The sequence below is a fragment of the Nyctibius grandis genome, chromosome 19 (genome assembly GCF_013368605.1).
Source record: "Nyctibius grandis isolate bNycGra1 chromosome 19, bNycGra1.pri, whole genome shotgun sequence".
Lineage (NCBI taxonomy): Eukaryota > Metazoa > Chordata > Aves > Nyctibiiformes > Nyctibiidae > Nyctibius > Nyctibius grandis.
The window spans coordinates 7,814,072-7,934,273 of record NC_090676.1 but is presented as its reverse complement, the minus strand read 5'-3'; the positions used below and the strand labels follow the sequence as shown (position 1 = coordinate 7,934,273).

The following is a 120,202-nucleotide window of genomic DNA, read 5'->3' as shown; positions in this document are numbered from 1 at the left end:
AAAGTGTTAGAGGAACGTACGAATTAGCTCAGTTTATAGGATTCAACTCTTTTGCCCAGTGGACAACTTGACAGATGTCAAGGAGCAATAGCCACCAGGCATACGATCAACTGGATTCCTCCTACAGCTCACAGGGCACATCAGGACATTGGTCCCATATGACCGCTATGGCATAACATATAGGAATAACAGTTCCCACAGGCTTTGAGTGCACAGAGGTGTGAGTTACAACACCATACTCTGTGGGCTGTGTTGGAATCCACCAGTACGTTATTTCAAGCAGAAATGGTGCAAATCCACAAAATACAGATCTGCCTAAATGTTAGAGATGCATGAAACCATGACTAGGTGCAAGCAGCTGCAGAATTCAGCTCAAGCAACAGCTGTAGTTTTTGGAGACCTCCAAGGGCTGAGCATAGTTTAGTTTAGACCCAAAACATGCTCTCAAGCCAACAATGAGAATAAAACATCATAAATTGTTTAAGCTTTAGCTGTTATAGCTACATAACTGACAAATACTGCCCACAGTCTATCATTAATAATTAGTGATGAAAAAAAGGCAGGGAAACTACTAGACTGAAATAGTCTCTTCAGCTCAATACATACACTCAGAAAAAGCATCCAGCCACTCCAAATCAAAGGAAAAACCCAAACAACGTGACAAACGCTTCCGAATGCTTGTTTTCCATCAGAGCTGGAGTGAAAGGCTGGAATACAGTGTCCAAAGACCAGAAATACTAGCTGGTGTCCCTAAATTTCAGTCTTTCTCATATCAGAAACACTTCCTTTCTGCAAGGATCTTCCATTTGTTTCTCCTTTTACCACTATCAAAAGGCTGACATGGTCATAACTCCTGGCCACTGGTGACAACTCCGCTTGGGCCCACAGCACCCACATTAGAGATCTGGGAGTCAGCGTTAACTCGCTCCTATATTTTTTCTGTAAAGCTGTTTTCATGAGACAAAAAGGTGTTTCAAGAACTTAAGCAAAGTCTGTCCTTGGCAGCATTAACAAAAATTGCAGCCACGTATACTTGCAGCAGCCTCTACAGAGAGAGTAACTGGAAATACATTGTGCTGCCATTTCAGGGAACTGGAGAATGGAAGGAGTCCTTTTCCACATAGTTGGATCAGTGCTTGCCTTTGGCAGGGCTTTGCTTTAATAAACTTTAAAAGTATGTGAATACTAGACTACCTAGGTACTAGGGGATGAGGAATCCAAAAACAAAGCTAAGAAAGAGTAGTTTCTCATGTAATACAAACTATGATTTCAAAAGTGCTTAACATATTTCTTGATGTTTAAATTTACTGCAGATGTAATTTATCACTTAACTATTTTCAGTTTCTACTTATACCATCCCATTGTATTCCCTGTACCAATCACTAATTCAAGTGACCAGATGATGGTCCGAGCTGAGGAAAGTTTTGGACGATCTTCTCAGAAATACAGTGACCGTGCTAATTATTATGTGGCCCATGTGACTTGTAATTTACACTGGACCTCTAATACTGTAATCATATTAAACTTTTTAAAAGAAAAAGAGGCAAAGTGGATTAAAAATGCTGTGCGTCTATTTAGCAGCTAAAACCCAAAGAAAATACAAGTCAATGCTGTCTTAAAAAATCTAAGTGTTCTAATGGTGTATGTGGCAGGCATTAGAAATTTTAACAGGCAACTAAAACTTGCACATGGACTTAATCCAAGCTCTTTAAAATGAGCTCAGACTGTGAGTGACTAGTTGCTTGGTCTGGAGTGTGGGGAGTGCTATTAGAGAAAAAAAGGGGGGAGAAATATTCTGGTACTTCCTTTGAGAGGCACACATGCACACACGTTCCTATACAATTTTGGGGTCAGGTTGAGTCTGAGATATTACCCCCCAATTTCAGGCTTAAAGTGGTTTGGCAAGAAAGGATGATGGAAAAATTGCTCATATCTCCATGTTCCCATTAAGTTCTGAAGTCTGCTGTGCAAACCAAAGGAATGCACATATCATAGTTTAAAAAAAATAGATTAAGCCAGTAGTGGAAAAGAAGTTCTGGGATATTATTATCCTTGGCTATTTTCAAAAAATGAATGATGAAACATTTCAGTTAGAATATCTATTGGAATGTAATAAAAGAGTGCTCCAATTATGTCAGTATCCCATCTGTGAATGTGATTCCTGGCCTGTACGAAAGACTGAAGTAATTTGCTGACAGTTAGCTGGTGTAACTGTGTCCTGCCGTGCAGGCTTACAGATAGAAAGGGGCTACCTCGAGTGACGGAGCAGCAACAGATGTGGGACAACAAGATGACACAGGGACTCATGGTCACCTGATGAAAAATCTCTGCCGTGGCTAGTGTCTTGCTGACACTTGCGGAAGCCCAGCTCAGGAAGCAAAGCTACTGAAGCATCTTTTTGCTAGCAGGATATTAGGCTATGCAGTCTTCATTCACCCACTCTGAGCCTGCTCTAATCATAAAAGGGGGCTAGGGCCCAAAATTATAAACACATCATCACTTACACACCCTACATTAATGAGACTCTTGCACTTTGTTGTGGGTGCAGAATTCCTCCCAAAGCCAGAGACTGATCCTGAAAGTGCCATGTGCTATTAACCCCTAGTAGTTTCATGCAGCTCTTCTTTGTAGAAGGGCTGGAAGCAGACTGGTGACACAAAGAGAAGTTGGTGCCAGGGTCTGCTCCCATCACCCCTACACTACCAGCAGGAGGAAGCATTTTGCATGAAGGAAAAAATACGTGCTGGGTCCCAGGAGGATATTCTTTCTGGAGTGTCTCTGGGCTGTATCATGCAACTGACTGCACTGCTTGTCTGGCTACTGTGGTCTCAAGTATTTGATCTGGGGGAAAAAAATCAGTGCCTTTCATTTTGCTCTGTGATTGCAGGGCTCTGGGGAACACCTGCTCTTGGGGAAAGCAGAGCTGCATAGCAATGTAGCTACCGTGGTAGCTGCCGTCAGAACGCTGCCTTGTGCTTTGATACACTCCTACCCCATACCAGGTGAGAGCGGAACCTTGCCAGCACTAAGTGCAAGATGTTTCCTATCTTTCCCTTTCCTGCTTTTTCTGCAGCAGAATAACTTCTCCCGGCTGTTGTGACAGTGACTAAGAGCAGCTGAAGCACACAGGAGAGAGGGAGTTTTGTCTGGAGAAAGCCCAGGATACACGAGGCAGGGCAATGGCCTGATCCTAAGGCGGTATAAAGCCACTCAGAGCCTTTCCATTGGCTTGTCCGAGAATTGGAGCTCTCGGGTGATCCCCTTCGGGTGTACGTGTTAGTGTGTTTTGGCAGGTGCTTGGGGAGCTTGCTACGGCAGGAGAAAACCAGTAGCCGCTACTAAGGGCCCTTCAAAGGAAGCCCTGCGGTACCCGCCTCCTCGCCCCCCCGTAGCCCGCGGACCCCCTCCGCCGGCCCCGGGGCGGCTCTGAGTCAGCGGCCGAGCGGCGGTGCCAGCGCGGGCGGGGGCGGGAGCGCGGCGGGCAGGCTCGGTGCTGCGGCCGGAGGAGCGGGGCGGGGGGGGATCTAAAATTGAGCGGGGCGATGGAAAAGCGCTTCCTTGCTCCACCTCCTGCCCCCTCTCCACGCTGCTCCCGGACCGGCGGCACCGCTGTAAAAATTGCAACTCACCTGCGCTTCCTGCCCGGCCCGCGGGGTGCAGCGCCGAGCACCCCGGGGCAGCGGGCAGGCAGCCTGGGCAGGGGGCTGCAGGGCCCGGGGGCAGCAGCTGGGCTCGCTGGTCCACGGGTCCTTTACAAGAGCCGGGCTGCGGGCGGCGAGGCGTTTCCTTGCGCGGAGCATCCTCCGCCTGGACCCACCACTAGTGGCCACGCCGACCCCGAGAGCCCAGGCACGGCTGTGCCCGGAGACCCCCTCCCTGTCCGCTAACATCGCCCAGAGAGATACCCCTTCCCCCGGCTGCGTGCCGGCCTTGCAGCTCCTGCAGCCCCCTCTGCGTACCCACGCAGGGCCGCTCCCGGCGCCGCGCCCTCCCCCGGGGCCCACGGCCTCGCTCGCCGCGGCGGGGGAGGACGGAGGTCGCCGCGACCCCTCCTAGATGGCTGCCCCCCGCCTCGGTGGGGCCGGGGCGGTGGCGAAGAGATCTCCGCTGCGGAGGGGGATGATGGTTGGGGTCGGAGCGGACCCGCGGGCGGCGCGGAGCAGCCGCGCAGGGGGCGCGCACCGAGCGCTGACAGCGGCGCAGACTCCTCCTCTCGCCGCGCTTAACTCTTGCCTCCACCGGCACCGGCACACAACGACGACGGCGGCGGCGGGAGGGGAGCGCGGCGGCCGCGCCGAGCCCCCCAGTCCCGCGGCACGGCTCGCCCCCGCCCCCACACCCCGCGGGGGTGCCTACCCCGACGGGAGCCAGGGGCATCCCCGAGGGTAGCGCGGCCGCGGAGACGCCGGCCCCAGCCCCGCGCAGCTGCAGGCTCCGCCGGGCCCGGGGAAGCCGCCTGCGATGCCCCGAGCCCCCGACCTGGGCAGGCGGCGGAAGGGTTAAGCGGCCGGTAGGTTAGTCAGCGGGACTCCTGGGGTGACGGCTTGGAAGAGGAGAGTCCCTCTGGCTGAAGTTTAAAGGAGGTTTCTCCAGACAGATTTGTATCGCCTTCGTGGAGCGCTTCAAACCAAACCTAAAACCAGTCCAGTCCCTTCTCGCCGTGAAACCCTTCCTGCCTCCCCAGCCGAGCTGCCTGCGAGGGAGCTAAAACCGGCAGGATGGACCCCCCGGCCCGAGGAGTAACCTGCAGAGACCCCCGGGTGAGGGAAACGCACGGGAGGGCACACATACAGCACACAGACACACAGCACAGGAGTAGGACCCTACCTTGATCCATAGACCTCATGATGTGGTGGTAACGTACCAGCCTGCAGGCAGTTTCTCTCTGCATCAGGAATTTAAAAAAAAAAAAAAAAAATCAATAGCAGAAAAAAAAAAAAAGGAAAAAAAAATAAAAAGAAGAAAAAAAGATCTTCTTTAAACCATGTTCAACCAGTGCCGCCCGGACAGAGGGAACCCCTCTTGCTCGCCTCCTCCGTAAGTGTTTGGAGGTGCAAAGAGGGATCCGAACTGGGCTGAGCTTGTTCCTGAAGTGAAGTGAGTTCTCTGCTCTGAGATGAGGGTTACTAGAGAGGGAAAGGCCACTTCCTTCCCTGCTCCGAGTGTTTATAGTCTTTGAATGCTGTAAAATAACGGGATTCCCTCACTGTTTCCTCCTGTTTATCCCAGTGCCATGGAAACCCCTGGATCGCCTCCATCTCCCAAACTGAGGGCTTTCCTGCAAACTTCACACTCAGGAATCCATGACGTCTCCCAGCTCCGGGCCAAGGCAGCTCTGCGGCTTTCTCAGTCTGCAGCACAAGCACTTAATTGTTGAGCAGAAAGTTAGAGAGCGAGAAAGAAAGAAATATGGATGATGTTAAAAATCCCAGTGTGTGCTTTTTAAACAAAACTTGCAGGCACTGCAAAGCCTTTCAAAGCAACAGGACTTCTGTGCAGAAGTTTTTCTTCTTCCCAGCAGAGACAAGCTCGGACTGCTGCTGCTTTTACCTTTGAATAAATCATTCAGAAAACCGAAGTCCCCAGCTTATATTTATGTCTTTTAAATTCGCCAGCACCCTATTAATACCCATCTTGTTACTGGCACAGGTTTTGGCTTCTAATTTCCACTGGCTCAATTCTTCATACAGAAAACGAAAAGAAAAAAAAAAATGGGTTAATTTGCTTAGTGGCATTTCACAGACCTCTCTCTGTTTCTATTTTTAGATCCATTTAGAAGAGAGAGGAGCAATCCCATGGATTTCCATTGATACACGTGGAGCTTAACAAGAATGCAATAGCCAAGGAAGCCTCTGAAACCAAGACAACCCGTGTGTGTTTACACTTACTATGTATAAACAGGAAAATAAAGCTAAAGAAAACAGGAAAATAAAGTCAAAGATATCATGAACTGTGTGCTGTCTTACAACGTATAGTTTTCACTAGTGTGTTAATGAGCATCTTGCCTCCACACCGTGCTGGGCTCAGAACCTCCATGCAACTGCACTTACATATAATTTTTTTTCCAGAAGAGATCAAGACTCCACGTACATAAAATGCTTCTTCGGGGACCATGACAGCTCTGCAGCCCCTCGCTGTTTGCAGGGAACCCCACCGAAGGTCGCAGGGTGGCCGTGGAGCCGGGGTGGCTGCCGGGGTCAGCTGGAGCCCTGGGCAGCCGCGGGGAGTGAGTCACCGCAGAGGGACTTGGCCCGGAGCTCGCGGAGGGCTGGCTGGCACCCGCACGACATTTCCATTTTTCACTCTCTCGAGTCCCAAAATCGACTCGAAGGAGGTATCACAATCAAACTTTCTGCTTCTCGAGTTTGTTGTCCTGCAGGCTAGCAACTGCAGGCAGGCCAGGGAAACTCAGCGCACCTCACTTTCCTACCCTTTGTCATTTTTGGACGTGCCGAGGCGGAAATACCTTCCCCGGCTCCGCGGGCCCGTTATGCAACCGGCTCCCACCGCCCCCCGAGGTGCGGGGGAGCCCCGTCCTGCTGACCCCCCCCCCCTCCGCACCCGCCGCAGCGAGGACCCCCACACACCCCCGCCGCCTTTTAGGGAAGCCTTTTCCTCCCCGTCCCCGCAGAGGCTGAGCCCCGGACCCCCCTGCTCCCCCAGCCGTTTGCAGGCATCGCCCTTCGGCCGCTCCCTCGCAGAGATGCTCCCGCCTGAGCCCCAGGCGCGCACGGCAGCGGGCTGGCAAAGCAGCCCGAAAAGCTGCGCCTGACACCTAGGCGCTACCTGGGTGCTTTGCTCTACAACAGCCCTTTCAACGGGCTACTTTAAAGCCACGACGCTTACCAGCGAGATCCTGCAAAAACCTGCAGCAGCCGCGGCCCCAGGCGGGACCCAGCAGCTCCCGGCTCCTTGGCAGGGGTGTCAGCCTGCGCTAATTGGCTTGATTGATTGGACCCGTTATTCGCATCAGGTGAAGTAAAGTCAGAATCACTTGATTTCTATTTCGAAACATTAAAGGGAGACCGAGGTTGCTGCTTTGCTTGGAGAGAAAAGCAATTGTTAATTAATTGTTAAGTTATATTTATATTTTATTATTATTATTATTATTACACCCCTCTCACCCACGCTCCTTACCGTTGCACTAACTAGTCACCCCAGCATCACTTGTTATAATTGCAATTGTTATAATTGTTATAATTGTTATAATTGGGAAATGCAGAGGAGAGGAGCTAGGGAAGGGGCTTTAGACGAGGGGGAGCACTAAAGCGGAGTTGGGAAGGGGCGAGCTGGAGGAGGGCTGAGCAGAGGGAGCTGCCGGGTGCAGGAGGGACACACACAACCTGGGGGGGCCGAGGGCACCGAGCCCTGCCAAGGGGTATCCCAGAGCGAGTGGAGAATGGGCGACCCCGGCGGAAAGCTTCGCCTCCTCCCACGCTGAGCTATAACCGGGGGAGCAGTCCCAGCTCAGCGGTTATGGCACATAGGTTGGCTTCCCTAGTCTGGACCGTTTAAAAATACAATGTCTTTCTTTTAATAGCTTAGTTTGATCGGCTCCCGCTAGTTCACATGACAGGGTTTTCCTAAAATATCTTCTTCCACCAAGTTTTTTCCAACTTAAAAATGCTGAATCCTGCTACCCAGATTAAACTCAGTGCAAAGCGAAAAAAAAAAAATAAATAAAGAAGTGAAAGAGGGCTGGCGGCTGCCTCCGGACTGCTAGCATTCCCCAAACCAGCATATGACACAACTGTAAGATTTCCAAGGCTTTTGGAGAGTTCAGCGAGAGAATCGTGTCCTCCGCTGGCTGCAGCTTCCCCGTTGAGTTAAACTTTCCTGACGGAACCTTTCTGCATCTGGCTCTGGCTTCCAGCGCGTTGTGAGCGGCCGCGGAGGAGAAGGGGATATAGTTCAAGTCTTATATAACTGTGCAAGCTGGATGCGGGGGCAGAGACTTTCCCTAGAAACGAGAAATTTTTATATATATATAGTTATTTTTAGCTTCCTTTTTCAAAGGAAGGCCAAATACCTCCGACTTTCCTTTGCTTTCTTATTTTGGTATCACTAAGGGATTTTATTTTTGGAGGTAAGGAGCTATTAATAGCTAATATTTTTAGCTATTTATTCCCTCTTTAGGAAAATACATCCTCTTCCTTTCAGGGGCACACTCTGGACCGCATCCCGACCCCCCAACGACAGACCCAACTCCCCACTATGCCCATGGCACCCTCCGGGATTTGCCCGGCTTTTGGGGACAGGGGAAGGGGTGCATGCCCTGGCCCTGGCCCCGGCCCCGGCCCGCTCCCTGGCTCAGGGGGTAGGTTTGGAAAGCGCTGTTCTCCCCGTGAGCAGCCCGGCCCGTCCTCAGCGCCGGGCTCCCAGCCGAGGAGGCTGAGCAAGGAGCTCCCTGCCCGGGAGAGGAGAGCTACGGGCGGCTGGGGAGAGCCGGCAGCCGGCCCGGGGGGCTCCGGGGAGGCGGATTCCCGGGGGGGGGGTTGGCCCCTGGGGAGGTCCCTGGCTTCCCCCGCAGCATCGCCCCGCAACCGCGCAGGGCCGCTGCACCTCCCGCTGGAGAATGAGCGCTCCCCGGCCGGCTCCGCGCTGTTAATTGGCAATAAAACCGGAATATTTTGTTGGTTTTTAAAAAATTTCTCATGCTCTTCGCGAGATAAGACATCAGGCACATCCTCAGGAAGCCTCTCAGGGCATTGGGGCAGCTGCCCGGACTTTATCATCATAGACTTCATGGAGACATCTCTGTTTTCCACTTGCAAAAGGTATTTCAGGCTCACAGCAACAATAAGGATTTTTGACAAAAGCTCCTCACCCTTCCAAAGTAAATACTGTTCTCCCCGAAGCTGCCATCGCATACAAGCACTCCCCAGCGCAACCTCGACATGTTCAAGACGTTAAGCAGAGCCGTGCGTAAACACCAGATTTACACACTCGGGCTGTGTCTGCACTGCACCTACCCAGGGCTCCCGAACAACCCAGCAAGGACCAACCACCTCCACATCTGCAGCTCGGCCTTGCTGAACTCCTGCAAACTGGCACCTCCTGCCGTTTTCATAACAGTCCGAGAGCATCGTGACTACATGTTACCAACTCGAGCTTATTTCTGACAATGCACTTGTCTAAATAACATATTCACTCACTTAATTAAGTTACAAACGGAGTGTCTGATCTTGTAACGAGCTCCACGTGGCCCGGGGAATCCACCCACATACAGGTCTCCGAGACTGAAACTAGAACTGCTTGAATTTCTCCCATCAAAACATTTTTTTCCAAATGAGAAATAGCTTTTCATCTACAATGAGAATTGGTTGAAATTTTCTGTTTTTTCAACAAAACTCAATAAACTGAAAGGCTATTTTTTGAATTAAAGTAGGTTTTTTTTTTTTCCTAAGAACTGTCTTTTAGTAAATGGATTCTGTTTGTGAACATTAAAACTCATTTTTATAAGCGAAGAGTGCTTTTTTTAAATTTTACTTTTTCCTCAACAAAGACGACCTCAGAAAACAAAACCACAAATAAAAAAAAAAGATATTGAAGAAAGTGTAGAGAACATTCTTTCTCTTCCCCCTCCCCTCGAAAATTTCCTGTAAAGGAAAAAATAAATGTCTTTCAACTCACTCATAGAACAATAGGGCCCCACTCTCGCTGTCTTTAGTCAGGCAGCTCTTGAATTAGTGTCCTCTTAGGGGACCAGGAGGATGTAATTAATTCAGCTGGCCTGATACGGTACCATCCTAGGCTGCAGCTTCCCATTTTAGCCATTACCGTGTCAGTCTCCTAGAAATCTGTAGGAGAGCAGACAGTAAAGTACATTTGCAAAGCAGTCGCACAAGTTCATAACCACTTGGCTGTGGAAATGTCTGACACCCCCATGTCAGGTTACATGTGAAAGAAGTACCAGCTCTGCACCTGCAGCTCTAGGAAAACCTTTTCTGAGCCTCAGCCTCCTGAAAACCCGACCTGGGCTGTGTTTTTTTTTTTCTTTCTTTCTTTTTTTTTTTTTTTTTTTTTTTTTTTCCTCCAAGAAAAAGCCAAACGGCTCAGCTTGCCGCAGAGCTGGGGGAGACCGCCCGGCCACGCAGCATCCTCCGGCCCTGCCGGCATCCCGACACATCCCCGCAGCATCCGCCAGCGTCCCGACACATCCCCGCACCGGCCCCGCAGCATCCTCCGGCATCCCGACACATCCCCGCACTGGCCCCGCGTCCCACCGCAGCTCCCACCTCGCCTCGGGACCGAAATCACCGCTCAGATCTACTCTGGCCCCTTCAATTTGCCAAGAGCCCGCACTGATTCTCGGATAGGGAGTTTTAGAAGCACGGGAATTCCTTTGCATGAGAGAGAAAACGCGGCAGGACGGCCCGTTGGGTCCGGCGGGAGGGATCAGACTTCCCGGGAGGCTTTTTTCACGCCGGGGCAGAAGTAAACCCGATCATTCGGCTGAAATTCCCCGCATCCATATGAGGAACGAACGGGCTGCGGCAGCGCTCGGCTCCCCGGCGGGAGGGTCCCGGCGGGATGGGGGGAGCCGGGAGCAGCAAGGGACAGGGAAGGTGCAGGTGGACGGTGACCTTTGCAAGCAGGATTCAGACGTGACAGCTCGGAAATAAAAGCAATGCATTGGTTTACTGGATTGTAAACGGCGCTAGGTCTACCCCAAACCTGATATTTGCTCAGTGCGCCCTGTAGGGCCAACTCGTGCCAAGAGGGATGTTTATACGCCATGATTTATGCATTTACCCAAACATCAAACAATGTTTTCAGGGAACACTTAAGCCCTCCAGATTGGCACTACCTTACAAACTGCTACCAATGACTAGCTTAGCAGCTCCAAGGCTTTTTGCAAATGACCACATAAGATAAAAATTGAACTATAAACTTTTTTTAAAAGCAAGACTAATTAAACAAATAAGAGCTCTGGATGAGGCTGTAAAGATATTGGTTTCTTGCCAAATATATTTTCTCTTTAAGATTATAAAACCATAGGGGTTTTGTTTTGTTTTCCAAGATTTTAAGCTAAGGTTCACAAAAAAAAAAAGAAAAGACAGCCAAATAGAACAATTACTTGCTGGAACAATTAGGAAGAACATTAGTCACAATTGGGAGTTGGAGAGGTGCTTCTCTATGTGGGCAAGGCAAGTGACAAGCTACCATTTACCTGTTTCTTGTAGAGTTTAGGTCATCATAACTGCAGTCACCAGGCCACGCTTTGGGAAAAGATCTCCAACAAACAACCATGCATGAGAAATGCCGATTCTTTAACTCCTTAACCCTGGATTTTTAGCCCTGTCAAAAGATGCTACCTAGGAAATTCCCGTTATTGGTCATACAAGGATTAGAATTGGCTCGTGAACCTCCTTCACCTTGCATAGCACAAGGAAAAAGGGAGAGGAAGAAACCACATGTGCTGGCCAAGCCCAGGCAGTGCAGATTCCCGGGTGCCCGCCGGCTCAGCCTGTGCAACCCTTGAGCTGCTCCGTCCAGTGCCCTTCTCTGGGGTGGGTGAGCACTGGGGAGCCTTTCCTGCCTGCTCTGTTCAGTGGAGCTGGACACAACAGAGATCCTGTCCCCTAAATTACCATTGTTACAACAGTAGAAGGAAATAGCTGGTCACTTTTGCACGTTGCTCCCAGAAGCGTTTGTGGAATGAGAACAGCATAATTTTATTCCCAGCTATTCAACTCCCCTTCCCCTTCCAAGGAGTTACTCCAGAGAACCAAGGTAGGAATTTGAAGAGAACCTTCTGATTGCAGATGACTGTGAGCATTTTTCCCCAGCTGTTCCTTTCAGGGTGGTGGGTTTCCATCCCCTAGGTACACATGTCCATGCACCAGTGGCTTCACACCTCTCAGCATGGACCTTCCCTCAAGCGTCACAGAGCAGCAAGCACCTCTCCAGGAGGGCTGGGTGGGTGTTTGCCAAGCTTTTGGAATGGGAAAGCATTTGTGGCTGAAAGCTAGTCCAGGAAGGACTTAGCAAACCTAGACGAACAACATGACTATGAAACCTGCCATGCTCACAGAATACCTGGACTCAAGTACCCACACCTATTAGCTCCAGACAGCTATGCTGGTGGATAACTCCAAAACACATCAAATCAAATTCATGCTGCTTTCTCACTATACAAAGGGATTTTTTTACACCATTTCAGAGTGAATCGCAGTTTAGAGTGATATTCTTCTACCTAAGACAGACTACCACCCGCTATCAGGGCACAGACAAAAATGCCTGTATAAATAGACAGCATTAGTTTCAGTTACGTTAGGACATAAGTTGGTTTATTAATAATAACACCACGAACTAATCCAGTTAGACACCTGTACATTAGGTTCAGGATGGAAACACTGATGCAGTCATTCGCTATATCGTATGATGGCTAAACTAAATAAAGATAATAAAGAAAGGTTATGACTGTTTTGAAAAGGTGTTTTTTTCCCTTTAATATCACCGCCAGGGCAAGGGAAGCTGATATTATATCCTGAACAAAATTTACGATTCATTACTGGGGCTCTGGCCACACCCGACAGCTAATCTAGAATTTCACACATTTAATGAACTTCATACTTGAAATATGTGGTCTGTAAAATCTGATTTACACTGTTGTTAAAATAGTTGGTGTTTGAAAGAAAATATATTTTAAAGTATGTATTTATGCACAAAGTTTGTTGTTTTTTTTTTTTTCCTAAAAAGCCGAAACCTGGTCATTAATTTACCCCAAAGCATATAAAACATTCCCTACAGCGTAATTTCTAGCGCAGTATTTCTTTCAGCACCTCAGATTTACTCACTATGTTTCCTCAGGAGCAACTGCATTCAGTTATACAAAGGAGCAGAAAGCCCCCACAATGTCATTGTAGGTACTTTAGTTGGTAAGTTAACTTGACAAGTCAGTTCATGATGGAGTCCAGGGTCTATAATTAGTCCTTACCTGCCACCATCATAAAACCGCTGCATTAGGTCAGTCCTTGCTTGGGCCGTACAAGAGGTACCTTGCAATTCCTGTTCATTCAAGCGTGTTAGCTTTTTATTGGATGTTAACACCTGATATTGCCTCCTTTACTGAAGGCTTTGTGGCATTATGTTCTTTGGAGATGGAATGGCAACAGGAGCTGAAAGAAAGAAGAGCGGCAACCCGTATAAATCACCGCCCTGCACGGTATCCTGATGGTGAAAGATCACAAAAGACACCCAGGCTGCTGAAGGAAATAGCTGTCAGTCACATGTGAAATACAAGATGTTTCTTTCTGTTGAAGACTATTTATGGTGAACACCACACCTGTAAAAATTAGTTCCACACTTCAGGAATGAGGACTTGCAAGAATTAAACTTGGACTTGAACAAAACCTGAGGATCATGTAAGGGTGTGGATGAGCATGACCTGACAGTTCACATCAGCCATGGGTCTTCCACCAAGATACCAACACAACACACTTTTCTCCATCTAATTTTGGAAGGATTTTCTCCTTGTAGGCTAGCATTGCAAATACCAAATTTACTTAGAAAATTTGTTTTCTGGCTCATTTCTCCTTGTATATGAGAAAGATAAGATGTCAAAATCTGATCAGCAGGAGGTTTGGGACTTCCTAGAAGCAAAACTGGGCAGCTTTGAATCAGACTTTAGCCTATGAACAGTTGCCTGAGAAATTCTGACACTAGTTTCAACCTAAAATGAAAACTGTCAACTTTGGTTAATTTATCTGGATGCAGCTAAAAGGCAGCAACAAATCTTGACAAATTAAATAAAAGGATATCAAAGACTGGAAAGAGGCATATCTGGAGAAAGCAAAATAGAAGAGGGATTGACAACATCCAACCTTCGTCTTTTAGAAATTTCTTTTTCATTTTACAGCCCAGCTGTCAGGGTGGAGAAGGTCCAAGTCCCTATGCCACACTGCGAATAATAATTGATAAATGCTTCTTTGGAGCAGCTCACAGCAGACAACAACAGTGTGTATCCTGTTTAAAACTGCTCTTCCCCTTCTCCGGGGATTTTACCTACCTTGGACACTGACAAATAGATATAAAGGGAAGAACCAATGTTAGTTTCCTCACACTTCAGGTGAAAAAATGTCCTTCCTCTTGTTTGATTTTATTCACCCTTCAGTGTTAAAATCACTTTTCTGTTTGTCATGGGGCTTGAAGTAATTGTTCCCAGCTAGAAAGAAGCCAAGATGGCATACTAAATAATTAAAACTACATTAATAAACATCAGGATGTAACCGCTCCAGTTACGTTTAAAAACTAAATTAAGAAAAGGATCTTATGTGCAAATCAAGTGATTTGTAACTACATCTACATGGATAGGCAACGTGTACACAGGCATGGAAATCAGGCACGAGCACTGCGAGGGCTGACACCCACGGTGCTGCCCGGGGGGGACTCAGGCGGTGAACCTCGTCCGGGCAGGGTGGTGCTCGGGTTTCCCCAGGCTCACTAACCACGAGCACAGCTCCAACAGCAAGAGCTCTCCTCGCCCGCGTTGCAGGCTCACGCCAAGGACGCTTTGGCAAGAGAGTGGTTAAAATGCTGGCTGCTCTTCACTAGGGCTCTGAAATTTTACAGCTCGTGGTGTGCTGGTTGTCAAACATAAGGAGAACAGGATGGAGCCTAATAGAGGTGCAGCTAGGGAGCAATAAACATTTCCAGCAACATCTCCAGGGCAAAGATCCTACCGTGTAGGGGCTGCGAGGATCACTGTTAGTGCTGCTGCCCTTGCAGCAAGATGATGAGCTGCTTCACTCTCCGCTGCAGTCCAGAGGTCTCCCCTCAAAGGTCCTATCCTTTAACTCTTGGAACAAGATCAAAAGTAATAAAACATTGTGAGCGTGACCCATTTGAGCTCGCAGTTCCAAATCGGCGCCCTGGCCTGCCCAGAAGAGCTGATTCACACGTGGGACCTTCCCACCTAGCGTGACAGCGATGGCTCTGCTGGAGCTGGTACAGGACGGCAGCCACAGCGGGGGCAGCCACAGGACGCAGAGATTCACTGGAAACTCCCGCGGCGGCGAAGAGATGCTGTCTGATGGGGAATGATGACCCTCACAAATGTGTCTTTTATTCAAAACGTTAATCTCCAATTTACCAAGGGCACAGAGCAGCTCTGCCTCCGCAGGCAGCACCCCTTGCCTTTCCCATACGCTCAGCACCGTTTCTTTCCATGCCAGTTACACCGTTGCTGCTGGAGCAGGCAACATGCTTCATCGAGACCATTACATGGCATTTTATAGAACAGTCTCACTGATGAAGGGTTTGTTCTCATTTTAAATAGGAATCCTGATCAACAGCAATTTGCATCACTTTTCAAAAAGTCACACGTTGGTGAAATTTGCTGCTGTACAAGATGAATCTGAAGTGACAGGTCTTAAAAACAGAAGAGCCAGCACGGGACAGACCCGTGTCTAACGGCAGAGCAACGGAACACCTACAGCAGAGCTACAACACAGCTTTTTGGAGCAGATGTGCAACACATGAGTAAACCTACTGCCTGATGAAACCTCAAGCACAGGCGATACCCGCTTCCCACGTGCCCACCAAGGTGTGTGCTCCAGGAGTGTTTCCGAGCTGACTAAGCAGAATCTCACAGTACAATCAATTCACTTCCCCTCACGCTCTTAATTTATATTGTGGGTAATTCTACTTTAAACCCTGGTAAACAAGTTTCTGGATATGGTTAAGCTAGTCAAGAGTGTACATTTAAAATAAAATCTGTTTCACATAAAAGGACAAATGAGAATGACTATTACCCCCATCTTTAACGCGCTAAATTCTTTTGCACAGATTGTTCTTGTTACTGCTGCTTTCTGTGAGAGAATCTGAACAGCACACAATATTCTTCCTTACGTGCACAATTACAGCAAGCCAAGAGAGGGAGGCTTTAAAGTGGAACTGCAACGACTTTAAACCACTTTTTTGTAACCCAGTCGCTCAAGAACTGTAAGGTCTTTGGCCACAAAGGGAGGAAGAGCAGCAGAGGGAAGGGTGTTCTTCTGAAGGCCAGATCCTGCATGCTGCTGATCACCTATAACTTTAATTACAAGCAGCAAAAGTTCAGAGATTCACCATGTAGCCTAGAGAGCCCCACACCACCCAGAGAATTTTGGGGCCAGAAAATGCCAGCTCATGGCCCAAGGAAACCACAGCATCAGTTTTGATACTGACCTTAAATGGGTGCTGGACCAGGATTAAGTGCTGCCAGTAACTGCTGTCACACTCAAAGTTTTTCCTTGCATTACCTTTTTGCAGTTGCAGCAAAGCTCTTTCTGCAGCCATGTGCTGCTCACACTCTCTGAAAATCAGCATTTTCACACGCAGTTGCAAATCGTTTAGCACAGATGTAATCTGGATCAGCGGTTCCAGTTTTAAGATGGAAGTACCTGGCAAAATTTTTGGATTGGGGTTTATCAATACTCCATCTAACAAGGACAGTTTTTTTAAAGCCTGCAATCGTAATCCTGATTTAAAAACAGACTCTTGAATACTTGGTGGAATAAGTAACTTTCCTATAGGATTGACTCCACTGTTTAAGGTGAGGAGAAAGTCTAGTAATCAAAACAAGAATATTGTTCTGCACTCCATGCTCTGCTGTGGCCTTCGGGTACATCCCGGAGACCACAGGTTCTCTCTGCCCCCGTCTCCTACCTGTGAAATGGGAACAGGAGCAGTTACCTTCCTCTAGAGCAGGTTTATCACAACAACAACATTTAATGCCACGGTAATGCAACAGAGAAGAGGGAGAGTAGGTGCACAGCTGCCATTACTTGAGCAATCCGAAGGCAAGGACAGAGGGCACACTGACACGGTTGTCTTCTCTCCAGCTGTTTTAAGGTAAAGGGAAGCTTCTGCATGTCTTCATACAACACATAAGGCTCAGGGCCATAGTAAGATACCCAATTACCTGTCAGCACCTATTCTTTTTTCCTTTTTTTTAGAAAAAAAAAGACAAAAAAAGACACACTAGTGTATAATACAACCACAATTCGGAAAATAAGGCCACAGGCATTCTTTGGTAAAGCCTAGGCTGAAAATTTATCCCAGGATGTGTGATCTTCCAAAAATCTGCCAACCCCTGCAGTGTTCTTGTATGACCACAGCCACATGAAGAATGAAATTAAACCCCATGGAAATCTTTGACATTTCTGATATTATGCAATGTTTGGGTGAAAAAAAAAATTGCAGAAATTCTCCTTCCCTTTCCAGAGTGAGTTTAGAGAAACTATTTCTAGCTTTTTTTAATTACACATTTCACCATTAAAAAGAAACCGTCCATAAATTAAAAGAACCACTAACTAGGGCTTATGTAACCCATTTAGAGTGGGAAATTGGTAACACTTGGGAGTGAAGTCTGTTACTGTAATTTCTGGAGTCTACAGCATTCATTTGATGTGTTCAAACATCACAAAAATTGTTTATTTAATATTTGCATTAACCATTTTATACAAAAGAAGTTAATAATGAAAAAGGTTAAGATGCTGGCATCTATGTCCTATAGAACTTAAAAGAAAAACTTTAATATATGTTTAATGATCTGAGGGATAGTTTATCACTGCTTTAGGTAAATAAGTCTCCTAAGTTATAGATTTACTTTATCCAGGTTTTTGTTTCTTTTTTTTTTTTTTTGAGAGTGTTTATCGCTCTATTACATTTTTGGTAGAAAACTGTTGTACTGTGTTCTTAATCAACGTTATTGAAGTTTCCCCTGCGGAGAACATTCAGTGTTAAACTCCTGCCTCTCCCTGCCATTTCTGACCCAGCAGCGGGGCAGCCAGCCCTAGCCCCAAGACTGCTGTTGTGCCGATCCAGTTTCTTCATCAAATGTTCAAGTGATGAGAACATTCCAAAAATAGCTGTTCTTAATGTTATTGCATCATTGCTTTTCCAAGAGCAGCATATATATGTTTCAAACTAAAGACTTTCTCCTAATTCACAGCAGTGGGTGCCAGCAGGAACAACCATCTTCTTCCTAGCTGGGGTTGCACCAAAAATTCGCGAGGATGATTTGACCAGAATCTTCCTGAATGAGCCAAGTCTCTTGAAACTGAATTTACAAATTACAGCGCTAGTTTAAAATCCTCGGGACAGTTGTGTACTCTGGGACTAACTGGCTGTAGAGAAGGCAGCAACGAAGCAGCAGCCCAGGGCTGAAGCTCCACCTGGCAGTCACAGCCTCCCGGTCCTCTGGCAAGGGCAAGCCAGAGCGCTGGCAGGACTGCAGAGGGGCCAGCAGCCTGCTTGTGCCCAGCAGCAGCTTCTGGGCTCCACGGAGCTAATCTACATCATTAAATTGCAATGATGACTTACAGAAACCCATCTTGCAATAAATCACTGATAAAGTGAAGGGCAGCAAAAGCTTATACCAATATTTAAAAAAAACCCAAAACAAAACACCCCCCTGACCCTGCCAAAACCCCTTCCTGTTAAGGGTGTTAGAAAACCATTTATAATAAAGAAATTAACAAAGCAGGTCTACACTGATCAGCATAAAGTACTGATCATTTCTTGGACATGCATTTCCCACGTAGCCAAGTTAAAGGGCCCCAGTGCAGCTCCACCTATGTACTTACAATTCTGTCAAAACACATCTTGGTCTGATCATGGCAGGACTAACTCAGGCACACCATAGATGGTGTATATGGATGAAGTAAAGAAGTTGCATAAAATTTATTTTTCCACCTTGTTTTACAACATTCCCTTTTAAGTTCTTACACATCTGCAACATATAACTCCACAGAACAATAAATAATTGGCATTCATATTTCTCTTGAATCAAGAGTATTTACACACTGTTTAACTAGATGACAAGTACAAAACATCAGCATCACAGTAAACATCATTTTGACACCAGAATCCATTTCCCAAATTAAAAATTAAATTAAATTAACACTTAATTTTTAACAATTTTAACAATTAAAAATGTCCTCAAAGGCATATAGTACACAAGTTGTAGTAGGCAGTAGTAATGGACCATATTGGCAAAGCTGTAGAACCCAGGATTTCATGCAAATCAAAGAGTTATTAATTATGAAATAACTAATAATAAATAAAACAGTCCATCCAGCTCACGCTGAAGATTTTAGTGGGCACTGGACTGGTCTCAGCAACTGTGGAGATGAGCCAAACGCCATCTGAACAGTTGTGTGCAAAGAACCTGTGACAGTGAGCTGCATGCAAAGGTCACTCATGTACCTCATTTTGAGCACTGCTTGTGCACACTAAGGATTTATGATGCATCAGATGGTGCAGCAGCTCTCTTCAAAAGATAAAGCCAACAGACAAGCCTCAGGGATTTGGGGCTCCCTGACAAACAGCCCCACTAGAGCGAAATTTCCCTCAGCGGTTGCAGAGGACAAGGGAGTTTGTCATGGCGTTTCACTGTGATAGTTCAGCAGACCACAGAAAAATGCCTTTGGTGCTGCTCAGTTTGGTCCAGCCACAGCTGTAGCTCTCAGCACGTAGTTCTCAACACCAAGGGGACACCAGGGATGTCACTCATCACTCCCCAGCCCAGTTCTGATAAGACCCTGCACAGACTTAAGCTGCTGCTGTTGAATAAAGACCGTTGCATTTCAATTGCACTATGAGCTGAGCTAAACAAATGTTTGCAAAGATAAACAGGACAAGCTCTATGGAGGAAACAAACCTAGAGTTAAAGACAAAAAAATGAAGAAGGTTGCAACACACCTGGAATTACTGCAGAGATGCAAGAAGAGAACAGGGCATGTCACAAAACCTCCACGTTAACTAACCACCGCAGCAGCACAGCAGAGCGTTGGCTTCCCTAAAGCAGCCACGGGAAGCAAGAGCACACTGCGAGACGTACACCGTGACCCGACAGCATCACTTGGAGCACAGTCCCAAAACACACAAGTTATATGAACTGCTACAGTACATAAACCAGAACAAAAAAAGGAGTAGGAAGAACACTAAGTAAGGCTACAAACAAGATACTACATAGAAGAAGAAAACAATGCTTCACTCCCAATAAGCACAAATTATGAGCATACTAGAGGGAAAAGATTAAATTAAATTTCCAGCAGAGAATCCATTTATTCAACTGTACAGTAAGTATGAACATATGTATTAAACTTTGCTTTTAAAAACATTTTTCTAAATAACTTAAGAGAAATAGATTGCAGACATAAAGTACTAAGCTTGAAAATTACAACAATCATTCCTCTTTCCTGCTGTTTGTTAGATGGCAGTTTTAATTTTCTGATTGCTTTAAAAAAATGCAGTGTATACCCAGACAAATTACTTCCTGGATTTACAACCTTGTGCAAAAAAACTAGCTGCAAAGGAATATAATTTGCACTCCAAAACACAGCAACAGATTACTATCAATTCCACTAAATAGGCATTCCTTATTAAAGTTATGATTCAATAAACATAACCGCAATCACAATTCACTCTCTTGGTGTAAGCTACTATTTTGCAAATATGGTCCACTCAGTGTAAACTGTATCGACTTCAGGAAACAGTGAACTCTACCATATATACGTCTCCAATATTTACATACAGTAGCATGGCACTGCTGTTGTTGCAGGACATTTAACTACTAATACACACTAGATAGGGAGAGGGCTTTACAAAGATGTGTACCGCGATGTGTTTGCCAACGGACAAGAGGGACTTGACTTCTCAGACACAGGAAGTCGCCGAAAGAAATTCTTGATTCTTGTATTTAAATCTGCCTAAATCAAACACTGACTGGGGATTCCAGAACACCTGCATGGCCAATACTACCCAGGAGCTGTAGCAAGTCACAATAAAAACAACATTAAGTCTCTTTTTGGCAAAGTGGCATAATTCACAAAAGGCTGTTAGCCCAACTCCCCCACAACTGGGCTGCTCAGGCACCACTTCTCCTCCGTGAGACAAATCACTGAGAAGTACTGGACTTCCATGGCCTTTCCAAGTGTGAACATGTGTGTCAAATGGGCAGAAACACATATTATTACTTTTTTTGAAAAAAAAACTCAGAAGAAAAGAAAGGCAAATTTTCAAAATATTATGAGAAGGTGAATACTAAGAATTATCTTCCCTTAGTCAGTAGGATGTTTCTAAAGTTGGTTGCTACTTATCAGGACTTCAGACAAGAGTCTAATCAGAAGACTGGCACAAAAGAAAAAGCAGTGTGTTAGATTCAAGAGCATTTGCTGTTCTCATTCCTTAAAGGACTTTGAAACATAAGTTTCTAAATCAAGAGGGTTTCCCCCATATGAAGAAAGGACAAGGTCACATGGACTTGCACCTTCCACTCACCACAAGCTACATGCATTATGAAGCACATCCAATTTTTCTCTGTATCTTCTGGAACTTGCTTCCCCTCCTCTTTGATATTTACTCACAGGAACTGAGAGCAAGGAAGGCAGGTCAGGTTGTGCAAAACATTCCCTGGAGCAACTACCACACATCGACCACACAAGCCACAGCTATCTTAGATCTGAAAATTCAAGACGTACCACTATGGGTCAACACAGACTCCAGCTCTTTTAAAACACCACTCCCATTTTCCACTGATTTTCACACCAGACCTTTTAATGCAGCATTGTGCTGGTTGCGACAGTGGAACGCCTGTAGCAATGGCAACAGACGCTGGCAGTCCATTAAAGAGGTTCAGCATGGCACAGAGACGACCAGGGAGCTTCTGCTCCTCACACCAGCGCAGTTGTCCTGACCTGGAAGGGCTGCCTTGAGAGAGGAGAATGGAGCTCAGGCTCTGGGCTCTGCCGTTCCTGGTCCCTCCGCGCAGCCGACCAACAACGGCGCCAAGCAGTGCCAGCTCCGACGGTGGTTTTTATGATGTGGGAATGAGACAGCAAGCAACTAATTTAGCACAGACTAAACAGCCATTAGATGAGTATGGCTGCCACTAAAAGCTCATCCATGTTTGATGCACAGACCCAATGGTAAAAGGTTCCCGTAACTGTGTAATTCTCCTGAGCAGCCTAGAATATGTGTTGCTCTCCTCATGGTGTTACAGGGTGGGGCAATGGTTATTATAAAAACAAAACTAGTTGAGTTTTATTTTTGAAAACTAAAAATCAGTAAGTAAATTTGCTCTGCACACAAGCCTAACGCCTTCGTACAAACCTCACTCCTGCCTCTGTGATTCAAGTTTGGTTTTCAGAGCAAAGCAAGTGCAAGGTTCTCAAAAACTGCCTCTCTGCAGGGCGTGTGTCATGAACAACATCCACCTAGGAGTGCCTCAGCTTATTTGCAGCTCATCTTTGCAGTTTCACCCTAACAGGAAACAGATTTCGTGTAGCTGTGAGGAGTAGCAGCTTTGTGACCTTTCCTTCCAGTCTCCAAGGATTCAAGACACGTCTGCCACATTGTCTGCAGAACAGTACGAGTCTCTTCTCACGTTGTCGACACGTTTCAAGTCTGATCAACTGCAAATTTCTTTTCCAAAGAGGATTTGCTTTAGTTTAGACAATTTTATCCTATACAAATAAATACAGAGTAAAGCTATTGTATCACCAGCTCCTTTTAACAGGAAGAACAAAAGCTAAACAAAATTGAATTTCTTAATTTTGGACTACAGTTCTCCATATTTATCAACTGCTGGATACCTCCAAAATCACTAGGGTGACCACATTTCAACTGAATGAAAATCTCAAACACGCTCAGATTCTCAAGTGTGTGTAGATCCGACATGCTGGAGCCCCACTATGGAAACAGCATGCCATAAATCAGGAATGAGCTGTCAGCAGTATAGTGCATCACCTACATTAAGGGATTTCCAAGATGTAAAAAGAATGTAACTACTTGAATCAAAAAGATAAATAATATAAAACAACATAACACAATGCAGGGAACAGCACAGATACTTTAAAAAAGTAACTTAAATTTGTCAAATGTGAATTCCAAGGTCAGTTAGCAGCTTTCAGATACTTTTAACCATGCATGAGAAACCCGCTGTCATCGCAGTTACGCGCATTTGACCCCAGTTAAGTTGAACAAAAGTGACAAGAACTGGATGAACTAATAAGTGCCTGCACCCTCAAAAAAAAAATCCCTTTTATCGTTAGGTTTCTGTTCACGGCAGTTGTGAAGTCTTTTTTCAATAAAGCAGCATGTCATAGAGATTACCACATGATCCTTACGCAAATATCGGACGTATTCGTTACAGTAACAACTACATGATTTTGTCTCTCAGCCATGTGCAATATTAGTCTCTGGTATCCAAGGAGAGCAGCCCTAAGATGTGAGCTTTGAATAGCTTGGGGGAGAAAACCTTCGTCTCAGGTACTTCAGGACGTAGAGGGGAAGGCAGCTCACCAGAGTGATGACGGTGACTTTCCACAAGAATGACAAAGTTGCAATGAAGTAAACGTCTGTAAAAAGAAAAGAGCACAGAGTCAATGAAGACGGGAAGTACGCTCTGAGAAGAGGAGCAGAAAATCAATTCAATCTACCAACACTTCTTCAACAGCCTCACCTTCTCCACATGCAAGTTCAAAGCTCATACAACCCCTGGTTCCTCACTCTTCTGTCCTTCTCTTCCACAAACGATACAGCTTTCTGCACAGCACATTTCAGTAAGGCATGCAGCTCCTCACAGGCAAGTGCCCATACATACCCCATCTGAAACAGGGCTATCCATTGCCTGACAATACTAAGCTTCCTTTAAATGGCCTACTTGTCTGCTGACTCCAGAAGCTGCCCTCTGCTACTCTGCTGGTAGTCCAGCAAACGCATCTCTCCACTCAGTTACAATACCTCAGAATAATTGCAAAAATACTTGAAGCATTGTTCAAAATGGAGCTGGATACCCATGTGCAAGAGACACCGATCTAGCCCATTGGGAAGTTATCCTCATTGTCCTCAGAGTTAGCAAAGAGCTTTATGGAAGAAGTAGTGACATCTTGTGGTTCCTGAATGAACACTGGGACAAACCCTACTGATCTGATATTTGCAACTAGACAGCTACTGGGGGAATGAGAAATTCTTCACCCTTTTTCCTTTAGCCAGGGAAAAGGATTAGCTCTGTTCCAGTGGAAAAAAAAGAAGAAAAAAGCCCCAAAACAACAACAAAACTCCCCCCAAAACCCCCCAAACCCACAAGAGAAGGGCTCCAATGCCCCAGTGAAGCAGATGAAATAACGTAAGTTTTAGGAAGCAGCTACTTCACCCAGTTAAAAGATGAAATCTTTCAACCCACCAACAGAGGTTCAAATTTTTAGTCTCAAGTTCAGTTCTCATATGGAAATAATGACCACTATTACATGACAGCTGATGCGTGGTGGAGCTCTGAAAGTAAAGGTGAGATTCAGCAAGCAGCACACAGTTTACTGACCACCTTTATCTCCTCTAGCATTTTGCTACGAGAAGGAACCATAAAATGTCTTTCAGGTGCCTTCAAATCAAATAGAGCTTATTCTGGTCAGAACCACTGACATTGTAATTATGTTGGCTTCATCAACAGCCTTTAAACTCAATTCATGTCCTTACAGTCCTGTTACTATTCAGGTGATAAATCAACTGACTGGAGAAAAGGCATTTAACCTTACCAATGAACTCATGTAAGAAGACCAGAGAAGCTATGTAGCAGGAGAGACTAAGCAGCTCAGCCACTATCATGAGCCAGTGCCACGTCTGGATCGTCAATGCCACCATCAGTAACTCGGTGAGAATCAAGGATGTGAAGGAAATGGCGACAATGTGGACAAATTCAGATTCAAAGAGGAGGAGTGCTCCATACATGATGATGCTACCTGCAAGGGAATGGAACATTTGGGTACTTTATTCGAACACCAGTCTAAGCTCTAAAACCCACTGCTAGGTCTTGGAAAGGCTGAAACATAGTCATGTCTTGAGACTGTTTTTCATGAAACCTGATGAATGCAATGACAATGAATCAGTTACTATTTAGGAGACAGAACTGATGGAAAGACAGGGAAAAGTTACAGCAGAGGTGCCTAGACTTTTATAACAGCCTATCATATTCATAGACACACGGAGACAGGAAATTAATACACACTATTTTGGCAACTGGAGATTTCTAACATCACGAAACTCTATCCTCCCAGAAAAGCAGTTGGTCACTACTCAGAAGCTAAAAGATATCAAATACTTCTAAAACCTACTGCATTGCCTCAATGCCCAGATGGAAGTAAGGTGTTGAAAAGTTCAGTGGATACAAGTTAGCCTCTATCTGCACTACTTTGGCCAAGATCTCTCCCCTTCACACTTCCCCCTAAAAGAAGTACACATTAAAGCAATGTTAATGATGCATTGTTTCATGCTCCTATTCTGGCTAGCCAGGGAATGCTCACAACACCCTGCACAGCCACCTGCACAAATAATTCATGTTAGCAGCATGAGTAATCCGCACCAACATCCATCACACTAGGCTAGTTTCGGAAGGGAAAACCTGCAAGTGACTGAGCTCGAGCCACAAAGTTCAAACCCAGCTGTGAACTTTCCAAAATTTAGGACTGCTCAAGTTTTCGGTCAGGCTCATCTCTGCTAGCAACTAGCCCAATTGTTTGGCCTGCTGTTTTCTAGTTATTTAGCACATCAGAAGTGAAGTCACTTTAACCAAATATTGTAACCAGATAGTGGTCTTAGCTCAAGAAGAAATCTTTCCCTTGATGCATCACCCTCTGGCTTTAGCTTTCCACCACTTGTGAGTTTTCTATAAATGCCTTGGCTCTGCCATCATATTTGTACAGCATCAGAAGACCATTATCCCTGGCGTAGGGTTCTAACGTATTAGATTTCGGAAGATAATGCCAAGAGAGCTTTTATATTCTTGGTTTCACTCCCTCCTGAGGATGGTAATATCTGTAAAATCAGTAAGAATTAGCTGCTTATTTTGGCACATTTATTCTGACTCTTGTTGATAATGGAGTTTTGGAATACAAGAAATTTTGTCACAGAATCATATTGCTGTTTTAGCTTTATAGCTCCACGTTATTCACATGCTTTGCATGACTTCTGATTAACACGTACAGAAAGTATTTGAGTTTGAGGTTACTTGATAAAAAAAAGACATAGTGAAGGAAAGACCTTCTTAGACATATGCCCCAATTACTACATCCACTTTTGGAAAATGGATGCATTGTAATTAAGGCACTTGCTTAACTGTTTTAGCAGCCTAATTAGAGTGTATGGGATACGATCAAGAACCTGAGCTCTACTCTAGTCCTTCATTACAGATGGCTATGAAGTCACCAGAACTATTGCCACTTCTATAGACAGGGTTTAGATAAAATACACAAAGCTACAGATTCTGTATTTTGCACGCTTAGTAACCTGTACAATCTATAGGTTTGAAAGCCTTCTTCAAAAGAAGGGAAGAGTCACAAGCTCTACTTTACAGATGGAGCAATTAAGGCACTGAAAGGAACTTGCAAAAAATTACAAAGGATGGTCCCAATGGGAAGAGGCACAACGCTTTGAACTTCTACATCATTGCCTACAACAGGGTTGACCAGTTGCTGCCAATATTTAGTTTTACATAATTTCTTCCTTTGGTAATGTGGCCAACATTTTCTGAGACAAAAAAAAATATTCAGTAGTTATCCCAAGGATGTATTTCTAAATTCACTTCATGCCTTACTTAACTTCCTGCAATATAAAAAATTAGATATTCTGTACTCATTAAAACATCTAAAGGCATAAGCAGAAGTTGATTTCTTACCTTGATAGATGCTTATTAAGACCCATATTAAAAACGTTTTGTATGATAACGGTCGCCCCTAGGAGGTGGGAAAGAAAAAAAAAAAAAGAAGACAAAGCTCCGTTGGATTTGCTTTTATGAACTTACAGGTTCACTTACAGATCAACCTAGCAATTAATAAAAGAGAATTTGAAGGTGATTTGGAAAGAAAACAAAACAAACCAACCAGCCCTGAAGTACTGTCTCTTTATTGTCATTTTTCATGATGCGCAAAGGAGGCCTAGGACTGTGGAAGCTCACTGCTTGCACAGTACAGTACAACCTCTTCCTTACTGCACACATGATTAATTCAATGCAAAGATGTCTCATGAGTTTACATTGTACTGTGAAATATAAGATCTGTGTATACACATACTTATATGAATATATTAATATTATATTTCTAGACACACACACACACAAATCACGATCATATTGAAGGCAGATAGGTTTTAAAAAAAGCATCTCCAGGCAACACAGCCATACCAGTACAAAAAACCCCTATGTTTAGACCAGGCCTAAGGATGGTTGGAGAATTAGTGGTTTATGACATAAGAGACAACATACAAGTGAAACCAGATGGAGACTTATTCAGGCTGTTGGAAAAACAGGCTTTGCTTCTAAGAGTATCTGTTTAACAGAAATCCTCGAGGGAAAGGATCTATTGAAGACTCAAGTCCACCCTTTCCTTCAATTAAGAAGGATGTTCCCAGCCTGCATATCCCAGTTATTCGAAAAATTTTCCGGGGGGAGGGAAAAAAGGAACCAAAGACAAGGTTTACCTTCCTGATATTTCTATGGTAAATATCAAATAGTTCCCTTTGTGTAAGGAGAAGGACCTGACTGTCATGCTAAAGCTACAAAAATGGCACAGCAACCAAACCTTTAGGTCCCTTTAGATCATCCTGAAGGCAAATTTATATTCAAGAAACTATGTGATGACCTCCTCCTTCCATCAAATGAGCATATCCCTTCCCCCATCCCCTTTTCTGGCTTCCAGATAGTGCCAAATCCCTGACAATTTCTCTTTCCCCTTTATTTTGGAACAAATCTGTAATATTAAATCCTTAGAATTTCCCACAGAATAGAACTTCTATTTCCCCAGCCGTTTTTAATAAATTGCATTTCATGTAGCATTCAATAACAAACTGTCAGGAAATCTGGTTGCATCTGTTAACTCAAATTTGCCTTTAAAACAATTTTGCTTGAAAATGCAGGATAAAAGTTCTCTGTCTGCTGATAATATCTTTGACTTGACACATTTAGAGGGTTTCAAATCAAGAAAGGGATCTTGCCTTAAACCAAAACAAACAAGAGTCTCCCACACCTTAAGAAGATCTTTGTAGAGCTCTGGGTACAACATTGCAACTTCAGATTTAACATCCTTGTCCAGGACTAGAGAAAACACCGGAAACATCGTGTAAATTGTGGAGTACCTGGGAAGAAGGCAGACCAGTAAATTATCTAAGGTGTAGATGTGCAAACAGAAATGCTAGTCTTCAGAAAGGAAATACAGTATTCCTGAAGTGCCAAATGACCTCTATATTATAAAAACTTGCAAAAGGAACACATGAGAGTTTTTCACATAGGAAAAACCTGCAGGATTTGCTTTTTGAATGGCTTGTGATTAGAAACACTCATACGCAGATGATTGGTTCAAGTATTGCCAACTGGTGTTATCATGTTATTAATGGAGCTAAGGACAGACTTGTCCCCACCCCAAAGTTTGCTCTACAGTTCAGGCTTCATCCTGTTTACATCAGAAGGCAATGAAGATGAATTTGCTGTTTGTTTTTTAATTATGTACTCAAAAGTCTATGAAGTCATGGGATTACAAGTGTAATCCCATTATATTTTAGACAGGAACTGACTCCTCCTGTTAAAGAGGTTGGGTTATAGCCCCTTTCTGACACTCTCAGGAGCTGGGCACTGGCTCTCACTGCTGCACAGGGACCAGAGCATAACAACTGTCCCTCTGCTTTTTACTAAGATCGAAGGAGTGTTTCCTGAAGGGTGGCTTGCTTCTCATGTTCTGAATGTGACATGCTGTCCTTCTGGAAAGGCTTCTAGAAGTGTTTGCACTGCCTCCGTGGCTTTGCTCAGCACAGAGGAACAGAGAGGGGACAAGGATCACATCCATCTTCTGAAGCAGTGTTGCGAAACACGCAGAGCAAAGATGTGCACGTCTTGCATGTTAAATTAGCCAAAATCTATTCATTATGCACAGGTTTTCCACACTGTTAGTAAAAAGTGAGCTCTTACCCAATGATGAGAAAGCCTTGGTAGAGAGGAACTGAAGCAAAGTAAAATACTGACGAGAAAACAGCCTAGAAAAGAAAAGAATTAAGCTTTTTAGGCGTTAAGATACTGCAGTAAAAGTAACAGCTTAAAAATATACTCTGTTCAAACTGGAACGTACTTGCAGTAGGTTCTCCAAATTCCTGAAATGAAGACAGAAGAATGTAATATCAACCCTTTTTATTCCTACACAAAGCTTGGATGAAAGCTATGTTTAATAGCAAACACTGGAGAGCTGGACTTGGAAAACTTTTTGTAATGTAATTCCGCAGAGAAGAACATAAAGAGTTTCCTCCAAAACCCGCTGGTTTGATCAAAGCTGTCCAGATGTTGTGAAGGACAGGTGCATACTTATTTATGCCTGGATGATGCCTTCACAACATAAAAAGAATTAACACTCACTAATAAACTCCAAAGAGATCAAGATTAATTTTTCTTTTTTTTTTTTTTTTTTTTTTTTTTTGTCAGAAGTTATGGGTTTGTTTTCCGTTCTTATTTTCAGCTGCAGAGTAAGCTGACTGTCCCCCGAGTTTGAACCTTTTGTCTCTATGCATCCTTCTCCAATGCATTTATTCTAAAAAGGGGAGAGGGCAGAACCAGCCTTCTCAAAAATATCAAGTATTTTACTTAAAAAAAACCTTAGTTTTTTAAGGAATATATCAGTACCCTATGGCATGGAAATGCAACTCCCAAAGAGTAACCTCTGTCCTTATCTGTAACTTTCACTCAAGTCACCACAGCTAAGAATGGAATTTGGCTCATGAACTCTTAAACTCTCTTTCAACTCTCCCTGCCAACTGGAAACTGCATTTTTGTTACACTGAGGCTCAGCACACATGAACAATGTAAATTTTCTGAGCACCAAATCCGTTTCTAAGGTTCCCTTTGAAATGGAGAGGAACAGACCACCTCCATGTTGCTGCAGCAAGCTGCTGAGCACTTGGGAAGGTTAATACGTGCTTCAGCAGCCTCCGTGGCACAGCTCCTGCAAACACTCCACAGCACGCCAGACCGAGCTTTCAGTAACCTCATCAGGGTCTGAGCCAGGTCCTCCTCAGTTGCTTAACTTTGGTCTCATTGTTTGAAGGCCTTACTTAAAACACACCTGAAAAGCAGCACACTTACTCAGCAGAGACATTAAAAGCATTGCCCTGCTTCAATTTTCAGTATTTCCTTGCATTACTAAATGACAGCAAAGACATGCTGCATCAGAGCAGTGTTTTCTAAGGGAGAATATTGTTTGTCCAATTTTGGAGAAGTTGCTGATGTTTGTCCAATACCAGGAACTTTAAGTGTTTTCATACCCAAGCAACAACCTCAAATTCCAACTCATTAAAATTTTCAGGAGAAGAAATAGTTGCATCCAAAATGAAATGCAGAACTTTTACTTTTTGATTTTGCTTTTTCACCTGTTCATTGGAAAAGCCCTTGTGACAGTCCATTTACCTGCATTGTACTGATGCACAAGCTCCTGTGGATTACAAACTGACTGAGAGCTGCAGACCGTTTGTAACTGTTCCTTCCATGCACCATTAGTAAACGACCCAGATGTTTAAACTGAGTGATAGAGAAATCGGCTGCAAGTGATGCCTGTTTTCCTTCCTGTGTACAACAGCAAGCAAAAGCACAGTGAGATCATTTCATTATTGGAAACAAAGAAATATCATATTATTATTTAGTTATCACAGACAGAATTTCCAAGAAAATTTGCAATTAGGTGGGGGAGAGTATTACCTCAGCACTTCTGCCTTCCACCGTGGCTTTTGAGCAAAGAGCAAAAATATGAGGAGAATTCCCATTTGAACCCTGGCCTCCAATTCTAGGCAACCCTCTGGATTATGATTCACAACATGCATGTTAACGTGACAATCATATCAAGTCAGTTTTGAACACAAATTTTCAGTCTCAAAAGTTCACTCAATTTTAATGTTTTGGCTCACTGCAAGCCCAGTCTTTCCACTGCCGCCAAATCCAGTCTTGTCACTCCAAGCAGCTCCACGTGCAGGAACCAGAGCTCTAACCCAGAGTTTGCTTTCTAAACTAATATAAACAGTTTCTAAATGTACATGTAGGCTATATGTTATCAGAGTAATTACAACTCCAGCATTTGGAGCATCTACGTGTTATTAAACACCCCAAAAGTAACCACGGTAGTCCGAATTCAGGGAATCTGCCAAGAACCAAATAATAAACTTGACCTCTGTTAAACAGCAGCCTCCTTTACTGCCAAATTATTTTTCATGGTAAGGCTATTGGTCTGATGATTATTCTTGTGGAAGCTTCTCACTTCCTTGTACAAATTTCTGAGGATGCATTTAAAAGTTACTTGCCAACTAGCTCCTGAATTGGCATAGGAAGTCTTATTAAACACGAGGTAACCTCACCTTTCCTTCAACTCCAACACCACAGTCAGCCTCCTGAATCATGCTAACATCATTCCCTCCATCACCTACAGGTCAGAGCACAAACAACGTTGGTAGTTAAGCAACATGGGCAACTTGCAACCCCACCAAAGGCATCTCCAACAGACTGTAATATTAGAAAAAACATTTAACCCTATCAACAAAAGCAGGATTTTAAATAGAAATTAGGAATTTAAATTCTTTAAAAAGTTTCCCCCCCCCCCAAACAGGAATTGAAGGCCACTGATCACTTTATCTGATTTATAGGTGTACCATTATATCTACAATGCTGAAATAAAGCTCACAGATTAACAATGGCACTTTATTTGATGAAGTTCAAGCTCTGTTTTGCAAAGATACCACCCAAAAACTTATTAGTTTGTCACTGCAGTTTCCATATGCAAAATTTCATCTTATCAATCATCTCTCAAAACCACTGTTCCCTAACTCAGCATTTCCAGGTGTTATGAGATGACAGGGGACTGTTCACTCAAAAGAAGAAATAATAAAGACACCATCCTACATGGTCACTCCTCCCTAACCAGTCCCTTACCTACTGCACAGGTGAGTTTGCCGGTCCTTTCCTGGAGCAATCGCACGATCTGGGCCTTCTGCGTCGGAGCGCACCTGCAGCACACGACGGCAGGGCACTGGCAAGCCAGCTCCATGAACTCGTACTCATAGTATTTCAGGCACACCTAATTTACAGAGATAGAAGTGTCACTGATGTTTGTGCTATGAAAGTTTCTTAAAAAAAAAAAAAAAAAAAAAAAAAATCCTAATTCAGCCACAGTGTTTTGGGGCTGTTCCTGAACAGCCTGAGGCCTGTGGAGCCTACCTCCAGCGAGTCGCCAGAAATAACAAGAGCGCAGTCGTGTTTCCGACGGAAGGCGTTCAGCTCTAGATGGGCTTCTCCACGGTTAGTCACCTGGGGAAAAAGATGGCAACTGAGGAAGGGTTTGCTTCACTGAGGTGAAAAAAACAAACAAACAAGTCTCAGAGAGAGCAAAAGTAATGCGGACAAGGGGGCACACTGAGTTATTCAGAGCATGGAGTCAGATAAACAAAAGCTCAGGGGATACAAAGCTGGGTCAAAAGAATGAAAATATTCTGGGTCTACTGCTGGAAAACAGTTGTGATCTTGGCACCCTTCCTGTCCCAGAAATTTGGGGTCCCGAACAAGTCTTGAGACAGGAGTACGTGGGTGTTACTCACTAGTCTGAATATATGGATGTCCTGTGTCCGTGTCACCAAATGTGCATTCTTGGCTGTACATGTGGCTGTCTCTAACTTATCCCCTGTCAGCATCCACACCTAAAATCAAAATATTTAATGGTTTAAATACAAAACTTAACAACCACATCTGCAGGACATCTAGAAGCACCACCTGCCAGTTCAGGCATATAAAAGGACTGTTACACTAGATATACAAATTTTATTTCTAAAAAAGCCCTATTTTAAAACATACAAGGAAGTTCTCACAGATGAAAGAAAGCAAAGCTTTTAAAGAGGCTGAAATGCAAAAGAACTTACAAACTATGTATAACATTTTCCCCACCTGCAATACTTCAAGATTCTGCTGATAAACCCACAAAATGCAAGCTAAAGAATGTGTATGCGTGTGTTAATGTGTCCCACCCCAGCTATTTCTTGTATGCTGAAATAAGCGGGCCTTGCTGCAGAAAGATCCCTCATGGCCCTGCCTGAAATGTGGATGATGCAACTGGGGTTAGCTCACTGCTGATGTGTGCGTCTGGAACAGACTAAGTTGGTTGGGTTTTTTTACATTTTTTTTTTAAATATACACTGCTCCTTTTATTTTATGCTGGTGAGGTGGGGGCACTAGAAAGCAACGTCAGCAGCAAACCTCAGCAGCCATATCCTGTTATAATCTGGCAGGGAATTCCCTCAATAGCGCAAATATATCAGAGGTTTTTCTTTTTTGTTTTTTTTTTGTTTGTTTGTTTGTTTGTTTGTTTTCCCACCAGTGTTTTTATTCTTTCAAGACACTGCCCAAGAACATTTAATGAAACTTTAAAAAACAAACAAACAAAAAACACACAAAGACTCACTTATTTGTTTAATAATCTGAGGTTGGAAAAAGATTTGATCTTAAGATGGTCCCTGTACTAAATTACAAGACTGCCTTCACTCTTGATTTACTTTTTGCATGCAATACCCTAACAAACATACCACTGCAAGGAGTGCTCCGAAGCACTGCACTCGCTGTGCAACGACACTCTCCACACCCCGACACTGACTCCAGCCAAGGTAAAGAGAAAAAATGAAACCGCTTTGGAATAACTGTTTGGGATTATGCCGCAGGGGGAGAAAGCCACAGGGCTGCTGAGGAGCTTTGTCTGATTCTGCTCATCTCACTTCTCTGCTGAAGTCCCTGCTGTTCACAGGGGTGGCCCCAAACAGAAAGCACTTTTGGAAGCCTGTCCCAAGCCTTGAATTCCACTTCCTACTTAAATCCCAAACACACAGCCCTGCTTTGGATTCACAGCTCAGCTCAAGATTTTTGCTCACTTTGTTACTTAAAGCAGAGAAACCACAAGCAGAACCTTCTACCTACTTTTCTTGCCCAAATCTGAACGTTTACTCCATTATTTTTTTTCCCTTTTGCAAGTCTGGGATCTGACAAGTTTTCAGAGAGAGAAACTAAGCAGGCATCACACCCGTTGCCTCACTGCTGAGCACAGCTCAGGCCGTAAGCGTCTGAGTCTTAAGATGCTGTCTTAAGATGCTGGAGCCCAGAAAGCTGGAAAAAAAAAAAAGGCCAGTCCTTGGTTCTCTGGGCTCAGACCCCCTCTAGTGGCTACTGAAAACTTGTGTATTCACAGCCCAGGGCTTCAACCCCAGCACTGGAGTTTGTGCACCAGAGGCCAAACACATCCAAACTGGTCTTGTTTCATGCAACCATCTGAAAGAAACAATTGCCCCCATGTCTCCTGTAGCTGCCCTCCTGCCTACACGCTCTGTTTCTCTGCAGAAGGAGCAGAGCATGTTAGGGGAAGAAAAGCACAAAAGGTGACATGCTTTCACCTGTTAACATTCACTGCTTCCAGCATCATCTGTTCCCAAAGTGATGTTTAAAACGCATCGGCCAGCCCCACTGTTCCCACTCGCAAAGGACACCTGGTGAAACGTCTGCCTTTACAGGGCCCCAAAACTGTCTTAATTTACTGTCTGTAGGGCAGTGCCACATACTCCAGAGGGTCTAGGTGTTCCTGCTAGGAGTAACACTAGGTTAGGCAGACCTTAATGCCAGCATTTCTCAGCGTCTCCAGGGTAGGTCTGACATCCGTCTGCAGCTGGTCCTCCACACCGGTGAGACACAGCAGCTCCATCTCCATTTCCAGGCTCTCAATGACCGTGGCTACCTTCAGGGAGCGGTCATGCACACTTAGCTTCGCCTGGACGTAGCGTGCCTGAGGACAGAGCAGACACAGGCACAGTCAGCCTGCATTTTTGTGGAATACAGGGTTAACCAGCACAAGGGTTAACCAGTTTACCTCCCTCTGTTAACCGTCATTCAGGGATGCCAACTGTAATGGCTTGCGAACATCAGGTGTGTGTTACAGAATAAGGCAGAAAATATTTTAGGGAGTTTTTGTTTTGCCCCTGCCCTGTGCCAGCCGGGCACACAGCGCGTCCTTGTGCACACAAACGAAGTGACGCCTGCAGAAAGCCTGGAAGCGACTCCCTTGCACCACAGGTCTAAGCATGGCTTCTGTGACAAACAAACAAGGGCAAGACAGAATCCTAAACATTTCCACCATCTCATCTCTGCATTTAACTGAACAGTTCTACTTCATGTTTTGCCTGCCTGGGTAAGCAAATTAGTGCTGTGTGTAGAGACCCATCTAACAAACCCCACGCACAAAGCCTGCGTTTCCCTGAAGCCCATCTAGGTTATATTGTGTTTGTTTGTAGTTTCCCTGGATGTCGGAATGCAATAATGAAAATTAAAAGCCAACACTTTTCCCCACACAAACACAACCTGTCTAACAAATGATGAATATTTGCAGAATTTATAACCACAGAAGATCATAAGGCAGGATTCAGGAACTGTTCTGGAGGGTCCTGGCTGGGATCCAGTTTCATACATATCACTTAAAGCGCCACTTTGATTAAAAGAACAGCAAGACATTGAAGAATGACAATTCTTGCAGAAGGAGTAGGGAGATGAGAGGCGGCATTATCACGAGAGGTCTGTGAGAATCACTTCAGTGACTGTTTGTTTAAAAACAAAGAAAAAGAAACAAATAAAAACTTACTTCAAAGTCTTGATACTGCTCTTCCGTCAGAGACTTCTTGGCTACGACAAGAACCCTCAGGCCTTCCCGAGCCATGTTACCACACTGGAAAGAAGTATCACATTGTAAACCATAAACTGCATCTCAAGTAAGATGATTTATGCACAGCATTGCAGAGATGGCAATGTAAGATAGCAGGTTAAGAAAATAACCATCCCATTTGAGCAACCCCAGTGAGTCTGTAACACCTGATAAAGTGCATGATAAACCCGAGAGGAAAAAAAGGAGATCTGCAATGGTTTGTAATCTATCCCAGTGATCAGAAACAAGGATGTCCTCTCTGCTGTACCAGTGTGGCAAAAATAACCTAATTGATTTAATTTTCTCTGTCTCTAAGTAAAAGGACACAAGCTTTTGATTTGTAGACATCACATTTTTGGCCATAAACTCTTTAAAATAAGACCAAGATAGAATTATTTCTTTGAACACCAGGGTTTGGGGAAGAATCAGTAACTGAAGCTACTGCTATGAACTGAGCGTCAACATTACTACTAACTCAACAAACGTATCCTAGTACAAAGCTCCCAAATGTAGTTTTGAAATTAGACCTTTCAGTGTAAAATAAATCCAAACACAAGATCAAGCCCAGGATGAATTTGATGACCTTGAGTGGCAATCAGTTTCGAGCAAAATCCATTTTATTTACAGGATTTATTCTGCACTAAATATGTTGAACTCGCCACCTGACTTCCTTGTTACTGCAGATTTATTTGGCTGAAGACTAATCCAATGAATTGCCCTTCTGGCTCACAGATGTTCAAGCAGTTATGTCCACTCTGCCACATTGATAAGCTTTGTCACGCATTGCCTTGGAAAGAGAAAAGCACTCGCATGAGAAATCCTCCATACACAGTAGAGACAGTCTCGTACCTCCTCTTCCAGCCAGTCGTTGTACTGCACGATCCCAGCCATCACCACATCAGCCCCCTTCATGTAGAAGGTGATCTCTCCTGTTGATTCATCCTGCAGATAAGAAAACAGAAGACTCTAAGTTGGGCCAATAGTAGCATATTTGGAGTGGCCTCAGCAAGCTAAGTGATGAGTTTTCTGCACAACAGTCACAAAAATGTCTGTGCCAGGTTAGGCTGAAGGTCCATGTGGCTCAGCATCTTTTCTCAAGGACAAAAGGAGATGCTTATTCAATTGCCACTTGGTTACTCGCAGACAGGAATTAATACTTCAGACAAGGATGATCAGCTTTTAACCAGCAACATGTGATTTCCATGCGGACACCTCTCAATCCCGATTGCATGTGCCTTTGGAATAACCTCTAGCCCTCACCCTGAAAATTTATTTCATACTTACCTGAAACAATAAAACAGATGCATGGAGCTTAACAGAGTAAAAATCACCCTAATTTACCCCTTGTTACATTATATGGCATAAGCACAATTAAAGCTTATGCTTGCTGCAGAAAGGTTAGATTGCTGCCTGCCTTATCTGATCCAAGCAATCTGTAGGCTGCAAGCAAAGCACATTTACATTACCACAAATTAAAAAATCCCTTCTAACCAGGCAGATACCTAAGGAGGTCACAGCTATTAGTATTACAAGCTAATGGAAACCCTGGCAATTTCCTCAAAGGAGACAAAACAATGAGTAAGGAACAAACTGCTCTGTAAACCAAGATAGCCACCAGGGATAGGAAGAAAATAAACTTAACACGTGAAAACAAAAAGCCCAGGAGGGTCTGGAAATAGCTGTGAATGAAGGGGGAAATGTACATTAGGAAAAAAAGAAATGAAAGACAGGCACAGCGGACATCTTTTTATTCTCACATCACTTAACATATGCATCAATCTGTTCCGCCATTACAGAAACTAATGGTGAAGGTTCTCACACGTGTAGAGTTTGAGTTGGCAGGTAAAAGCCTAACGTCTTGTGGCACCGACGAAACAGAGTTTACATCCATAGAAAAAAAAAAAAGCTGCACCTGATGTGGATACTAAAAATGCAACGAAGTGAACTAAGTGTCTTTCCTAGGGAAATTAAGAAGTAGACAAGGATAACAAAGCTCCTTTACTGAGCATTTTTGCCAAGCTCACAGGCGTATTCACAAGGAAGATTCTTATAATTAAGCTTAAGCATGGTTTTCAATGTCCTGAAACATCCAGCCTTCACATACCAATACCCACACAACCCACATCCCCAAAGCAAAATGCATGTCACTTAATCTGCTTAAATAAAACACAACGCTTTTGGCAGTAGCCAAAGGTAAAGGTTTATCTATTAAATTATTTGATTAAAAAGTGTCTAACAACATCTCTGTAGGAAACTGAATAAAGACTCCACTTCCCGTGCTGCAGAACTGGCTTAAGATAGTTTAGATTTTTTGTCCAATATAAATACTGTATCAGCTATCTCCTTGCATTAGTCATTTCCTCTCACCGAGTTCAATAGGAGGTTAGTGTGTTCTCATATTATGGTAAGATCACACTATAAATCTACACGGAGATTTGCCAGTTACATTGTTTTGGAGAGGCATCTTTTTCCACCGTGGTCTGACTCTGGCCACGGTTCAAAGGCTTCTTTCAATTCCAGATATGACAATAGCACTATCTTTGCTTTACAACAAAGATCATTCCACATGGGTAAGGGGAAAAAAAAACGCAAAGAAAAAGAAGAATGGAAAATATTGTGGTCAAACAAACAGGCCTTCTTTCAAGAAGAAGATAAGTCAGTAAACAGTACGGTGAAGAGTGGCTGCTTTGGCAGAACAAGACTTCTTAGAACTGAAATAATCAGCTACAGAAATGACAGTTGATCACAAGTAAACAAGCAGATATTGCAAAAATATCCCAAACAAGGCAACATCTGCTACTTGTTTTCAATATTAACTACTACTTTATTTACTAAAAGTTATGTGTTGAAGGAGATCTTTTAATAGGAGCCAGAGTGAACAGGACCAGGAGGGGGGACAGGCATCTCTGCCAAGGATTTCAGTAACAGCATTACTGGGCTGGACACATGAATCACTTGCTGAAACTCTATACCCAGATTGTACAGAAAGCCTGGCAAGACAATCACAATGGCTCCCGCTAGCTGAAAAAATTGCAGTTTATAATAATGGACAATATCTGTATAGTTGAGCAGAAAATATTACCATTTGAATTCCACTCACTACAATCCTGAGTGCAGTTTCATTCTGCAGCTTCTCCCTCCCTCCCTCCCCAGCTGCTCACTGCGTTTGTTGTCTTCTGGATACTTAATGCTACTTTCCCTCCTGTTATTTCTGTTTTTTAAACAAGCAGCACAGTTTTAGAAGATACACTGAAGAGGTAAACACCTTGCAAGTTGTGGATCAAAACCAGAGTGTCTACAGATGCATACACGTATGTTTAATAAAAGAAAATTTTACTTGACAACTACCTATTTATAAACTCTTCTTTTTTTCTTTCTTAAAAATGACAATTAAAACCCTCCTTGAAGATATTATTTTGGAATATATAGGAACATGGCAAAGTAATACCCAGTAGCATCTTCTACTCAAAACCTACTTCTGCACAGGGTATACAGGGAGCTGATTTTAGTGGCTTAGCAGCAGCTCAATATCTGCAAAATAATTAACTCAATTAACAAGCACAATAGAGAGGGGCCAATGCTTCTACTAACAGTATTTAGACAGGATCTGGGCCTGATGTTGCTCTCACTGACCACCAGTGGGAGTTTTGCTGGTTTTGGCAGCAGTAGCATTCTAAATACAGACATGCAAAATAGAAAACTTTTTCTTCCTAAAGGGGGAGACTATAGATAATAAATAATTTAAAAGGAATACACTTAAATCAAAAAGGAAAAAAAAGAGGACTCATCTCCACTTAGATGAGAAAATTTCAGGGCATCTACTTCTCTGCTGAGTGCATAAACACAATTTAATGAAGTGTGCCCTGGCTTCGATGGTTAGCCCACTTCTTACACCTTTGATAAAACAGCACCTCAAACGTTTGCACTTATAGTAAGCAATGGGAAGGGAGGTTGTTTAATTTTCCCTCTTTCATTGCTAATATTTTTATTCTAAATCTTGAAAAGGTTGCCTGAAGTCTGCACATAATTTTCACTTTAAAAATAATTAATCTAAAGAATTTATACTTGCCGTATTTAAATGGATACGCACTATACCTGTTGCAGCTATCCCATGGAGCACAAGACGTTCATGGGAACATCGACAACTGTGTACGTTCAAATGCATTCACCGGATCTCTAGATTCACAGATTTAACACACTGATTGCTTTGTACAAGCTCAGCCTATCAACCCATTTCAACTAACATTCCTGCCCTCGGGCATCTTTTAATATTCCAAAGACTGTAACAACCTGAAATACAAATTTGTCCCCCCTACATCATACTGTGGAGTGTGATCCAGAACGTAAAAGCAGTTCCTTGAGCAACAGAAGATCCAGGTCCAAAACACTCAAGTGGGATAACACAAATAGTGTCATTTACATGAGCTTTAATGATTTTCAGTCTGCACTAAACACAGCTTGTCCTTCATGGGTTTGCGAAATAATTATATGCACGTTACAGAGGAAAAAAGAAAAAAAGAAAAAAAAAGAAAAAAGAAAAAGAAAAAAGAAAAAAGAAAAAAAAAGAAAAAAAAGAAAAAAAAGAAAAAAGAGAAAAGAGAAAAGAGAAAAGAGAAAAGAGAAAAGAGAAAAGAGAAAAGAGAAAAGAGAAAAGAGAAAAGAGAAAAGAGAAAAGAGAAAAGAGAAAAGAGAAAAGAGAAAAGAGAAAAGAGAAAAGAGAAAAGAGAAAAAAGAGAAAAAAGAGAAAAAAGAGAAAAAAGAGAAAAAAGAGAAAAAAGAGAAAAAAGAGAAAAAAGAGAAAAAAGAGAAAAAAGAGAAAAAAGAGAAAAAAGAGAAAAAAGAGAAAAAAGAGAAAAAAGAGAAAAAAGAGAAAAAAGAGAAAAAAGAAAAAAGAAAAAAGAAAAAAGAAAAAAGAAAAAAGAAAAAAGAAAAAAGAAAAAAGAAAAAAGAAAAAAGAAAAAAGAAGAAAAAAAAGAAAAAAGAAGAAAGAAAAAAAGAAAAAAGAAAAAAAGACCCACCAACCTTACCTATTCTCCCCACCCTAAATAACAAAGCTGCAGAACCCATGAAATGATACGACAAATCATATCTTGCCCTGGATTACAGGTTTCATATTCAAGTTTTAGATTCTTGGTACCAATTATCTGTCTGTACTCTCAGCAAAAAATAACAAGGATGTTTTAATTATCTCCAAAAGAAATATTCAAACTGCTTCACCTTGTTTGCTTCGCGGGCAAACGGAAGTGCCGAACCATAGCTGGGTATGTTCATCTTACTAACATTGATTCTCTAGCACTATCTTGACAACTAATGGCGATCATGGTGACAATTGATCTCAACTGTTTCTAACACCCACACTTTCTTCTTTCTTTTTTAAGGTAATTTTTTTCTGAGAGTCTGATCTTACATTGTACTTGTACATAAACCCACAGTTATGTGTACAGTTTCAGCTGGGCACGTATTTAGCGTGCGCAGTGTCTGCTGCTGCTGATAAAGGTACTTGCACAAACGCACCCTTTTACCTTAACTCAGCTATTTTCAAACCCTGCTCGTGACACTGCATTCTCAGCATGGCTGCAGGCTCTGTTAAACAGCTCAAAAAAAATAATCTTCACAGTTCCCTGCAGCTACAAGTGCTTTCTCCTGCAGTGCTGTACTTCCACAGGGTCTGAGAGGAGTTTCGATGCCTGGCAGAGATCTGTGGAGCACTTCCATAAAACCACTAACAATATCCTAAAGTTATTTGTTGCGGCATCGGTTCAGGTATCCCCTCTCCCCCGTTCCCACTTGCTGCCATCTCCATCACCCTGTTGTACCATCACAACTGCTTTGGAGATGCAGCGTAAGCTGGACCCGTGAACCTGCTTGGGTTCCTGCTCCTGGTTGACCCCAAGGGGGAAAAGCACTTGTGACCTGGGTTGACTTACAGCCCCAGTCCACTGTATAGGCCCCTCACCTCTGCCTGCGTGACCATGGGATGGACACAACAGGAAGGGCAGGAGCTTTTGGATAGATGAAGAGGGACAGCCCCAGAGAGGCTTCAAAGTCAGCTCAAGCTTCACTGAGACACTATTGGTGACTGCTGCTCCCCCAGAGAGAGCATACCTGCCCCTACCGAGCTCCTCTTCCTCCTCACTGTGTCAGCCACTGTGAGAGGGAACACAGAACTTGGGTCCTAGAGGGCAGAGTTACTTTGACTATTTATTTTGCTGGCAGTGCTGGCTTCAAGATTTCCTGAAACAGCCTTACCTGAGAGAGAATGCAGCATCTCTGCTGCTTATCAAAGCTGCTGAGCCTTGGTTCAGCACGCACACAGCCAAAACACTCAGACTTTAGCTCTCTTTTGTTCCACCAGTCCCTCCCAAGTCTCCTTCCACCTTGCACACTTGAAGCAAAAATCCTCTCCCAATGTTTTCTAGCATCCCCATGGCCCTCGGTTTCACAGTCAGAGGGAAATCCCTTTTCCTTCCCAGCACCACCCTGGAGGCCCCATTACACTGCCAAGGAGGTACTTTCACGGTTGGTGGCACCTGTCCCCAACCTGACATTGCCCCCGATGATGTGTGCACAAACCCACACAGAGAAGCTGTACAACAGAAACCCACCCCAGAGTACATGACAAATTAAAACCGTGAGCAGGAAGGAGCAGCCAAACAAAGCTGGCGCTGTGGAGGACACACACACCCTGAGTGCCTGAAGCTTGGGCTCCTTTGTTATTTTGAGCAAAGGAGCAAAGATCAATAAACTAAAGATGTCCCAGGGCACTATAGCACTTAGTGCCAAATATGGCCAAGGAAAAGGATGTATCACTACACGAACCCAGCCATGAGATGCTATTAGCTCAAAAAAGAGAACCAACTTATAGCCTGAGGTAGGAGAGACTGCAAAACTCAGCCAGGAGGAACAGCACAGTTGACAGCAAATATGTTTCACATTGCGTTAGCAGGAGATTCACAAAGACACAAGAGCTTACCCGAAGCCACTTACCCGAACGATTATCCCCATGCGCTTGCTCTCATAAGTGAAGGGGAAGATCTGGAGGATGGTGAAGTTCAGGATGTGGCCACCCGGTGTCCTCAGCTGCATGGAGGACTGGTCTCTGCCCACCAGCGTTAAACCCACGCTCTCAGTCCACTGTACCAGGGCCACCTGAGAGGAGAAGGCCACAGTGAGGGCAGCCAGCCCACACCATATACCCCTGAGGGGACAGCGGGTGGGGGCTGCAAAGAAGTTCATCAGTCATTAATGGTGCTATGGAGCAGATCTGTTCATATACACAGATGCTCCTGTATGGCTCTTTCTAGTGGGCTCTTCCTGAAGACAGAAGCTTACTAAGAGTATTTTCGGGGTTTGGGCAGCCCAGCTCCTGTCTGATTCAGCTGCCAGGCTGTCCTACACCCTCAGCAGTAGGTGGTTGGCTCCCTGCCTTTGACTGCCACATTGTGAACGACAATCCTTCAGCCAGGGCAGGCACAGGTACCCTCCACCCAGGCCTGGGGTGCCCAAACCTCTGCTTGGGCACATGAGGTAAATCTCTTTACAAACACATACTTTTTTAATGTGCTAGTTCCCACCTTGCTGTTTATGAAATCAAGAATTCAAAATGATGCATTCACCCTGGATTTACAATATCAAAGCCAGAAATACTAGTGTAGAGCACATTAAAAATTCATATTAAAAAAAGCGAACAAATAAAATGAGCTGTGTTATACTCTATCTGGTAGTAATAACTAATCAACAACTTTCAACCTCTGTACTGATCAGCAAGACAGCTGAAGGTTGGCTCACAGACATTTCTTAGCAGAGAACCCCTTCTCCCCAAACACAAAAAAAACCCCCAAAAACCCCAAAACAAACCCCGGACTTTTCAAGGCACACACCAGAACTCATTTCATTGAACTTACGTGGCTATCATTTTGATTGCAGTTTCTAGCATTTAAGGACCTACAACACTGAATTCTTTACAAGCTTTCACTAGATTACAACCAGAGTCATGACAGAGGCCCAAAGCCTTTATTTTGCTTCCCTGACGATCCCCCAGAATCCCCACCTCAGCTGACACATCCATCTAAGATTGAGGCTGCTGATATACAGGGGTTTAACTCTAGAAGCTGTCTTGGCAGTAACGGATGGGACCAGCAGCTGACATGAGCCCATATATCACTGGCCTCCAGAAAGGATCAAGGGATTCTTTCTCCAAACGGACATGAAATACTGGAAGTATTTTACAGTGACATTTTCAAAGGCATGAGAGTGCTGGGCACACGGTTGCTGCTGACAAGAAGGTTAATTATCCTTTGTGCCTTTCAGGTTCTGCCTTTACTGCCTTAAGTGACCAGAAAGACTTCAGACAAAAATGGAATTTATTTTGGGAAATCAGAAACATGAGATACAGATAAAAATGGCATCTATAAATACTTGTATTGAGTCAAGATTTTACTAGATGAATTGATGCAATTGGGTATAATTGGAGAATCTTTTGTGAACTCAGCTCCCTTTCATCCACAATTAGGCTTAAAAGACAACATAAAATAAACTTTTCCTTTCATAAAGTAGTCTTAAATTGCCAAATAAAAAAAAATTAGTTGAGTTGGCTTTGCCTTAACAGACCTTTAAATCAATTTGAATCAATATTTGTTTTAACAGTAGCAAGTTTTTGCAGGCTCATTCACAAAGATTACAACAAATCAAAGGCTCTTTCAAGCTTATCTTTTTCAAAAGTTTCTTCAAGCCATCCTTAGTGCATTAAAATGTGCAGTTAGATAATCCTCCTAACATTCTCTCCCAGAGCAGAGATGGAGCTTGGGTTTCTAATACTCAGGTTAATAAATAATTATTGAGATTTTTTCACAGCATGATGTTACGTGATGTTCAGTGTGTGCAGCGCTGGCTGCTGATTTGCCCATGTTGGTAAGCTGCAAATGTCTGGAGACACAAATCTCTGCTCCCAGCTCAGCCCATTAAAGCATCCCCTTTGCTACTTTCTTTCACAGACACCTCCTCCCTCCTTCCCTGCCAGCATCTCACTTAAATCCTATGTCAGGAAGCATTCAAATCTCCCGAAAGAAAAGCCTTGCGCAGAGGAACAAATGGATGAGCAGCATGGCAGAGGTGCTGCATCACGCACATGACCTGCTTCAAACTAACTGCACTGCATTGCACAACACCAGTCATTCCCGATGGCCCCGAGACCACAAAAAGAGTACATCAATGGAAGGGGAAGATAATGAAAGAAGTCCCCCTTTTCCATGCTGCTCCCAAGCAGGCATGGGTCCTGTCAGCCCTTAATGGCCCTCCAGGTGAACCGTATTCAGCACCGGAGGCGAAGTGGGGCTGACCCCTTTGAACATGCCACTTCCCAGCCTCTATAGTACTTAATGAATAATTACTGAGAGAGAAAGTGATATAATTTTGAAGTGTTCCTATCAGATGTACTAAGAGCATTGAAACCACCGTCCCCGTTCAAAAGGCAACACAATGGGCCCGGCCTCTGGGAAGTGCCGCGGCACCAGCGGACAACACCAATGGCAACAAAAGCGCCGATGGCTCCTCTGGTAGGGTCTGGGCGCCGTGGGATGGGTAGCATGTTCCCAGCAGTGTGAGACAGAGGGGGTTTAATCTGCATGGTGCAAACAGGTAACCAGAGGTGCCTTCAGTCACAGTGAAAAGATGAGAAGCATTCAAGACACAAAAATATATTTACAGCTTAAACTGGCGAGATTTAAGCAGGCTTGAAACTCCTCATACACCTTCAAGAGAGCCTATGCCCACTGATGAGGAGAAATCAATAAAGTCTCTGACCACACTCCAGGAGTTTGCAGCTCCATCCAGGCCAACTCAGATACAGATCTGAGCATTACAAAGCAGAGCAGTTACAGCAGCTCAGTACACTATCCCCCAAACTTTGCTTTTTCTGACAATTAAATTACCCAAGCCACCGCTGAAGTGGATATTGACTAATAAATTTCATTCTAGAGAGACAAATTGATCCTTCTGTGCCATGAGTTGCTCTACAAACGTCCCATTTAGGGTTGCCTAGGCAGACAGACAACAGGCAGAAACCAATTGATCGGTGCACCCTTTCATGTCCTGGCAGCTGCAGCGGGTTGTCAGGGTTAAAGACTGTTTGCCCAGGAATCCCAGGCACTCTTATCTCTGATCAGATTATATCTATTTCATTTCCCCTGTTAGTTACTGTATGGCTACAACTGACACGCTTGCAGAGCCCCAAGGCTGTAACCGATATCTGAATAAAGATACTTCAAGACTTCTAAATGGCAGCGTGCACAGGAAACAAATTTAGGAAATCCTGCTTTCTGTTACAGGAAATGAATCCTATGCCAACTGGTAGAAATTACCCTTGCTGTTAAAGTAAAGAGAATACAAGTTTTTGTACTCATTTCATAAACTGACCTTCCCTGCCATGGCAATATTTTATTGATATAGGATTTCAAAGGCTGGCTTTAACAGGAGTCCAAAGCCATTCCCCTACAGGGAATGTTATTTAACAGCATCGCTCTCTTCTCAAGGACTTGACTTGTGCTGATCCTGCGTTTTGTACCACCTAGTATTACATACAGAGCATGTCTAAACAATATTTGTATATCTAAGACCTACAGACAAGATTTCCTCAGTGCAGCAAAGCATATCTAATTTCTGGACCCGCTGTAATTCTCTACTTAAGACACTACAAGAAAGGAAAAAAGAATTTAAACAATAATCTTGGAAGGATTCATTATCATGCTATAGTAAAACAAACAATAATCCCTTGGGTATTTGAGACAAATTGCTGCATAAATACTTTAAAGACAGAACAGTTTAAAGCAAAAAAGAAAAAGAAAAATCACTGACTTCCCTATATACCACAGTATATATGTAAATAGAGGATCTGTGCAAAAACAGCCAGTAAATGTTTCAGGGAAAAAAAAAAAAGCTTCAATGCACATCACAAAAATTACCATCTGGAAATCATTCAGAACTTCTTTCAATCCAAAGGCAGTTGACTTCTGTAAAGCTGTCTTTACAGGGGAGAGCAACACATTAGAGGAGAAAAGCAGGTAAGCAAACACCAGCCTAGGTGATGTGGTAGGAGAGGACACAAATGCACACTGCTCACCAGCTCCAAAGCCAGGGAGGAGTAAGTGCTTGTCACTGTAGGCACACCAATGGAGGAGGGACAAAAAAGCAAAGATGCAGCTTTTGTATAGTACAGACAAGAACACATCATACGAAATGAATGAATTGCCTACTTGGGAAGAAAAACACTATAGGGAATACTTTGAATGTCATGAAATGTGGAAACTAACTCTGTTGTGCCAGTATTTCATTAATACATGCAACAATTTCAAAATCCTCACATAGCTGGGCTTCTACAGAGAAAATCTATTTCTACGCAAACAATTTCTGACCGCTAACAATGAGGAAAGCCAGCTTCAAAGGTGAAAAGGTTATTATCAGAGGCAAAACTGTTTTATTTGGGGCAATACATGGAAGAAACCTTCGAACGTAGTCAAATGGGTGATATGATCACATACCATCAGTAGGATTCTTACAGGAAGTTTCAAACTTCAGTGTCTTTCGATGGCATAGAGCAAGTGTAATTGTACAAATCAATAGAAAACAAATTGGTTTACCTTGGTTGCACTAAAGAAGATGTATCCAAGAAGCATAACCAATACATGAAACTGTATTTTATTCCTCCCGTCTTCATTACAGAAGAAAATAACACTCTAATTAGACTTTCCAACTTTTGCAGAGGGTGGCAAAGAGCCACTTTAGTCATAAGTCCTGTATTGAACCTGATCTCTCAAGTGTTCAATGAAAGTCTCCAGCAAGTCTCTGGACTCTCTACTGTACCACCCTGTGTAACCCTGGCTGGATTGGATGCTGGCAGAGAACTGGCAGGGCACAGCTTTGCTCCGAGACAAACTCCTGTGCGCTTCACTCACTCTGCGGAATTAGCTCGGGCTCCAGATCTGTCCTGTCCGCCTGGGAAGGGATGTGTCCTAGGTTAGCAGTGCTACCCAGCGTGATGTACAACTTTTCACTCGGTCTGGAAGTTCGAACACCTTGCAAATCAGGGACAAGCTGACTTGTGGGAGTGCTCTAACCCGCTCCCACAAGTCATCCCTGCTCCAAACAAGACAAGATTGCCTATAATTTACCTAATGTAGTCAAATGGAGTCATGGCGTTGAACTGCAAAATATACCCTGGACAACAGGTGTATGCAGAAACATGAGCAAAACTCTGTGATGCAGAGGCTGATATAACAGCCAGGTACTAGTCACCACGTAGCTCTGTAGCTTCAGGCAGAGAAGCAGATTTGGCTGAAGTCTATCAGCTGAGAGGGCACTTATGGTCTATTCATGGGTTATCGGTGCAATAAATGCATTAAAATATTATCCCCTTCACTAGACTGGAGTACTTTCACTGAATTTTTTTTTTCCAGCAACAAGCAAGGTCATATTTATATTTTTATACACCCAAACAGATACTGACCTCATCAGGACTGGAGGCCTGGTACACCCTGCAGGAGTCCTCATAGTGCCTCTCTGCTTCAGCCTGGTCCGTCACCCCGTTGGACTCGTACACCGGTGTCACGTTGTGGCACAGCGCGATTGCCTTCACCGCCTCGTGCACTCGGCTGCTCATGGTTTTACGCACCTTGGTGGCTAAGGTAAGGCCTTTCACAGCAGGTGGGTCCTGAGATTGCTTTTAAAAAACGAAAGCAGAATAAAGTCTTATTGCAGAAAAAAAAAAGATTTAAATTAAGTTTTTACTTCAGTGAAGACCATGTATGTAGCAAGCTGTGGCGTCTTGTGTCCCCAGGAATGAGACGCACTCTTCATACACCTTAACTCAGACCACTACTGGGAACACACCCCAGTGTAATGCAACTTCTTTGTCATTGTTACCGGTGGACTAAAGTGCTCCAAAAGGTTTACTTAAGTTTTTGGAACAGTACACTGAGAAAAACACCCTTGGTTGCAGATCCACCAAACACCAACTGGTGAAAGACCAAAGTCAGAAGACTCCGTGAAACCACTTTTTGCTCCACAAAAGACCAGCAGCTTTGAAAATTTAGAGTCAACTGGGTTTCATGTGCAAGGGAATATAATTGCCGAAAACAGAAAACAGATGACTTGTATAGACCTAGAAAATCTTAATTACATTCATTTAATTTTTAATACTATTTTTAGTATCAGTGCGGGAGTCTTCAGATAATTGCACAATTACTAAATTATCCTGGTTGAAGAAGGGACACACAGTCATCTAGTTTCCTGCTCTGTTAACCTTTAGTGTCAAGAGGACAAAAGTTTCACTTCCAGGTCAAAGGCCACAACATGGTAAAAATAAGAGCAAAGAATAAGAACTACAGTTCAAAATGAATCACTGCCAGCAAATGCTTCTCATTATAAGGAATCTCACTTGGTAATGATAAACATTTTATGAGACATATCCTTTACCAGTGTAATTCCACATGCTATTTTCCACACTCTAGTGATTAGGACACATAAGATCTTCAGATTTAATATTGCTGCTCATCAGCACTGTTGCAACAGGCTTTAACCAAATCAAACAACAGCAAACCCTCAGCTGAAGGTCATTTAGATTGACATATAGCACTAGCCACATAGTGGACTAGTCACAGTCACCAAATATTGAATACTTTGGCAAATAATTACCCAGTAGTCAAGTTTTCTCTGGAGATTGAGTACAAAATGAGGGCAGATAGATCTGAAGTATGTTTTTTTGGTTTTGGTTGTTTTTTTTTTTTAAAGTACAGTTCAGTCATTTAAGGGTCTCAACACAAAGAGAAAATCTAAGATGCTAAGAAGTCTGTGAAAGCAGAGGAGGGAAAGAGAGAGAGAGAGAGAGAGAGGAGTTACAAGTTACCTGAGACACATGCCCGTGAAAGAGACAATTACTCAAAATACCAGGTACTTATCAACTATCATATGCTTAGTTAAAAGCACATTGTAGCCTGATAGTCTGCCCAGGGAATTGCTATGCCACCAAACAGATCACTGAGGTCAAGGAAACCTGCTGTGTGTCTTTACCACCATGAACAAAATCCAAAAATAAAAATCCTATTTACAGTACCTAGTGCCTTTTTCCAGACAAGAATGCTGGCTTCATGTTTCACTTTGTGGAGGGTATAGAAAGAGCACTTCAGTCTAAAAATCTCTCGAGCAAAGCAAAAACACTGTGACACGAAAAATCCAGTTCACTGCATTGGATGTGCATGCCCAAAGACAAGCACAGGCACTTTGAAAACAACTTCCATGGTTTCTGTAGGAATGAAGCAATTCCACCACTATTGAGACATGAAAATGCTTGACATACGACACAGGAGTAGTAACCCATCACTAATGTCTGCAGATTGCATTGGTGGAATCACATTTTATAAAAGAAAAAAAAATATCTAGTTGTCAGTAAGTCACAAAAAAAGCTATTTCTAGCTGCAGTTGAGAGATTAGTTATTAACAGAAAATGACAAATAATGCTTCCATGATTACATAATTAGTGACAATTCTTAAATCTAAGTACCACTCAGAGGGGTGGCTGGAACATCAGCCACAGACAGCTGATTATTTTTTTTCAAAGGTACTAATACTCTTAAGTAAAACTTCATTGCTTGTTTTACAAAGGAAGTGCATGTATTTATATGAAGTTTCAATTCATAAGCATCTTGTCCATTGTAACATGCTAAGGAACACAGTTTGCTGACCCAGACGAGTCACATGGCATTACCTGGTTATCATATCATACAAAACTGAAATGGAAGCCTAAGAATAGAGATGAAGGCTTTTTAGATACTGGCTGATCCCGTGATACTGAGAGGAATGCAAGGGAGAGACTTCCCAAACCAGGATTTTCCTGTTCTATACTTTACATGTTGACTTTGCTGCCTTCTTTAGGTGTAGTTCTCAAAGCAGACGTCAGTTATGCACCATATAAGATCACTAGTGCATTACTGAAAGAATCTCACTTTTAACATTTTCTCTTTTAACCATCAGGCCTAAAGCAGCAATACCGGTACACTGTTCTCTGTTACTGCTTATTGAGTGCTGATGATTCATCTTCCTTTATTATTGCCCCAGTACACAACATTTCAAACAGCTATTTCATCCACTACATATTACCCAGAGCCAATTTTTCAACAAAGCAAATGCTGTGGTTGCTGTAAATGGTGAATATCTAAATAAAAGTATGCTATTTTGCACTCAGACCTCAGCAGCAAGACACAGGCACATACACACACTTACAGATCCACGCAGGTGCTGTGGCAGTTAAGAGTTAAAAGACCAGTGGATGTGAAACAATCAATCTACAAACGTAACATGCAATCATGACAATGTTTATGTATTAAGCATCCAATGACCTTCAGACTTTTCCAAAAAGTAATAGTTAATAGGCAGATCCTTGCCATATTAATTCACCATTAGCCCAGTGACCCCAAAAACTGTTTTGTGAACAAAGAGTTAAGTAATGCAATTTAATTCTACCTGTGTGTATATACTGAATATGTGACTCTGCACTTCATCCATGGAGTCCAGGCCATAAGCTACTGTTCCCAGGTGAAGCCGCTTGAAGACCATCTCATTCTGTGTAAGAGTTCCTGTAACAGAAGCAGCACCAGACATGAAGTGGGCACCAACACGCCTATTCCCCAGCACACGTTCTTGTCCTTGCTGTACCCCAAATCCAAGAGAAACCGGGCCAGAAGCTGAATCAGTCACTGCACCAGGCTCAGGCCAGCAAAAAAGACAACATTAACAAACCTGAGGGCCGATTCACCCACAAAGTAGTGGTGCACATTACCATGGCAGTAAATAAGAATGAGATTATTCACCCCAAAGTCAATGACAGCAAGAGCTGCAGGCATAATTATGGTCCTGTTGGAACCAAAGAAGACTTTTGGAAACAACTTCAATGGGATCAGGATTTTATGTCAGACCAAGCTTTTCATTACAGCTTAGGTCTTCTGAATTCAAGCTCAACTTTAAAAGTCTAAGGACAACAACAGACAGACTGATGGTACGTTTCTGCCTACACGTGTAAGCTATCTTCATCTGGCTTTGAAAACTAACCCTAAAAAGTTGCTTTTAATTCTATTTTTACCCTCAGCTTTTGGTTTAATAGCACACTAAATGTTCTTTGAAGTAGCATAATATTCTTGTCCTATCTTACTTATAGTGCATCCAGAACAAAAAAAATGCAAAATTTTTTTTCAAAAACTGATTAAATCATATTGTCAAAGTGACAGGAAATGCATATTTCTTCTAGTCCAAAGAAACCTTACATTATACTCTCTGGCTGGCCAAAAATGTAACGAAATCCAAACAACAGCATACCACGACTCAAAACTGTATTTTCTACATAGATACCTGTTTTGTCTGTAAGCAAATAGGATATCCTCCCCAGCTGCTCAGGAATAGTGCTGGACCGAACCACAGTCCCGGGGATTTTGGAATCTCTGCGGATCACCCAGCTGTAGACAATTTTCCCCATGTCCAGATTCACACGTAAACTATGCAGGAAGAAGGGGAAAAACAAAAAGAAAATGTATCTCCAGTTAAACCTTGGAAAAAAAAATCATTGTGAACTGCCACCATGCAATGAAAGGACATGTCTTCCACACTGAATCTGAGCTGCCAAAGAGGGTGTTTTGGGAGAAGTATATTCAAAGTCAGTGGTGGGGTGACAAATGGGGAGAAGGACTGTGCATTGCTGCAGTGGTACTGTAATTCAAAGATAGATGATAAAATTACGCTGAGAAGAACAGATATAATTTGAGGGGAAGAGGGACACAGACAAGTAAGGACAGTGTGATTGATACGCAGACAGCAGATTAAAAAGGGAACTGAAAGGAATCCCAGACCTACACTTAAAGTAACAATCCACTTATTAATATAGTGAAATTAAATATTAAAAGTTTCGGTCCCCTCTAAAAGGCAACTGGGTCCTCTTACACTACATGCTGGATAAACATCTCTCTCATTTCCATTTTTGCTTGGCTTTTATCAAAGTAACCAGGCAGCCCAAACACTGAGAGAAGGGGCCTTAAATGACTAATCCACAGCCTGAGTTAGAGTCAGTGAACAGGTGAATATGCTAAACAAATTCAGCAGAAATAACAAAGCAATTCTCATGTTTGAACACCAATTTGATTTCTATTTCTAGATTTGCTAACTTGTCAAATGAGGAATAAATAAGAGTTTATGCACTTCTTCATACTAGAAGCATGGAGGAAGATACAAAGGAAACAGTATTTTGCTGGGAAGAATTAGAAATTGCCTTACCTAATAGGAATGATGTTTGAGAACAGAAGGAGAAATCTTATGATCTGAAGATACCAACGGCCAGCAAAGTGCTGAAGGGCCACCATGACAAGTGAGACCACCACAAGAGCCCCAAACAGGATCTTGGTAAGACAGTTCACTTCCAAATCAAAGAGACCAATCTAAAGAAATAAAGACATTTCAAACACACAAGAGAAGATGTTAGCTCAATGCAATATTCACAAAAGGAATGAACTGCCATATCTAAAGAGCCATTCTCCACTAGTCAACTACTTCTTCTTTAAAACACTACAACATATTTAAATTTATAAGCAATATTGTTGCCAGCTTATTAAATAAGACTTCCATCCTTTGGAAGCTAAGCAAGACATGAAGAAGTGTGAGACGACTCACGCTGTCAGAAGTTGCAGACTATATAAACACCCCTGCACCATGTCTTAGCTTTGCTATAACAGAAGAATGCAGCAAAATAAGATTTCCTGTTCTAACTGGCACTATCATATTATAACCACATAAAACAATGGTTTTATCATCTTAAAAAAGTGAGAAGACACATGTACAATAGGATCAAAAAAATAATGAAAAATAGGTTCTGCTATGGTAGCTACCTTAAATCACAGGCTGGAAGACATGAATCATTATTGCTATGAGGTTGTCCCTATAGTGTGTACGTATAGCATTTGGAAGGATTTTCTTTAAAAAATGATAAACTCCTGCCCCTTTTTATTTATTATAACACTACTTCCTTACCATACCTTACTTCTTGGGTTTGAAGTATTCATCACACTGCGCAGTTCCCTTCCAGTGTAGAGGACAACTCCCACAACAGTACCTAAACAAAACAGAGCATGCATCAGCCGAAGAAAAACAACCTCCATTTGTTTTCTCTATAAAAATACTTGTTGGATCCAAAGGTTTGACAGTTGGAAAGGATTTTTAGCACGTTCATTTCAGCAGCAATAGCAACCAGAAATTAAAAAAAGCCAGTACCTGAAATATAAAACCTATGAAAACACAGACTCTGGAATAAGACATCCTACAAAAAGTTAGTAAGTTTTCAACCACACTGCCCATACGGTTGGACTTGATGCAGCATCACAGACTGCATCAACCAATGAGCACGGAAAGAGAAGTCAACTGCTTTGCTCTCTCAGCTTTCCCTGACCCCCTTTTGATGTCAGTTGCTTCTCCCCCCTATAAATAAAAGTTGCTAAGGATGGAGGATTTCTTGGTTTTCCTCCCACCACTTTGAATCCCACTTAGGTGTGGGTAAGTTTGTCTTACACCAGATAGTGGTCCTTCATTGTGTGTGCAAATTAAATCAGTGCTTTGAGCTATGGTTCCTTATTGGTGAAGGTTGCCACAATCAGAGTAAAACCAATGAATTCCAGCAGCTTTCAAAGACAGAATCACCTTACTTTAAAATCTACAATTTACTTTAAGTATTTGCCTAATTGCTGTTCCCACCGAAAGGCAAATCATACCAACCAAGTAGGAACCTTACTGTAACAGATGGAGCTGCTGGGAGCCTATCAGTGTATCTTAATGCTATGTCCCACAGTTGCTAAAGAGCTGAAAACAACAAAGTTCGCCCTTTTCTTCTTGCAGAAACATAATACAGTTTAGCACCATAAATTACTGGGTTTTTTTACAGATTTCTCTTAATTACTTTGCAAAAAGCCATAAGAAAAAGCTATCTACCATCAAGAGTTTCAAAGCTGCTATTGCCAAAGTCTAATTTTTCACAAGAAAATTTTAGGAGTCTGTAAAAATGGAGAAAAACAACACTGAAAAAAAAAAGCACTACTGCAAATACATTGCTATTTTATACTCTGCTATTCCCCTGCTCCCATTAATGCTCAAAGTTTTAAACAAGCTGCAAGTGAATTATTTTTAAATAAGACTGATTCAAAAGAGGTGGTTTCTAAAAATATGCTGGGAAACATTCCTTTAAAAAAAAAAAACAAAACCAACAACAAATCACTGGAACCAGATGGCAGGTGGTGGTAAGATCATCACAATTCAAATCAGCAGATGGCACAGCTACTCCAAATCAACCGCAAACAGTCAGAGTCAGACCCATTCCTACTACAGCAGATGGAGAAAGCCACATAGCTCTGCTTCGTCTTACAAGCAAAGGCTGCCCCAGCGAGATGGCATCACCACAACTTGACAGCTTTCACTTACAGAAGAAGAAAAATAATATCTCAATTTTTTCCTAACAAAAATAACCTGCAACATGTTACTTATTATTGCCATAGGAGAAACAAAAGTGAGTATATTATATTGATATATCCTCAGTCAAAATGCAGGGGAAAACCTGCCAGGACTAGAAAACAGCTTGAAGGCACACTGATATGTATAAAAATTGTTTCTAGTTGTTTTATGGCCATTCAAAACAGACTCAACTGCACAAACCATTTGAAATGATAAAAATATTTGCAAATGTTATTCCTATTAACTGAATTCAAAGATGTCTATCTACAAATAACTTTTTTCATATTCAGAAGGGAGGACTGAATACAAACAGTAAGTTCATTTGGGCAGAGAGGAGGTCGTTGCAGGCCTTGACACAGACACCAAGACCACCCGGCACTTGTAAGCAGCACTGAAGAGTGACGAAGCAGAGTTGAGTGTACGCTGTGCCCTCCTTTGGGAAAAAACGTCTGCACCCACGTGTATACTACACACAGCTGAGTGCACAGCAGAGGAAGAGCTTTTATCCTCACCAGGCACTGACTGTGAGCGTGCTGAGGGCAGGAGAGCATTTCCCTCTGACTTCAGTAGGGCTCCTCATTGTTAACACCCTGCCCCGTGTTAGGCTCAGCCATGCCAGTGTGAGATCTGCAGCGGTTCAAGAGCTGGTACAAATTAAAGCTTCGATACAAGAGGTAAGAAAGCCCCCTGCCCCGGGAAAGGGTGCTGCGGGGACAGTAGCCATACAGGACAGAATCACAAGATAAATAGCTTTCCATTTCTCCATCTGTTTTGTTCAGAAGTGGGATGAGCTGGGACTCATGCATTAAGCAGCCTGATGGGTATTTGAAGCTGCCAGGCTGACTACCTGCCTACACTCAGAGGGAAGAAAGGTAGGTACCTACTGCATGGCAATTACTAATCCATAAATATAATTTACTTGATTAAATGGTATTTGGACAACTAGTTTTTTTACAGTCCCTTGGTCACAGCACTGTGACAACACGTTTCAAAGAAGAGTAAGAGCAGGATTACACAGAAACATACAGGAATAATATTTATTCATTTTTTTCTGCTTTTAAAAGAGCAAATCAAAATCTTTTCAGTGCTTCAGAAGAAAATCTTTTGTTCATGTCATCTTTTTTATTCATGTTCCTCCCCATTATTATTAATTCCATGTACACCTAGGTACTGCACTGTGAAGTCTCTCCATTCAACAACTTTAATTCCAGGACAGAATTTCACTCTCCTCCAGCTACCGCCCTGCAAACCTTGCAAGGGTGCTGGACAGGAGAGGAACAAGGCTTTTACTTTGACAAGCTTCTACTAAAAGGCATTGATTTATCTCAGGCCTTGGGAGCTTATCGTATATATAAACCAAAATCTGTCAAAGAATTTATTTTTTCCTTTTTGAAACTATGTAAGATGAACTCAATGGAAGCACTTACCTGGAAATCTTTCATCTTAGCTTCTGTTACCAGAATCTATTTGACACCATTTCTGTTACAGATTAGGATGTCAATGCAGAGAGCAATTAAGTGCTATTCTGGTCCTAGATGCTAAAGAAGTGCCCAAAGGCCACTCCAATTCTTTCTCATCTAGGAATGTCCAAAAGGCAATTAGACATCAGCTCAGCTCCCCAGAGGTGTTAGGACAAGTGGGAAACCTCATTCCAACTGCTAATTTCTCTAACTGACAAGAGATTATTATTCCATTACAAAAAGACCTTTAAAAATTGTTAACATATTCCCTTAAAAAAAGAAAACCAACCGAAAAAAAACATTTACACATGCCTCCATCTTACCTGACGCAATCACTGTGCTGGCCCATAGGGTGTTTTCTATGCTTAAACTTTCATTCACTGGAGGGTCACTGTCCTCCTGCAACAGAATTAAAAACAAACAAACAAACTTGTCAGCAGTGTAAAAGGCCAGTGGATGAGAGAGTTACACAGAGGTGTTTGGAGAGGGACACTGGGAGTGTTGGTAGAGGGCTTCTTGATAAGATGGAGGATTTTCATAAACCCAGGTAAATCTCTGGTTGGGTTAAGAACATGAGCACTTTGTTTCAGTGGAGTAGAAGGGCTGGGGGAAAAAAAAAAATCTATTAAGATACCTCTGCCTGCTGAAGTCTCCCAGGAATCATAAATGCGAAAGGGATTTGTCAGCAGCCCTCCAGGGACTACAGGAAAATGTTCCCTCACTTGGCTCATGCAGATTAATATCATTTCTCCTGCTACTGTAAAATCTCACCAAGAACCTGTTTGGACTGGTCAGTGATGCCTGGAAAGTTGTCTGATACGCATCAGAGAACAGTTAGAAGAAAGTGCGATCCCTCTTAGGCACCAAACGATTAATTCTACACAATTGTACCTTTGCATGAGAAAGTAAATTAATGTCTGTGCAGAGTTTATACAAGAACTGCCTCCCAAGTCACCCAAACTCCTATTCTATGCCAGCACTATTAGACAGATTAAACCTTGCCACACAAAGATAAAAGGGCAAACCTCTACAATTTTGAACTAAAATATCAGCAAACAACTTCTAAAAAGCTGTAACTGTCTCCTATTTGTTACAAAACCATTTGTCCTCTGAAAGCTCCTCACGGATATTAGCTGAATCTCTCAACATTTTCTTAATCCCATTGAGCGAAAAAAACCCAACCTTTTGCCTCAACTAGGCAATGAGTCTTCCCAACAAGTCAAAAGATAGATACATATTTTTTAATGGTGATATTTCACAGCAGCTCTGAGCTGCTGCTGTCTGAAATAGGGGGCAGATATAACTGAGTTCACAGAGGTTGCATGCAACTGAAGGCAAAAACCCCCACTGACTTAGAATTAAGACTGCTATTGCCTGATCTGGCTAAGATCCCCTCTCTTTCCACAATTAAAGGATTTTAATCCTATGGAGTCTGTGGTGGTCCAGATTTCCTTCTGAACAGGCACCATGAATACGTAACTACCAATCTCCATCCGAATGTTCAGATCTAATACCTTCAGAGTAAGGTCCTTAATTCCAAACATGGTCTCCAAGTCAAAGTTTCATAATCATATTTTTGTTTCAGATTTATTTCACAGATTTTATGGAAAAAAAGAAAGAAAAGAAAAAGAAAAAAAAAAAAAAGAAGGGACGAGGAATGGCAAGACAGACTTCACTACTTTTCCTGAAAAACTCTGGCATCCTGGAAGCATTCAGCAGGTTTGGGTAGCAAACACTACATATATTATTTCAAGCATATACCAGCAAGACTTACCCTTGTGAAGGTCCCCACAAAATTATGTATATCAATATTGGGTTCTTCTGCATACACATAGGATCGGATTTGCAGTAGGTCCTATAAAACAGACATGTTTTGGCAGACAGTTAGACAACCACATTTTAATAATGTACAAATGTTTCTACCAAAATACTTTGAGCAAGAGTTACTGATCAAGTTAAGATAATTACTAAATTATATTACTTACTGGAGCCCAGCCGTCTAAGAGAAAACACAATTGTTGTACCAGCTTCACGGAAGAGTATTTCTTGAACTGATACCTGAGAGACTCCTGGGAGTTACTCAGATGTCGGTGCCCCATAAAAGAAATTTCAGCCTGAATAATCAAGACAGCCTAAGACACTTATTACTTTACTGCAAAGAAGGTTTGGACTAGTCTTCAAAGGCAACCAAGGAACACCCCATCACTCAATATTTCATTCGAGATGCCAGTGTCACTAGGAACAGTTCTGTGGTGACAAGAAGACACGCCAGTTCTGTATGGTGTCTTCACTGCTGACTCCTACACATGCATGAACTATTCACTCCATGGAGAGAATGCCTTGCTTCAAAGCCTTTGTATAAAATAAACTTCTTGCACTTTTTTCCCCCTCCCTTTCCGTTTTTTTTTTTAAAAAAAAAAAAAGAAAAGAAGACACACAAACTACTTTAGATAGAGGTTTTGAAAAACAGCATGTTTGATGGAGGTTATATGCTTATTTCAGATCACACAGTGGAGCTTCCATGGTGACACTCCTCCTTTAGTAAAGGCAAGCAATGAAAACTTAACTGCCTCTGAAGCCATTTCATGAAAATGCACGAGTTGTGCCTCTGAACACACTGCAGTGCAAGGAATGAAAGGGAGCATTTGAGAAGTACCACCAACATGGGTACCTATCCCATAACAAGACCTATCCTGCAGTAACTTACTGCAATGGTCTCTGTGGAGGAAAAAGAAAATAGGAGCATCCTACCCATTAGCCACCTCCTGCTGCAAGGTTATTCTCTACCTGCAGCGACAGCCATGTGGCACAGAAACACCTAGCTTCACCCTACCTGGAATCTTGCCGGGAGCTCGGGAAGAGCTGGCTTACCCACACATTCTTTGTTGCCAAAGCTATTCTGTAACATGCACTGAGCCCTGTGCAGAACAATGCTGCGTTAACCTGTTTCTCAAAACAGCCCATTAACTGGAGCACATGAACATTTTTCAGGTAGAACAGATAACACCTGTTTACCAAGTAGAATATTTTGTACGAAGGCAGCTTACAGAAGCAGTTGGCAGTCTCTGAGTACAGGTAACAGGCAGCCGCAATTTCCAGTCTGTCTCACCATCCAGCTGGTCAGTGCGAAGGAAGCAAGACCCTGTGGATTTTCAACACCAGTCAGTGCTCTTTCCAGATCTGTCTTAGGTACACCTATAGCTCGTGAAATGAGCTATATATCTAGGTCACCCTTCTTTCTTTGGAAACATTATCTGATTTCAAGTAACGTTTGTTAATAACGTAAGAATGATAGTCTTGCCTCACGCATTCATTTCCTTCCACTAGTCCAGAATACAGTGAGACTCTGCGCTGTATCTTTAAGACATTTGAAATGTTCTCATTAGTCTTGATGTTTTTTAATGCTTCTGACCAAACATTTCCTTATCCCACACTTAACAAAACAAACCTGAACAGCAAGTAAAATGATTTACATCTATAATGCAAACCATTGTGCAACCTGATTTATTTAGCCTGGATTCAACTACCTACATTCCTTGATTAGCAAACAAAACCAGAGTATAACATCCTGAGAAGTGGTGGTCCATAAAAGCATTTCAATTCTCTGTCTCTCTAAAATTTTACTATTATCTATTTCTTTCACATTTCCAAAAGATAATTTTCTCTAAACAACCAGTGAAAGGTTAATAGCTATTTTGACAATTGGTTCCAGATGTTTACCATTCTTCTCCGACGTCCTCAGGAAGATCATGTCAGCAGGGACCCGCTGGTTCTGTTAGGAGAAGAAAGGCCATTATTGTGCATACATCCCTGCGTGCGTGTGCAGCCGCCTTCCACAGCCCCACCGTGACAAGCAAAGGGGATATGGAGGAGAAAGAGGATTTCTTTGTCAAACTGAAGCTTGCTATTCATTTTGCTTTGAATCCTAAACTCGCTTCCCTGCAGAATTCCAAGTGCAGAGTAATAACTGGTGCCAGCTCCCACTGACCAGACCCACCAACAGCTAGGTTTACAAAAGCGCTAGTGAGTAACTCTAGAAGCATGAAGAAACTTTAAACTAATGCTGGTTTCCTTTCAAGAAGTCCCATGCTAGAAGAAAGCATGTATCTGGAGTCTACAGCTACCATTTTTCTTTTTTTTTTTTTTTGTACTGAATATTTTCAGATTAGTAGTTTTAGAGGACACAGCTGCTTGCACAGAGAGTATGTGAAAAAGGGGGTGGGGGGGAAAGGGAGAAACGCTGAAAAGTGATGAAATATTATAACTAGTGTTCAACACTTGATATTCTGAGCCTACCATAAAACAAGTGTGATTTCAAAACACCTCATTTTCTATGGTCTTGCAAAAAAGAGTACTTTACAAAGAAAAGATACACATAAAGGCTAACCTTTTCAACAATGATGAGGTCGCCTACTTGTATATTAGAGCTCTTCACCTTCACAGTCCCTGCAAAGGAAAGATATCAGTTCATTAGAGCAGCAGCAGGACAGAGTTTGTGGGTACTGTGTGATGCTCCTTACCTCCCTTCCTTCCACTTCCCTATTGTGGAGAAAACAGGTAACATTTCTACCACAAGAATTAGGCAACGCTGCCCTGTAAAGACTTACCAAGCCTACTGCTCCCACTGGGTAAAGCAGTAGGTTTCAATCTGCAAAAAGGGCTGAATGCCTCTCATCTAACTGCTCCAGACCTCAGCCCTGGGTGCAGAAACCCCCTGCTCCCTCTCTGGTGACAACTCTGCAACAAGCCCTTACACTTTTTCATGCTGCTTAACCCAGGAATGTGAAGATACTTTTGGCATCAGGCAGACAACAGAGCAAGAACATAAAAATTACAATAGGGAACCATCAACTCCTGACTCCTCTTCCCTCAGTGGCTGAAAACTTAAAGCTGAACTCTCAAGCCAAGAGCTGGAAGCCAGAAGTAAAATGGGCGCATCTTAAGCATCAGGCTCATTTCCTTCTGTGCTACAGCTCTTGTATCTGGCTCAGCTCTACCACCTCTCCTTTGCCTCTCGGCAGACACAGCCTGAACAAGCCCTGCAGAGTACAGGTCCTACAGAAAACACGTAAATATTTATTTCTTTACAGCTGTCAAACATTTCCCAGTTGCTTTAAAACAGGTGATTAATTTAACAATTGGCTAGTAATTTCAAATCATTAGCCAGCTCTAGATTTGGCTTCTCAGACTAACTAGTGATTTATAATCAGTTAATTTGAACCCTGCCTCTCTGTGTCTGTCTGTTATATTTCAACAAAAGCCTCTTTAATCTGCTGTGATTTGCGTGGAAGTGGGGGAGGCACGTGGAGCTCACCCTGGCATGGACAACACTCCTACTGTACCTCGAAATTCATGGACTAACTGGCCAGATAGCAGCTCAGGGGGAAAGGAGAAGGGGGAAGGGAGGGGGAATAGAAATTAGCACAAAGCACAAAGGTCACTAGGATTTTACTACTGGCAGTCCCTTCATTAGCATCCTTCTCAGGATATGCTTCAGTGTTTCTGCTCCAAATTAACAATGAAAGCCATTCTGGGCTCCCGGCAGCCTGCTGCTTTGGGGACACACTGTGTGCTTAACAACATGCTTCATCACTGCTGCTAATAAATGCAGACTTCCTTACATGCTGTAATTATTCCTACAAATTATAAGCAGTCATGGCCCATTTCACAAATATCTCATAGGTCTTTTGCGGATTCTGGGTTTTGCCTTGCAAGATTTTTAGTTAAAAAAAAGGGTAAACAAAACGAATGCTGGGCTAAAGACATCTCTGGTGGGGCAGGAAGCATACCAGGGATTAAGAGTCCATTACGCAGAGGCTTGAAAAGAAAAGCCGCACTCCAAGAGGATCCAAAAAAAGCATCCCTGGCAGTCTTCTGTATGGGCTATACAAAGTTAGGTACTATGACACTAAAAGGGTCTGGCAGATAACATCTCTTCCTCCCCTTTTAATACGGTTATTCACGAAACAACAAAAAGTGCTTTTGAATATTCTGCTGTGCAAAGGAGGAAAAAAAACCCTGTGTGCTTTCTCCACACAGGCACAGAAATTCCTACACCACTGTGCAAAAAAGCTCTTGGAAGGAGAGGTGGATTTGTTTAACCATATTTTATGTATTTCTCTTTAGGATCACAAGGACTTATTTGGTGACTATCAGTATAGGAAGCACTGCCTGCAGGGTTCAAGAATTAAACTTATTTTTGTAGCATTTTCCTTAATGATGCAAATTCACGCTGGAAAAGGAAAAATTAACGCCTGGACAAAGCTACAATGTGATGATCTCCTACCATTATGCACAGAAAAGGCCTTTTGGACCATTATTCTGAAAACAATATTATCTGCTTTAAAATTTTTCCAAAACAAGAAAAATCAAAGCAGCTGGAGCAGATTTGTCTTGTTCAATAACCCTCCCAACCTCAGCTGTTTTAAGGTAAAAGAAAGAAAGGACCTTTCTAACCAATGCACATTTTTATAACTCCTGTATAAATGAGATGCCCTTTTTAGGTAGCAAAGATAATTCTGCTTTTCCAGCCATACTCCTGGCCTCTCATGGATGACATCTCTGCAGTATGTACCATATGTCCTGCTAAGAAGGAGCAGGACCAGATGTTTCCTTTGACTCAGGACTCCCATAAAGCAACTTACTTGAATTAGTTTTATTTTGATCTTGGGAATTCTGTAATTCCTTTTTCTTTCTACCTCCTAAACATTAGATGTTTTCTCACGCATGTTTAAGAAAGCACTACTATTAAAGTATTTTTCTAATAATAAATTACTGCTTTTATAAATGCATCTAGAAGTGCTTCCTCTAAATACACATAGGTTTATTTAGCATTTACAATGCTTCCAGTTTATATTTTCTGAAATTAATCAGAACAGAAGCCAGCGATTAACACAATTTTTAAAAGCAACTAGTTTTGATATCTTATTTTAAAAAAAAAACCCACAACAATTCTTAAAATTTGATTGATATTTGTTTCATTCTTTGCTGTATCATGATTTTTATTTTTTTTCAAAGATAAAAAATGAAACACATTAAAATGCAAACAGTTTGTTCCAACTTCAGCTATGGCCTTTGGAATTATCACCAAATCTGCAGCGTGATGGATGTGCCATAAAGCCAATTATTTAAAGTATTAAATATATGAGACAGAAGAGACGCCTTTTTCTACCATGTGAGCACTTACGTCAAGATTTCACAATAGATCTGCAAAGCTTCATTAAGGCACAGATCAAAGCACTTAATTTGGAATTAAAGATGAAGCCAGAGATTTATTAAAACAAGTCAAATGCATCGGGGGGGGAAGCGTTGTTTGGATGTGCTGCACCAAACTGCAGCCTTATGCTGTATAAACTGTGGAGCAGGACTCAGAGGGTTTGGGAAAATATTGTTTTTATATGGCTGGTAAATGCCAATGATCTGTATCCTAAGCAGCACCCCTCAGTAGGAGGTCTTTTCCCATTTCTTTCTGTGGAGTTTCTCTCTATTATGCAGTGTTACCCGGGGAGGGGGGCTGTGAGAGAAGAAAAACAAACCAAGAATTTGCAAGCACAGTTCTAGCTTTCTATCAAGCAGAAAGTCAGCACACAGACTTCTGAACACAAGGAGGCTTGTAGGTTTATGAATAGGGGATTGAAATTTGATTATTTTTTATTACAATCCAAACAACTGTCCTTCAAATGGAGAGCTTTCTAATAAAAAAAAAAATGTTTTCCAGAAGTCTGCTGGTTTCATCATTTTGGAACATAAATGGATCATATTGGCAGAAAGAGAAAAGAAGTTCAGGGTGGAGTTTTTTTGATGTTATACAAAATAAAGTAACACAGAAAATACATTACTGTCTACTCTGCCTCGCGCTGCCCTCGAAAAAGCCTAGTCCCTGGAATTCAGCAACCATATTCAAAATAAAATGTGATCCAAAGAGGATTCTCCCTTTTCCTCTACAAAGCAAGCAGCTTAGTGAATCTCAAAAAAGCTTAACAAGCAGAGCGCATGAAAAAAGTTTCACGTACAGGAGCAAAGCTGCAAATCCAAAATACCTCCCCAGGAGTGGGGGACCAGGCTGGCGGGTGTGCTGGAGCTGGAGAGCTCCCAGGCGGCAGCAGGAGCCGTGCCCGGCCGCGGCTCTGCACAGGGCATTGGGAACTGCACACAAAGAGGGTAAGAGGACCCCAAATCGGTAAAGCACTTAAATCTGTGCTTACTTCTATCCCTCTTCAAAACTGCATATAAGCATGTGCTTAAGTCTCCCTGACTTCATTCAGACCTAAGTATGTATTTACATCAGTGGGGTTGCACTGGGAGGCCAGGGTTGGAGATGGGAAAAACTATTGTCCAGCCACCTCAACTGCAGCTTAGTGCAAATACTCAGCAGAAATAAAAATAGCTTGGAGAAAGCTACAGTGCTCCATTAGAGCCATTAAAGCCAATCTTCAAGACAGCAGTGCTCAGCATCCAGCCTCACCTAATCCCCCTCCTCCAAAACACTGGCTTTAGAGGTGAAACTATTGTGAAGTTTTAAAAAAATTATATAGCAACATTTCAGTGGGCTTTTGTGCATCAGTACCCTTCTGCACTGCCCCTTTGCAGTACAGGGCTGGGCCAATATCCTGGAGCACGAACTGTGTTATTCAACAGGAAAAAAAAAAAAAAAGGAAATAGCCTGAAAATGGTCCAAGGCAAGTCCTACCCAGAGTTTTGTCAGCTACACTGAAAATTAGTGGTTAAAATCAGCTGTTCTCAGCTTATTTTGATATTTGCTGCTTCTACTTCTGACCTGAAGAAGGGCTTCCTTGAAAGCTTGCCTACTTCTCCTATCTGTACTAACAGATAAAATAAAACAAACCCAACACTATTCCATCCCCCAGCCATGGTGGCCTCACAAGGTACTTCCCTGCTCCTAGGTGATTCTCACAGGTGCTAAGGTTTTAATCAGTGGAAAAGTAGATGTTCAGGTCTCCTGAAAAGCTTGAGATTCAGTGAGACATGAGACAATAGTAAATAATCTTCTGTGGTTTTCCTACTCTAACCTATACTGCTAGAGTCTCATTCCTGTTTCTGCACCAAATTCATGTTAAATAAAGTGGCTTAAGATTTTCGGCTGCTGCCCAGCTGCCAATCCTCCTTGGTTTCTTTCACAAAATTAGAAAAGTTAAAGGACTGGGGGGAGGGAAATCATTCATGGGAAACGTAATAGCAATATGAAAAGAACTAAAGGAGAGGTCAGGCCCCTTATAGATCATTGAATAGAATCCAGAAGGCAACTCTTTTATATCTTTAAATAGATGTAGTACACCCCTCTTGGATGAGGCTTTTGTTGGTTGCCAAGCATTTTAAGTGTTGTAGTAAGAACACGTTATTAAAAGGGGATTTAATATTCAGAAACTCAAACTCCCTAGTTTGAAGTTGCCTCATAATTCCCCGCATGTGAAATATATACAGCCTTAAGCAATTACATTTAAAAACCAGCCTTATTCTTAAAAGTGCAAGCGTTGAAAGCAGCATATTTTTACTGCACCTAGTTCACTGCATCTTAATTCAGGGGTATAAACTTTTATAACAAACAAAATGGAAACTAAAAAAAGAAGTTGCTTAAATTCAGTTCATTCCTTTTTTAAAAACAAAACCCTGGCCTCACCATCATTGTCATGGTATTAGGAGTAACTGCACAATAAGAAAGCACTCGATTTTTCAAACGAGAATTTAAATGTCTTTGTTAGGTACAGCACAGCTGTAAACAATGGCCAGAGCTAGGGATCAGACACAGCTGAGCTGCAGCCTGGGCTCCCTTACAAACAAGGTCTCCAAAATCCTCAAGTTGGAGGAATGGGCTGAAGATGATGTATAAAAAAAAAAATACAAGAGAAAATATTGCCAATATTGAGGAACTACATCAGTTGCTGCTAAGAGAAACACACAAAAGATGTGATAACTTATTACAAAGAGTCTCTTTTAGGCAAAGGACTTGCATTATGTAAGTCTCTGTCTGGTACAACCCAGAAAAAAACTATGAAATTCGACCGGTATTGCATGTTCAATAAGTGACGGAACATGTCAGTATGTCAAGCAAATCACCTTAAATTTAACACACGCACTCATAAGCTCCTTCAGCACACAAAGTACTTGTACTTAACTATGATTCGCGGTACCTGTGCTAAAAGGGTCCCCAGTACAGACAGTAGAACACAGCCTACCTTCACCCTCATTGTTTGAGTCTACATCTGCATAACCATTTTCTGACAATTTCACAGACCTAGGTTTAATTCTTCTAGTAAAGTGCTTTTGCAAATTATCTGCCTATATGGATCCTCCTCTCTTTTTTAAGCACACATTTGTTGTTTCCATTAAAGAATATGAATTGGCAGCTTATTGGAATCCTTCTGACATCTGTCTCTCTTACCGACAGGGTGAACAAGCAAAAAATACGTGCAGGGGGAAGACAGATGCATCATTACCAAAAATGGAAGAAAAACAAACCAAAAAACCACCCAAACAATATATCACATCTACTCTAGTTCCATTCTTGTTTTCTTCCCACTATGCCATTTGCTGTATTTGCCTCTCCCTTCATCTATGCAACATTACAGAGCGCTTCTCTCATGTCACAGCTTCGCAGGAAGGAAAACACATTTCCCTTCTGGAAACATCCACCTCCACAACTTAGAACAATTCAGATCCAGTTTTATTTTCTTTGCTGACTCCAATCCACCAAGAAGGGGCAATAATTGGGAAAGAAGTTTTGGCCTACACTGGGGTTGGGCGCAAGCAGGGTTTAAAAATATCATATCAGCTGCTTGGAAGTTCACCCCTGCCTGGTGCAGGCTGCAGTGAACCCCCAGCACACCATGTAGGTTCCTGCATGTGTAAACGCTCTGGCTGCCTACTCCCTGTGCCTCAAGTTGCTGAGATAATGCTCTGAAGTTATCCAAAGCAATTAACACACACAGACCCCGCATTAGCTGTGCATCTCCCTGGGAAACCCTCAGCAAAGGCCAGCATCCACCACAGCCTGGTGAGGAGCTGCCCATGAGAAGCCACACAGACCCCCGAACCCTCCGCAGTGGCAGGAGCAGCAGCGTGGCCACAAAGCCACGTGCCTGCGAGCCCATAATCCCCTCCCCATTCCTTGAACTCTGCTTCTCCGACTGTCAGCAGCGTTTGATTGAGTTGCAACCCCCGGCGCTGCCGCAGCCGTGCCAGGATGCAGCGGGCGCGCTGGAGCCACCGAGCCGACCTCTTGCTGTGAGCTTGCTGTAGATCTGCGAGTTCACTTCCTTGTCGCGCATGTAACATCTGATCTCCTCCGCGGCCTCTCGGATGACGGTAACAGCAAGCACAAATCCCTAAAAGGAGCATGGCGGGGGAAAACAGAATGGATGAAAAGGTCAGGAAAAATCACATCTGCCTCTAATAAGAGCAATATTTATCAGTACCAATGCCAACAATCTGCATTTCCTTATTCTGTCTTCTCTCACTAAATCATTATAGTGATATTATGCGCTGCTGTCCAGAACTCCTAATAGCAAACTGACAACAGACTCGCTGCTTAAAAAAATATGGTCATTCCTCAGCTTTACCATGATGCTCTGCCAGTACCTCCCAAGCAAATATTTGTAAAGTTTACCTGAAGAGTGTAAATAACATATTTCATCTCACTTCACAGGTGAGGAACCAAGACTGAGAGGGGTTATGTGAAAGTCCACTGCAAGACAGGATCCCTCAAATCTCAGTACTCCCTCACCACAGAGCCAGCAAAGTTAGCTCACCTCAACTGGGAGACTTCTTTATATAGAAATCTATATAGAAATTTTATATAACCCCTTTTTTATATATACAGATATAGAGACATACTTATATAATACATGTGTATTCATGTGTGTATATGCACACACTCAGCCTACACAAATAAGCACTCTAAACATATTAATATGAACTACTCATAGTATAATTACACATTTGCCTCATTAGGGTTTCAGTCCTACTTTTTTGTGGATATGAGCAGTCATTTCATTTCCTCTTGTGATGAGGAAAATGCCCACATCACATCCTCCACTATATAAAAAAATAACTAAATTAATGCAAAACAATTCTTTATGGGGCTAGTACCACAACGTCATTTTTTTCATTAGGCACTATTCAGCTCAGACTCACTAAACAGTAAAAACACTCCTCATTTGTTATAGAAGAAAAATGAATTTTTTACAACCTGTATTCTTGAAAATTGCAACCATGTACTGATTAGCTCTGTCAATAAGAAACTTCTTTATTTTAAGAAGGGAGCAGGGTGATGTTAGAAACTGAGGGTTACATGAAAAACACATGAAAATGTCTGTAAATACACCAGTGGGCTGCAATTTCCAGCTTTAAGTAACTTCATTTTTAGAAAGAACAGCTGTGCACATACCTCCAAAAACTGTGTATGAGTTGTTAAGCTGGGCACAAAGAACCTGTGAACCTGAACTCCACAACCACCTCAGGAAAGTCTTGCTGTGGAGCATCACTAATACTACCCAACACAATAACAATTCAAATTCTCATATTTTTTTTAAACAACAAAAAATGATGAAGAATGACCTAAGAGCGACTAAGACTGAAGGAGAGCAGTTTCTTTAATTATTAAAATACTGAGGTACACTTCACCTGCTGGCTCTCACAACTAAATAGTTCCTAATTCTAGTACATACATATGCATCTAAATGCACAATCTAGATTAATTAGTATCTATTGAAATGCAATGTAATATATTTCTGCAGTATTTAAAAATGCAGACACATGAAGAGACCCAAGGATGGGCAATTACTTTTTTAAAAAATGCCTGTATTCAAACCTATATTTACAAACATTGAAAGTAAGAAGCCATTAACACAGTATTTTCAGAGAACTGTTTCACTCCCTCAGTGTTCAGGACCACGACTGTCTGTTTTGCATCACCGTGGAAGATCTCTCATTCCCATAACCAACAAATCAAGAAAAGAATGAACATTTCTGTTCTATTTACAAGTTGCATTTGTGCATTTAGCTAGAAATTCCTATCTGCTTTCCAAAATAAAAGAAAAAAGCATCAGTTATTTTCAACTTATGTTTCAGCTGTTTGAAGAGTCTTCAAATAATTGCCCCAAAATATTCCCACATGTGCCGACTCACTGTGTCATCTCATATGTCATTCCATCCCCAACACTCGTATTAGCGGCCAGTAATGAATAAAGACCTTTCTTATCCTGCTTTCTGGCAGCTCATATGCCAAAATCTAATTGCTCACCTGGCACAGACAAGTCACAACTGCCTATACAAAACCCAGAGAGAGAGATCCTCTGTGTGCACGTATACTTTATTTACAGGACAGGATCTTACGAAACTAGCATTAGATTCATACAGAAAACGCAATACAGCACACACTCGAGAGATAACTCAGAGAGATCCAGGTTTTAATACAAACAGAATTTTAGCAGCAATGTCCCAAAGCTGCCCCTTCACTTCTTTCTGGCTTTTACCAGAGATTTCACTGCCCTAAAAGGCAGGAAAAATTCCTTTTCCTTTGCCCCTCCTCAGCTCCCTCAATAGAGCCACAAATTTTTACCACCCACATTTCTCAAATCAGTGCACAAGTAGTGTCTTAGAAAAAGCCCTGTGTTTTTTAATCAATTTTCAGTTGGTTTTGTGCCATTTCTTTAAAGTGAAAAGGATGTCTATCCTTGGAGATTTTCAAAACTCATCTACCTGAGTTAAACCAACATAAGTTTAAAGACAGCCCTGCTTTGAGCAGACAGCTGGACCATATGTTGCTTTGAACCAAAATTATTCTACAATACTATGTGCTGAAGTGCAGCAGAGAAGTTATTCACAAAGAAAAAAGAAATAATAGTTTTACTAGGATAAAAGAAAAAATATATAGGTACCTATATTTAAGCATTTAAGCAGTTGGAACTGCCTCGTGCAGTGTATTTTGGAGATTTAAGCAGCCTATTCTATGCAACTATTCATCTTTCTGTCCTTTGACGGCACTGGAGTTTCTGCTTCAAAACTGGTTATTATTGATTTTCTTTGATCGCAAGTGAAACACATGGCTATCAAAAGAAAAGGGCAAATAGTTTACAGGAAGAAAAGAGTATCTGCACCTTGAGCGAGTGTGAATATGTGTCTATATGTTTATTTTTATATGCGGGAGGTTTGTGGATGGAGGGTTCTCAGTTTTTTCGTTTGTTTTTTACAGTGTAGTTAAACCATGAAGCAGCCTGTTGACCTGTCCCAAGGCCACGGGTCAAACTGCTTGGCAGGGGAACATAATTTGCCGTCATTGTGCATATGGCCACTCATTAAGGTCAATTTTGAATGGTGCCCTTCGGTCCTTCACTGCAGTTGCCAGGCTGGTCTGGGCTCCCACAAGCGTGGATCACCCCAGGAGGGTGCAACAGCCCACGCACAACCTCCATGAGCACACCCTGTGTTCAGATGCAGCTGTGAACAACACACACATTGCTCTGGTCTCCATTCATTTTCTCATGTAATTCACAAATCCCTGCTACCCTTGCAGTCACCGCGGCCAGTGGCAAGAGCTCTGTGCCTGTTAACACTCCACCTATGAACAAGCTGGGGGCAGAGTCCTCTCACATCCCTGTCGAGCCTCCACGAAATAAAGCGTAAGGCCAGAACACGCATCTACACTACAACGTGTACGGAGCAGGCTTGAAGAAGTAAGCTAACAAAATGATTTAAGGTGCAAACTTAAACCCTACAGAAAAGGCAGCACAAGAAACTGTGTCAAACGCTGAAACTTTGTTGAATAAATAAACCTTAAATGACCTACCAGAGGAACCCAGTATGTGTAAAGTGCGCCAAGCCTCATTTCAACGACAAATTGAGAGCAGGCCAAAAGCAAGAAATAAAGGTTGAAGAAGTATTTGAACTGGTTAAACAACACCTAAAAAAAAAAAAAAAAGAGGAGAGAGGAGATTAACAGATTTCAGAAGTTATGCATATTGAACTAACCACCAGAAACATTTTTGTATGCCCCTCTAGTGTCTAAATGCTAACTTAGGGCAGTCTTAAAGTAACCTCGGACACTCAGGACAGATCTGTGTCTGGTTGGCTGCTGCCCTAAGGCAGCCTTTGCAGGAGGCCCACCAAACACAATTCAAACATTAATTATTTCCCCCGTCTCCAGGTTCTGCACCTATCTACTTTAAAACCACTGAAATGGGGGAAAGCATTGGGGCAGGATGATGAAAAGCGACTTTCTTCACACTTACCCCAGGGAGAAATGTAAAAAAGTTGTATTTCTGATTGTTGATCACATTGCGAGGGTATCTCTGGTCTCTCTTCTCTGGATGGCCAAGCCAAACAGTACGAGGCCTTGGGTCTCTCCTCCCACAGCATCTTAAGCATTCACAACACCTACAGAAGGAACATAAATTAATTAATGAGTTAATTTTTAACACATTTCTATGAGTCACACACACGCCCCAGACCCTCTCCACCAGCCAGGCAGAACAGCTGAGCATCACTTCTTCATCTGTTGCTCATCACCTCTCATCTGTCAATTATCCACTGTATTACAAGCATCTTAAAACCCAGAGCTTGACTTGCTACCAAATACAGACACTCTGCCTGCTACAGCCACTGCCTCACAGTCCACCAAGCTCCAAGCAAACATCTCATATGGTGTTGGAGCTGTTACTACACCATCACGCAACCACGTGTTCAAAGCTGGGCAGGCCTGCGGCAGTGCTAGAAACGTGTCTGCAGCAGCAAGGCCTGGGGAGGCTCCTTGTTTTGCTTTCCAGAAACGGATGCATGGAAAAGCGTGGACCAAGCTCATCTCTACGCTGAGTCAGTGCCGGCTGCTGGGAGAGCTTCCGCCTCCTGTGAATGAAAGGGCTTCAGGAAGCAAGGAGGTGTGGGATAAAGGCACAAAGGTCCCCTTGCATCAATACTAAATTGCAGGTTTTATGCCAGAAAGCCCCCATGAATAAAATAATAACAGGTACTTTCTATTATTGCTTCCGTTTCCTTGTCGGTGTATGGAAACTCCCTCAAACAAAAGGCTTTCACATTTACGAACTGAACTTAAATAGGAAGGCATATATGTGACATGATGTCGTATGTTCTCAAGAAAAAAGATGGAGATAGACATTCTCCTCTCCTTCCCTGCAGCCCCTACTTCATAGAAATTTATAAGTTTTCAACAGAAGGGTTTAATATTTGCATATTTGAAGTTTTGCACTTTAAAACAGTCTTGCCAAGGAATAATAATCTATAATCCTCTAAAAATTAAACCTTAAGAGGAATCTGAAAATAGATACTAAATGATTACTGATTTTATTTTGACACAGTATTACAGTCATTAGCTTTGTTTATGTTAATGGCAAATTGTATGTTAACTACTAATGAATAACACACATTCTCATCGACTGAGACCACACACCGTAGATCCACCTACACTGTCTCAGTTTGTTAGTTTAGCTGTAGTAATTCATATTTTCAGCTCTTCAGGTGACTGTCCCACTGCAGCACCACCGCGGAGGCTGTGAGTTGGGGCAGCCCAGACCAATGCCTGGAGCCAGCGCTGCAAAGCTGAGCTGCCAGAGAAATGGCTGCAGGAATTTAAGTTCATCCTATTTTCAATCAGACTAGTCTGATATAACCTCTGCTCTAATTTTTTTCCTGCATTTTTGTCTACTTTGCCAGCAGTATCTCTGTTCTTGCTCTATTAAATATTGTCATGATTCAATTATCCAGCTTAACAATTACTTTTTATATCTCATAATGCCAATTTTAAAAAAATTGTTCAAAATAAATAAAATACAAACACGGCAGCATGCTGATTTTTTACTTTTTCAACTCAGGCTTATATTAAAGCCATTTATTTAACATCGTTTCTGGCCTCTGCTAAAAGTTACATGGGAATTCAGGAAAGCCACACCAACTTCACTGAAACTGATATGGTTACTGAAGGATTCCCTTTTCTCTTTGGGGGAGACATTTAAAATCCAGGCTGTGAGATGTGAGCTAAGCTGGCTCCCTGAGCACCCATTATGAACCACCAGTACACAACACCTCGTCGAGGGTCCCCTGAGCAGCCCCAGCCAGTGCCCTTACCTCTCCCTGCTGCTGTCGGGGAGCTCTGGACTCACCAGAGTCAATAAATAAATCCCAGCAATGGCATGTGGTGCCTATATTTGAAATTACCCAAGTTAAAATCTCCTCCAGCACACAGTTGGGCATAATACATAACAAAACCATATTCCCTGTTTTGGAAACCATTGCAGGGCCTACAAGCTTCAGGCTAGATGCTTCTTCTCTCAACTAAAAGACCCAGGGATGAGGCGACAGGAAACATTTATTCTCTAGAAGAATGTGGAGGATTAACACACAATTTGTTAAGTAATGGTAACACCAGAGAACTGTGACTTTCCTTCCAGAGGCCAGAGCCCGCACGCTGCAGCCCTCAGGCTGCCCCAGCCCGCCCACCATCAACTCCAGGTGCCTCGCGGGGCCTTCAGCCTGGCTGCTGCGGCCAGCAAAAACACAGCTCTCACATGAATTTTAGTGAATAAAACCATGCACTGCTCAATGTAACGAATCCTTATTTGAGTCAATGAACCAAACAGAGCATCAGTTACCTTGTGGGAGATGCAAGGACTTATCAGCGATCCCTCTTGTACCTTGAAAAAGCCTCTCTGTTCAAACTTGCAGCATTGTACCCTCCCAAACCCCAAAAGGGTCATTCTTCTGTTGTCACTGCTTCTTACTGAAAGCCAATCTCTTCCGAATCCCCCTTGTTCCTTTAAAAACAGCCCTATTGAATTTCATTGACATTTGGGAAAGCCAGTATCAGCCAGATTGATAACCAAAAGCTTCAGAGCTCTTACAAACATCTTTCCAGAAACCACCGCTAAGATCTGCTCTTGAATCATGGCATTCTGCTGCAAAAGTTCAGCTAAATACACATCTAACTGAAAGAAATAAATAACTATTTAAGGAAATACACAAAGCATTCGGACCTTGAAGTCACTGTCTTGCCAGAAGATGCATGCAGCATGATGGACAGAATCTACAACTCACTACACAGAAGGTGGTTTTCCACAAAGATACCATGTTTTATGGCCTGCTGGATGCAAATAAACAGAAAAGTATCAGTTAAGGCAGTTCCTTCAGTATATGAGAGGAATAAAAATCAACTTTGCTTCCAGAAGTAAAGGTATCACCATGTGATCCAGTGCTCCATGAGCAGGCACAGACATTAACTTCACAAGGCTGACTTGCAAGACGATTTCTCACAAGCTTTTAAAACTAGACAAAAGGATTTTTGCATAATCAAATTATTTTGACATTATTATATTTCATGAAGAGTGGCAGATAAGTCCTGAAAAGGTGGATTTTCTCTAGTCTGTACTCAAGAGCAACCTAAGCCGTGAGCGCACAGGTGCCACCCAAACACAGGAGAGGTTTTCTCGCTCAAAGCAGCTTTCATACAGAAATGCTGACAAGATAGAGCACTACATAGCACCCACACATTGGTACTGAAGGAACATGAAATCACAAGTTTTAGATGGTGCCAAGTATCTCCTACCAGCTCCATGTAAGTCAAACCCACTATTCCAAAACCAGAGTACTTGTAAGGTCCCCCGATTTCAATAACAATCCCACTGCTTTCACCTACACATTTATCACTGACCATGTAGAGGACAGCTTTATCAAAGCCTCTGCAGTTGTCAACTCTCACTTGCAAACTGTTCTTTTACTGAAGAAGAGAAAATTAGGAGAATGCAGGAAAATCTGGCAGAAATAAACACAGTGGATAATGTGAACAGTTCAAAACCTTGATAGCAATGAAGAACACCTAGATCAAGTTACTGGAATAAAATAATTGGAGATGCTTTCCTGTTCAAGCATATACAAGAGGCACTGGACTTCCTACAGACTTGCAGCACCACTACTGCCATCTCTGCTTACCTTTAGACAGGGGCATTGCCTGTTACTCTGCATTTGTAACATTTCTAACACAATGGACTTCCATCTTTGACTATTCCCTAGGCAGTACCATAAAACCATAAATAACATAAGTACCCTAAATGTAACCCATTTCAAAAAGTTATGCTTGCCCCTGAAACTGTAAGTTTTTGTCAAATCTACAAACTTTTTTTTTCTTGTTAAGAAAAACTAACTAGATTTTTCTTCCTCACATGGTTGTGTACAATACCCACATCTGAAAGGCAGTTACCAACATGAGACAAACAGTAAAGTTGGTGTTAAACACTCAAATTCATAAACTCTACTTCAGAAGTATATTTTATTAGCTTGCTACCTTTTAATTGCAGTTTCTTTTTATGTTTGCAGATGAAGACCTAAGACAAACAGCCACTTGTATCCCAAATATATTTTAATGGAAAATAGTGGTATAGAAATGCTCAGGGGCATGGGGGTGGAATTGTTTTTCCTTCTTTCATGATGAAGAAAACCACACACAAGATTACCCTTGATTCCATGTTTTAATGACTGTGAATTCAGAATGACCTCTATGATAAGGCTCCAAATAAGGGGCTTTGCCCAAGGGAGCAAACCTGGTGTCCACACACTCTGTTTCATCACAACGTGCTTCTTTCCCAGTTACAGAAAGAGTCAGTCGGTCCTTGTAATCAGCCATCTGAAACCAGTTACCTTTGTTTATTTTTTAGGCTAGGCCTCTTCCAGGGATTGTACTCAACAGCAAAAATACCTAGGCACCTATATCATAATATTTACAATAGGATAAGGCTCAAAGAGGGTACTACTATAGTTTACTAAGTTTTTTACTTGTGCTGTTATTTTTATTTTTTTTTTTTACAAAATAAAAATCATCGATATGCTCCAAAGAACTTTCCAAATATCTGGGCAGATCTTCAAACCAATACCTAAATCTCCAAAGCAGACTTTCAGACATCTTAATAAGTTCAGTGACTTATCAGCATTTTTTAATGAATGTATAAGAAAATGGCAAATGAATCCCACAAACTAAGCAGAACATTTTACCTTAAGAAGAGCACGCTCTACCCAACTGTTCACGTACAATTATATTGCTTTTAGTTTTTTCCAAAGTACTATGAATTCACTATTCTGAATGCTAACACCTAGCACTGCAAAACTGCTTACACTTGTGCTTTTCTAAAAGAGACGGCAGCCCCCAATACCAACAGCACCTACAAAGGCAGGGAAGTAGAAGGCAATTGCACTAAGTGAAATTACCCAAAATTTAGCACACGTTCTGCAATTAAAGCTGTGACCTCTCGTAGCATTCCCACCACAAAGAGACTTGTTGCTGTAAAAAATCTTACTTTACAAATGCCGTGTTACTATAAGGTTCGAGAATCAAACTAATAATAATGCGGTTCCAAGTAAAAGCAAGAGAGGGCATGGGAGAATCTGCTGTGTAAAAACAACAATTTTGTGAAATTCCTGCCTGGCTAGAGTCACAGTTTTCGCAACCCCCTGAATTACAGGGAAAGCAAACCAAAAACCTAATTAGACAAACAAAAGAAAAACTTCCTGCCTAGCAGGTTTTTGAAGGTGATTATCAGTGGTATCAATGCTCAAGTAAAGAATATTCAGCATTTCTACTAAGAAGTCTCCTACATAGCCTTTTAGCACAAGGTTTCTATGCAACATAAAGGAATTTGTGGGGAAAAAAAAAAAAAGTCCAGCCAATGAACACAATACTACAACCAGCAATGACAGAGTCGCACATTGCAACACTTTAACTGGGGAGGTTTATCAGCGCTCAGGAATCCCATTACATCATTGTAGCCTCCTCCAGAGCGTGTACGGAACTCATGCACCCATGGCTGAAAATCCTGAAAATCAGCAAATGCTGATCTTTATCCCATATGCATTCAAAGATCCCCAAAGAGTTTTTGTTATGAAGGCACCTAGTCAGCCCCAGTGCTGGCATTTAACTCCTACTTTACTGTGACCTTGATTTTTCCTCTTGTCCCACAAACCACCCAGCACACTGCCTGTGCTTTGCCACGCACAGAGCAGGAGCCCACAGTCCAAGCCCCAGGCAAGCCGGAACGTCACTCAGCGATGGTTATCTCTGCACACTAATTGCACAAGTGCCAGCCCATGGCTCATGGAAATAAGTCAGAAAAGGAGCTTTGGTAAGAACACAGACATTTCTCAAGCACAGAACCACATGCTCATTCTTATAGGTGGATGTTTATCATATACCCCCCCCCAAGATATTCCATTGCCATAATTTTTATTTTTTTAAACTTTTCAATGATGTCTTAAACTTCATTAAGGAAGAACGCATTACTAAGCTCATTAGTTCTGCTTTAAAATCCTCTATATGACATCTGTGAACCTTACAAAGCGCTTTACACAAACAGGAGTGGCTGCAACGGCAGATCGTGTTTTAATAGACTAATGGCAGGTTTCATTAACCTACCCAGGGTCACGTGCAGACAGGACAGTTTCACTGCCTGAACCCTTTCTATCTTACATGTGCCAATGTTGCAATGCGAGTAAACACCAGTCTCCACAGCCGCTTTTATTACTGCACCAGGTTGTGTTGGCACAACACGCGGTGCGACACCGGTGAAAGCCCGGCACTCGCGGGCACAGCACAGCTGCTGTGCACTCACAGGAGCCAAAGCAAAAAACCCCAAAGCTGCCAAGGTCTTGTATGGCAGGGAGAGACAGCCACACTTAGGGTGCAAAGTCCTAGGCCATGTCGCTAAATATCTGACTTGGGATGCTCATGCGCTGGGATGACAAAACACAAATCATATTGAGAGCAAAAGGGAAAGAAGACACAGAAAGACGGGTGTTGAACCTAACCAGGAATATTTCAGACAGTCTCCTTTTCCCTTTCTTCTCCTCTGGAAACTGAATAATCTTATCCTTGAAAAAAACATTCTGACAAATCCATTCATTTGGGTATCAGCAACGAAGTACTCTGAGCGCATACAAACAAGTACACAAACTTGTTTTCAGGTTATCATGCTGCTCATTAAATAAGAAGTCCTTTTGACTGGGGCTATCAGCTTTTTCCAGTTAACTTACTTGTTCCTCCCTGAAAGAATTTTACAGGCATTGCACAGGTCTGTGATCTACCGTTTCTTTGGATACTATCCTTATTTTTGGGTATCAAACTTGAAGACCTGGCTGATGAGGGAAGGGGCTGCTCAGGCCATCACGTTACTCCAAAGTTTTCTGCTCAGGGCAAGGTCAGTGTCACTGGAGGAAGTTGGTTGTTTCTGGCAGGAGAGACTATTGGCATTATTAGGAATAATAAAATACTTTCCATCAGGAAATCAGAAGACTACGTCCTTGAAAGGGAAAGACCGACTGTCTAAAAATAAACAGCTGAAAGTTTACATTGCTGCTTAGAGATGCTGACAAAATTAGCATGTACCTTCCAGGAATGGGAATCACGAAGCTACAGAAGTGTGAGTAGTCGTCTATAAAAGTTTCGGAATATGTATTTAGGAATAGATATTCCTAAACATTTCTCCTTCTCCTTTTTGCAACCGAAGCACTGAAGAACAGCATTGCAATAGCCCCTCAAGTATAGTAAACTAGCAAGTCACTATACACTATGAACTTTTAAAAATTATCTTACAGAAAGAACATGAAAAATACATGAAGGCAGCTTATATGGGGAAGCTTATACAGCATTGTGTTATTCACATTTTAAATGATAACTTGGCAAGAATAATAATAAAAACAAACTCACAGATCCCCAAATAAAATCACAACCACTCAAAAGCATCTCTTTCAATGTGAACTGTATCCGAAACTTTGAGTCCTATAAGTAACGTGGTCCTTAATCTGCACAGGGATCTACATAAATGGGGAGGTGGTGAAGAGCACAAAGGTCTGCTGTGTACTTCACCTGGGATGATATTTGTTTACAAAAACTCATTCTTAGTGATGATGTAAGAAGCAGTAATATGACACATTAACTGTCAGATGACAGATGAACAGCCATTACCAAGAAGTAGGTTTTATTCATAAATGCAGCATGTTTGATGGAGAAGTATTTGAGAGAGCAAATGAAAAATGCCTTCATAAGCATTTTTCACGTAAAACAAACCTAATTAAAAAAAGTGTCACATTTTTCTAATACTGAGGCAGTATTTGTCAAATTAGTGCTGAAGCTTATCAACATATTTAATCACTTCTACAACAAACACATTTCTCAGATGATGTTTTTATGTTTCTCACAGGCTGTGCTGTTAAGTCCTTGGCACCTTTAGTACACAAACCAACCTTCCACATTTCGCTGTATTAGAAGCATATAAAGAATTTCCCATTGACATAAAAAACCAGTGCCATGCACAAGCACCTAGCCTTTTTATGCACCTCCACATGATTCAAACATTCCCATTTCAGACCGTGTGACAGTGCAGCTGGGGTGGCTCAGGAAGGGGCCGGGGCACTGCTATTCCTGCAGCCCACCCCTGCCCAGCCGCCAAGTGCCGCGGTGCAAACCAGCTTGTCTGTGGGAAACCAGCCCAGCTCTGCACGCGCCGAGACACACCCACACGCAGGCAGACGGAGGGCAGGAGCTCTCATCTCTCTCTGTTGACTTTGAAATGGAATTTGCCATTTTAAATAGAGCCAGAGTACACACACACGTACAATGGAATGGCTGCATGAAATGTTACTGTAAAGCTCCTCCTTCCCAGTCTCATTCCCCATGCTTCCCCTCACATTTCAAGGCCTTTCCACATTGCAGAGGCAGCATGAGCGCAGCAGTTTGCCGATTTCAAAAAATGCCTTGCAGGATTGTGGACTGAGACCATAAGCTATTTAAGGAAAAACTTGTGTCATGCACTGAACGGAGCATCTGGGGTGCTTCAGGAACTTGCAGCTCCCTTCCTGGCAGAGCTCGGCCTCTGGGAAGCTCAGACTCACTTGCCATCCCACCAAGAGTCCCGCTGCAGCTAATGCTATCCTTCCCTCCTAATTGGCACATATCTCATAGTGGTTTTCAGAGTGCTGCAAAGCATTTGGAAGAATATGGCTGAATTCAAGGCATATGGAATTTAGAGCTTAGCCTTTGATTGCAGCAAAGAAGATCCACATTAAAGTTATGCTCAGGAACAGATAACCACTTCTCCCACTGGTTTATTAAGCACATGGTTCCTCTTCGACACAAATCTCAGCTGTCTGTACCATCATTCATCTCTGCAAGGCTCCTGTGCGAGTTCCTCCCTGGCTTCTCTTCAAAGTACACTAGAGGCTGAGGCTGTAATGAAAGCCTTGCTCGGATGACACCTGCCCTTTGCTGCCTATATGAGAATTAGGCACTTCTTTCTTTTTCATTGGCACACATAAAGATTTTGATGAAGTCATTCAGTACACAAACAGAAACCTGTTCTCTACTCTAGAAGGCCACACTGACAAAAATCTGTCTGAAAACTTGCCCTGACTGGTGTGAGAAAACCCCCACAATAGAAATTGAAGTCAAGGCTATGTTAAGGTGAAGTCTTTCAAGACTTGCTTATCCCTGGGTTTTCATATATATCAAGGAAGATGACCTGGAAGTGCTTTTGTTTCAGAGGAAACAGAAGAAAGGTCTTGATTATGGCTTAGGATTCCCAGGACTCCATCCTGGATGTGACACTAGGGACCCTCCCTGACTTGCTGGCTGATTTCTCCTTTGGTTTATAATACTGTTTTGGATTTGCTTGACTTCCATGCTTTGCTATCCACACTATCATTCAATCAAATTACTAACATATCACAGGCGACATCAGTAAACAAGAGTTCCTAGTACATGATCAGTCCTGTCCCCAAACAAACTTCCTGCACCAAATGGAAACCCCAAATCCAAGTTATTCAGACTGCTATTGAGAAAAATCCAACGCAATCTTCCTCCACAACAACAAGCTGCCAGAATTTCTTGCTAACACTGGAAACATCATCTCTGTGACTGCTAATCAGGCAGAGTCCACAAACAACGAACCACAGCTGAGGTTAGATGAGGGCAATTTCTGTTAGACACTACTAACCTCATCATAATACACAAGAAGCTCTTGGTGGAGATTGGAGAGCTTTAGGAAAAGAAATAATTCAAAAAGCTTTGAGAAATTTCTCATGCATCCACCTCTCCCGCATCCCTTTCAATCGCATCACCGAATTTAATGCCATGGTGGCTGCACCTTGTGGAACTTGCCCAGTGATGCATGTTACACAGGCACTGGGGAATTACTTGCCGCATCACATGCACCTCCCAGCTCAGTGTCAACTGGCACGGATATTGCTACATCAATCACTAGAAACAATGTTGATAATAAGGAATAACTCTAATAACAAACTCTGCATAACAAATTCAGTTAGAGGAATCTGAATCAAAACTATCAATCAAAAACATAATAAACAAGGGGAAAAGTATCAATTTCCTGTTGTTCTAACAGGACTTCCTTTGATATTTTGGTTTATTTTGCTAATATCACTCACCACATTTTAAAAAAAACAAATTATCCAGGGACAAATGAAGCACTGCAATAACTGACAGCCAGGTAACTTGGACACCCTGTACACCCCATGGTGAACAAACAAACCTGTCTGGATGACATGCAGTTTCCTACCGAAATAGTATTAAAGGATCATTTTTTCTTATTTAGCTTCCTGCATGGGAATACCAGTATAAATATATACATACATCTCCTTTAGGAACACATTTCACACCCAGGATATTGCAACATCCTACACTAAGGATACTGTAGTGCTTTAACTGATACAGTTAACATAGCCTTCTGCGTTCAGAGACCTTTGTTACAGACCCACGAACACCATTTCTGGTCCAACGCTATTCCCCAGCAAAGGCCGAGCGCTCGCCCAGGCACCAGCCTGTAATTCCCCAGCCCCGCGCCCAGCGCAGCAGCGGGGAGGACAAACAGGCCGGACAGCAGGGCTGGGGCTGGTGTCAGGCAGCCGGTGACACCACCGCCTCCCGCCCGGCCGCTCCAAAGGCGCCCGGGGCCGTTCGCTGCCCCACTTCTCCGGGCCGGGCTCGGTGTCCATCAGCCGCGCTCGCCGCTGCCCAGGCACCTCTTTGTCTGGAGGGCTCCAATGGAGAAGGCGATGAGGATAAGGGCCGCATGGGCTGACTTTTCCCCACGCAAGGGGCTGCCAACCGGCAGCTGATGGCTGGCCCCGCTCTCCCCAGCCCTAGCATCCCCGGCCGCAGCGCAGCACCGCCCGGTAGCATCCTGCCCTCCGCCCGGGCGTGCCACGGCAATGGCGTCAGGAGCAACCTGTCAGCGCCCGCCTGCCTCCCGCCCCTCCTCCCGGGCTCGGACCGCAGCCGCGCAGCGCAGGGTGACAAGGCTCCCGCCTGCTCTCCGCTGCGTTTCCGCGCCCCGCCTGCCCCGGGCATCCCGCAAAGGCTCCTGAGCGGGGACCCCGCCGCCGCCCCGAGGCGAGGGGGCCGGGGATCGCGCCGCCCGCCCCCCGCTTCCCTTAACACAGGCGGCAGCTGGGCCCCAGGAGCTGCCGCGCCGCGGAGCAGCTCACCCGCTGCGGTGCTTGCTGTCCATCCGCTTCTTCTGCCGGACCGGCTGCAGCGGGATGTTGTCGGTCATGGCCGCGGCAGCCGGGGCGGAGCGGGGCGGGATGCGCTTCCCAGCAGCGCCTCGGCCCGGCCCGCCGCCGTCTGGCGGCGCCGCCGAGGGGGCCGGGCTCGGCGCCGCCGGACTCCCAGCACGCAGGTGCCGCGCCCGCTCCGCCCGCCCCGGTGCGCTCCGCCCTCCCGGCCCGGTTCGCTTCTCGCCTCCTGCCCCGGCCTGCACCGTTCTGCTCCGGAGCGCCCGGTTCGGCCCGGCGGGGTCCGCTCCGCTCCGGGCAGCCCTGCCCCGCCGTCAGCCCCCCGGCACCTGCTCTGCCTTTAACCCCGTACCTGGGGCGCCGGGCCGAGTCCTGCCTGGCTGCCGTCGCCCGCGGCTCTCCCCGCGCCCCATCCTGCCCTTCCCCGCGGTGCCCGGCGCACCCCGTCTCCCTTTCCCAGCCGGGTCGCTCCTGGGGTTTCAACACTGCCATACCGGCACCGTTGGCCGCCTACACCCCCTGCCTCCCTACTCATGGCCTCCGGTGCTTCACCTCGGGCGAAAGGCCCACACCATGTCCCTTGTGCCCTCAGCCTTTTGCAGCCAGCACGGAGGTGCAAGTTATATCTCCCCTTCTTTATACCAGTCAAGCACCCACGTTACATGGCTGTGCTTTACAGGGCTGCTGCTCTCACCCTTCTTGCTCGGTGACCGTCACCCACTTCTGGCAATGCTCGTTTCTGGATCCTGATTCAGATTTCCTCTGCAAATTTAGGCACAAATTGCTTCAGCATTTCTGTTCTGACTTCAAGCTTTTATTTACAGTCACAGAGACTAAATCTTCATTAAAACTAAGTATACAAATCAGATTCCAATAAAACACTGGGCTACAGACGCTATGTTCTTGGCCTGATAAACTTTGTATTTTATCAGGCAGGGTTCCTGGATGCCACCAAGTCTTTCCCACTGGTTGCTTCATATTCCTATCCCAGCCAAACTCTGCCCAATGTGTCTTTGACACCTGTTCTGTCTTCTCCATCCACTCATCTTGCTTCACTCCAACTCTTCTACCTCCATTGCATTTTCCTCCTGCCACCTCCGTATCTTCTTGTTCTTCTTTGCCATAAGCAAGAAAGGGAATCCTTTCAGAACCGCACACCCTGCTCACCTCCAGCCCACGTACCTTTCATGCTGTTGACCTTATTCTTCATTCAAACATGAAAAACAAAATTCCCAGTGGCAAATATGTATTTCATAAGGAGGATTAGAAACTGGTACTGCAATGGTCCTATTCAAATAAAGTACACTTTCCTAGTGACACTATCATGAAAAAAATTGGTCAAGACAAATATTCATATACACATCCTTCTTAAAGTGTGGAATGTTAAATTACATCTAGAAAGCCACAAACAGGGAAGTCTAACAGGATTAATGGTATCTGGTCAGCCACCAGAAACTGCGATAACAGCCTGGTGGGAGCTTGGCTAAAGTCAGTGGAGAAAACCAGCAAGTGATTGAGAAATGTCAGCAATAGTAACAAAGAAAAAACTGCTCCAGATTGTGTAACTGGTTAGGTGATGGCCCAGTGTCACAGTGTCACAGCTGGTCAATGGGGATCCAGCCCCCACTCCTTTCAAATCACTTCCTCCCGCTTCACCGTTCCCCTGTAACGCTTTTCTCTCTGTGTGGCTGTGCTCTACATCAGCTCTGCAAAGGGACTGGTTTTACAAACACCATCTGTCTGGGAGCGTTCCTTTATTTATTTATTCTAATCAAATCCCATTAGGGGCTGGATGCCAAGCGCAGCCTGAGAACAGCCAAGCAGCACCAGCGAGAGTGCCACAGCCTTGGGAGCACACGAGCTTGGGCCAGGGGCTTCCTCAGCCAGATTCACCTCAAGGGGAATCATGATGTGGGTGTTGGACATTTTCTGTAACCGAAGCCTTGCCTGTGCCCGTGGCTGGTATGGGCAGGTGCCCGTGGGTGCTGATTGTACCCAGATGACAAGGTTACCATTTTGGTAAGAGTGCTCCAGCCACCGTGGGCATTGCCTACCTTAAGTTTGCTCCTGCCACCCTCGTAGCCACACCAGCGAGGGCAGCAAACCTGCTGTAGGCTGTCATTTGTGCCAGCATAGCTTCTTCCTGTTTGAAACCACCAAGATTTACCCCGGGGCACCTATACAGATGGAGGAAATGCCCAGTGCAGATAAAGATCGTATGAAATAGATCTGCACATCCATCTCAGCACCTTACACTGCAGTCTTGGCCACCACAAAATCTGAACCTCTTTCTAGCACACGGCCAGCTTATTTCTCATCCCTTTGTGAACTGTCTGCAAAAATCCTTCATTTAACAAATAATCTGCTTGGAAATGTTTCCTAAGCAAAGACTTGCCGTGCCTACTTACACATGCAGCCGTATTTAGACCACTTACAACGGGTGTCTCATTTAATTGTTGTAGCTACTCCCTACAGCTGCCTGCAGTCCTGGGCTGCCAGATCTTGTCTGCTTGCACAGTCAACCTAAACTGCTCATGGTTCTCCAGAGCTAAAATACCCCAATCACGATGACCAAGAGCAGAGAATGAGTGGGTAAGCCTGAGTGTAAGTTCAAAATCACCATTCGTTTTAACATGCTAAAAAGTAGCATATACCAAACTGTTTTGTTTTTTTTTTTAACACGAGGGATGTTTACATATATCTTAAAATGAGCTCAAGGTAATTCTAAATAATAGATAGTACTATCCCAGTGAAAAATGAAGGCTATTAATAAAGAAAAACAAATGACGTATGTAAAAAAAGAAGAGCAAAGAATAGCAAGTCACATCAGAGTTTCTGGGTGGCTCTCTTTTCTTTCCTGCTCTCACTGCATTCTAGCTCAGGTTACACTATGTTTTACACCAGCAAAAAACCTGCAATTGTCATTTAATTTTTTTATTTACAGTTGAAGCAGAGTCATCCTGACATTTCGTAATGAGGACATTTCAGCAACGTAATTAATAGTTACACCAGATTCAGGCACCAGTACTGAGAATGCTTAGGCAGGTATTTTCAATGCCGTTCTAACTAGGGCAGTCTTACTACAAAAACTGTTTGTAGAACTGACTTTTAGACTGTATTTCAATTTAGTAACACCATGTTTTAATTTCTTACTTCTCAATCTACTGTTCTTATCCACTCATGGAGACAATTGAAGTAGAAATAGAAATCCCTTTTCCTCCCACAAACATTTCAGCTCATGAAACACATTTGCTCCGTTTTTTCTCATATTCAACTACAGAAATATTTTTTTAAATGAGAGAAAAGGTACGATGATAGAATTCACTTCAAACGATAATTTCATAAAAGGAGCAACTGAAGAACCTAAACAGGATGTTGTACTTGACCAAAACTGTCACAAGTGATAACACCATTGCCACAAACCCACTGGTCTAATGCTGTAACTGGCTGAAATTATAATCCTAGCCTCCAGCCTTGAGGCTCAAGCTGTAATTAAAATAAAACTTATCAAATGTCACTGTTATTTGCTTTGGGGTGGAAATGGCACTGGATTTTAAACCAGCCAACATTCTTTTAAGCACCATATTTTGGCCCTCGATATCTCTGTGTTTCAGACAGAAATGAATTACATATTTGCTTTATATGGAGCAGCTGAACTTCCTTCACATCATTTCTGCACATTGCCCAACTCCACCATCCAAGAACAGGGGAGGAGAAGCAACTGACTGTCATATGGTGACTCTCAATTCCAGTAATCCTAAAAGAGGAGCAAAGGGATGCGCAGCCAGGTTTACATGTATCTGCATAACGAGGGATAATGAATCTGGCAAACGGTGACAGAAATTAAGTGACAGTGGTACTGCAGACTTACTCCCACAGCATCCGAGGACTGAAACAAACTTTCAAACCTCCCTTACAGGCACTCTGATTTTCTGCCTTGTACTGTAATGCTTTTGATTTTCAGTTAGAAAATCACTGTGAAAGACCTAGACAAGGCTGTAGCCCAATGGGCTAAACCCACTCCTTGACATATTTCTTGCATAGCATTAACTTTGCTATAAAGATTTTACATGTGATCTCACCATTCACAGCAGGTATGCACTCTCCTGATTTCTGAGCCTTTGATTTTCCTTCGCCTGTTGAGAAGGAATGCCCAAAGGAAAACCCTCAGACTGAGAAGGTAGATTTGTTAAATCAAGTGAAATAAAATCCATTTTGTTTTTTCTGATACCACTGGCTTGTTCTGATGCTCAGTTTTTGTAAGCACAGCACTTGAGGCTCACAAAAGAGCCCTGCAAGCTGCAGAATTCATACTGCACAACTGCTAATTAAAAGGAGCTGATTTATTTTCTGTAATTTTAAATCATTATCTATGTTTTTTTTCTCCCAGGACTTTTTTTCCCAGATGATTAAATTAACACCACAGCATGCAGAGTTTTATTCCCCTCCCTACTCCCCCCCTCCCCCCAAATGATTCGTCATAGAACCAATTCTGGACCACTTGGCCTCCTCTGAGGCTGTCCTGTAGGGAGAGTCTGTCAAACATTGTCAGTGTCTTCATCACTGCACATTATAGATCCCATTTCAAAACCAGAAATTGTTTATTGCCAAGTCCAAGGTTGAGCCCCCATTTTTAATGCAAAGGGTTGTACAAAACTACCAGGCTGTTGATTGGAATGATTTCATATCTTGTCCCAGAGCAGGCAGCACGAGCACACTCGTTTTGCAAGTAGAATTATGTTTTATGCACTGAATAGCCATGAGTCTCTTGTGATCTGCCGTTCAAGTTTGCAAAGACAAGTGAAAGTTCCATCTGGCAAAGTACAGCCTATGGACACGACTGGCTGGCAGGGTGTGCCTAAATCAAACCAGAAATTTCTATGTCCATGAGCCTTTACCATAGTGGTTCCCAGTGTTTTGGAAGCAAATCTTCCTGCCTGATCTTTCCTGCCATTCTCCCCCACTTCTCCATTGCACCTCCACTGCCACCCCCTCGTCCCCACAGCTTTGCCTGCTCTTCTCTGCCCGTGACACCAGCTTCTTGCGCACAGGTGATGCCTTCCAATGTGTTTCGCTGATCCTCAAACGCATCCAGGTCTCTAAGCTCCACTGATTAAAGAACGTGTAAATAAACTGTGTTTTGGGGGCGCGCCTATATTCCTCCAAGGAGCAAGTCCCAGTGCCAGTTTCCCACTCAAACAATGGATGGTGGTTTTGACAATGTACTTGCAAATTGTACTCATTACCTATTCAGCACAATATGCTATAAATTTTCTTCCATTTTAGTTGTGCTACTAAATAAATTAGTTATTTTTTATGCATAGGACTCCAGTGTTTTTGCCTGGTGAACACTGTAGAAGGTCATAATAATAATATTCTGTTTGACTTTTTATATACTGGAAGAGTAATTATTTTTTTTTTGGTTTTGCTTCTTTTGTCTAGTTATTTTTTTTCCCCCTAAACATGAGTATCAAATTATAGATCATTCTGACATCTAAGGAGATGGCTCAGACTATAGGTATGTAACTGGTTGCACAAAATGTTTATTATTCCACAGGCAATTCAAGTTGTGACATTACTCTTTGTACCTGTTATTATCTGATTTCGTAAGTGCATGTTTTACAAATACCAGGGTGCACCTTCTTTGTCTGAAAATGTAGCCCATTGCATGTGGTATTTTGAGCTTTGTTTCAGCGCTGTGTTTGCAGCTGCACCATTTGTAAGGAAAACGAGCATGCAGGAGTTTGGTTGCTAAGGGCTTTAAAACTTGCAGCCATGCAGTAACCGTGCAGCAGGCAGCCTCGTACGCCGTGTTACTTCCGCATGCTACTGACTCACTCCCACAAATGACAAGGAAAGAGGTGGGTTTGGTGCAGTGAAACATCACTCTTTCTCAAGGCAGTACTGAAATAGGCTCGGACCGTGACATTCAGTCCCTAAAAATAAGAGCAAATGTGCCAAACCTGCCCATTCCCGGGGCTTAGCAGCCGCACGCACACAGTCATTGCTGGGAAGGAGCATTTTAGTGAGAAACGCAAACATGAACTGGGATGCCGAAGCAAGAGTCATTAGCAGCAATATGGTATCATGGTACGTGTGCCCTAAGCCTATACAAGATGCATTCATCTTTTAAATTTATCTTTTAAATGGCTGAACTCAGACAGGACTACTGCAATTAATTGGCAAGTTAAACACTACCAGATTATAATGCACTGTTAACACCTGCATCTCTGATCTGCACGGATGGCTTTGATATTATTTTTCCTTTTGACAAGTGGGCGATAGCGGATATCCTTTAAGCCTATATTTAATGAAGTCCTCCATAAATCCATCAACACTTGCTAAGGGAAACTACAATAAAGCTCGTACTGCCATAGGCTCTGTTATCGAGAGAACATTTGGCATTCTCGTAATGAAGTTTTAGAGCAGATACTTCTCATGCTGATCTGAGGAAGTGCAGTATTGGTATAGGATCTTTTTCTTCCTCGCACAATTATATGATGTGGATTGAGAAGAAAACAACCCCTCAGTCCCTAATTTTCAAAACAATAATAGTCAAACTATCATTCATCTAGGACAGCTGTCAAATATAAGAAATGAAGAAAAAGGTGCAGCTTTCTAGGCAAATAAACTCACATTTTTATTTTGTTACCTCTTGAAATGATTTTGCTATTAGCTGTAGCTCTTTTATGAATTCTCACCATACTGATTTTTATTTCTGTGTTACGCATCCTGTGGGTGTGATAAAAAATGTAAAGCTATAAACTGAGAATAAATTGGTATTTGTTACACATTTTATATTTGCAAACTTTATCAAAAAAACCCACCCTACATAAAGTGGTTATTCTGTCTGTTAAGACTGAAAGAATTTATGGGGAAGCAGAAGAATAGATAATGAGGAAATTTGATTTTTTCCAAATCTGGACATCAGGAATTGAGAGGGGTGGAGTACTTTACTCCGCACAGAGATTTAGGTACCCCAAATCAGCAAATCACCTGAATGTCTGCTGGACTTTAAGGACCTAAGTAATCCAACTGGTTTCACGGAAACAACCAGTGTGTCAAAAAAAAAAAAAAAAAAAAATTATATATTTGGTATTCTGAACATCTAGACTGCATGGAGACAATTTTTTCTAGAACAAACTTCACAAAGTGGATTCAGAGGACTGTAAAGGGCTGTTAAGCCAATTCACTTAACTTGATTTAAAAGCATCTTCTGTCATCACGTACATAGGACTGCAAAGCCATTGAGGATCTAGGAAGATAATATGCATAAAAGGTTTCAGGACAGCCGCTATGTCACTACACTAAGAATACAGGTTATTTGTCAAGTAGTTATTTACCTCATATATTCCTCCTGTATCACCTTTCTGTTCACAACACACCACATTTTGTGCACCTGGCCTTCATATTCTCATGGTTTCATAAACTGGGTACTTTGACTTTTGGTCAGCTCACAGTTTGGTTTGGGTTTTTTTGTTTGGATTTTTGTTGGATTTTTTTTTTTTTTTTAATTTGAAAGCTTAAATGAACTGATTGAAGTATCGACAAGATCATTATTAATAAAAATGATATCTTATTTTGCTTTGAATCATATTTGCCCCTAAACCTATGTAAGCAAAAGCATAGGAATATCCCTACACAACAATTATCAAAATCTTTTTAAAAAGGCTTTGTTCGTGCTGTTCAATGTGTCCTGCTTAACCAGACTGAGAAGGAACACAGAGGCATCCTGAGCTACCATGTGCTCAGGTGTGGTATCTGCCCACCAACGCCAGCCTCTGGCACCACACAGGAGCCAGGGAACACCTCCCCGGAGGCAGACAGGCTTCAGCTTCTTCGGCTTCCCCTCCTGCTCCAGCAGTCCCTTAGCAACCATCAGTGTGACAGCAGATTTTCAGCAGAGGTGGCTTTCATGCTTCCAAGCCTACAGAAGCAGTGACCACGCTCCACTGTTCAGAGATTCAAACACTGCAAGGGTGGATTTGTACTCCTGACCCTGCACCAATGCCCACTGCTGCTTGATGTTGGGGTCTTTGTATTTCACCCCATTCTTCCCTTTTGCTCTTACAGTTCTAGGTATTGCATTGACATTACGCACAGTACCTCTGCTTTTCCTCCATATATTTGGAGTCTATGTTTGACTAAAAAAAAAATATATATATATATATAAAAATACTGCTAGGTGCTGGGAGTTTTACTTGATTTGGTTTTTTTAGTTTTTGTTAGAAAGACAGTTCTATACAAACTTTTAGTAATGTCTGGATTTTGCCTAAATCAAGTATTGGAAAATAAGGCACACAATGAGATCTACCTGTTCTCATTTCTACATGAAGTAATTGAATCAGAGAAGTTAATCTTCAGATTGCAAGACACGACAACCAGAGAAGCTAATAAAGAAGTTTGAAAGGAGAGATGCTGTGTTAGGTCGGATGGGATGTCCAGCACATAATTCAGTTATAATAGGCATTAAGAAGCATGCTTTGCAATAAATCAGCATCTGTCAGACAGCTACAAGTATCAGTGGTATTAACAGCAAAGTGTTGCAAAAAATTACTGCCCTTTATAAGCAATTAACTCGAAGTGCAGAAAATAGAAGATATGATAATGAAATAGACAATATGATAATACGCAGGAGTGTGTTAATTGCCAGTTCTTTTCTCTGCTTCTGAGTTCTATTTCCTGCCCTGCTGTGGCTGTGCAACGACAGACGCTTTTCTAGGTCAGTGATAAACGTGAGCTGAAGTCAAACATATGCAAGTCCAGCGCTCCCCCACACCCCACTAACGCAGAGCACTCACCGGTGAGCATGAGCGGGGAGGCCATGGGAAGGGCATGCAGAGAAGAGCCTTCTCATCTGAGCACATAACACAAAAAGAGCCTGAGAAAGCCTCAGCACCATAGCAGTAACCTCATGGGATCACACAGTTACTACACCAGCTTTCTGCCTAAGCTGTTATTTTACAAACAGAAGCCATCAACTTTCCTGATTCCAAATGTCCCGCAAACCCTGCAGCACAACGTAAGCACAATGGTTTTCAATAGGAAAAATTAAAAATTAATGCAATACTCATCCCTTTTCCTTTGTTTCAGCCTCTCTCTGCCCTTCCAGCAGCTCTAACACCTCAGCCAGGTCCTCTCCTCTCTACAGATCCAGGCTCAGTGGTAATTTACATTTTCCGTTGTATTTATCAGCAGCCCTGGGGAGGCTCCCACCTCCTCGCTGCCAGCTGTGGAAAAGGCAATCAGCCCCACTGAGCTCAGCCCAGAGAGCTGATTATCTACATGATTTTCAGGCAATCTCACCCTTCAAGGTTCCCACTGACTTTTTGCAAAGTTTTGAACAGAAAGGCTAGGTCAAGAGAAATGTTTCTTTGGAGGAACAGAGCTAATACATTAAGGTAAACCTAATGCACTTTTTTTTTCTTCTTTTTTTTTTAAGCAATGCAACTCTTAAGTTCAAATTTAACATTTTAAGTAAGCCAGTCTTTACCTTAGCTCATGCAGGTAAACATGCTACTTTCACAAAAGCAACAGCCTGGGCAAATCCTCTATGTGATGAGCAAAGTAAGCAGTAACAAATAAGAACAGGAGAGTGCTTTAGGCAAGAGGAGAGGCTAATGAGCAGAGACAGCGCACATACCATGCTCACTTCGCTCTCACACCAATGTAGCTATATTAGCTTTGGTAAACTTGTTCCTAACTTACATCAGTTTAGGGAAGATGAGAATCAGCTGTCTTTTTTAATTGTTAAGATGCAATGTTACTATAAGCTGTACACACTTGCCAGTGCAGTGAGTTCCACCACACTGAGCTTTAGGTGTTGGTTCAGCTCTTGTATACGGGAGAGCAGTTCCCAGTCCTGCTTGCTTCGGAAACACAGTCTCCCCACAGCTACCTCCAGCAGAAATACCTCTATGGCACAGCCCGCTGTCTGCTGGGGGGACAGTGGTCAGATATGTCCTACCCGCTCTTCAAGTTCTGTGATAAGATCCATAGTGGCTTAGCTAGGGATCCTGCTCCACTCCAGCCTGGAGCTGTCTTGTCACCGAGCTGTGAGATACAGCTCTGGGCACAGTGAGAGCTCGACACCGTGGCCTGGAGAGTAAAGCCTTGCAGTGGCTCTGTGCCAAGTCACATCCTTTCATTTTCACTGCTGTCCACCTGGCCAAGGCAGGCCCTAGCTGCACCCACCTCATTCCCCCGAGCAACCCTATGCTGCAGGATATCATACAACTATTTGCTAAAACCTCTTCTTGTCCTGCTTTCCCAGGAGTTTCCTGGCATTTTATTTCTAGACCAGAGCTTGTGCTTTAATAAACTCCTCCGCCCTCCTCATCTCCCCTTAATTTCCAGCCGGTTGACCAATACAGTTAAAGGCGGCAGTGGTTTAAATACATAATTACATTCTTATAGATGGTCATGAAAAGGCAGTCAGAGCCCCACAGCTTTGCATCTTTTGAGGTAAACCTGTAATGTGAGCTCAGCCCTCATGGGACAGGGTGAGAGTCTACAGGTAAGACGGAAAAAGACACCAAACCTCAGGAGCTGTTTAGATAAGGAGACATCAACAGACGCTACCAAGGTGCAAAGCCCCAGGACAGCAGGTTTTGTTGGCTTCCTGCTAGCAAAACTGCTCGTTTCCACCTGCTGCTGTGTTTTCGTGGGATCATAATAACACTTCGTATCAAGCTATCAGTGGAGAGCAGGCTTGTTATCACAGGCTCATTTGAAGCCTTTTTTCACAATACCCATGGTTGGCCCATGCTGGAGAGTAGATTTCCCAGCTGTGATCCACACCTCCTCTTTCACACCACATTGCTCCTAGTGATGCCCCAGTTAGTCCTGCAGCGGGAGCATGCCCTGCACAGGGTGCTCAGCACCACCAGCACAAGGAACCAGCCAGAAATCCAGCCCAGAGTTCGAAGGGACAGAGCAACAGCTCTAGCAGCAAGCCCATCCAGGCACCCAGAGCAACACTGCTCTCAAAGCAAGTTATAAGCTCCATGGCCGAGAACAGTATCCACACTAGCATGAGTGTATAGACTGTAGTTTATTTTTACTTATTACCACTGAGAGACCCTCTTGCTGTACTCCTCATCCACCCCTTGGTCCCCCTGAGCAAAGAAGGGTCATGTCTTCTCTTGCCTGAAATACCTCGCCTTCTGGAGCTATAGCACTGCTTTTAAACAAGTGCATGCTCTGTGTAGACTGGTTAAGTGTTGTACGCTTTCTACCTTCCTGCACATCCATCCTGTGTTGTTACCTTTCCTTCTGCTCCCATGTTTATTTTGCCCACCTTCCTGGACCACCTCATACCTGGTCCTGCCCTTCCCCCCCTCCTTTTTTCATTCCTCCAGAGCTTGTGGTAGAGCCTAGAGAGCAAGTGATTCCTTTCTGCCTTTTCCCCCCCCACTCCCAACTAAAGCATAACCCTAGATCACAGATCTAAAAACTCACTGGAGTGAGACAGCGTGCTGCCTGTTGAACTTGCTCTTCAGGACACAAAGGCTTTGCCAGAAAAATGTTAAGCACTAAGTGTGAAAAAGCCATCCCAAAATTTATTCTCAAAATGTCAACAGAAACGCATCAGTAGATACTCAAAACTACAGAGTTCTTAAAGTCATACATTCACAATGCAGAAACTTGACAATTGGGATGCCTTTTGCATGGTCTATGTAACAATATCCATTTTAGTGTAAACAGGTACTGGTATGTTCTTACTTACAAGTCCAGCAGGAAAGGCACAACTCGGCATAGAGATCATAAGCAAGAATCAGGTGCAACAACATTACACAAACTTTTGGTAATCTGCATTTTTGGGGCCTTCCACAACGGAGACTGGACTTGAAGATTTCCTGCAGTCAACAACTAGACTTCTTTCCATCGTTCAGTCCTTCCATACCAAATGCTCACTTTCCAGTCTGGTTTAGATCCCATTACACGCACAGTTCCAGCAGACATTAGAAGAATAGTGAAAGGTCAGTCCAGTAAATCTTCAGGTGCTTCCACTAATACATCAGGTTTTGGTTTCAGATAGTGCATGGAAGCATCTGCTTGAATCTCAGTTCATTACAGTGGTCATTAATAGAAAAATAGACACTACAACTACATAAGGAAAAAATGAGGTAGATAACTTAGAATCCAGATGACTATCCCAGCAACCTTCATACAATACACATGGATCATTAATTACCATTTTGGTAGAATGCAAGTTCACAGACCACCAAGAAACTTAATGACCAGAGTAGGAATGCCATCCAAAAACCCACAAAACATTTAACCTAAGCATGAATACTTCATATTTAAATACAGGTTTACACAGACTGATCTTCTAAATTACCCAAATGAAAAAAATAAAAACAAAAAAAGTCTCTTGCTAAGGAAACCAGTTCCCATGCTTAGTTGCAACAGTCACCTGAGATTCCTTGCAGAGCTTTTAGACCTGACTTCCCAAGGCAAGTCTTCCCTTTCAATAGAGGAAAAAAAAAAAAAAAGTATATACATACCCACCCATGCTTGTTTGGGGCTCTCGGTATTGAAATAAAACATCTAAGCAAAACTGCACATCTTTGGAAGTAGAAGTTTTGGCACTATACTTGAAGGACTGTCCTAGTAGTAGTATTAAATAAGCAGCAGTCAACAATACAGAGAATTAATTCCTTGGGATCAGTGATTAAAGAAAAACAGCAACTTTCTTTTCATAGAACTTCTGAGGCAAAAAAGGAATTAAAAAAAATTTTGTAGTTTTTATAGCCATTATAGTAAAAAGTACATTCAGAAACCACACAGAGCCAAAAATCCAAACAGAAAAACTATTTCTAACAGGGTGGCAGACATTCTAGGATATTTACCCGCATTAATAGTTTTCATTTCTCATCAGTAAATAGAAGCTTTTCCATCAACAGTAGGTTGTTTCCACTCTATTCAAAACCCCCAAGTATTTCAGTCTAAACAAAGAGGTAAATATTCTAACCTTTGGAATTTCAAGTTGTAGAAACTTCTGTAAGGCTGTACACATTAAAGTCACACGTAAGAACTACTTTGCAAGACCCGCATCTTTCCAAATAGAAGGAAATCCTATTCTTTATTATTTACTATTTGCAAAGCAATATCATGATTGTACTCTGGGCAACTCTTACAAAGACAACCATAAAATCATTTGCACGTCAATAGGAAAATAGGAGGCTGAAGTGGAATCTCTTAAAAATATATGTTTGTGTATATATATATTTGTTCTTTCTGTACGTCAGCTTCACTAGAGTTTTTAACTAACAGCAATTTTGTTCTCCTCCATGAAGTGAGGGAACTGGTGTTTTGGCACATTGTCTGCAGCAGCACCACTGGCCTTCTCCGGATCAGAACCAGTCCCAGGCTGGGTCCCGTCTATTTTGGAAACCGTAGCAGTATTTATTGCTGAACCACCCCCAATGGTGACTGGAAGGGTAGGTAAGCCACCGCTCTGGATCACCGAGATCTCGTTAGTCTTCATTGCTATGCCATTGCTGAGTACCGCTGCATACTGATTCCATACCGTGGGGTCAATGCTCACTGAAGGAGGCATCATATCCTTTGGAAACATTTCAGATACCTTCTTGGGATCATTCCCCAGCAGAGCCATGGGGTTATCAATCGAAAGCCTTCTTCCCCGCCTGGCAGAGTTATTCCACATGTGAGTTCCTACATGGACCTTCCAGAGGGGAAAAAAGTAGAGTCATTAATACTGCAGTTCTTTTATGGTATACCCAAGTTCTACTTTGCTTACAGCCAAGCTGCCAGATGTTCAAAAGAAGTCATGTATGTTTAATTTGCATTCAGGAAGTATTTATGCTGGCTAGTTCTTATCTTTGTTCTCTTCCTGGCATGTGTAAGATACAGTCATTCTACTGCCTGACATCACCATGGCTCTCTAGAGTTTACTGCTAAAGTGCTTGTAGGACTGTGTTTTTACACTTATTGTAAGCGGTGTTGGCAAAGGTACCCCTTTTCCCCCCAAAAAATAAAAGCCACATTTGCTGTGATCAGACTGCATTGAAAAAAAATAGTTAATACAAAAAACCTCACCAAGGAATTTGGAAGATAGGTTACACCTAAGCTAAAATTTTCCACACCACAAACATACTGCTAGGGCTTCCAGCAAGTGACTGTTCACAAACTGCAGAGTATTTTCCCTCCCCATCAGCCTTTATGCAAGAGGACTGAAGAGCTTGAAGAGGTTCTTGTGGGAGGTGAGAAGCTCTGTGCGAGTGAGGAGCTGCGAGTCCCTTACAGGGCAAATGGATTAATCTGACAATAAGGAGAGACTTGCAGCACTTCTTCAGCAAATGGTTAGACAAAATCCCCCAGTACTTTGTGCCATCTCAGGATTATCCTCTCAGTTTTATCCCTCCTCATCCTGCACGGTGTTTCAAGCAGTAAGTGTAACGCATGTATTCTGTAGGCATCATTTTGTAGAGTTCAGTCTACGAAATGTTTATGGCTTGACACATCCAAATCCAAATAAAAACAAAGCAATCTGCTTAGTAAGGGCTAAGCCTTCCCTACCATCCAAAAAGGAAAGTCAAGGACAGTAGCAAAGACTCCTGCGGGTGATCTCAGTACACTGTTTAGCGAGTTGTGTGAAGAAACTCAGGAAGGAGAGACAAAAGTCAAAGATAACCATTTGAGTAACTAAAAGAAAATCAAAAGTTGCCCCAAAAGGAGGGCAAATATTAGCAATAGTCTTTCCCCCTCTAGTATGACTTTCCTTGAGAAAGGAGATCACAACATAAGAGATGACTTACCTTCAGGTTTCCCTTTGTTGTAAAGGCTCTCCCACAGATGGTGCAGGCAAATGGCTTTTCACCAGTATGGGTCCGTTCATGAATCTGAAGGGCGCTGGCAGAGGAGAAGTTCTTCCCACATGTAGTGCAGATGTGCTGTTTGGCGGGACGGCAGAATTTCGGTCGTGGCACAAGGAGAGGGGCAACACCAGGGGAGAGAGCTGGTGGGCCAATGAAATGGCTAGTGCTAATGGGACGCTCGCTGGGCATCTCCATTTTTATGAGGGCTGGTGGGGCTCTAACAAAAGCAGCTGGAATACTACTTCGACCTGGAAAGAAAGCAAAGCTAATGTTTATCCCAACCTCCTTCTGCTTCCAAGCTTAAATCTGGCTATGATACCAGAGGCCCTGCCTTTGGAGCTGCATGTGCCTGAAGAGCGTGCCTGCAGAGCCCTCCAAAGCCACGTGGTAGGGCTGCTATTAGACTTGCTAGGATGCTCTGAAAGAAATCAGTTCATCCCTATTTTTGTTGGTGAGCCTAGGAGTTAGAAAGCCTCACTTTCTGATCAAAGACCCTACAAAAGATTCCAGAATTTTAATGCCACATTCTTGGGTTAAGCAGTTTTCCATGAAAAAAACACGTTATCTTCAGAGAGCTATAGGGAGGTATCAGGCGTGCCCATGACAGATCATAAGTGCACAGCCTCTATTTATTTTAAGGAGCTCTATGCTCCCCCTTGCAGGAGAGGACAGCACTTAAGTCTTGGAATTTTGCTGAATTTTCAGTGTGACTGAGTCAGGAAAACTTTACAGGACAGATGTCCCTATCCTAGTGGAGGAAAAGGAAGAGGGGGAAAGCTGAGGAGGTTCTGACTCCTGTTGGTCCTTTTAGAAATGGGCTTCCTCCATTCCTACTACCCCACCCCAAGTTATTGCCAGCATTTCGTATTACTCACCATATTCTCCATTCGCAAAGTGTAACCCAGGTTCTTCCTTAATGACCTTTCGACCAATATTGCCATAAGTTAAATCCAAAGCACCAATGACTCCTTCCATTTCTGCAGAAGCATTCTCAGGACCCTCCGATTTATTTCCTGTGCCTGTATCTTCTTGATTGTTGAAGCTAGGTGACTTTGACCTTATGCTCTCAGCTTGGCTGTTGGCTGGGGACAGAGCCTGGAGCGATGCAGACTCAGAGGCAGCAGGACTCCTGCCGTTCTGATAATCTGGATCTCCTGCCACAGAAGACGAATCATTTGTCATGCCATCACTTTCTGCTGAGCCATTGTCGCTAGACTTCAAGCTGCTTTGCCGCTGCAAGTTCAACGCAGAGTTGACGATCTTCATTTGATTCTCCAGTGCTGCAATGCCAGAGAAGGTAGCTGCCGTGGCTGGTGATTCTGATTGTGCATCGTATGGAGTAGGAGGTTTTGAAGAACTCCTAGGGCCATCCTGAGAGTCCAGGTCCTCTTCCATCTCTATGGTTTCCACAGTCTCATCTGGGCGACTGATGTCTCCGTTCTTCTCAGCCACAGTAGGATCCACATCAGTATTGTCGCAGGTGTTTTCCGGCATTGGTGTATTGGGTATTTGTCCCCCCATATGCATGCGGATATGCTGCTGCAACACAACTGCATTTGTAAACTTCTTCTGGCAAATAGGACACGAATGTTGCATCTTCAAAGGAGTATTGGCCCGGTGGACACCATAATGGGTTTTAAGGTTCCCTTTAGTGGAGAAGGCACGGCCACAGATTTTACACTTGAATGGCCTCTCTCCAGTGTGAGTACGATAATGCATTTTGAGTGAACTCTGGCAGCTCAGCACTCTGTGACAGATCAGGCACTCGTTGGGGTCAGCAGTGGATTTGTCAATATTTTCAACCAGTTGCTGAAGCTTCGATGTTTCTGAGCCTTGCTCGTTTGACCCACTTACATGGAAGATGCTCATGCTGCATGTAGCTTGTGGTGAACTCAAGCTCTGCTCTGTTCCTGACTCATGACCGACCACCCCTGATGAGGAAGAGCCACCCTCACTTTCTGGAGAAGGCCTTGACTGCAGGTCACTTGAGAACGTACCAGGCAGAGACTCCTTAATGCCTGCTAGACTGGAGACCGTCTGAGGTGCACTGGTGGCCGCAGAGGTAGGCAGGGTTGTTAGGAGAGGTTTGCTATCCACAATTAGGTTAGACTCATCCAGTGGCACAGACATCCCATATGGGATTCCAGTGCTAGTGGGAACATTGTCCAGGTGCTCAGGAACCGGGTAAGGATTCATCTTTATGTGGGGGTATTTGTCTTTGTGACGCTGAAAATGCACTTTAAGGTTTCCTTTGGTTGTAAAGCGGTTACCGCAAATGTTACACTTGTAGGGTCTTTCACCGGTGTGGGAACGGAGGTGAATCTGCAGGGCACTGTCATTGCCAAAGACTTTGCCACAGAACTTACACTTGTGTTTGAAGAACGGCTCTTCTGCATTCGGTTTGCTTTCAGACACACTAATATTGGGAGGTTTTCCTTTCCCCTTCTTTGAGGAATCTATTACAGAAGAAACGGCCGAAAGCGGATTTTGGAAGATGACAGAGTTGGAGGACTGAGGTAGCAAAGGATTCGGGAACCGAGAAATGGAGCTGGGGAGGCTTCTGCTTGCCTCTGGCTTCAAGGGGAAGGAGGATGAAAGCCCAGCAGCCAGCGAGCTGGCGGCCGCAACGCCAGTGTTAGAATGAGGTAGTTTTCCTTGCTTCAAGGATTCCAGTGATAGGCTCTGGCTTCCAGCTTTTTGTCCGATTAAAGCAACAGCAGCAGACAGCTGCTGAGACATGTGAGCGCCCAGAGCTTTTAGTGGATCAGTAGCAGCTGCTATAGAAGGATGCAGGGCATGGGGAGCCATCATGGCGATCTGAATGCGAATTTGCTCCGTCAACTGAATTTGCTGGAGTTGCTGCTGCTGCAAACACACGAGCTGCTCCAGGATCATGGGGATAGCATTAAAACTGGCTGCTGAAGAAGAGATGGCATCGGAGGTCCGCTGGTTGACGGCCACTTTAGTGCCTCGTATCGTCTGCAAAGTCACATTAGTGTTTGGTACTTTGGATTTTGGTAGATAGCTTAGCCCAGGAGCCGCAGGCGTCACAGGGGGTTCTATTTTAAGGTACATTCCTCCTACCGACTCAGCATCCATTTTTCCTTCTCTCTTTTCCATAGAACCAGTGCAGCCCTTTGCCTGAATGTCCTTGCGTGTCCTGCTATCCATGCGATCACTTGGAAAGCTCCCTAGAGAAGCCTCAGAGAAGCTGTCAGGGGGTACTGTTCCCTCACTGTCATTCATGATTAGAACAGGTGGATTTTTAGTGCAATTTTTCTTATGCTCAAGGAATTCAGAGAGATCAAAGAACTCTGCACAGCATTTCTCACAGATTTTAGTTTCCTCCGTGCGGCACCTTTTGGAACTCATTTCACCATCTCCGTCACCTGGGACGTCTTGTGGACTCCCTTAAAATAAAAGAAAGTCACATTATTAATAGCTAGATTTAGACTATTTCCTATTCTTACGATCACTGACTTCACCTGAATTGCAAGTTAAAGATACAAGACACTGGAATCAAGTTTGCAGATCGATCTGAACTCCTGCTCTGTTTTTTTGCCAATTCATTTACAGCCCCAAAGAAATCTGCATCTCAGTTCTGTTTTCAATAAAACCAATAATATAAAAGGAATCTCACAAGGCTCAATGGAAAGAAGTTTATCGCACATCCCCTTATACAGGTAAAAGGGAGCAGTGCAGCAGGGAAGCTAGCACCTGCAAAACAGCTTAAAAGGAACACGGCCCAAAGGAAGACAGAGGAAGCACCATAACACTAAGAAAAACATCACATAAGCTTATTTTGTGTTTGTACTTCAGTTTATAATCCTCCGTTAACCATCTCTCAGAAATTCATACAAGATTGTTAACACAGGAACTTCAGAGCAGTTCTTAATTGTACACCAATCTATGAAACGACTTTCACTCCGCCATTATGGAAGTAATTATTGCCAAAGAGGGCTGACAAAAGCAAAAGTAAGTCCAATAATACTTCAAAAGCACCCTCACATAAAAAACAACCTCTAAAAAGCCACAGCAGTAAAGAAAAGATGATTAACACTCAGAACCCCACACCTAGGTATGAGCCTACATTGTTACTGATGATTATTAGACAGCGAAGCGACAAGTCCTGCTTGCAAAACACACAAAGTCGTTTCAGACCCGCTCAGGACGCCCAGTTTAGCTGCATCCGCAACTCACCCGCTTTAGGGAGGGGGAGGGAAAGCCAAGCTGGTCTGCAAGTCCACTCCTGCCCTTCCTCCACCAGCACCCCACCGATTAGAGTGAGCGTAATTTGTACATGGACCAAAAAAATATCATTCAGGGAAATATCAGAACGGGAAGAGAGGTTAAGAGAAATTCTAAACCAAAACAGGATGTTTTTGCTCAGCCTAGCCATCCTTCAAACAACAAACTTGCACCCAGCTCAAGGTGGGCGAGCACACGGGGCATGGGAGGCAGGAGCATTCAGGGGGTAAAACTTGAGGTTCATACAGCTGAGGGGGAAGCGGGAAGGACTGCAGATGTATTACAGCCCCATCAGGTGAAATGTCCTGTAACTCACATTAAAAGGTCCAATGTTGATGGGTGCCAAGGGTGCAGCAACCAAGTACTTCACCTCCCACACCCGCAGCGGGGCACACTGCAGACCTCCACCACAACAGAGAATGTGTATTATGAGATCTCTGCTGTTCAGGTCTTGCATCTCCAGTCATTCATCTCGGGGCTCAGCTCCGGTTCCACGTTACTAGCCCACACCGTTTTACAAGCGGAACCGAAGACTCTGCAAGCACAGGAGCTATTTGCGGCTTTCATTTTGAAGGTGTAACTGAACCACACATCTGATACACGTGTATATCCTGTACATGGCAGGGTGGAGGGGAAGCATGTCCAAGCAACAACTCAAGCACGTTGACTTACTGTTTCAGGGTAGTGTAAAAGCTCTGAAAAGAAGGATATTGCAAACCTTGGCATTTGTTAGGTTAACAAGTATATTATACGTATACTCAACAAATCAAACTTCAACTGTTTAATGTTGAGTGATGGAAAGTACATGTGAAATTTGGTTTTTAAAAAACAAACAACTTGATTAATTAAAAAATACAAATATCAGAGGCCTATTATGCTATGGTCTGCAGAGCAATAAATCCAAATCTATATGTATGCAATTCTGTTAATCACATACACTTCAGGATTACAAGTCCTTGAACAGGGCGGAAAGGTGTTCTCAGCACACCTATGATCAAAACTGTCTGGATCCCTCACATCTAAACAGGGAGAATTAAATACCTTCCCCCGCCCCCACTTCTGCCCAAACAACTTCCACAAGTGAAGGAAACAAAGAGTAAAAGCACAGTTTTAGCATACATTTTCCACCCCAAATATCATTACATTGATGCCTCTAAAGCTGATGTAACTCTATGGAAAAATACACAGAGAAATCTACTCTGCAGGCAAGTACAAGCAGTACATGATTCAGAACTTGGTCAATAAATAGGGTCGACTGAGGTCAAGAATGGATGCTTTTAAACTCATCTTTGCAAGATTCTGAGCAGATGTAATGGGAAAGAAAGCACTGGTGTTGAAAAAAGACAAGCAGCTTCCATAACTATGCTGTACACTGACTTGAGAGGTCTTCACTTGACTACTTTCCGAACTATTTCCATCCATCCAACAGGTATTTCACAGAATAGGCTATAACATCAAAACCTCTTTTCCAAATCCTTTAGCATTTAGGGGTTTAACAGACCAGTCTCCCAGGCTCAACTATACAGTTTCCCTGTGTTGCAAAATAACCTTAGGTTTTACTTCAGAAAGCACAAAGCTCTTCCTTCCAGTGTCTCTCCTCTGTGAGCACACACATTTCATGCTGCAGTTTGCACCTCTGCAGCGGCCACGCAAAATGTTTCCAGTGAAGTAGAGATGTCCACATGAAAGGCTGCTGCCCACCCCCAAGGAGATATTCCAGGATAACGAAGTCTAGACAAGTCCTCAAACTGTAACTGCTTCAAAGCACTGATCATTTATCTCCCTTCCATTGATAGCGCCTTCAATTTTTTCCATTGGTAAGACCACGCTAAATTCAAAGCCCCTTTTTCTAAACTCCAGCACAGCCTATGCTTCTAATTTTCACAATTCTGAGAAGCTCCAGGAGTAATTTTTCTGGTCCTAAACACCAGTTGCCACCTCATAGAAAGAAACTCCAGTAAACTGCAGGCCCCTGTGCTTGGCAGCAGCAGGCAGCTTACCGGCCCTGCCCCTGCCCACTCTCGCTGCCACTGTCACAGTTTAATTTCCAGTTCTCCTGACACTAAGGCACTAGCTCAGGACTCCAAATAAATTCAATTGCCAGCTTGTAGCGACTTGCTGCATGACAAGTAGGGAAGAGTTATGCCTTATTTTCCCTTCCACCTTAGAAAATTCGAGTATAATAGCTTCCCCTACTTCAAAAAGCATTTTTTTTAAGACAGTCAGTAGAAGCAGGATGCTTGATTATTGTGTAGCAGCTGGAATAACACAGAAGCAATTTACTGTTTTTTTAAAAAAACAAAACCAACAGCTTTTCTGAAACTCTTCATCTTGATTTCTAGCTACATCCTCTCCCTCAGCCTTGGAAGGAGCACCAAGTGTGTGCAATCAGAGCACCTCATTTCCCCCGAGCCCCGTGCTGCCCTGCCCTGCCCTCCCCCAGTTATCACTGACATGAACTTAACGGTCTGAAATGGGGTCTGGGGGGGTTTCTCTGCCTCCCTGTGCAGCCAGCTCTGTCCACGTACTGTACAAGGATTTACCGAGGAGCAGAGCCCTGCCACTACAATTGCTTGTGCACTTCACTTAACCCTCTCCAAAGGCTTCCCAGGAATAGGACTTCTACTGTGGTTTTTTTTTTTTTTTTTATCTCCCCACCCCCGAATTTCAGGAATGTTATCTCTCAGCATCTAGTTATCCAATAAGTTAGAAGAATGCAGTAAACCCAGCAGGGGGGTTAGATTGAATCACTGGCAAATGGATGGAAAAAAATCCACTATTGTGTAGGACAAGGCGGTCATCGACGAGGAAAGCTGATAAAATCCACACAGCTCAAATTAATTTTTTTTTGAGGGAACCAGTGAAAGAGGAGTGAAATAAATCTTGTTTGGTTTGATGTGATTTCAGAAAGGGTGCTGCTGGTCTACCACTTATCTGAGCAATTAGTGGCCTATTTTTCTTTTCAACTGTGATAAAATTATATTTCACTTGAATTGGGAGGAAATGGCCAGAGCTCAAGCTTTCCCCTCCGTATCCCCCCCCAAGAGTTTAATACCTTTGGTGAGCTTACTTTTTCCACACACTACATTTGATCAATTTCTTTAACATTAACATAACGATGCACTTCCATGGTTAAAATTAACTCATGAACGATTAGCACATACCCCCTCCAGCCCCAGACATGAAAACCTCTGCCTGTTACTCTCGGGCATCGTGCTTTCCTTATTTTTTTTTTTTCCTGTTCCCAGCTGAAAAGCGAGGACTTCCAAGAACTTTAAACTGTCCAAAATTTCCTTTCTTCTCGTGCGATAAAACACCATTTAAAGCATTTTCGTTAGCTGTAACTATGGCAAAATCACTTCCTCGAGTAAGCAAAATACACCACTGATTGATTACTTACAGAAATATTCCACAGGCCTTGATGTTTTCTGCAATGAATTTATCAGCAGCATTTTTCTACCCAAGAATGAGCCAGAAACGTGTTACACCTAACAACTAGCATTTCACATGCTTTCAGGTTTCTCTCTCAAGGCTTTAATTTTTTTTTTAATTAATTTTATTGTCTACCTACTGATTCACCCTTTTGATTATCCATCTATTAAAGAGAAATATTCGGCCAAGGACAGAATAATCTATTGTGCATAAAGGAGTAAAAAAAAATAAGTGTTAAAACACACAGGAAAAGTTAAGATCAGAGGCAGTGGCTTCACACTGCCCCGCAGTCCCGCTCCCGCACCACCAGCCTCCTGGGGCCGTTTCAAAGGGCTTCAAAAAACCCCCTAAATAAAACCCCAAACCCCCGAGTTTGCGGATGCCGTGACAAAGTCCCTTATAAAGTCCCTGCGAGTTACCTGCCGCGGCGCTCGCCCGGAGCCTGGAGCGCAGCCCCGTCCCGGCGAGTGCGGGGCCGGTCGGTGGAGGGCACTCACGGCCCGCGCGGCCCGGCCCGGCCCGGCGGGGGAACCGGCCGCCCCCGGGCGGTGCTGCCAGGCGGGGCTGGCCCCGCTCAGCCTCCCCCTGAGCCCAAACACCAACCCACGCATTCCCTATAACAACTTTTTTTTTTTTTTTTTTAAGCAAAGGGTGATTCTCCAACCTGGTTGCAGAGATAACAACAAAAACGCAGAGTTTCCCCCCAAAAGCAGCAGCCACCCGCCCTCGGCCCTACCTGCTCGGCGGCGGCCGGTCCTCCCACCGGCACGGCCCGCAGCTGTAAAGGCGGCGGCCCCGGACCACACTTAACACTAGTACAGTGTTTAAGACCGAGCTAAACGGCACAAACCCCGCTGCCAAGGTCAATTGCATGAGAGTCCTAATTGTAAGCCTGACATCAACTTACCACCCACAGCAAGCGGGAGGAGGCAAAGGTTAGAGCAGCAGCTCTGTCAAAACGTCACATGCCGCCGAGACCAGCAAAAGGGCTTCATCACTACAACCAATATAATGTTTCACTTACATAAAAGGAAAAACAAGCCGGGCATCAGCCCCCTCCCGCCCCCGGCTCCCAGGCACCCTCTTCCCCTTCGCACCGCTGCGACACCCCGGCCCATGGCACGGCCGGGGGGATGCTCCCCCACCCCGCAGCTCCTCTGCCCCGCTGCTCCCGGCCGGCCAGGCCAGCCTTCCCCCCGCAACGGGAGCTTCGAGCGACCTAAAATTAAAATAAAATAAAGAAAACCACCACAAAACTTGGCTTTCCTCGTTAAACACCCTCCCATCTCCACTTAAGCAGAGCTCAAAGCACGAACCGAATGTTTAAATAAAGGAAAACTCCAATTTTACCCTGAGAAAAAGTTGCAGTTTGATACTGTATTTTTAAGAATGAATCAGACTTTTAATGGCAGCAATCCAGCACAATGGGCATTTTCAACCCCTTTGTGAAAATGCTAATTTTCAGTATGTAGTATTATTCTCCAGTGACCACCTGCTGATTTTTTGACCTGTTAATTGATCACCAGGTTAGCAGGACCGTTTCTTAACACGCTGCATTGTTCACAGAGGTGGGTCCCAAATCGCTTTGCAAAAAAAAAAAAAAAAAGGAACACTTGCAAAAGAGGAGATAAGGGCTTGATTTTATTATTACGATTATGTATATACTCGATAATGTCCCATACAAATCCCTACGGTATTTCGACTTTGTTATGCAGCTTCATCACTTGTTATTTACGGGCACACCTGGAGCGGGGAGCAACAAGACTATTTTGGAGATTTGCGGGCGATAAGAGCATCGGAGCCGCAGCCGCGAATTTTTAATTTCTCAAAGCAGAAACGGGGCTTCAGTGCGGGGACCCGCACCGGCCCCCGCCGTTGCCCCTCGGGCCGCAGCGGAGGGTCCCGGCGGGGCGGCGCACGGCAGCACCAGCCCCCCCGCTCCCCCCGGCCATCGCCGGCCCCGCGACCCACAAAAGCCAGCCCCGTCCGAGGCAGCAGGAGAAGCCCCCCCTCCCCGGCGAGGCGAGAGCTTCGCCAGGTTCCCCCCGGCCTGTGCAATCGCTGCCTCGGCTCCCGGAGGGATTTTCATCCAGGGTTTTGTTGTTAAAAGAGGAGCGGGAGGGGGGAAAAAAAAGCCCCAACAACAACAACAAAAAACCAGCTGGCCATTGCCCCGGAGAGCGCGGTGTGTAGCGATCCTCCCCTCCCTGCACACCTCCCCCGCCCCAAGCAGGCCGCATCAGGAGTTATTAACCCTTTTGTTTCAGCGCAGCCCCGGAGGTGGCTTTCCAGCAGTGGGCAGAGATTTACATGTGGAAACATCACCTCCATCCCCCAACCTAACCATATGCACAAAGGAAAACAGTCATGCATTAAACATGGGATTTATTGCCTTCTGGCCAGCTTGCTGTTTCTTAAGTCACCATTAACCGGACCCAACAATTGCACATTTCGACTCAAAGAAGAGAGGGGGGAGGAGGAAAAAATTTAAAGCCCGAACCTCCTGCAGGCTGGGAATAAGCAGCTCCTGTAACGTGCATTGCTATTGATCAGTTGTAGGGATGGAAAAAAAACCCACAAAACCAGCCCTTAGGAAGGCAGAGAACACAAAGAAAGTTCTTGGGGGACATAGAGAAGTGTTTGGGCACAACGACCACACCAACTCTTACTAACAAACGCAGCCCAGGTCAGCTCAGCGCCTGCCTCCCCTTCCCCAACCCGGGACGTGCCCTCCTCCCCGCTCCACTCCCGTTTCGGAGCAGGACGGGCTCCGCGGGATCTTCCCCGGCTCCGCGACACCATGGGCGTTAATAGCGGGGGGAGAGCCCGCAGCGGAGCCCCGGGAGCCGCCAGCCCCCCCGCAGCCCGGCTGCGGGCAGCCCCGAGATGCTGCTCCGTCGAGGAAAGCCTGGCACGGTCCGGCAGCCCCGACCCTTCCCCGCTCCCGCGGGGGACACCGGCAAGCGAGTGCCCCCTCCACCGCTGCCCCTGCACGCCCACCCCCACCAGGAGCTCAGGGCTAATTCGAGCGCAAATTTATACTTTCCTCTTCCCTTAGCAAGGCAAAGGGCTGCGAGCTCCCCTAAAAGGAGGGACAGCGATTTGCGGTAGCAAAATATCCCCCCCACCGCCCAAATACAAAGCGCTCACGCACACCCCACATTAGCTCACCGGAGTTATTTTAGGAAGTCGGAAATCAAAGATGGCTGGAGGTCAAGCTACAAAAGGTCCAGGGCGATTGTGATCTCCAACAAAAATAGTCCGAGCGCTTTTTTTTTTTTTTTTTAAAGCCCCACAAAAATCCTCATATAACTACCGAGAAAGTGTTAAATAGAGAGATCGGGGAAACCAAACTCGAGGCATTTCCTACCCCTGAGATGACTGTTCGCAATTCCTTCCTCCCCCCACCTCTTGTTTGCCCCCCCCCCGCCTTAGGAAGGCTTTGGGGTTCCTCTCCCATGAGGCTGCACCCCGAGCGCAGCGGCAGCGGGGCCGGCGCAGCCTCCGCGGGACCGGGGGGAGGCGGAGGGGGGGGTACGGGGCACTGGGGGAGGCCGCCAGGCGGGCAGGGCGAGGGACCCCGCGGGCAGCACCGTGCTCCGCGCAGGGCTGCGCCCCCCGGGCAGTACCGAGGGGCCGGTGCCCCGCTCAGCCCCGCGGAACAACACCGCGCTGGGGCTCCGCAGGGGCGCGGGGATTTAAATGCCCCCAAAAGCCCGCGGGGAGCTGGTGGTCGGGCTCTGTGGGGGGGAAAGGAGCGGGGGGTTAAGCACGAGGGTGGAAAAATCCTCCCCCGGGAAGCGCCCCTCGCCGCCCGGCCGCCTCCTCCGCGCATCGGGAAAGTTGGGACCCGCGGCGGCTCCGCGCCTGCCCTTGCGCCTTACCACTTGCAGCATCTGGGGGCTGCTCCTCGGAGTTGATGTGCTGGGGCTTCGCCTGCTTCCGTCGCGACATGGTGCACCAGCATCGGGAGCAAAATAGTAGCAATTATTTTCCTCTTCACAACAAATTCCTAGAGTTGGGAAATTACCCCCATTGGGCGGAATGCGCATGTCAGAGTAATTATGATTATCAATAATGCATTGCGATTTATCATGGGTCCCTGACAGCTGATTGGCCTGAGTCCAAGGGCTCACAGATTATTCAAATAAGGTCCATTGATCCGGGCGCAGCGGGGCACGCTGGGCGATGTAGTCTCAGCCCGGCCCGGCCCGGCCCGGCGGGGCGACAAAGGCGTGCGGGGCCGGGGCCGCCCCCGCGCAGCCCTGCCCGGGCAGGAGCCAGCTTAGAGAATAAACAAACAAGCCGGCAGCCCCACTTTCCAGGCTGGCGAGGGACAATACCTTTGTTATCTCACCTGCGCTTTTTATATTGTGCTTTAAAGAGTTTTTTTCTTTTTTCTTTTTTTTTTTTTTTCCCCCCTCCCAAAGCAAGCAGGAGCCCGGGACAATGCTAATTCTTCCCTTTGTCGTTAGATAAGGTGGAAAAGGAAAAAGCACTGAATGTCCGAATGGTCTCACGGTGGTGTGGGCAAGTTAAGGGGCTTTAAAAGGGGATCCAGACGGCGCGTAATTATGCTTGGCGTTGGTTCATTTGTTTAAAGACTTCTTTCAAGTCTCACTTTCTGGGAAGCCGACAAAATTGAGCCAATAGTATTTTTAAACAGCAAATAAAAACGTTAGACATGTAAAAGGTTCATGTGAAAAACTTGAAGCAAGTGAAAAAAACACCACTTGAAAGTGTTTGCCTGTACTAAGTTGACTGTGTAAGTACGTAGTGGAATAATTTTCACTTTTACCCCCCTCTTCTGCCGTTGGGTTCCATGTGAAAGTGCACCACGTTTAAGTGCTCCCCCCAAGCCCCAGCTGGGTGGCCCCTGGCTTTTGGTGGCCCACCGCGGGGAGAGACCGTGCGGCTGGCTGGGATTGCAGGACCCAGCTCAGCTGAGGCTGGGATTTACTTGGCTGTAAAGCCCCTGAGTGTTACAGAGCAGAGTCACCTCTACCCCTCCAATCCCCACTGAAGCCAGCTGGACCTTGCATAAGCAAAAAAGTCAAGATCTTTGAGTATATGGAGATGTGGATTGCAAAATCTTTGTGGGAAACAGGATTTCTTTTTGTTTGCATGCGGAACACCCACTCCTCCTTCCAATCTATGTATGAAAAATGAAACGGGTTGCTAAAAGACATTGGTGAAGAGATTATTTGGTGGATTTGGAGGAGCAGGGCACTGGGTAAGGGTTCAGATGGTCTAGGTTCAGTCAAAGTCAAACTCAACACACACTTGTCATTGCATTCATCAACAATTTACCAGGGTCCGTGCCTCAGTGTCCCACTTGTGAACTGAGGATGACATTTCCCCAGGTGCAAAGCTTTGTGAGGATAAACATCCATCTGAGATTTTGTGGGGGGAAACCCCAAATCTTACTAGACCCCAGGAAGGCAGAGGCAGGAAGCAATGGTACCTCGTGAGGCCACGCAATTGCCACAGAACATTGCGCAACACCACAGTCTCATTTTACCAGTTACTTTACCAGCATTTTTACCTTGCAGAAAGTCTGGGGTTTGTACAACATTTATTATACTCTAGAGTTTGTGCCTGTGAATACAGTCATGCCAAGTGTCCATGGTACAGCTCAGGATTATATCTATTTTTTTTTTTTTGTGATGCTTGAGGAGGGGGAACTGTAGTTTGCATGGGACAGCCATGAAAAGATCTTAATATTGTAGACCAAGGTAAACAGCACATCATGATCTAATTAGTTATATATCCTCTTGGGGGTTTGTTTTGTTTTTATAGTGTCTCTTAAGGGGGTTTATTTAGCTAAGGATAATACAAACGTTAGAAAAAAATCTTGCCGAGCAGAAGGTATCACCCTCCTCCTTGGACAATTATTGAACATGGAGATCAGGGGACAAATTTTGTTTTTCAGGTGGTTTTCCTTGTCTCTTCCTCTGCAAGCAAATAATGGTTTTACAAACCTTTATTCTTGATACACTTTAATGGACATGTTACATCAAGAGAAACTGTGTTTACTAATATAAAATAAAAGAGATTAACGGGTATTTAAAATTACTCTGACTATTTTTATCTGGTGATTACTCCACACCCATGTTGCCCGAAGAGCTTCTATATATTTGTTTGTTTAACCAGCAGTTTGAAATGCTCTTTGTTTCCAAAGCCTGTCCTGAGGAAATAGACTGCTAAACAAGATTGATACCAATTGATCCACAAATAGATATTTACATTGATGAATTTTCTCCTTTTACACTTGATATGCTCAGTATAACCAACAGATTTTCATTTATTACACATAATGCTACCAACCCACACCACCAAATTTATTAAACATGATGTTTTATGTATCAAGCTGAGAGACAGACAGCCCTGTACAGTAGATCCATATTTAAAATGGACGACTCATGTGGAGCATTTGTGGTGAATTTAAAAGAATATATTATATGAAATCAATGGAAGTTTTGGTATTGATTTCAGAGGACTGGGATTTCACTCAGTATGGCTCTAACACACTGAAAGAATAGAAGATGTGGAAAGTGTTAGTTTAAAACAAAAAATAAAAAAGGGAGGGACATTGCTGTATTTAAGGCTGGGAAGACAGCAAAAGTAGGAGGAAGAGCACAACTGACTGAAAAGTATAGGGAGGAGGAAGGGGAATGTGACCAAGGAAAAACTGTTTGGATTATATTTTTCTGGGAAGGCAGTGGTGATTATAAATAGGCTACCCTGAGTGGTTACCTCATATGCAAAAGGCATGCTACTTGGCTTTAGCATGATCATATGGATTAGCATGATTATGGCTTCCGGATTTGAAAAATAGCAGGCTTCCTTTTCTGGCTTGACATTTATTTATTTTTTTAAGAAAAGTCCAGAGCAACAATCTTCTACCACCAACAGAGCTGAGGCATCATTCTTGATAGGCATACTCCCAGGAGCAGCCCAGCCCCACCCTCGAAGCTGATAAAAGGAGGCTTTTTTAATGCCGTGCGTTATGAGCACGTGGAACTCATTGCCGCAAGAAACTGTTGCCAGCGGCAGGAACCACAGCTCTGCCCAGTCTGGGAAATTCCTCTCTTCAGGAATGTCACTGCAAAATGATTACGACTATGGAAAATCTGATAAGTGTGTTTGTGGGGAGATGTATATAATATATATATGCACGTGTTTGTATACGTGTGCATGTGATCTCCATGCGCCCACTTATTAAACCTCACCAAGGTAAAGAACATTGTCTTAAATCCTGTGCTGTCCTACTCTGATCAGCTCAGTTTATTACTCAGAAAAATGCACAAATTTAAAACTTAGTTCATCCTTTTTTCTAAATTCAGAATTTAAATGTAAATGAAAATGCCTTTCCTAAGTTGCACTGTGTTACCTACATCTTTACAGCTTGAAGAGGGGGAAAAAATGTCTTAATATACTTAGAGGCACACCATTTCACTGTCCTCCTCTATTCTTCCCCCTGTACCTTACTGCAGCTCATTACAAGATGGGTCTCCCAGTGTAGGCTCTCAGGGTTTTTCTCCACTACATGGAGGATGACCCTGTTGGAACTTGTTTAGGAAGCCTCAAGTTCACTGATATGAAGTTGACCATAGCTCTGTAGGTAATGTCAATCAGGGTAATTAACATTCATTGTTGGGCCAGTTAATCAAGATTGAATGCAGAGACCCAGACATTCAAATTCAGAAGCGGTTAATAAGTATGTTAAATTTCATGTTGGTAAGTAGTATGACTCGTCCAGGCTAGACTCTAGCTGAGTCCAAAATCAGCAGAGAAGCTCTTTAAACAGTTTTTTATACCATTATAACTATGGTAGTTAAAGGACATACTTTCTCCTACTTTATAAGAAAATAAGGGTTAAATTTTTCCATATTCTGCCCATCCATCCATCTTCCAAATGACTTTTGAACCCACTGCCACTTCAGTCAAACCTGGTAGTAGGGGACCAGTTCCAAAGACATGAGTTTGTGCAAACTGTGTGAAAATCGGCATTTAGATAGGGAAGAAAGATCCAAATTAATGTCCTCATTGACAGAAATAATTATGGTTCACACCTTACCCACGTGGCAGCCAGCAAGCCAGACAGCCCATACGCACTGCTGGCCCATCAGCCAAGTTGTCGCTCCCGATCTGCACACAACGTGCGCTGGCACCAGCCACCCAAATGGGCTGTGGATATTGGACTGAGCAGGGAAAACACTGAGAAGCAGGAGAATGATGGAGCACAAATTTTTAGAAACAGGCTGCTTTAGCCCACTACTTGGGAAACAACTTCCTGCTTGACCTAGTGATGCTTTTAGTACAGCTGCAGTTCATACAGCCCCGATATAGCTTAAGTACCTTCTGTGTGGGAATTGTTAATACAAACACAGCTACCTTCACTAGAGCAATGGCCCCACTTCTTATGTGTTTGCAGGCCAGTATAATTAAGGGGCACACCTGTTCATGAATAAGTTTTAGGTTCAATTTACAAACTCACACATGGAATTTGCTTCCAGTTTTTTTATCACTGTGCTAAAATCTTTGATGCTAATTCTTTTGAACACCCTAAAGGGATTTAGGCACTGAATTCCCTCGAACACTCAGTCCTAAATATTTAAGAGCCAAATATTAAGTAAAACAGTAATGAAGAGCTGCAACAAAGGTATTAACAGAGCTTCATATTTTCCTTCCATCACTAAACAAACACAGTGTCCCTGTAACAGCATCACAGAACTGTTATTAATTAATAACTAGTTGTTAAGTATGAGCAGTCATTTATATTGGTTTTGAATCTTTCTGATAGGAGCAAGCCCTGTTGCTTTAGTGGTTGTGAGACTGCTTAGTCATCTGATTGCGCCATGGCTGCTGCTCACTCCAGCTGTTAGCTGGGATAACTGTAAAGAGATTACATTATTTTGCAATATTTAGCCATTGATGATGGGACTGAAGAGTGGAAGAGGAGTTTTGGGGTGTGTAACATCCCAAAATGGATGAAGATCCAAAAGGATCTTCACACCTCCATTACAGTATGGGTGTGTAACCAGTAAACAGCCTTAGTTACCCTCCTTCTAGTAAACAGTCTCTTGCACTGAGGCTGACAACGCTGCCAATTCCAAGATTTTATGAACGTTATAGAAGTACCACCTTCATAATGGTACTGCTAATGCAACTAATGGGCTCCTGGTTCCCCTGGGTTCTAGGCTGTTACATCTAAAATGCATTTTAGCAAAGATGCATCTGAAGGAAGATGCAGGAAGCAACTTCATTCCAAACCTTAGCTCTCCCAAGTAAGCGAAGGAAAAACATAGGAATTGTAACTTTTTGAAAGAACCACCAACTGGCTCCCCAGCCAGGAGGAATGAGAGGCATGTGGGCTAGGCGGGTAAACAAACAAATCTCTGGACGTTTGTTAAAATGCCCAAGCGTTTCATCTAGGCAAGAGTAAACATGATCAGCTCTATTTCATGCAGCATGAAAAGTGTCCTCGTGTAATATCTTGTATTAAATGGCAGATGCAGTCTGGAGAATGAGATCCAACTTCGCCCAAGAATACAAACTTAACTGTGTGTTAAGTGAATAGCATTCCCCCTACTCTGCAATATTTGTTCATTTTCAAACACACACTTGCTTCTGAATAAATACAAGATCAGAGGTGAGTGTAACATGTCATTGTGGTGCTGTCTTCCCTGAATTTCATGACCCAATGGTACATCACAGATAGTAACAGGAATCTTGTGAGACCATTTCCTTCCAGACAAGGTACACAAACCTTTTTTTTAGCACTAAGCTGTAATGGAGCCTTTGGAGATGTCTAATTATTATCCCTTTTTACAGGGGAGACATAGAGCCTGCAGTGGGGTAAGAGAGTCTCAGTAATGGCTGTGAGCTGGCAGCCCACACCTCCAGTGCAACAAGGCTGACATTTGCCTATGGTAAATCCCCTTCTTAATTAGGAAGGAGGCTAATGGGTTTTGATTATGAGGTATAATTTTTTCAGCGAATACCAAACCATATCTGAATGTGATGGTGAAATACTTAATCAGATGTCAATACTAAATACGACTTAGTAGGTAACAAATTAGGACAACCTCCCCCTGTATCCTTATTGTCTCAGATAACCAGGATTGAATTGCATCTATTATTGCTTCATAATCAATTTGTCGATACAGTGTGCCGTTATGTTATCCTAAAAAGCAGCTTGTGAAAGGCACATGGAACATGTTGCCTGTCCTAGCAAAGGACTGAGCTTGGTTCCAAAAGGTCTCTTCCCAGGTCTCTGTTCATGGTGGTTGCACAAAAAAAATCTGCGAGCTGGGCTGGAGCGGTCTGCGATTGTCTGTGCAGGGACAGCTTGAAACAACAGCTCGGAGAGAGAATTATGAATTTCCTTGTTCGTGTCAGTGAAGAACCAAGATCGAAATTGAATTATTTTCAGATGTCAAAATACCACTTAGCAGGGGTCTTTTACTTAGTAAAATTAGCTCTCATTTTCTGCTTTTATGACTATGATTAATAAGAATTTTTTTTTTTTTTTTTACTTTGTAGACCTAATTCCATTTCTTTTGCTACAGCAGTTTTTTCAATTACTTTTATCAGTTAGATCCCAGTCCTAAATTTGGCTAGTTTCCGTGTGGGCGAATTTGGTTCATGCCATACCTAATGAAGGACTGACAACCAATTTTTAGTGGCGATTCAGAGCATTGGCAGGTTTTGGAGGGGCCATCTGGTCTTTCATAACTCAGCTTTTAGTTAAAAAATAACAAAAATTAACAACTGAAAAATCCCTAAGCCCCTTGTCTTCAGCTGTTATGGTTGGAAGGTAATAGGAAAAAAACAAACCAGAACATTAACACTTAAAATCAGGAACAGAATGAAGTCAACACAAAATATCCCACTGACAGCCTGAAGGAAAGAAAGTACAAAAATCCATGAATTGCACTTTTTTTGGTGATTAGCTTAGTTGCAGAATGATGAATTAAATATCTGAAATGATCAAGCTTAGTACTCTACTCTTTATGCCAGGAATGAGGGGGGAAATGGAGGGGATATAATAGTAGGATTGCTCTTGATCACAGTTTACTCTGAGTGCTATCCTCTTTTCACAATTTATAGGTCTTGTACTGAGAGCAGTTTGGAAGTCATCCCTTCCTTCTCCTTGTTCCAGCTTTCCTACAGATTAATTCTTGACCAAGACTCAAAGATGGTAGTATGTTCTGTCTGCCGTAAGTAATATTCCTTCAAGAAACTCTTTGATTTAAATGCGTATCTCCAGTTTTGACGGAATTTCCAATACCATTCTTTTAAATGAATGATTAAAGGGATTTTGTCTGGCTTTTCATACAGATGCTGAAGGGCCACAGCAGAATGAGCCCACTGAAGTTAAGACTACACTTTTGATATTATTCAGTATCTCTACTTAGATTGAACAACTAAAAAATTACATTCTAATTTCTTCACACAAGAAGATTTATCACCAAAATTTCAAACTACAGGTATAACGCTATACCCAGAGTGTTTATTAAGTCTGGATGCTGTATAGCCATGTAGTTATATTACTGTATTTAAGAGAATGCATATACCTTTCTAAACACGTCTTAAATCAGATGGGAAAGTTCATGCCAAACTGGGGTAGACTGACCTTCTCTGCAAGGTGTTCCTGCTGTCAGACACCACTTTCAGCAAGAGACAGTATTGCTACTCCATTTTCTCTTCAAATAAAGGAAATGATTGTTGAGTGTTAGTTCATACATTGTCTCCCAAAATGGTTGAAACAGACTTCAGTCTTCATCAAGACAGCTTAAGTACAGCCCTTAAAACTGAAAGAGAGAGCCTGGAATTAGTGAGTAAATACATTGAAACTGAGCAACTGGCAGTTGGGACAGAACTAATTAAATTTAATAGCTAACCCCAAGCATGATTAAACACAATAGGACATCTTTGCTGTTTTGTTGGCCAAGGTCACTTCAGTCAGCCCATTCTGGTATAAATTAAAAAAAACCCAAACAACCAAAACAAAACACCACAACCCTAAAGTATTCCCACCTATGATGCTCAGTTGTTTCATTGTAACCCCGTCCACACCAGCTGATCAAGCTGTTCTAGGACCCACTGGTTTTAACATTGATTAATTAAATAGAGTGATGTGTTTTCTAAAGTCACTTTGATGCAGCACAACTGGCTAGCGGAGCTATCGCTGTCTGTAAAGTTCCCCTTACAGCTCTTTTACAATATGCTTTTATACCTACAAGACCCTTAATGCTGTCTGATTATTCCCTGTAGCAGTGTAAATGATGCATCATAACCATGGTGCATCACCGACGTATGCCAGGTCAACGACCTGCTGTCCCTCAGTGCCCACTGTTCACACAAGAGTGTGGAGGCTTTTCAGGCGAGGCTTTTTTGTGGAGGTGTGCAGGTGAGGGGGGATTTGTGTGGGGCCTGGGTGTCTACCTGGTTGCTCCTGATGTGCCATGGCCACACGATAAGCAGGTAAGATGCCAAGCAGCTGCTAGGCCACGTGCTCCAAAGAGGTGCAAGATGATGCACTCGTTAAAGTGGCACTACATTAGTGCTGCTGAGCCCGCTGCTGGGGGAGCTGGGATGAGATGGAGAGAGGAACAAAACAACTAGATAAAGCTAACATAATTGTTGTTTTTGGCTCAGCCCCAAAGTACTTTTTGAGGCCCTTTATAATTAGAAGCTTGGCAGAGAGCTGTGAGGAGAACTGTTGCAAGGTTTGGACATTAAATGAAGATCATCCCATTTCCCTTGCAAACCTCCCACTGTTCAGCTAGTTCTGGCTGTAACTTGGTTATCCCTGATTACAAGTGTTCAACAGCTTGAAGTTTAATTTAGTTATGTTAGCTAAGGTGCAGTCTGCTCTACAGACTTTAACTAGATTAAGAGACAGATCAGCTATAATTGGAGTCCCTGATTGAATTAGATTGGGATTACAGATATAATTGGATACTACCCTATTTGAGACACTTCAAAGGAAATATATCTTCAGAGCATGAAAGCTGAAAAATCAACAGACCTTTGGAAATCCTTGATCCTGTTTCCTGTGTGGACATAGCTAGTCCTGTATCGCTCCGGTGCCTTCTGCAGAAAGATATTTTTTTAAAACACAATTGCACTGGTGGAAACTATAAACCAGACTTTTGACATAAATCTGCAAGGCAAAGGCAACATAACCTTGCAGCTTCATAATCTTGCCAGTCCTAGTGACACAGCCAGTTTAGGCTAAAACTGTGCCTGAAAGGTGCTTTAAAACCTAGTAACGAGTCCTAAGTATGGACTAATAGGCCTCAGGTTTTATTGTAGGATATAAGCTAGGAGCCACAGTTTAAGCAAAGAATTCCTTTTGCTGACATGGCTTTTGCAGACATTTCCATTTGAAAAGAGCAGTTGGCTGAACAATGGTCTCTGCGCTGGTTCAGTGCTTGACACCTTGCAGCATGTAAAGGACAAAAGCCTGAAAACTTTTTTTTTTCATATGATATCTTTTCCTGTTTGTGGCCTTTACTCTTTGCACCACTGTGAGCCTCCAGCCACCCGAGCTCTGGTTAAGTAGGTCACACATAAACAGGCTTATCAGAATAACAGTGGGCTCGTAACTCTAGTAGGAAAAACCTAGAGAATACATTTTGCAGAAGAGAAACAAAAATCTAGCAGCCTCTTAACTGACCAGCCATGTGACAAAAATGTAATTAAAATTCAACCCTCAAAATATCTAGTCCTATTTCAATATAAGCCTCCAGAAAGATATCAACATTACTGAGAGGATGCTCCATTCTGGTCCAGGCATGAAACGACTTAGGTCTCTTGGGCTTTCTACATCTTAGCCTCATTCAATCTCCTTGTCCAGGTTGCTCAAAAGCCCCCAAATATTCAAGTTTATATGGAAATAAGTTGTTATGCGAGAGGTATTTTCAGGGGAAACACCCAGCTTGGGCTGCTTTTTGTTCTTTTCTCGATGTTCCCTTTTTTTACCTTCTTCTTTGGGCTTCATCAAAAACTTGCTACTCAACGTGAAGAGCACTGGTCCAGTCGTACACTGCTCACCCCTGTACTCTCAAAGTGCCTTCCACACATGAAATACTGTTTAGAAGATAAAAACGGCCTCAGAAAATCTATAACCCCTTGACCCATTCCTTGTAAAACTCAATCCTGGCTCCCTCCACAAAAACTCAAGAGCAGCAAAGCATCTTTACAGGACGTTCAAACAAGCTGGAATTACAGTTAATAAATTGTAACCCACCTGCTTGTGTTTCCCCACACTCTTTTTGCTGATTAATTGTTAACAGCATCTCTGTTTCAAGGAACTCCAGTACAAATTGGATCCTGATTTATTTTTTTGACATCCCACAGTTAGTTAGGTATTTTCAGGGAAGAAGACGAATGCATTAAAGTAATTCTGTGTCCCAAAGTGAGACCT

The 120,202-nt window shown here is 43.3% G+C and overlaps 2 protein-coding genes across 2 annotated transcripts; both read right to left on the bottom strand.

Annotated features, from left to right (window-relative positions):
• Nucleotides 1-23,214: 23,214 nt before the first annotated feature.
• On the bottom strand, nt 23,215-83,277 carry ATP9A (ATPase phospholipid transporting 9A (putative)). Its single transcript, XM_068416179.1, has 28 exons — nt 83,210-83,277; nt 71,953-72,097; nt 71,511-71,624; nt 67,941-68,049; nt 61,095-61,153; nt 60,428-60,479; nt 59,755-59,849; nt 58,482-58,562; nt 57,031-57,106; nt 53,786-53,862; nt 53,031-53,191; nt 52,116-52,258; nt 51,234-51,346; nt 48,223-48,435; nt 42,711-42,872; nt 36,573-36,665; nt 35,664-35,747; nt 34,644-34,814; nt 32,596-32,694; nt 32,219-32,308; nt 31,934-32,078; nt 31,363-31,427; nt 30,425-30,580; nt 28,943-29,007; nt 28,008-28,116; nt 26,663-26,720; nt 24,528-24,731; nt 23,215-23,351 (listed from the first exon to the last, which is right to left on the bottom strand). The coding sequence occupies exons 1-28, from the start codon at nt 83,275-83,277 to the stop codon at nt 23,215-23,217; spliced, it is 3,144 nt and encodes a 1,047-aa protein (XP_068272280.1).
• Nucleotides 83,278-96,493: 13,216 nt separating this feature from the next.
• Nucleotides 96,494-109,716, bottom strand: SALL4 (spalt like transcription factor 4). The gene is made up of 4 exons (XM_068416210.1): nt 109,647-109,716; nt 98,958-101,492; nt 98,023-98,330; nt 96,494-96,929 (listed from the first exon to the last, which is right to left on the bottom strand). Exons 1-4 carry the CDS (start codon nt 109,714-109,716, stop codon nt 96,507-96,509), a joined length of 3,336 nt encoding a protein of 1,111 aa, XP_068272311.1. The 3' UTR covers nt 96,494-96,506.
• Between the last annotated feature and the right edge of the window lie 10,486 nt (nt 109,717-120,202).

Excerpts from the sequence above, each read along its gene's own strand:
- SALL4 (XM_068416210.1), bottom strand. The coding sequence starts at position 109,716 with ATGTCGCGACGGAAGCAGGCGAAGCCCCAGCACATCAACTCCGAGGAG. Across the intron at positions 98,331-98,957 it reads CTTTGCGAATGGAGAATATG|GTCGAAGTAGTATTCCAGCT; the intron begins GTGAGTAATACG and ends CTTTCTTTCCAG. Across the intron at positions 96,930-98,022 it reads CAACAAAGGGAAACCTGAAG|GTCCATGTAGGAACTCACAT; the intron begins GTAAGTCATCTC and ends CCCCTCTGGAAG.
- ATP9A (XM_068416179.1), bottom strand. The coding sequence starts at position 83,277 with ATGACCGACAACATCCCGCTGCAGCCGGTCCGGCAGAAGAAGCGGATG. Across the intron at positions 72,098-83,209 it reads GACAGCAAGCACCGCAGCGG|GTGTTGTGAATGCTTAAGAT; the intron begins GTGAGCTGCTCC and ends TTCCTTCTGTAG. Across the intron at positions 36,666-42,710 it reads GCATGGGGATAATCGTTCGG|GATGAATCAACAGGAGAGAT; the intron begins GTAAGTGGCTTC and ends TCTTATCTGCAG.